Below are 140,512 nucleotides of genomic sequence, written 5' to 3' on the forward strand. Positions count from 1 at the left end.
ATGCAACAAGAATCAAGAAGAATTTTAAAACTTTATGAGGATAATACTGTTCTAGCTTTGAGCTTTATAAGTAATTTTCTCGATAGGTAACTAATTACAACTTTATATCAAGTCGCAAAGAGTAAAGTTTCTATTGAAAATAACAACATTTAGTCTAAAGCTTAATAAATGTATAGTACCCCAATTTAAAAAAAAAGCATGTCCAGCCAATTTCAAGCTTTTTTTTCAGAAGCCAAAAGAAGAGTGATCAATTATTGACATAGTACCCTATTAATTTTTTATTTCACCCATTTATTATTTTTTTCGGTGTATTTCCTAAACTCAACATATCTAGGACATAATCGAAGTAAAATATACTAAACGGGTTAGATTTTTGAAACGAATTTTGTTACTATTTTTTCAAATCATGAAATTTTCTGAGTGTCCACATTAAAGTGACAAACCACTGTATATATATATATATATATATATATATATATATATATATATATATATAGATAGATAGATAGATACACACACTACTGTACATGTTTTTTTCCGGCCTTAAACGTAACTTTCTAAGTTTTTAATTTAATTTTCGATCAGAATTGGAGCAACTCTATTGATGATTGCATAATCGTAATCAACGGTAATTGATTTCCTTTCGGTGTAATCGTAATCTCTTTCATTAATTTTTCTCTTCCTTTGTCATAATTGATTGTTGCTCATTAAAGTTGCTGCAATCATGGTTTGTATCGCCTAAAATGTGCAAATAAGAAAAAAATGCAAATGCTTTGGTTTGGTTTCCTGCTTTGATTGAGTTGAATTATTTTTTTCCTTTAATGGAATACAATGCTTGAGTGCACAACTTAATATCTAACAGAAAATTATATTTTTTTACCGGGGAAAAAATTATGGGACTGTTTTTGACATTCTTGTCTAGAGAAATTAAATCAAATAAATTTTTCCAAGAAACAAAATTGAAAACTTTTTTTTTCTAACAAATATTTTTGTTAAAATATACATCACAATAATGTTGTTAATTGATAAATTGCCATTTGCACTTCTGACAGATTAAGAGAGATTTTTTTTGTCTCATAAATACAGGCGTAAATGTTCTTTTTCGTCTCCATTCAGTCTACGAAAACATGTTTGAAGTCAAATTAAATCAAGGAAGTGGGCGAGAGACACATTTATTATACAAATTAAGAAATTAATCAGAAATAAAGAAAATGACTGAGAAACTTAATTACATACGATTTTCCGGTTCAGAATTTTGAGTAGTTTCTTTAAAATCAGATTTATTATTTCTGTTAGGAAAAAAGGGAATAACGATTAACAATAAGACTAAAACAGTTTATCAGGTACTTGACATTTTAATTTTTACTTAAAATTGAATGTCTGGGCAGAATCAAACACAGTTGTTAAGCACAAGCATTTATTGCTAGCTACACATTACAATTACACATTGTTGAAAACTACAGAATACTCTTTTCTACAGACTACAGCCACTGCTTCACACACAAGAAATAAAATTTTTGTCAAAAAATACAAAATTTAACTTTTTATACGGGTCCTAGGTTTCCCTAACTTATATTTAAAGAAATAATCTCCATTAAAAACTATTTCTGACACAAAAAACTTGATATTTGTGCGACAAAAACTCAAGTAGATATTCCAGTTTAAAGTTTTAAGGGACCATACAGAAGATCAGATTGGACCTTATCGCCCTTTAAGAAGAATGACAGGTTGTCTAAGTAAAAAAAAACAAACAAAGTATTTACATTTTTCTCTGTTATATAAAAATAAATGCAAACGTTAAGCCGTGATAAGCAGAGATACACTGTGAAACCTCGAACAATTTGAAAAACCACACTATATGCACACTTATAATTTTAATCACTTGATAACTGCTATATTTCCCTCCAAAAGCTGTTATTAACGGCGAGTGTAAAATGGTGTAAGTCACTAAACGCTGCGTTTTACACCTGGGTGATTATTAGTAGTACTAATTTTCAACTTTTTGTGTTGGAATTACTTTTCAATGGAGATTTTTCTCTAAATATAAGTTAGGGGACCTGGGGTCCGTATAAAAAACAAATTGTGTTTTTTGACTTATTTTTCTTTTTACTTCAAACCTTCAATATTTTAATTCTGCATCTGTTTTTGAACATTTTTTGCATTTGGAAGTATACATCTAGGACTAACGGTTGCGAAAGTAAAGGTCTTGCAGGTTAAAACGGAACAAACACCCTGTGTATCAGAATCTGCCTATTCTTCCACACGTTTTGTTTGAAGAAAAGTTTTCGAATCCTGATGAGGAAAAATAAGGTACATTTTCAGTGATGTCACCTGCTATGTGAGTAAAGAATAAAAGAAAGTAAGGATTGGCGAAATCAAGTTTGTTCCATAAAATAACTAAAAAGCGGTAGATTACTACAAAATAACGTAATTCATCATTTTACATAGATTACATTTCAACTAGAACTGAATCTCATTAAAGATATATCGAACGAAGGAATAAACCCTTCGTTTAAAGGTTCACGAGTCACTACGATTGGAAAAACTCTTTCGTTGTTAATGGTTTTAAAACTTTTCCAATGAAAAAATATGGTATAATATTTCATTTATAACTCATAAATTTGTAAATATCGTTGTTGGTTGATTTCTCCGTAACATGTAAGACGAATTGACTACATATCTCCTTATATTTTGCGTGCATACCAATTTAATTACACTCTATAACAAAAAAATCAACGCACCAAGAAGGAGTGATCCGATTGAGACGATAATTGGTGGATAGGAAGACAATGCACAAAGTAGTAAATGATTAAATTCTCAGAACAATTGCATTATTTACGTCAGAGTTACATTAATAAGTTCAATAAGGTAACTAGCCTGGATACAAGCAGAAGCACGGTGTGGCAAACATCGATAAAGCTCCCGGAGGGTGTCCTGCGGCATTTCCGGCCAAATTCGTTCCAATTGTCGGACGAGGTTATTAACATTCCTTGCCAGATGCAGTCGTCATCCCATCATATCCCAGACATGCTCGATGGGAGAGAGATCTGGCGATCTGGCAGGCTACGGAAGAGTTTGACAAGATTGCAGACAGTTAATAGCAACACGTGCCGTATGTTATCTGGCATTGTCCTGATGAAAACCAACCAAGGGTACTGTAAAAGGAACGGCAGCAAAACAGCTCTTAGGATGTCGTCGACGTACCACTGTGCAGTAAGTGTACCTCTAATTACATCCAAAGGGGTTTCAGTTATCAAAGAAAATGGCACCCGAAATCCTGGTTTCATTTTTGTACGCCAGTGTGGCGTGCAAAATTAAAACCAAGATCCCTCCTCTGCCCTGGGTGTCTCCAAACACGTCTTCAATGATCGTCACATCACAGTAGGAATCGTGATTCGTCGCTAAAGACTATACGTCCCCAGTTGGCACCATTCCAACCTGATCGAGCCATGTACAACTGTAATCTGGCTCGTCAGTGTGTAAGCGTCTGTGGCAGGTGGCGTAGCGGTTCGCGCGAGCGTAGATTTTGTTGTCTCAACCATCTGTAAATGGTCATGATGGACACTAGAGTTTGTGTAGAACGTCTGATGGTTCATAGAGATGAAGAAAGTGCTTTCGCAGCTGATCGGACAACCAGTCTGTCCTCACGATCTGTTGTGACCCATGTCGACCGCTACCATCCTGACGCTGAACTCTGAGATTTTTCCACCCATCCTTGCCAGCATCTTCGAATCGCCGCATCGCTTCGACTCAAATGACGAGCGATTCTCCGATTTGACCAACCGGCCTCTTTCAATCCAATGATACGACCTCTTTTAAACTGACAGTTGCTCGTAATAAGCACGAATCATGCGGCGAGGCAATTTTAAATTGTTGAAAGGTAATCTGAATCGCAATCAAACAGAAAGTTTTAACAACTGTTGAAGAACTGCTCTTTATATACATCTGCTAGATGCGCAGTTTCGATGCGCAGGAGATCAAACTATTCATTCATTGGACACCAAATTTTAATCATATGCATATCTGGTCCGAACACTCATGCATACAAAATTTCAAAGCAATCGGATGATTGCTTCTTGGTGCGTCGATTTGTTTGTTATAGAGTGTACTTGGGCTGAGATACCTTATTGGCGTGTTCAACTATAGTTGGGGCAAGCCTAACCTGGCAGCATTGTAAATACTACGCAGATCAAAATCACAGCATTAGAACGCTTCAAGGTTATGCTTGCCCCAACTACAGGCAGAACTTTTTCCCAATATCTTTTTAAACTGAAAGTTTTAAAATTAAATTTACCCGTCTTGTGCAGCACACTTTTTGGAAATCAGCTTTGGACAGCTCAGTTTTGGTGAAATGTCCTCCGAATTTATTGCTGCAATTTTTTTTGTACAAATATACACTTTATTTTCCTACTAATATTTTTTGGAGTTAGTTTTGAAAGAAAGCAACCACAGAAAAGCAAACATTATGTTCTTCTCTTGACAGATCTACATTTTCTTTTTGTAAGTAGTATTTAAAAAACATAATAAATATTTTTTGCGAAAAATTTTTTTTAAAGAAATTATACAAACATTGTGATTTGAAAAAAATGTTTAATACACGTTTTGGGATAAAACATAGAACAGTCGTAGGCGGCACAAAATATTTGCTTTTTCGTGGGATGGCCCTGTTGTATCTTTTTCTATTTAAAGTAAGCAGTGAGTATTTTGTAAGAGTAAACAAAAATATGTTTGTAGAGAAAACGTATTACATTCTCTCGTTTGTTTAGCTTTGAAATGAGGAGACATAATGGCTTAATTTAATGTTGTTTCAAACTTGTTTTTTGGGGAAAGTCTGGCGATAATTTTTTTCTTGAAAAAATCGGTAGAGGAGAGCGGTTTTGAAGTTCCGTTTTCCAAACAAACTCAAAATTTGTTATAGAAACTTAGTGCTAGAAAAATAACTCTGAGATTAAAATCGAGTAATATATGCCACTTTGATGTTAGGACTTTTTTTGAGTTGTATTTCGTAAGATTTCGTTAAGACTAACTTGCCTTACAAAAAGGGAACAACGAACCCTACACTTACATATCCTTGAAAAATTTAAGTATAGGTTACGTAACAAAACCTAATTTATTTCCGTATAGTCTATTAGGATGCACATCTATATTTGCATAAAAACACCGAAGAACTAAACACTGGCCATTAGAAGTCGTGAATAAGACCAGAATGTTCAAAAACGAAGATATTTGCAAAAGTAGATCAGCAATGCTCAGATTTTAATTTTCCGGAAGCACATGTCCTTGAAAAGTAAAATTATGGGTTACGCAACGAAACGTAAATTGTTTCAGTGCAGTGTGTTAAGGTGCACAATCTATATTTTCATAAAAACACTAAGAACTAACCACTAGCTATTGAAAATCGTCGAAAAAGACCAAAAATTTCAAAAAGAAAAATATTTACAGAAGTAAATCAGTAATATACGTGCTCAGATTTTAACATACCGGACGCCACAATGGGGTAGTTTAAAAAAGTATTTTTTTTCTGAAAGAGCATGCTTAAAAACATAGGATCTGACCATTTTTTAAATAATTTGTTTAAGATTAATATTTTAAAAAAATTACTTAAATCGGCGCGCTTTCAATGTTTATGTTTCTGTCCGATGACATCACAAATGGTGAAATGCCATTCCGTGTTGCCATTCAAACTGCAAAATATTTAATTATTATCTTTACTCACGTGTATTGGCAACGATTAGGGCTCGACCGATGGCATTTTTGGCCGATGGGCCGATGCCGATTGTTGGCCGATTGTTCAAAGACAGCCGATGGTCGATGGCCGATTGTTTTCCTCCAAATGGCCGATTGCCGATGACCGATGGCCGATGCCGTCGGCCGATGGCAAAAAAAAAAAAATCAAACAGAAATAAATGGATAAGATTATCAGGAATTTAAATGATCGCTGATTCATTTCATTTTACTTTCTTTCTACGAACAAAAAAGAAATCAGATTTCGACCTAAACTTCTATTTTACGATCACCCAGTTTAAAGTTCACAAGTTTTTCCGGCACATTTTTACATGTATATGTATTTAAGAACATATAGATATATCCATTTTGAACGCCTCCTCAGTTAATTATCGCAAATTCTCCTGTGATGTCTTCATGCGCGTAAACTTGCGTCACTCAAAAACGTTATGAAATAGTAAGTTGAAAACACATACGTGCGTAGTATGATCTGAAAGTTCAGGACAAATTGTATACAACCTTACCCTGAATAGTTCACATTACCGAAGCACATCTATCTACAAAATAGTCACTTTGGACGATATGCACTAATGCCAACGTTCGTATAGCTTTTCGAATCACTCCTGGAAGACATTTTAGGCAACCTCCTGTAAGGCCTCTTGCGCTGCTGCTTTTAACTTCATCGTGGGGAAGAAGGCGACTTTCATGTTGAGGATGCACGGTTCGATTGGTCAATACTCTGATATGACAAACAAATAACGCAACGTTTCGTTCGACTTAGCTCCGTGTGACTTCTACCTGTTCCCAGCAAAAAAAAAAAAACATTTGCATGGACGCCGTTTTCTTCCGTCAGGAGAAGATAAAGCTGCGTCACAGAAGGTAGCGAAAAATGACTTCCAGGTGTGTTTCCAAAAGTTATATGAACACTGGACGAAGTACATAGTCCCTCAAGGTGATCTTTTGAAGTTGGATGTGCTTCGGTAATGTGAACTATTCTGGGTAAGGTTCTATACAGCTTGTCCCCGAACTTTTGGATCGTACTACGTACAATATGTATAGGGTGTAGTTATGCTTCTCCTTTTTTGACTGCTGTATGATGAAAGAGCAAGAACAACAGCGAAAAAAAAAAGAAAGAAAAAAAGGAAGAAAAACAAAAAGACTGTTTAATAACCAATTGATTTGTTTTTTTTTCTTTTTTCTTTTTTTTTTTTAATTGAACATATAACTAAGATTTCAGTAATATTGTAATAATGTATGGATTTAGGTACACTAAAAATAGTTAAAAAACATTAAATTATGTTGTTTAATCACTCAAAAAAAAAAAAAAGAATAAAACTATGAAACCGTCAACAAATTACGCAATTAAAGTGAAAAGATTGCACGTAGACATTTTTTAGTCATCAAATTAACCAAAAAAGGTAACAGGTAAATTACAATATTAAATCATAATAGGAATATTTTTGTACCTATTTAAAATTTATGAAAAGAAAAGTTTGCATTTTTCATAAAGCTATAACAGTGACTATAACATTTTGCTGAAAAAAGAAATAGTCATAAAAAGAGCGAGGTTCTTAAAACGCAGCTATAATAAACAAACTCAATATTTACACCAAGTTAATAACTGAATAAATATACTGCTTGATCTGATGTTTGCACACATAATATTGAACAATTTGATTGTTTAATCTTCTATGAAGCTTTACAAACAAGTTCAAATTAAATTTTTAAATTTAAGAATAATTTTCTGAAATTTAAAAATTGCATAATAGAAAATCCTTGAAACGTTTCTATAAAAACGAAAATAACTTATTCATTGATTTTATATAAATACAAAAAAAAAATATTTACTTACAACAGAAAAAATAATCGATCACTATTAATGATGCAAAAAAGATGGCGCATTACGAAATATAGGTGAAACAAGTATGACAAATACGCAAAATGACATTTCTTGACCAAAACAAATAATTGCTATAAATATTTGAGAAATGCTCAAAACGACGAGGGAGGGTTAAGAGGGGAGGGGTCACCCTCTGATTTTGGAGTAACTCACACTTCGGCCCCAACTTCGGCCTCATTTTTTTAGTACAGAACCGCTACCACCAACGCCTCGGAAGAGTTCCTGAATCTACTTCAGCACTTCTGAAGAAAAAATTCAAAAATCCCTTTGATTTTCGAGTTATGTCACCATTCAAAACGTCTTTAATCAATTTCTTACATTAATGCTCTAGATTATTTCTAAACAATAAATTTAGTTTGAAAAAAATCTCTAATTTTATGAATGGTGTTAATTTAAAGAGCTCAGAATTATAACTAGGGTTTAATTTCAGAAATTGAGGGAGTGGGAGGAGAGGCACGAAAGTGTTCTCGGAAATTCAAAAAATATTCGTAAAAAATAGAGTTTAAAATAATCATAAACATGGAGCAGAAAAAAACTTTTAAAACTTGCACCCGATTTTGTTTTGACGTGCAGTGGCGGATTTAAAATGTAGCAAATGTTGCAATTGCACGAGAGGCCCCATAAGGAGTTACAAAAATGCTTATGATAAATGTTTTACAACTTCCGTGATAGAGAAATAGGGCCCCAAAACGTATTTCGACGGGCCCCAAACTTGTAACTTTGCTGAAGCGATACAGAAAAGACTGCATTACTGTGATTCATATTACAAGTATTGAAAAATTAAAAATTTACCGTCGGTTCAACAGGAATCTACCAAAATGACACAAAAACCGGTTTCACCATCTCATATTTGTTTCCATGATCTCCAATTCGGCAATATATCACCAAATGATTGTCAGTCTGAGACGCTAGATTAGTTTTGCATTGAAATAAGTAATTAATAGCTATAAAAAGTAAGTAAACCGGCTTTTCAGAACACCCGATCGAAAACAAAAAAGGAAGTGCACAACTGGAACGTACGCACACCCCACATGCGAAAACTTTACCTTCTACAGCTTACCATCTTAGAGTTATGACTTATGAGAGATATATACGTACATCCAGCTGCAAGAAACAACGCAATAATTAACTTGTTTGGTAATCTGAATGCAGTATTAAAAACTCTTTCAGGGGTGACTGAAATAGAAATTCATACTGAAATTGAAGTAAACAATTTTATATGAAAACAATAACTCTCTTTACTTTGTATTAAAAAAGTAAAACAGCAAAGGTCCTTTTTTAGCCTACTTTCCCAGTAAAAGTCAGAAAAAGAAGAAAAAAAAGCATGAAAGAAGGCTTAATGCATCTTAAAAATATCGGAAAAAACAAAGAAAAGTCAAAAATAAATAAAATAATTAAATAAATATTGAAAAATTAAAAATTGGAAAGTAGGGTATTGAGATGGGGGAAAATGTCTGTCGGTCTGTCTGTCCCCCCCCCCTAATAACTTTTGAATGAATGGTCCGATTCGAACAAATTTTTTTTTGTTCGAAAGATCTCGGCGATTACACCTCATTCCCATATTTCACTTTTTGATTTGAATTATTTTTTGTTCAATTTTGAACAGTTCAAAAAAACTTAACATTAGCACCTACGGGGAAATTCAAGGCAATTCCGAACTGTGAGGCGAATTTGCTTCAAACAAACTTTGTAGGAAAAAGCTTTTGATGAAAAACTTGTATATAAAATCTCTTTTTGATTTGAACAATTTTCTGTTTAATTTTGAACAGTTCAAAACCCTTAAAATTAGCGCCTACGGGGAAACTGAAAGTCAATGTGGATTCCGTACTTGAAGGCGGATTTTTTTCAAACAAATTTTGTTGGAAATAGCTCTTGACGCCAAACTCCAGACTTCGACTCCGAGAATTTAGGGGTACTTGACTCCGACTCCGACTCCTATGCCCGACAATTAATTGGACTCCGACTTTGACTTCGTAGCTTTGGCAAAAATTTATACACGGAGGACAAATGACTGACTCCGATTCTTAGATATTCGACTCCGACTCCTTTACCCCAAAATGAGATTGACTCCGACTCCGACTCCGCAGCTATGGTTTTGACTGTGAAATAATTATTGTTGATTTGACTTGTTTTTATTTTTACGCTAAAGTTTTAATTTAGGTATTCAGTTTTCGGCGAATAAACTCGAAGTCATTTAGGTTTCTACATAATAAAGATATGCACAGACGATTTTTTTTTTTTTTTTTTTTTTTTTTTTTTTTTTTGACAATGAAAATTATTTCTTTAAGTTGACATTTTATTATTTTTATTTATTTTGGTAAGTGCATTAATTCATTTAAAAAATTGTTTTTGGCAACAGGGGAAAAAGAAACGATTTTTTTTTTGATATGATGTATTTATTTTAATGAGCTTATTAATTTTAATTATTATTTTTTCGTTTTGAAAGCTGTTAAAGATTTTTTTACTGGAAAAAAGTGTATTAGCTGCTTTGTTTAAAAGTTGCTGCTATTTTTGTTACGCATTTAATTTTTTTAGATGAGGAATCAGCTTAAAGTATTTTAAAAATATGTTTGAAAAAATTTGCAATTTTAGCTATTTTTGAGAATATTGATCAGGTACTAGAAAGTAGTATGGGTATACGGGAGAGTAGGCTCGTCTAGTTCTAGACAGAACTTCTTGTTTTTTTTCCAAAAACATCGGCCAATTCCATCGGCTTTTCGATGTATTTTAAGGCCGATGGGCCGATGTTTCCTGCAAGTTAGCATCGGTCGCCGATGCCGATGCCGATGGCTAAATTGTTGAACCATCAGCGCCGATGCATCGGCCAGGCCGATGCATCGGTCGAGTCCTAGCAACGATACGGTTGATAGCAAGCGTAGAGCGCAATTTTAATTCGCTTCTTGATTATCATAACGTGGAATCGCGGTAGAAAGATGCGGCAAAGTGCATCATTTGTGACGTCATCAAGACCACGCCTTGTTTGAAAAATTGGACATTTTAAAAAATAAATTAAAAAATAACTGTTGGGAAAATGAAAGTATTTTTTGGATTCATATATTTTTTTTTTTTTTTGCTTATTCTATCAATTTTATTGACAAAAAGTACTACTTTTGACCGAAGGAAACAACTCCATTCTGTCTAATATGTCTGCCATCGGTGGGCCGCAACATTTCAGCTCACTAGATATTGACTAAATATATTTATCCTTTTAATACTTCATTGAGCTATTTCAAAGGAAACAACTTACGAGCGGAACTTTTAGCCCCGCTCTCCTCTACGTAATGACCTGTTTTCTGTTTAGCATATGAATCATCTTTCTTTGATACACATTAGTAGTTGAACGATATTTTGAAATTGGTATTTTACCATTTCAATGAACTTATTCAAATTTTATATTATAGCCAGACTAAATAATATCCAAAAGTTATTAAAAAGCTGGAAACATTTTTTTTTTTTTTGTGAAAGATTGGGAAAAAGAACCCTTGGTGGATTTATTTCTTGCTAAAATATGAACTATTTTGCTTACGATACATATTTGCGGTTAAGCTATATTTTGAAGATTTGCATTTATCATTTTAGTTCTAACTTTTCCTTTTTAAATATTTGGAAAAATTCAAAACCAATTGTTGGAACATGATTTTAAATTAATTGTAGTTTTATTTAATTCAAAAGTTGGTATTTCTAAAACATATTCTTTACTAAATTCACCACGTTAGCATAATAAAGGACCGAAAAGGCACAGTGCATTTTTAAAGAAATAATTCAATATTTTCTGAAACGTCAAAAAGTGTTGTGTTGTAACTTTACAGTTATATTTTGTTGCTTTGAATTATGCTTTCCCACGTAGAAATTGCATTTAAAATATTGACTTACTGGAAATTTTCATTCCCAATACGATTGTGTTTGTCGCTGTGTATCACTTAGAGTCGCTGTGTGTCTTTAAACTAAGGACGCATATACTACTCTAAACGTATTTCTCCTTCAGTTGATAGCTTTTTTTAATGAATTTTTATCTACAAATTTTAGTAATGACGAAAAATATTTTAACAAGGGATTGAAACTGTGTATAATGCCCAAAACCATACATTTCAGTTTTAACAAAAATTTCGGCCTATAAAAAGTTTAAAAGAACGACTTAAAAAAAAAAAAAAAAAAAAAACTGCGTATGTAGCAGAGTTTCTTTTTAAGTTTATACTTTTGTAATTAAATTTCGTTTTTTTTTCTGAGAATTTTAGTTAAGACGAGAATAGTTGTGCTTATAAGTTTCAAAACCATAAATTTCAGGTTAAACCAAAGTTTCAACCTAGAGAAAAAATAAATAGAAGACAATACTTAATGAAATACGACAATACTCGTCGCATAGTAGACGATGGAATAAAGAATTTAAATGGATTAAGCTTAAAGTTTTCTTTTCCTATAAAAATATTGACTTACAATAAATGAATGTAAATGTATTTCTAAACGGGACTAAAAATGTCAAAATCTCAATTTTATTTTCTTCTGATCATAAATTCAAAAGCAAAATAGAAGGATCAACAATCGGGGCCAATTCTTTTTTGACCAATCAAGGAACCCAGTAAAATTTAAATGGACCCCGACTATTGATCCTTCTATTTTGCTTTTCAATTTTTGATTTGTCTTATGTGTGTATCGACTGTTAAACTAAGTCAATGGTGTAGTTATTCAGTAGTACTTGATTACATGCTAAACTACTTGGATTATATTTTTTCTTTTTAGTTTTTTTTATAACTTTTTATGCAGTCGGGGTTTTTTTTTTGTTTTTATTTCATAATGTTTTTCGCACTTTTTAATTATTTTTTATTGACTTAGTTATTATGATTATAAGACAGTAAATGTCGAAACCTTGTCATTTCATTGAGATAGTTTACATCGTGAGGTTTATTAAGTAACTTGCAGTGGTCTAAGCTACTGATAATTTTAACTCGGCTTAAAGCTACATGTAACTTTTAGAAAAAATGCGCGAATTTAAGTCAACTACATCACAGCTATATAAATAGTCTGTATAACTCATGATGACGCGAAATCGGAAACGTCGTCAGTTAAATCTTTCTCGCAAAACTAAAAAAGCACATCAAGAAAGTACACGTCGCAAAGCTCAGTCTCTTGAATCAAGGCAAAAATAAAAATGCACATGTTAAAGATTAAAATCGAATTCGTAGACTTAGTAAACAAAAAATTCAGGCAGTGAAAACGCTACCTGCATTTGTCGCCCGCTGTGTCGCACGCAGGTAGCACGCGACACGATTGACAAAACGGCGACTAATTGTTGATATGGTGAATTTTGATTACTGCTATGTGTTTAGTGACACTCCCAAGGTTAAGAGTAATCGATTGACATAAAAATTATCAAAATTGGCCTAGGCGTTTAACCTATAGAATGCTACATAGGAACAAACATACATACATAGACTAATAAACACATTACCCTTCTTTGCGTCGCGCACGCGTAGTCGGGAAAAACTATAAGCAATTTAAAGTAAGTGAAAATTCATGAATTCATTAATAAAAGTTCATTTTTATATTTTACTTTTCACGGGATAGTTAGCATAAAGCTTAGTTCTATGCTATGATTTTGCAGATGCTTTGTAGAAACATTCATATTATGTATTAATAAACAAGAAACACAAAATATCACAAAACACATGAATTACAATTTCATCGGTGTAACGACATGGATGGTGCTCATACCGATATTTATGACTGAGCCCTTGACTACTCAATTTGTGGACCGAAATCGCTTTAAAAATGGCATTTTCTCTCTTCGGTCTTTTGGGACAACCTTTTTTTTTTAACCTACATTATTGATAGCCTAGTAACACTTTTTAATGATAACTGATATTTGTGAAATTTTCGTTCAGAAATTTTTATGTAATGAAAAATATTGAAAATAAATGACTTACGCACAGCTAATACAGTATTGTTATAGTGATTTATTACGAAAAAATATTTTCATTTTATGATTTTTCAGTCAACTCACGTTGCGGAAGCGATTTGTTGGAAATATACCGCACAGAAATTGCTCAAACACAATTTATTTCGAAAACATTAAGCATAAAAGGACCATGAGTCGTGAAAACATTGTGCATCTATAAAACATTCTCTTTTAGTACCAGCAGTGATTGAAATTTGAGCAGTTAAGTAGTTTGACGAAAAATACAAATTTCATCACGAATTATGCGTCTAAGTATAGAAGGAAATGCTTTAAAATTCTAAAAATGTTTGAGCTTCATAAACATAATAATGTGAAATTCCATTTGCTTCCAGGAACTACTACTCCACTGTGGCACACGAAACAACTTCAAGCCTAATTGTCCCTTAGAAGTCCTTACGCTATATTCAGGAATTAGTCTTACACGACATGTATTTCCGGAATCGAAAAGAAAACAGCTTACTGCATAAAAGCGCTTCTTCAATTTGGGGAAAAAACATTTTTAGCCTACTTTCCCATATAATTAAAATATAGAAGAAACAAATGTGAAAGAAAGATTAATGGATCTTAAAAATATGACTAAAAATAAAAATAAAAATAAATATAAAAATAAATGTATTAAAACATTAAATAAGTATTCAAAACAATCAACGTTCGTACACAGGAAAGTAGGCTCGGTTAGTTCTGGACAGAACTTTTTGTTCATTTTTCTTTTAACTTTACGGGAAAGTGGGCTGAAAATCTAAAAATAAGGTATTGAGAAGAGATAAAATGGAGGGAGTGAAGACTTTCATCCGTGAAGCAAAGATCCCAAGTCACGTGACAGATTTTAAAGCAAAGCATTGGAAGAAACCCAATTTCTTTCACTAGTTTCACGCAAAACATGTCAACCATTCGTCGTTGTTGAGTCACATAACTTGGTGTCTTTGCCTCAGCTTTTGCTATGGTAAAGATTGGCCTTGCTTTCTCCATTTACCGATTCCTGTTCTTAGATTTTGGGGGAATAGGATTTAGGAGATGGGAAGAAATGCGTGTTTGTCGGTTTGGCTCTCTCGACCTAACAAGCTTTAAATAAAAACTCCAATTCGAAGAACCTTTTTCTTGCTTTAAACATGTCAACAAAGATGCTTCATTTCCATATTCCACATTTTGATTTGAGCAATTTTCCGTTTTGCATTGAATAGTTCAAAACAACTTAACAGTGTAGGAAATTTTAAGGCAAATATAGGTCCTAAAGATAGATTTGTTCAAACTTCGTTGAAAAAACTTTTGATTCAGATTTTTTTTTGTTTGAGTTATTTCAAGTGTATTTATTGAACAATTCAAAAGTTTTTAATTTCAACGCATGCGGGAGATTTTCAAACTGTTTTATCTAAGAAACCAACAGCAAGAAACACTATTTTTTGGTACCAAACAATTGAAAAATGGTGCAGCTTCTAAATATCTTCCGTTTTTTTTCTTTGTTTTTTGTTTTAAGAAACAGAAAAATGTCATTAATGAGAATCGCATTGTTTTGTATACTTAAATTGACGCATGTCAGATAAAAATATGAATGAAGCAAAATGAAACGAATTTAAAGCGCAAATGTTTTTAACAGGGCTGCGATATTGAAGGGTCAAAAACCATCTCCAGATTCCGACTCTTTTTTTTTTAATCATGCAAATGTTTAATATGAACTATAATACATACATTAGGGTTTTTTCAAATCTGATGTAGCAACTACACCTTTAAAGACTTTGAATGCGATAATTGTAAAATCCTTTTTTTTTTCATGACTTCATGTATTGACTTCTGCCCCGGGCTATCAGCATCAGTACCGGATTTTTCTACTTCTGACTTGTAACAAGCCATTTACTTTAACAGCAGCGAAAAATGAAAAAAAAAAAAAAAGAATTTGTAGTGACGCTTTTGGCTTCTGGCGATTGTAAAACGACTACATGTGTGCTCATATTAATTTCCCTTCCGGATAAAACGTTAAACCTCTTATCCAAATTTACGTGAGTATAATAGAAGAGAAGTATTTAGCCATACAGTAGAACTTTTAATTTGAAAGAACACACCTTTAGTCAATATTTTGTGATCAAACCGTAAACAAATCGGCGTACTTCCAAACCTTGTTGTTTGTTTAACAGTTTTGATTCAATAACGTTTTTGACGTGGTTTGACTTTGAACGATGTCCGTTGGTTTTCAATTTTGAAAAAATGTTTGATCTAAACAAGTAATTAAAATTAAAAATTAAGAAACCCCCGACTGAGTCGCAAATGTAGAATCCAGAGAAAAAATTGAAAATCCTTTCAAAAGCGTTATACTATTACAAATCATTTACAGGTACTTCATTTGTTAACCAATTGCAACTGGCAACAAATAAAAAATTTAAATTATTGTGTTTTCTTTCCTTGTCGGCCAACAATGAATTCGGTTACCAATCGCGTGAATAAAGACTTAACACGATAAATAAATACCTCTGTGCTGAACAGTAAAGTAAGAAAAAATAACGTCAAAGAAGCAAATTGCCAATTACAGCAGACACGTGTTTCGGCGTTACAGCGAACGCCGTTTTCAATGCAAAAAGTAATGAGTTTATGGATAAAAAGACATGCGACAAAAGTCAAGAGCAGATAAGCATGCAGCTTAAAAAATAAAAATAGCGAATTAGCCAAACACCAATGAGAAAATTAAAAACCGATAAGGAACCAAAAGGAATGAAAGCAAAGGCCAGAAAGAAAGAATTCAATTGGACAAAGATTAAGTCAAAGCTTAAACAAAAAGAAAATGTCGATAACCATGCTTATCTGTTCTTGGCTTTTGTTGGATGTCTTTTTTTCATCCATAAGCTCATTACTTTTTGCATTGAAAAAGGAGTTCCCTGTAACGCCGAAACACGTGTCTGCTGCAATTGGCAATTTATGCTTTTTTGACGTTGTTTTTTCTTACTTTAAAGACTTAACAGTTTATAAAATCTGTTAAAAAAAGTTTTAGTTCGAATTCTAAAAACATAGAAGTCCCAAACACACTCTATGTGACGCAGAAAAAAATACTCTTCACTTTAATGCTAAATTTTAAAATTTTTAAATATGTTTTCACTGCAAAAATCTCGAAAAACCTTTTAGAGGTTTTAAATTAATATCCACGTTAACTAATGTCATCCGAAAACGCAACCTAGCTGAGAACACTCTCGATCAACTCTCCGTTCGAACATTTTTTTTTTCAAAATCGGTCCATCCGTTTAGGCGCTAGAGTGCTACAGACAGATACACAGACACACACATACACAGTACACGCATGCGTAGACATGTCGAACTTATATCCCCTTCCTTTGTGGGTTGGGGGTTAAAAAAGAGACGAAAATAAAGAAGGCCCAGTGTGGCTTTCTGATGGCAAGGTTGTGAAATAAGTTTTCTCTCTTGATTTTACAGAAAAAAAGAAATATTTTCCTTTGCTCATTGCATCATTCAAATACCGCTGAAGTTAACTGTTACTTAAATGAAATTGGACTTTTAAAAACTAGTGTTACCCAACTGATTGACCATTATATCTATTGCCTATCTCTCGGTAAGTCTATTTAACATTTAGTCTTTACTTTTTACGTAGCTGTTTGGTTAGGGTAGCCACTTTTGTACAAATAAGCTCTCTCGTGTACCTTGAAACCAAGCTCCATCTTGTACCTTGAACCACTGGATAAAGTACAAAAGGTACAATAGATTGTAGTGATTATTTCATTTTTTTCTTAGGTAGGATTTCAGCATGCCTCAAAGTAAAACTGGAATAAAGAGGGATCCAATAGATGTTGAGGCATTTGCAAAATGCTATTGAAGCAGTAAGAAGTAATGATTCTGACAAAAAAAAAAGACTTTTAGAGAGACCGAAAAAGTATTCAAAGTGAGCAGGTCAACCATTACTAGGCATTTAAGAAAGTTGAATGAAAGTGGGTAAAATAAACTTGAGTACAACGTAAGTTATGCAGTTAAGCAAGTACAAGAGGTCTGTCTCAAGGTACACGAGCATCAAGTACCATGGACCAAATTACATAAATTTGTGAAAAATATAGAAAAATAGAAAAATATTTTTTTTTTAAATCCGAAATATTTTCTAATTATGCAAAAAGACTTGAAGTTAAGTTTTAATGACTAAAAATCATAAAAATCACACATTCTTTTTTTGAAAACCAAAAAGTTTTAGAAGTGGTCCAAGGTACAACAGTCTCCCCTAAGTGATAAATAGTTTTAAAAACTGTTGTTGTTATTTTAAGCCAGTTAAAAAGCCTTCCTAGTCCCTTTACGCTCCCCTGTTATGCGAATGGATTTAAGGAAAAAAATCTAAGAAAAAAAAAGCTACTCCTGAAGAAATGAGGCCCCCAATTTATTTTGGCCAGCAGTACCACCTCAATGATTTAGGCATGACTCCGCAGTGGAGATGAGGACTTTTCCGGAAATTTGCACTTATGGTAACTGCTAGAGACTGACGACGGAACTCTCGGAACCGTAGATGAAATAAGCACGAATTCCTCTGGTACTCTATTGGTATTTGGAGGTATCGGGATCTGAACCCGAAGCTCTCCAATTCCAGGTTCAGTGCCTTATCCGCTAAGCTATCCTCAGTTTTAAAAACTGTTGTGGAATTCCTAAAATCCACCCAACACATTTTACTTATTTATTTATTTTTTTGAAAAAAAAAATTGCTTCAAAAGTAAAGTCATTTGTTTACACTTAAGTGATGAAAGTTTTATAAGTATATAATTAACTAACAGTTAATTAGTCTTTAAAATATCGTTAAATGCAGTATCGAGTGTTGAAAAAAAAAGCTCCCCTGAAGTGCTTTAGTAAAAATAACTAACTACCAAACGGCACGACTTTGAGAGTCACGAATTTAGACAAAATTCTAGATATAGGTCAATTCTTACTAGGTATATGAGCCCAGGTAAAGCGGTTTGACTGCATAGGCCCTAGTTTGGCTGCAACAGAGATCTAAAGTTGATAATTTGGACCCAGAATTGTCCTAGAGTTTCTTTTAGAATTACCATTTTTACCACTTTTTCTGCTGTTGTACAGCTGTATGAGCCATTTGCATGCACTTACCTTTGAATAAATTAAGTTGAATACCACTTTTTAATAAGTGATTCTCAAATTTAAATTGGACACTACTTGCAACATCAATAACTTGAATGCCAAAATAACATATATAGTTACAGGATATTTATCGTTTGCAAATGGAACTAATTATTTTTGTTTTATTTATATTAATTATCTGCTTATAAAAAGTATTTATCGTTTGCTAATGAAAACATTCAAATTAACTGGATATTTATCGTCTGTTATCAAAGAGATTCCTCAATGATAAGCATAAACTAATAATAAGAATAGACCGAGCTATGGGAACTCTTTTGCTGCTCATAAACCAAACCATGTGACTGGTGGATATCCTAGCAACAGCGGGCGTTGATCGTAGCAGACGATCAACGATCGCGAGAATAAAATAAATAGAATTGATGGAACACGGAAGAATGATATTTTATGGAGTCCGACTTGTAAATTTGTTATTCTGGGCTGTAAACATTTTGTTAATATAGTGAGTTTTTCGTTTAGATAGTACTGTGCATTTTCTTTAGTCAATTTCAATAACTCTCTAAGCAATTAAAGATGCAAGCGTCCAAAAAGAATCGGCAAACGGTAAGATTTGTACCTACAATTTCAATTTAAGATACCGATTAGTACATTTTTGCGTTAACGCAAAACGTTTACGCTATTACGTTCACTCCAACGCTGACATAGCAGTTCCAAATGAAATAAAAGTTACTGAAAACTGTGATCAAAAACTAATTACTAATGTCGAAATAATGCATAACTAAAAGTAAAGCAGTTCAATCTCTGCACCTGGAAAAAAAATTATAATGAAAACGCATTACGTCTTAAAATATATGTCGAGTGCCAAACTATAGATAACGTTGCCATCTAGCAACCATGCTGCCAAAGTTTTCGCCAAGCCTCCCACTAGTCACTGATGTATCAATGAACCAATTTTTTCATCAGCAAGTCTGTGAAAGCTCGGTCTACTCTTATTATTAGTCTATGATGATAAGCAAAAAGTGGGAGAGGAGAAAAAGCTTCAATTTATTCTACATGGCACATAAAAAAGCAAAAATACAAGATCGTTTGGACTTTTTAAGTAACTTAAATAACTCCAATAAATGAAGAGGTGTTCTCTCTTCCAGTCGTTGCACTATTAAAAGATGCCAAATGTGTTTGGACATCGAACATAGTGTCGAAGTCGGAAATTCGAATGGAAAAGCCATTACATTTCTGGGGCCGAACTAGAAATTTTGGACCCTCGTTGCAGCCAAACTAGAGCCTATGCAGTCAAACCGCTTTACGTGGGCTTATATCTAATGGGGATGGACTTATATCTAGAATTTTGTCCAAATCCGTGACCCTCAAGTTCATGCCTTTTGGTCGCAAGCATGCAGCTATAAGTTGCGAACTACTTTTAGGGATATTATAATATTCTGTGTTAGTAAAATAACGCAAAACCTTTTAAAGCGGGTAGGTCTCAAACTTTTATGGAATATCAAAATAGTTTTAAATCTTTTCACGTCAAAGAATTTTTTGCATTGTAAATAAAATTTTATCTTCTAAATTCCTCCAAATAAAATTAAATAACCAATACATGAATTTAAATATCATCATTTCTAATTGCAGTGTCGTAGAATTACGTAGTCCGTTCCTGCGAAACAAGAATTCAGAAATATCTAATGCAAGAATTTTTAACATCCCAACTTCACCATAAGCCATTAATTATTTTTTTCATGCAAGACATTCTTTAGTAAACAAATGAATTAATGCAAACATTTTTCAAGATAAACAAACCATGTTAATTAATATTAATCACATTACCAAAAGAGCGAAAGAACCATTTATTTTAATCACCAACTTGATAATTTGATTCTTTCGGTCGAAATGACAAATAAATATTGTATACTTTGGTTTATTAAAATCTTTGTTCAAATGCTGATATTCATTTTAATCATTTTGAAAAATAAAGAGAGAAAAAATACCCGCTTACTTTTATTTGTAACTGGAAATAAATCTTTTACAATAAAAAACACAAGTTCCCTTTGAAGAAACTGAAATAAGATCACTCGCCGCTCGTTTTCATTAATGTTTTCATCTGACGTCATGATTTGAATTTTTTAGGAAGTAAAGTTTTATTTTTTCTCAGTAAATAGACAAGGAAGTAAGATTAACGCTTTTAAGATGTTTCTTGGTAGATGAAGAAAACTGTGACCAATTAATTATCAAGGGATTTAAAGTTTCTACTTACTTTAAAATGGGATTTTGGAATAGATATTTTTTTTTTAAATAAAAATAGCTGCTCTAGAAAAATGAAAAAATCACGTTCTAGTCTCTGGTAGTCGTGGTTATAAAATAAACTTTTTTTTGCTTAAAGAAGCGTTCGATGCTGTAAATAAAATCATAAATCTTTTCCCGATGAAAAAATGTATTTTATAGAACAAAATGTTTTTGTCTTTTCGTTTTCTTCTGCATATCAAGTTCAATTTTCGCGCTTTTTAATAATTGAAATATTTATGTTTTTACAGTTCAAAACAATCAGAGGAAAAATAGTATTAATTATGCGAAAGTATTAAGGTTATGAGAATTATTTGCTAAAAGAAACAAAGAACATGTGCAAATTCAAGTTCACCAAGGGATGCGGAGTCGATGTCGGACAGATTTCGGGTAAAGAATTCGGAGTCAGAGTCGTGAATTGAAAGTTTACAGTTCCAAGAGTCGGAGACGGTCATTTCCCTCAAATTGCGCAGCTCTGGCAGTGTTTGCAGAGTTGGAGTCTTGAGTCGGAGTCGGACTGATTTTGGGGTAATGGAGTCAGAGTAGGAGCCGAAGTCGAAGGTTCCAAAATATCCAGAGTCAGAGTTGGAGCCGGTAATTTTCTCTCCGATTCCGCAGCCTTGAGTGCGCTAAATAAGGCCACAGTAATGTTTTTTGCCTAATACCTCGCTCATTTGTGATTTAATTGGTTTTACTTTTGCAAACTCATCAGATAACTCACAAAAATACGAAAAGAAGCTTCATGTAAAAATTTGAATTTCAGTTATGTTTTCAGCAGTTTTAACTAGGAAAGTCGATTTGGCCATCGAACATGATAGGTCCCCAATCAGGCCAACTCTGAAAGAAAAGTCAAGTACTATCAAACTGAAAAATTCTTTATTGTCAATAGAAATACATAGTAAACCACGTTTGAGAAACTCAAAAACATTTTCAAAGATTCCATACGAGAGCATGAAGAAGAATTTTTTAAATAGAAAATAGGTTTGATATTAATACTGGTTTGGCCATTACTGTTAACTTAACTACTATAATAAAAAAAAACAATAAGAGTAGCTAAACTGATAACAATCTATTTCCTTTCGAAATAATCCATATAGATGTTTGCTTTTGTTTTTGAGTATCTAAAAACGCTTTCATATGATTTGGAGACATTTAAGTTTCATCTTTTTCATTTACATATCAGTTACTATTAGGCAGTTCATTAACGATATATTCAATATTTCTGAACAAGTCCATAAGATACTAGTAGTTTCCTTTCTTAGAATTTCGTTCAAAGCTAATTTTTGAATTTTAAAATGATCAACTTAATCGATGAAAGGTTATCTTCAATCTTCTTTAAGACAACTCCAATTTCGTCCTTTTACTTCTTTTTACAAAAGAGGAAGTATTGCATTCGCAAAAAAATTTTCACTCAAAAATTGAACTTAATTTCCATTTTGCTCACCCCCGAATAAATGTTAAGTATTTTTTTCGACTCGACCACAGGTGGATAGGTGTGTAAAATCGTATAGACACGCGAAATATCCATTTTGACGATTTCCGAGTTAATTACAACGAGTTTTCTCGTGAGGCCTCTATGTACGTATGTATGTATGTACGTAAGTGCGTATGTGCGTACGTGCGTATGTACGTATTCGCATAACTCAAGAATGGTAAGTCTTAGAAAGTTGAAATTTAGTACGTAGACTCCTAGTTGTGTCTAGTTGTGCACCGCTTCTTTTGGTTGCATTCGGGTGTTTTTAAAAGGATCTTTTTTCCCCTTTTAGGGGGAAATCATTGTTAATTTCGATGTAAACTCAAGTGGTGTTACAATTTGTTGGACACTTGGCGATATATCACCAGCCTTTTGGTCGCCAAGTTTTGTCGCCAAATTAGGGACAAATTTGGTGACTTTTTTTTTTTTTTTTTTGAATTTGGTTTCAAATTCGCCACTGTTAGTGATATTTAGAGAGTAAATTATTGAGTCACATTAAAATTACCAAAAATGGGGAAATGACATTAAATTGCAGTAAAAGGAAATCATGTGATGCACACATCTGCTCGTTTACCTCTTGGTTGAGACAATGTTTGAAAGATAAATCATAAATGATGCACAAGTCAAAGTTCGCTAACCGGACAGATAAATTGTTAAAATAAGGAAAGAAGCACCTGTCATTGGGATTGTCTTAAAGAAGATTGTAGAAAACCCTGATTGAAGGTTTTTCTTCAATCCTTTTTAGAACACCCCTATTTGAACTGGACAGATAAATTATTGAAATAAGGAAAGAAACACCTGCCAACACCAGGGCTATTCGATTTTCTGCTCAGGTTATTACTGATCAAACCACTCCCTTTCATTTGCTGAGCTGAGAGAATACGCATGCATTCATTCACTTCCCCGTGAACAAGTAATGGAATGAGATTTACATGTGCGGCCTTTCAACGGGGTTTGCTGAACAAATAAGACGTACCAATCTCCAAATTCTAGTTCATGCTGATAGACTGTCTTCATAAAAGCAATAAATAGGAAAATTTGCAGAAGGAAACTGATAAAACATGTTACATTCTACGAGTGAAAAATATCATTAATTTGTTAAAGTTTTAATTTTTTTTTTTGGGGGGGGGGGGGGGGAACTCTTAAAAAAAGCAGAAATTAAAGAAAAATGAAGATATTCCTCAATGTGGTGAAACAACTTGGCTCATAAATGAAATACTTATCTTCAAAGCAACGTGGCGCATAAGCGAATGACATACTCATTATTTCGTTATAAAGTGACGCGGAACCACTGAAAATTGTCGTCTAAGTGTAAAAAGGTGTATAAAAGAGACAGCTTTTAAATGAGAGTTTACTGTACGAGTCAATATTTTAGTCTCAAAAGCAAAACTTTTTGCATTATGCCGTTAAAGCGCTCGACTTTATGCTTTTGGTATGGGTAATAGGTTGTATTTCCTTTAATACACTCTAATTTTTCCCACTGAATTTTTCCGTAAGCAGAAGTTCTGGTTGGATATTATTTTACCTTAGTGATGTAGCTTTAATTTAAACGTTATTCACTTCCCACAGTCATTTCTGACTGTGTTCTTCATTCCTATCCGACAGTCACATTTAGCTTAATTCTTTTTTAGGTCTCATTGGTTGTTTGCCAATATGTCATCTATTTTTATTGATCAACCACAAATTGCTCATTGTTTTCAATTGACCGTTTAATGACGCCTGCATCCGTTGCAGTTCTTTGAATTTTATTTTTCTAAGCTGCAGCTGCTTCTATGCAGGCGTCCATGAAATCGAATTACTTATAAACGACCTTCTCGACTTTACACAATCCTTTTTACTCAAAAACAGTATCCAACACGAAACATCCAGTATCCAAGTATTTATTTGAATTTTGACGTATTAAATTCAAATTATGGTTGCGATAAAAGCCATTAGTAGAAGCAAGGAATCCAACGAATAGGGTTATTGCAATTGGTGATTGAGAAAAACATAGAGCAGAAGATTTCAAAATTCAGACTTTTTTTCCTCTGTTTTCAACATTGAAGTTTTATCGCACGGTTTTTAAGCTGTATACTTACATCCTTTTACATAAAAAAAAGTGTTCCTTGTTGCATTGAGACACGTGCCTTTAATATTTTTCATACTGTAGGATTATCATTATATTTTTAGCACAAAAATATTTCTTTATTTTTAAAACAATGGATAGGTACGTTGAAAAAAAACAAAAAAATCTAATCGGTCACACAAATGCGTTTGTAAAAAAAAAGTGATCAGTTCGTACAAGATAAACTGGCAGATAAAGGGATCTGTTAAACAAATGCATCTGAATATAATTAATTCTCTGAAATATTTCGCGAGAAAGTAGCAATATGAACTGATATCACTACCATAATTTTTATTTTCTTGGAAGATAATTATAAAAAATCTTATTCACTCTCAGAATTGAAGATTTCAACTTCTATTTTATTTAAAAGACATTCTTCTAAGAAAGAAAATAATCATTTTCTATTTCTAGAAAAATGAGGGTGGATTAAGATAAAGGCAGTTCTAGAATTGATAATGATTCTTTTTAAATCTTACCACAAATTTCAATTTGAAAGAATAAAAGTCGGTTTTTGAATACTTAAACATGTATAGTACTATCCGAAAAAGTACTTTTCACCGAAAATTATTAACATTCGTTTTACAAAACAGAAAAATAATTTTAAGCAGGTAAAAAATGCTTTGTTGTAATAACTTTAAATATGATAATTACGTAGCTTCCATAACTGTTGAAGTTTTTAAGATCAGTTTTCTTTTTCTAAAGACTTAAAATAAGCTGATTTTTTGAGGAAACTCTTATCTGGCAAATTAAATAATTTTAAGAAAATTCAAAATGTTAAAACGATGTATAAAACCATGCATAAGCCGAAGAGGAATCCCCCTTTTTTAAATCTTTATTTTTATTTTGGTTATTACTTGCCATATTATCACATTAGAGTCATTCCATGTCAAGTGACCGAGGGGTCCCCACTCGACCATCTCCGATTTGTATGAAATTTTATAAGGTGTAGATATGCCTTTAAAACTAACCTATGCAAATTTTCAGCTTCCTAGATCCAAATCCTTATGATCTAGGTTCTCCAAAAAATGTGATTCATAATGGCGGATCAGCTTTTTGTGCCAAATTACCAACTTTAGACTGAGTTTACAGAAAATTTTATCACGCTGGAAGTCAAAAGTACTTTAAGCCCCAAAAATTTCAGGCTTTCAGTGTGATAACATTTTTTGTAACCTGCTCTTAAAAATGGAAATTCGTTACAACAGACAGAATTTCGAGCTCATTTTTTAATCCTTAAACGAAAGAACACCTTCAAAGAATACACTTATTTTGAAAGGAAAATATCTGTTCTTTCTAATGGTTCTAACGAAAAGAAGATGCGAGGTGACAAACTTGAGATATAGCGCTTTGAATATAGGCTATTTTCCACTTGAATGGTTTTGATGGCCACTTTGTATCTCAATATCTTTTAGAAAATAGATATTAAAGCTCTGAAACTGTAAACAATTTAAAACAAGTACTTTTACAATGGAATCGCGAAGCACGAGCATTTGCATTGTTTTTGTTCAGATTTTATGACAACCTTAAATTCAGGAAAAGTTACCTATGTGGCGCTTTTTCACAAGTTTACGCGCATGCTACACAAAATTTAACGAGCTGAAATTCACTCAAATATTTGAATATATTATCTGGCAAACGTACTTTAAACGCCTAAAATTTCAGGCTTCCAGCGTAATAAAATGTTCTGTAAACTCAGTCTAAAGTTGGTAATTTGTCACAAAGAGCTGATCCGCCATTTTGGATCAAGTTTTTTGGATATCCTACTAGTTTCTCAGGATTTGGACCTTTTAAGTTGAAAATCTACGTAGGTTAGTTTCAACGACATATCTACACCTCTATAAAATTTCATCCAAATCGGAGATGGTCGAGTGGGGACTATTTGAAAAATTAGGTCATTTGACGTGGAATGACTCATTAGAAACTCATTTCGACTCTTAGGTTACTACTCGTTGCACAATACATTTTTTTCTAATTTAGTTTCAATTCGAACGTTCAAATTAAGGAGCTACTTTTCCTTCATAACTAACATAACTCGTAATGGGAATGATTTAAAATTGTGTTATCCTCTCGAAGCTTCGTTCTTGAACATAATATTTGTACCTCAGAGCCAGAGTAACGTAAGTCATGTAATCCCTATTTTACAGGAGAGCGCAAAAACTATCGCTTGACGCATACAAAGGATTGGACTCTCGCTTTTTTAACACTAGTAAAAATTACAAAGGATTTTTTTAGAGAGTAACATTTATTTGACTCGATGACGTTATTGTTGTCTTGTGTCAGCTAGGCTGGCAATTCGGGGGATGGGCGGGGGGGGGGGGATGTGCTGCTTCATTTTTCCAACTGTACCATGACTTGGTGTGAAGTCCGAGTTCTACAGTACACACATAGCAAAAGGACCCGTTTAAAGTTTAGGCAACCATTCACAACACAACATTCACACGAAGGAATTGACAAGGACAGGCGAAAGAGAAAGTACGTCCATGCCCGAGCCTGGATTCGAACCTGGGACCTCCCCATTGTGCAGTCAGGCTCCTCTGACCACTAAACCGGGTGAGCGGCATATGACGCGATGCGAAATAGTATTCTACGTACAATGCGCTAACACTTTCAGGTCTGACGTGAGCTATTTCGACCGCATATCTCCCTCTAGACTGGATTTTTCTTTTAGCGCGTTACATGACTTTTTAAAAATACCTGGAAGATATGTATTTTGGTAATTTTTTTTTTCTTTTACATACTTTCAGATGTTTTCTTTCATAATGAAGGAACTATTTAGATGAAATAAAAATCAATTTTTAGTAAGAAATTATCAAAAAAAAAAAAAAAAAAAAAATGTTTGAAACGAAAAAAAAAGTTCCGCGTAGCAAAACATCATTTTAACCATAAAAGTTTACATAGACTGAATTAAATACTATCCTAAATCTTGAACAAATATCTGAAAATATGTTTAAATTCTAAATAAACATTTTTTTAAATAAAATTTGCTTTTGTATTGTACATTTCAAAGCACGAACCTGAATTTAAACCCCAGTTCTATCACATTTCATGTAGTTATTTCTGCCTGGTGGTGCCATCTATATATTTTTAATTTTTTTTAATGAAAGTAAAAGGTTCGTAATTTATTTCTAATAAGGCTAGAAACGTATATAACTCGTACTTTTATAACTAAAATCGCAATTTTTGAACTTACGTTAGTCTGGCTCTGAGGCACAGATATATGGCTGCTCAGATTTTAAAATTTCTGACCCTAAGCACATCTGTGTATCAAGTTATGATTCTTTTGTAAGCTATGTAAATCAAGCTTGAGAAGAAACGCTTTGACTGCAATACCTCTGTGAGAACATGGGCACAAAAACTTCCTTACTATTAGCCTTCATCCGGGTTCGTCTAAATATCTATTTGGTCTGTTTACTCGCATTGGGTCTGTACATAAACGTGTTGCTACACGTGTCACTGCCTGCTGGAATGATTCATTTTGGGCCGTGGTGGCCTGATCGGTAAGGTATTTGACTTGGGAACGGAGAGTCTCGGGTTCGACAATGGCTGGTCGAAGATTCACTGTCGTCATTAATGGTGACTGGGCGACGTTAAATATGCTCGTGGTCACAATGTCCTCCAAGTGAAACGATACCTCTGGGGGTGCTGGACCAAAAAGTTATTCGCTTCTGGTCTGGTTCTAAATTCTCGAACTGTCCGTAGATGGTGCTGCCATCTATCGTGTTGTCTGAGCCAAATCGGGCTTCCACTTAAAAAAAGGCGCTCGATTAAAACGGAAACCGTAACTCCTCTGCAGGCCCGCGCTGGGCACTCAAAGAGGGCGGTGGAAAGACCAGCTTGGGGGCGCCTGATTTTTCAAGTCAGGAGTGTATCCCTACAATAATTGAGGCGGGGGGGGGGGGGAGTGACTAATTAAAATAGAGTAAATAAAGAGAAGTTAAGAAATGAAGTATGTTTTTTTTTTCCATAACAAAATATACGTATGTGATTAAAGGGGTTTAAATGAAAATTAAATGTTTCTAGAGACAAGAATGAAACAAAAAAAATTCAACAGTGTACTGAATCCATTAACTTTTCCTAAACCGTTCAACCATTGATTCGTTTGAGGACTCGGAAGCTAAAATTAATAAACAATTAAATCCTTAATGGTACTGTTTTTTTATAAATGAAAAGTAGTAATATCAAGATAACATCTCTTTTAACAATTTCAGTAACCGTGAAATGGATGGGGGGGGGGGGGGGGTCGAGGGATCTCTTCGGAATTTAAGTCCAAAAAACGATACTGTGAGCCACCTTTGATGACGCTAGAAGAAGGCATTTGCCTCAGAACTCTCCCAAACATATGTTTCGATATAGGAGCTCTAGAAACACAATTTAAAAAAAATATTCCCAATGGTTTTAGAGAAATGAGAGTTTCTGAAACCTTTTCCCGAAAATGTTTCAATGTTGAGGTCCTAAAACAGGATTTTTATGGGCCATGACGTTTGGTAAAAGATGGGGTTCGAGTATACTCCAATGCTTCCCCCCATAATTTTTCAAAACAGAACTTTCAAAAACGTAGCTTTGTTAGACGATCTTCGATGATGTTAGGGAATAGCGGATTATGAATTTAAGGAGCTCTTTTTTGGATTTTTTTTTTTGAAATTGAAGTCATAAAAACGCAATCGTCAGACATCTTTCAACGTTACGGGAGGGGACGTTGTTTGGAACTGCCCCCGGAAAGCTTTCATAATTTAAGTTCCAAAAACGCAATCTTTGGAGGTTTGAGGAATTCCCCCAGAATTTTTCGAAATTAAAATTTTAAACAAGAGGAAGTTTACCGTTTTCAGTAGTTTCATGAGAAATAACCGAATTCGAAAACTCCTCCTCAGAGACTTTTTGTTATAGAAGTTCTCAAAACACAATTTCGAACGATCTTCGAGTTTCGATAGAAGGGATCTGGCTCGCTATAAATCCTTAAAATTGCAACTGTAGGTCATCTTTGATGGCGTTAGACGAACGTATGGGGTTCAGCACCGCCGGAAATGTTTGATATTCAAGTTCAAAAACGCAATTTAAACGAGCTGATGTGTGCATCATATGACTTCCTTTTACACCAATTTAATGTCATTTCCCCGTTACTGGCAATTTTAATGTGATTCAATAGTTTACTCTCTAAATATCACCAACGGTGGCAAAATTAAAATCAAATTAAAAAAAAAACCGCCAAATTTGTCGCCAAGTTGGCGACAATATTTGGCGAAAAAACTACTGGCGATATATCACCAAGTGTCCGCCAAATCATAACACCACTCGAGTTTTACATCGAAATTAACAATGATTTCCCCCCCAAAAAGGGGCAAAAGACCCCTTAGGTACATCCGAATGCAACCAAAAGAGAAGGTGCACAACTAGACCGCACTAGGAGTCTACGTACCAAATTTCAACTTTCTAGGACACACCGTTTTTGAGTTGTGCGAGATACATACACACATTCACACAGACACACATACACACATACGCACATACATACGTACATACGGACGTCACGAGAAAATTCGCTGTAATTAACTCGAGAATTATTATTATGGATATTTCGCGTGTCTATACGTTCTTAGGCACTTATCCACGTGTGGTCGAGTCGAAAAAAAACTCAATATTTATTCGGGGGTGAGTAAAATGAAAATTAAGGTCGATTTTTGAGTGAAATTTTTTTCGCGAATGCAATACTTCCTCTTTTGTAAAAAGAAGTAAAAGGACGAAATTGGAGTTGTCTTAAAGAAGATTGAAGATAACCTTTCATCGATTAAGTTGATCATTTTAAAATTCAAAAATTAGCTTTGAACGAAATTCTAAGAAAGGAAATACTTCCTTTTTTTGTAAAAGGAAGGGAAAAAAAAGGAAAATGTGATGTTAGGGAGAGGAGAGATTTTGTGATTTTTCCTCCCCCTGAAAGTTTTCGATATTGGAGTTTTAAAAACGCGATTTTAGACCTTCTTTGGTAATGCAGGGGAAGATATGGGATTCATTTCAGGATATCTTTTTCGGCCGTGTTTAGAAATAGAAACAAAAGAACGCAATTTTTTTTTTTACTATCTTCGGTGGCATGGGCTGAAGGTCTCGAGGGCTCACTTCCTCGAAAAGTTTTAGAAATTCAGGCCGTGAAAATGCCGTTGCAGACGATGTTTTGAGTTGTTGTGGAAGGAGAGGTTTCGGTGGCATTCTCTCGGAACTTTTTCTTCCCCAATCTCTCCTCGTAGATCCATTTCTGTTTCAGGTTTGACCATACGGATTAGAACTTTAAGGGTAGGAGGAGGGCATGGGGGCACTTGTCTCTGTAGGAATTTTTAGGAAGAGAGGGGCATTACTCTTGGGGGGAATGTCTTGACTTGAAGCTGCCTCCCTTACCCACCTTTATTAAAATAACTATCAACGTTTAACTAACATGAGAAAGAAAAAAAAATTAGAGTAAATTTATAAACCTTTGAAAAATGAAAAATTCCTTTATGTGCAATTTATTGCTTGGAACGAAAGATAGATTTCAAAATTTACACGTACTAAAAGGCCAATTTTAGGCCGTCTGTTGAATGTCAGGGAAAAGACAAAAAAGGAATAGGGGAGGGAAGAGGAATCGCTGATCGAACGAACTTCCAGAGTTTTTTAAAGCTTAGTTTAAGTCAATCTTTTGTTTAAAAAAATTAAGAATCTGGATTTTCTCCCAGAGAATTTTTCTAAATTGACGCCAAACTTAACTAATTTTAGCAAATGAAGGTTTGAGTTGGTTTTCCACCAATTATTTTTCAAAATTGAAGTTACTATGCGATAAACTTCGTGGCGTTTAGCATTCGAGAACCCTTCCAGGGCATTCTCCAAAATAAAAATTTCAAAAACGCAATTTTATGTCGTTAAGGAAATGCAGAAAATTCGGAGGTTTTTTCTCGAAAATTTTCGACTTTGAACTCTATTTTTGGAAACGTTGGACAGGGAAAGGAATTGGATTCGATGATTTTTGCTGCAAATTGTATTAAATATAAGTATTTAAGACGTAATTTGTTTTGCACTATCTTTGCTGATGCTTGGGATTCGACGTCTCCGCTTCGGTTGTTGTTTAACTTTGAAGTTTTAGAAGTGCAGCATGAGGGTTTGTTTGGTTTGGTGGAAGGGGGCGAGGGCGCAGGGAAGGGATTCGAGAGTCCCTCCCAAAACATTTTCAAAACTTAGTCAAAGTTAGACTGTCTTTAGAAAGGGAGAATTCGAGGGTTCACCCTCTGAAAATTTTAAATTCTTTTTTCTCTTATGCTTTTAAAAATTTTCAGTTTTCTGTGTTGACCTTAGGGAAAGGAATGGGAGGGGGGGGGAGGACCGCAGTTATTTCAAAATTGAAGTTTAGAAAATTCAATTTTAGGCTAATTTTAGAAACGTAAGGAGGAGGAGGATTTGGAGATCTTCCTCAGAAAGTTTTCCAAATTGGAATATTAACAACGCAATTTCAGGCTATCTTTGTTACGCAATCCTTTCTGACTAATTTCAGTTTTAAAAACTCAGTTTCAGGCTACATGTTGAGACGTTAGGTTAGGATGTAGGTGCTCTCATTCAAACACTTTTCGGAATCAGAGGTATGAAAATGCGTTTTTAAGCAATTTTTTGTGAAGTCAAGATAATGCCATTTCATCTTTTGTATCCTCTTGTGCCTAACTGATCCAGAGCCTCAACTATCCACCTTTCTTTAAGTCTTTACATCAAGTTTCAATGAAAACACATAAAGGGTTCAGTGAAACACAAATAGGATGAATTTGCCGCCCCCAGAAGTTTCGCTGGGAGCTGGGGTAGGCCTGGCTCTTGGGATAGGTGACCTGAGCCACCGCCTAGGGTGGCAGATTTTAGGAGCGACAAATTTCAAGATGGCAAGATGTAAGGAAACAAAGAAAAAAGAAGGAGGAAAAAAACTGAAGTTTTTTTCCCCTTAGGTTTTTTTTTTTTTTTTTTTTTTTTTTTTTTACAGCTCAAAATGTAGGGGTGAGCGTATGCTCATGGGGTGGCACTTGTCAACATCGCCTGGGGCGCCAAAACTACTAGAGGTCTTGCGGCGACAAGAGCTCCGGCTTGCTCTCCCTAGATCCAGCTCTGAATTGTTCGCTTCCGTATTCAGTTTTTGTTTGACACATTTATGCTTTTATTAAATTGGATTATTTCATTCATTGTGGTTTCAAAAAATATAGTTTCGGCGATTTTTGAAAAAAAAAAAACACTTGCAGTCCAAATGAAAAAGATGAAGAAAAGTGCGCCGTAAGAAGAGGGCGCACCGGGATTCGTCCCGGCGTTCAGGTGGGCCAGCACGGGCCTGCTCCTCTGACTTAAAATCGAGTAGCATCGCTACTCGGGCTCAGGTTCCCGAGTGGCATAAGTAATAACAACAACGATTCAGTTTGCTCCTTTGTTGGATCTGCTGTTGTGTGTATATAGGAATAGCATGGCTATGAGATAATCGTCTGTTCTCCTTCTAGTTGACTTCTTCTGGGGGAGAAAAATACAGACTTTTTATAACAGCCATCGTAATAGAAAGTTAGGCAAAAGGTTTCAACGCATTTCATGCTTGAAAAAAAAAAAAAAAAAGTAGGTACTGCATGTGTTTTTTGTATTTGAAAAACAACATATAACAGTTTTATGTAACAACGTTTTACACATCACATAGCTTCCATATAAGCGGGTGCCTGGCGGGACAGTATTTCTCAAGGCAATTTACTTTGCCTTAACACAAAAATAAATGAATAAATAAACCCCATAAATAAACAAAAATTAATAATAGCTAAATAATGGATTATTAGTGAATGTCTAAACATTCAGAAAAAAGCTACGCAGAACCTTTAGCGTTATTATAATGTTCAGCAGAACTTTCAAATAGCAGAAAAGTTTTAAATTGAGACAAAACTGGCTGTTGTTCAGAAAAGGCAATGTGCGTTTTAATGTAACTGAATATATGCAAATTCAGTTCTGGACATTGGTAAGCTATAACAGCTAATCATTCAAGTCATTGGAAGAAAACCTGAAGAAATGCTGCAAACCATTAAGTGAGAAATTTATTTTGACTTGATATCTTGTATAATATTAATGTATTTCATTTGGAACTTTATGATGTTAGAAAATGTTGCATGTTATTCATCCCCAATAAAACAATTAACATGTGCGTATCCCAAGTTGCTCTTTATTTTCAAACATAAAATGCTCTTAATAATTTTGGCCTATCCCGGACGTTAATAATGTAGCAAACGGGCTTCCCGGACCCCGAATTTAATTCGAGTAGTTTAACCTCTCGTCCATTATAGTTCAAGTTGTCAAAGACAAGCTAGTATATGGAAAAATATTCAATAAATGTTATTTATTTTACAATTATGAGTTGCTGTTTGTATCGTTCTGCTTAGAAAACCAATCCGGTGTTATTACCTTAGTGTTCTAAATTGATCAATAAAAACTTTTGGACCAATAAAACAAGATAAATGTCGTAGAAGAGCTTATAACCATGAAATTTACAAAAAGTATGGTGAACATAACATTTTAAGGATAAAGGCGTCTCGCATTAGGTAACTGGGCCATATATTTCGATATGCAGATGCGTTCCCCTCAAAAAGAGTCACCTTCTCCATCATTGTAGGAAAATGCCGAAGAGGGAAACCCCCAGTCAGGTGGCTGGACTTAAAAGTAGTAGAAGTGAACCGATGGAGGGCCATTACTCGGGATAGGGTTAGGTGGGAAAAATTTCAAGAGACGGTCTTGACCTGCTACAGACTGTAGCACCAGCGAAAAAGAAGAAGAAGAAGAAGACTTAAATTGATCCCTACGATAAAATCGCTTGAAGGTCACAAACCATCACTGCAAATACTCAGTAAATTGCCTCAACTTTACGAATGTCAGTCCACGGCGATGAGATGTCACAAAGTCAAGTTGCAGCAGTCTTCATAGTGTCACAAAGTAAGCGGTCCCATTTTAATATCTGCAACAACGTTGCAGTAAGGTCACATGAAACATGTCCTAAACATGCCAGAGTGTGATTCCTGTCCTGGGACTCGTCAACATTCCGTGACTTCGTGACTGGGATCATTTCGATTCGCAGTGACGTCTCTGTAGCTGCCGTGACATGCTTCGCTATCCGGATACCGATATTTGAATATAGATACACTGTGTTCAATAAAGGCCCTCTGCTTTGCAACTGACTTACAGCAATAGATTGAGAGCTAGTAGGGGGGAACTAGCAATTTGTTTAACATACATTTCTGGAACTTTTTATTGACCGGTTTTCAATGGCAATTCAAACATTGGACATTACGAGGTGCTTTAGTCTTTTACTAGTGTATGAAACTGTGTTTATAAAACAGAGGTTAATTTTCATTGTAATGGATTCAATATGGTCACATTTCACAACACTGACATGCAGGTACTTAAATTCTGGGGAGAGTGGAAATTCTCAATTTGCCGAATAGGGCTGCAAATTTTACCGAAAGATGGTAATTTTACCGAAAAGAACTCCAAACTTTTGCCAAATGAAGATGATTTTGCCGAATCGTCAGACAAAAATGGCCGAATAAGGAAATATGTGGGAGGTCACAGTGACTTCCCATGACTTCCTATCGAGGCGCTTCTGATAACATGATGCAATCGAAGGAAAATGTTTAAAATCAGTCGTTACAATGTTTGAGGCACAAGCATCTGATCAATACAAACGAGTGACTTAGAACTTTACCATGCTGTTGCGTCATGTTGCTTCTATGAAAGATAGCCATATTGAATCCATTACAATGACATTTGAGACAGTGAGAAGCAAAGGGAAACTTGAAAATTGGAAATTTTCAAGTTTTGAGTTAAACGCGTTTAAAGATAACATCCTAGGTAAGTTTTCATTGATTTTTTTTTCTAAATCATGCTGTGTAGCAGCAATTACCAATGCTACTAGTACCATCTCTTTCCCCAAGGCAGAGAAGAGGTTCACCTACCATTTGTACCGGTTATCTCCAATTTTTTAATTTCGCCACTTGCATCCCTTTGCTTCTCACTCCATCATTTAGCATCTGTTCAATAAATACACTTTCATACAATATTAAAAAATATATGACTCAGTACCCTCTAATATCTCATGTTTGAACCTTTTTAAAAATCAGTGTAAAAAATTCTAGACCTGCCCGTCCAACATACCACTTGTTTCATCGCTCTATCTCCCACTGTTTGCTGTTATGTTATTTTAAGGTAGAAAAATCCTTTCTATAAAACACCCTGTATTGACAATTAATAGTTTACAGCGTGCAATTAATTAGTTTATAAAACTTTTATCTATATCGTAAAAGAAATAGCTTATGAACTTGCTGAAAGTTCTCCGCATACTTTGAAAAGTTTAAAAACTACTTTTTTTATCTGAAGAAAACACGATAAACTTGCACCAAAAACAACTTCAGATTTTCAGGAATATTTTTCTTGCCATAAAGAAAGCGATATGTTTGTTTTTCTTTTAAATTACTATAAACCACGCAACGACAAACCAAAGAGCATTGAAGTATCTTTCTTTCGGATAATCCCTTAGTAAAACATTCTTCTTTCAAGCAAAATATTTACATAAAAATCTGGACAGTTTTTTTATGACCGAGGAAGTCATTTCTTTTCATTTTCATGTCTTTTTGAAAGTTGTGAAAGCATAATAAGCCTGAACTTTAGCGTAATAGATTTCCTATTAGTTTGCATTTGAAGAACACGTTTGAGAGCAAAGTAGTTCTGGGAAGTTTCTGAAGGAAAAGCTTTTTACTGCTTTCGTTCGGAAGAAGGCGACAAAAACCCATTTATCAATACTATATGCTTAAAAAGGAAGAAGTTTGTGCTGAAAAGATAGTTCCGTATTCATAGATTGTGTACTTTATATGTTAAAAGGAACTATTTCGAATGCTTCAAATTTTCATTCATTAGTTGATGTCATCATTTTTCCTTCGTTACTTGAAAAGACAAAATCATTCTTTTTCTTAATGAATGAATTTGCCGAATTATCTATTCATGCAGAAAACTGAATAAAATCACAAGGTTTTTCGGATTTTTCAGGGTTAAATTGTTTATTTAACAGATTAAAGGGAGAAATATATTTCCTTTGTTTTAGTAAAACCTTCCCAATGATTCGTAATTTATAATTTCCAATTAAATTATTTTTGAATTTTGTTGAAGACTTGATTTGTTAAACCGTTATAGAACATCATCGCTTTTGCTTGTTGGTAAACTTCAATAAACCGCTCTTAATACCTTGTGCAAGATAAAAAAAAAAAACACACACAAGTATAACAAGCGAAAAGAATTTCCATATGCATTAAATAAATAAATAAATAAAACGACAAAAAGGGAACTGATCAGATGCAAAAAGATTGTCAGCAAGAAATAAAATCAGTAAGATGCGAAACTATTTACTGTCTAAAAAAGCCCCCCCCCCACAAAAGAAAAGGAATCAAGAGAACACGATAAGACTTATCGTCTAAAAAAAAAACACACTTAAATCAATGGATCACTATGGGCCTTATAAAACAAATACACTAAATGACACCTGATCAATTGAACTTTTTAAATCAAATTTAAAATTTTCTTTGACTGAAATATTTGTGCTTTCGTTTACTAATAGGAGTTGTTAGTTCACTGAGTTGTTGTGCCGCTTTTCATTTGAACGCCCCTTCTCCCCCCCCCCCAAAAAAAACTTAAAACGATACAATTTAATTAACTTAAAAAAAAAAAAAACTTATAAGGTCATAGAGCCAAAGGTGGCCACTCTTCCTCAAGTGGAGCCGTGGGGGTCTGATCCGTAGAGCGCTGGACTCGTAACCGAAGAGTCCCGGGTTCGATTCCAGTCGGATCGAGGATCATCTATGTTCGTTAGTAGTAAGTGGGGCACGTTAAGTCTGCCATGGTCACTAAGTTCTCCAAGTGAATCAATACCTCTGGGGTCGCTGGACCAGGAATTGCTTAGCTTCTATTCTGGATAAAAAAAAAAGAAGAATGCTCTATCCAACCGGTTAAAGCTAAAATAGGGACAGGAACGGGGGACCGTGGAGTGTTAAGTCTTCTTAAGGTAGACCATCTCCAAAAAGTAGAAGTAATTTTATTTTTAATCACGAAGTGGCGGAACTGCATTGCAAAACCTTGATCTGCAGTACAAATGGCTGAGTTTGAATATACAGGATGTCTGAAAAGTCCTTGACACATTTAAAAAAATCATAGAAAACCAACAAATTGTCTTATGAATTTGTGGTTTGCACCATAGTACTTCACAGGATCAAGAGTTTTTATGACATCTAAAAAAAAAAAAGAAAAAAAAAAAGAAAAGGGGAAAAAAAGAAGAAGAATAAAGGGCATTTCGCAGCAAGGATGTCAGTATATGCTATGCTTGTAATTCGTCGTTTAGTAATTTTCATTCCTTTTTGCGCTTTCCCATGTCAAAAAAAAAAAAAAGAAAAAAAAAAAAAAAGAAACGATTTGAAAGTTAGTTTTAAATCAACGGAAGGTTTTAAATGCCTCTGCGATGTTTTATTTTTGGCCATAACTAACAACATGTACTTAAACAGTTTCAAAGGCAAACTGCTTCTTAATAAACAACTGTGCCATACACATATTTCTTGATTTGCATACAAATTTGTTTTTATCCTTTCAGAAATTTCGTTTTAAAAGTCCAATCTTTTTCTATAAACTATTTTGCTTTTATTTACAAAACATTACGCACAAAGAAAATCTAATTTTGACGTTAAAAAATTGCTTATATTAAGTTTACAGATTGATAGAAAAAAAATCAAAGAGAAATCCTTATGTCATTTGTTCGGCATTAATAGTTTTTTTTTCTCTATTAGAACCTGGATTTATCATTGTTACTATGTTTTTACGAATTGTCGTTTATTGATATGATCAGCAAGGACTTTTTTGATTAATTTATTGTTGTGGTAACCCAACTGAGAGGAAATTACAACTTCTTCGAATGTTCCTAATATTTTCCACTACATGCTGAGTTTTCTGGTTAAATCAAGTGTATGTGAACGGAATAGTTGATAAAGAGATTCCTTTTAAAGTATACATGCTTTTAGAAATCCATTATGTTTCCAGAAATAGATGTTTGAGAACCTGTTTAGCTTCTATTATTCTTTCACAGAAGCGTACAATGGAGTAGTATACGCTTCCATGAAGAGCGAGTGAGCGTACAGATGGAATTAATTGAAATTGCCCTCAAGAGCATTAAGTTTAGAAATGAATTATTTTGCCGTAGTTTGTAGCATGGTGTATTGCCAACCATGTGTACTCTATGGCAGAAATTAACTTAATACTTGATAGTTAGGTACCTCAGGTAACCCTAATGATTTTTTTTTTCAATTTGTAGAAGATAACCTTTATAAAGTTCATGTTGGTATGTACATTAGCAGTCTATTTTAGTTCACTACGGCCCATTTCAAAACAGTGCGCTTATTTTTTTTTTTTAAATTTTGTACTATCGTAACTGGTTGTAAATAATTTTTAGTTGTTGCAGTTTATGTAATGCATATGCGGAATAACTCGAAAAATTAAGCGCCGAAAAATTTGAAATGTTAGTCAAGCTTAGTCTAAGCTAGCTAAGTCTAAGTTTAGCTTTTGGTTACATTAGGGATAAAAAGGTAATATGATATTACTTAACGGTTACGTCATAGTATCTTTTGAATGTAGGAAATGAAAAAAAAATTCTTTACGAGAAATTTCTTAAATGCATATTGATGCATGCTGAATTTCGGAGAAAACGCTTAAAGTTTTTTGATGTATACGACCTTTTGACTAAACTTTATCGTACAAAATCAGGATGAGATGGCTTTTTTTGCATAAACTGTTCTTGAAATTTAACCAACCTTAAAAAACATTGTTTGCATAGTATGAGAGAAATATGCTATGAATACCTCTCCTCATTGCACAAGAGCTTTCCATTTTCCGATTATATTTTCAAGTTATTCGACATGAGTTGCATGATATATAACCAACAACTCTTAGGAACCTTCTAAATTGGTCAACAGTGATATAGTAACTCGATTCCGTAATAGGTATTTAAATTTTTAAGAGTGGTTATATAAAACGAATTGTTTTTAAACAGTCTTTTTTAACTGAAACTTACACATGGTTCAAGTTAAAATAATTTAAACCTTTGTATATTTACTCACACTATCAAAAACAATATTTTTTGTGAAGATGTGCGACTGAGGTACTTAGAAGCAAAGGGATGTGTGTTTTTTAAAGTTTTGAATAAAACACGTTTTAAGTTCAGTCTTAGGTAGAATTTTATTGATTTTTTTCTCTAACAAAATCATGCAATATAGCAGCATCCCTTACCCCAATTCAGAGGACATGTTTTTGAACTATTTGTACTTATTTTCTCATTTATTTATTTTTTTTTTTTAATTTGGCACTTTTATCCCTTTGCTTCTCGCTGCCTCAATTAGAAAATCACTTCTAAACTTTTTAGTGGAAATTAATTGCTTCTGCTTGTTTCTTTTTAGACGATTCTTCAGAGAACAGTGCTTAGAGTTTGATGAAAAACAATCTGCTGCAAAAGAAAACTACTGAGAATCAGTAAAAAACATAGTTTTGTTCATTAATCCAGGCAATTTGAAAGTGAAATTACAAGATTCGTCATCAGAGAGACATAATCTATGTTTAAAAATAAAAATATATAGATTTATATGAAGTCTAACCTTTAACTTCCAAGCACTGAAATAAGTTTCCTTAATCATTGCGGAATTCATAATTTATCAATGATTCAAGAAATGAATTCTTCATATATTTTGAAATCTGATTCTTGAGATATATGTTTCAACATATTATTTTTAATCAATAAGCTCAAAAATTATGTGTAAAGAGATTTAATTTGAAAAACTGCTGCATTAATATAGATATGAAATTTATCTAAGGCTTGAAGATTATTTTACAGTGAATTAATGCCTTAGGTAGATATGAATTCGTCATAAAATGTTAAATGAGAGTGCTTAATTGAGGAAGACAGATTGTGTTGCATTTTCAACTATATGCAGAGATAACTACATAATTGCATATATGTTTGTGCAGTACGTCATACTAAATGAGAATGAGTTTTAAATAAAGGAACATTTGCACTTCGTATATTTTGTATAGCTGTTAACTATATTTAAGGAGCTTATTTCGTTGTGTAAGCACGTCTTCAGTCTTTTATTTAATGATAACATTTGAGAAAAATTGAACGTTATTAAAAATACTTGATGTGACAAAAAATATTTAGTGTGTTTTCAATACTTCCTCTGATCTTTACACTTTACATGTTAAGTAAGAATGCTCTATGGACTAGTAAATATTCATATATTTATTTTATGTTGAATGGTTATTTTAATTTCTGGATAATCGTAATGTTAACTAAACAGGTGTGCAACACTTTATCATCATCACTATAATGTATTGAAAAGAAGTACTGCTTTGAAAGATACAGAAAGTTGCATTTATAAAATAAATGTAAAGCGCTTTTGTTAGTTTTTAATACTTTTTTGAGAAAAATTCGTGTTACTTTATAGTTAATATGAACATTGCAAAGGATAATTATTAAAAGTTCAGTGAACAAGAAATCAAATAGTTTTCACTGCACAAAACTGCCTAAAACAACTGTATCGCAATACAAAATATTTTATAGTTTCAATTTCTTTCTAATGGCAAAAAATATATGCTTGTCTCAAAACTAAATAGAATTCAAGCTACTGCAGTTATTAACTAAGTCATAGTTTACTTCTGCCCAATAAAATACTGGTTAAACAATGGATATTACATGATTAAAAATAGCAACAGGATGCGCAATTGTTCCATAAAAAATGTTTTATGCAGAAGATTGTGTATAGGTAATATAATTACAGAAACATAAATGTCAAATTGAGAAAAGAAGATACATATCAAAAATATTTTATCACTTATACATTAATGATGCTTACAAAAATATAGTTAAAAAATCAGTTTTATGAATTGATGCTTTCACAGTTTTCAAGAGAAATAAAGAATAAAAGTACAACTGTATTGTGAAAAACACGAAAACTTAAAATCAGATTTTAAAAAAATGTGCATAGACATAAGTGCAAATATCCTACAAAACCAAAGAAGAATGTCCATAAGAATAGTATAAAATCGAGAAGTGTTATGATAATAATATCTTTTAGCATAAAATCATGGATACTATGTTTGAACTTACCGATTTCACCAAGAAACAAGATGCGGCACCTGTCTCAATCGCCACCATCGGAGCAGAGAGCCTGGAATACGACAACTTGAGTTGCATAAATGACAGCAATGAAAGTTACTCCACATTCGATTTATTCGCCTTCACCCACGAAGCCAGGATGGAAGCGTACATTTATGGAGTTCTATTCTTGCTTGCGGCCAGTGGTAATGTACCGGTACTGGTGAGTCTCTTCCTCAATCGCCGTCGAAAGTCGAGGGTACAGAGCATGATTCTGCATCTTACCATTGCAGACGTCATCGTAACTTTCATCATGATACCGTTGGAGATAGCGTGGAGGATGACGGTCGAGTGGATTGCTGGAGACGCGATGTGCAGGATTATGTTGTTCTTGAGGGCTTTTGGGCCGTATTTGTCCTCAGCTGTTCTGATATGCATCAGCTTGGACAGATACTTCGCCATCGTTCATCCTCTACGAGTGAATGATGCTCAGAGGAGGGCAAAAGTGATGCTGTGCTTTGCTTGGGCAGGAAGCTTTGTTTCCAGCGTTCCTCAGGTAAGCTGAACCTCTTGGTAATACACTTCAAACAATATATACACTGTTAAAACTGCGTATTGCATATGACATCTATAAGGATAAAACGTTGTAGCACCAACGGCATCTCTTTGAGGACGCTGTTTTGACTCTTTATGGCACATACTAGAGGGAACCAACTGTCACCCTTAGAGGTGCTTTAAGGGCCACATAGAAGTGCAAAAAGAAGTCGATTGGCACCCTTACGGAGAACCGCTATTGCTATCTAAACATTTTACCCTAAAAGATGCCATTTGCGACTCTAAGTTAACAGCTTATTTATCGCAAACTTTTGTTGTTATGACACTCACATTAGCAGCTATAGTTTTCGTCTTTTAAATGACGTCAGGAGCTAGACGCACAATAAATCACTCATTTCATTTTGGTCGGGGGGGGGACGGTATATATGTACTCAATTTAAGTTAGAACAGAAAGTAACGAAAAACGTGCCCACTTACATGTAAATATTTGATACATAACACATAAAATTTTAAGTATGATTTAACGTATCTAAAGAAATTTCCTGCAAATTACACCTGATTGTTAATGGTTTTACACAATACGGCAAGCTAAAAACTAAAAAAAGAAAAAGAAAAGGAAATAAATGTTTAAATTAAACTTTAAGTGCTATAAGAAGTCCAGTTTACTCAAAATATTTGAGCAAGAAATACCATATCCTCACTGCCAGTGCAATCAATATGTGGCACTGCATTACGATATAGCAAGGAGCCATACATTAAAATCCCCTGCCAATTTCCTGGGGAAATGCTTATCATTTCGCCTTGATAAATACCTTGTCGATTTCTGCCCTTTTTGACTTTTATAAAGCATATTATTCAGACGTCGACCTGTAACCTTTTTCATGGACCTTAGAAAGCTCTTTTAGCATAGCGAGTAAAAATAACTCTTTGTGGACATTATTTTCAAGAAAATGACATAGTACAAAAGTATTTCGGATAAAAGAAAGCATTTAAAACATTCGCCACTCAGGCCTAATATTTATGTAGTTACCATGAAAAGTGTTTCAAATATGTGCGAATTTCATCTGTATACACGCGAACTGGTAATTATTAAAAAAATATAAATGTTTAAAAACAAACAAAAACGAGCGACTTTTATATTATTTAAATACAAACTCACTTAAAGAAAATAGAAAATGTATGAAATACACATATTTGCGAAACAACGCAGACACGTGTTTTGGGGTAACATGCAGCTCATTTTTTAATGCAAAGGAAGAGAGCTTATGGAAGTAAATGTGTCCAAAAAAGCTTCTGTCGGATATTTTTGTCCACACACTCACTTTGTATATTGAAAACGGGATCGTTATAAACCCGAAACACGAGAAAGCATATTTGTTTTGTAGAATTGTGCATTTGATCTGCTGTGAAATTATCTGTTACAGTTTGACACAAAATTATTTATTGATTTTAATTTTTACTAGTATTTCCCTTTCTTCAAAAATAAATGTATTATTGACGTAAACCAGGAGAATCCTACTTTTCTGTTGACGTTTCAGATATTTTTAAAATATGTCTTCAATTCCTTACAAAAACATAACTTTTATTTGCAAAGTTTGCATCGATCGAGGCATTTAAAAATAGCAACTGATTCGGAAATTTTTTCTGCTTTTTCCAACACATGAAGACACAATGATAGAAACTGCATCCTATCTGGTATACAAATAAGTTTTAAAGGATTTTTTTTCAAGTTTAACGTTTTATTGTGAAAAAAAAAGGCTTCATGTTCATTTTTCGTACCATTGTCCATCGTTGGCCACTACATTTCCCATCTTTCTGGCAATTTTCGGAGGCCATCTTGAAAAAACAAAGCGTCTTTTAATGCAATCCACGAATCGATCCAATTTTGGACTGCTTCAAAAGAGAAGAAGTGCTGATCCTCAAGAGATGCGTCATCAACGAAAACAAATAGTAGCCTGAAGGAGCAATGTCTAGGCTATATGGCGGGTGGGGTAGGACTTCCCATTTCAGCGTATCAAGCTATGTTTTTACCTGCTACACAACATGCGGCCTAGAGTTATCATGTTGCAAAATTACCTTGTCGGGCATCTCCTTACATTGTGGCCGTTTTTCCAGCAGTGCTCGGGTCGAACGCATTAATTGAGTTCGGTTAAGTTGTTTTGTACTAGTCTTTGTCTAATATAGCCTATGATTCGGCATTCTCAAACTTTTGCGGTCATCCATCTCGCTTTTTGTCATTAGTATTAAAATCACCACTTCTAAATCGTCTAGCATTGGTACACGTCACCACTTCTAAATCGTCTAGCCAAAACTCACACGTGGAAATCGATTATCATGTTTCCATAAGCTTCTTGCAGCATTTGATGGATTTCAGCTGCACTTTTCTTCAAATGGAAGCAGAAAAGTAAACTTTCCCACAAATTGTGCTTTGTTGGTACAAAAGTTGACATATTAAGGGTACACAAAAACTACATTATTTCCACGAAATGTCACATACTGAAAATGAAAGCATAACGATGAGGTCTTAAAATGAAGTCAGTTGCAACATTTCCCATTTCGATTTAATACTAGTAACGCCATCGCTTTGAAGTCCTTTAAAACTTATTTGTACACCACATATATTCCAAGGAACTGCAAAAAGCCGTGCACAAGAGACCGATCATTATGCATGTTATTGATACAATTTTTAGCTAAGCGTATTACAAAAATATTCTTTTAGTTTGGTATATAAGATGTTTAACAGCAATTCCATGTTTTCTGAGAAGCCCTTTACGATTACACACATAGTTCACTTGCTGGGTCATATTACTTCCTTTTACAAAAAAGGAAGTATTGTATTCGCGAAAAATTTTCACTCAAAAATCGACCTTAATTTCGATTTTGCTCACCCCCCAAATGAACGTTAAGTTTTTTTTTCCGACTCGACCACACGTGAATAAGTGCCTAAGAACGTATAGACACGCGAAATATCCATTTTGACGATTCCCGAGTTAATTACAACGAGTTTTCTCGTGACGTCTGTATGTACGTATGTATGTATGTGTGAATATGCGTATGTGCGTATGTATGTCGCATAACTCAAGAACGGTAGGTCCTAGAAAGTTGAAATTTGGTACGTAGATTCCTAGTGGGGTCTAGTTGTTCACCTCCTGTTTTGGTTGCATTCGGGTGCTTCTAAAGGGGTCTTTTGCCCCTTTTTGGGGGAAATCATTGTTAATTTCGGTGTAAACTCAAGTGGTGTTATAATTTGGCGAACACTTGGCTATATATCGCCAGTACCTTGGTCACCAAGTTTTGTCGCCAACTTGGCGACAAATTTGGTGATTTTTCTTTGATATTTAGAGAGTAAACTATTGAACAACATTAAAATTGCCAATAATAGGGAAATGACATTAACTTGGAGTAAAAGGAAGTCATGTGATGCACACATCAGTTCGTTTTTTGTATGTAACTAAACCGGCCTCTGACATACAACCGAGTGAGAATTCTGATAAATATGGTATGCTAACGTTGCAAAAATTTCGTCATTCCTTTAACAATACGTTTCAGATCTAATCGAGAAGCACAAATGTACCAAATTTCATATAAGGACAGTGCAAAAATTTTAATATTTTAGTAGTATGCGTACTCACAAATAGTACCAGCAGATGATATTATTCAAATACTTTTATTTTAGTCATTGTTGAGATTTTGAGGACGACTTTGTCTGATATTTTTATGTTTATTGCAGACCCCTGTAATGTGTGAAGTATACAGAGACACCCTCAGTATTAAAAATATGATATTAATGTGTAATATACTGTCTTTAAGTATGAAATCAATATTTACAAAGAAGGTGGTACCCTGTCTAAAAAAGCATTGTTCTTTTGCAAAATTATAACATTTTTACTTTTCTCTATATTTTATTCATAGAAGAAAATATTGGCTTCGTGGAAATTTTCGTTCGAATTTTGACGGGTTTGCACGTTTTGAAGTGTGCAGAGTCCATCTTGATCATTTTTGGAAAAATTCTATCTGTATGTGAATTTTTACGGCCGCTCTAGAGCAAAAACTACTGTATGAAATCGAACAAAATTCAGTGTGCCCCCATGTGAGTTGGTCCCCATTAGTTCTTGACGCGAATTCCTCCAAGAGGGGGGGGGGAACAATAGAATGTTTTATCCGTTATGCGTGCCTGCTCTACTCAGAATGTGACAGGTGAATTAAAACAAAACTTGATCCATATGTTGATGTTAGACGGTACTGGAGCTGATTTGGTTTTGACGATAGTAGCTCAAAAGAGGGTTGCGCAATCGAAAGTGTTTTTCTGGTTACTTGTGACTGCTATATAACGAGAGGTAATAAACGGAATCAAATAAAAACGTTTTGACAGGTATACGTTAGAGGGCACAAGAACAGATTCGATTTTGGCGCCAATAGCTCAAAAAGGGGTGGTGCAATCGAACGTTATTTCTTGTTCCTTGCGAGTGATATGTCAGAAGTAATGCTACGTTTCACAAGAAATTCGGAATAATGTGAATGCACACAGAATCAGATGCTAATTTTATTTTGGCACCAATCGCTTCAAAAGGGCTTTGTGTCAAAAGTAAATTAATATGCAAACATATAGTATTTAAATTGTTTTATATGTTTGCTATTTTTTGTGAGAATAAAAATAGCTTAGAGCGTCAATGACCGGGTGCCCGGGTAACTTTTTGCGTCTTTTATCAAAATTTCTACCCTTTCTAACTAGGTCTTGGTAAAATTGCTTTTAATCCTTGTTATTTACATGAATGTGAAGTAAAGAAGACTTTAACCGTGTTTTAAGAAAAAAAATGGGGGGGGGGGGGTGTTTTTTAGCATTTAAAATTTTTATACTTATATTCAATAACCAGGTACCCGGGTACTCATTGTACACTGCACAGCAAAAAAATCCACTTCAAAATGCTTCTGACACCATTTTTGACGATTCTCATGTAAATCGAACTTTTGAATCAAAATATGACCATTTTTTTTCTCCCATTACTGTTGCGCCCCCTAATTTTATTCTGTTTTCGGCAATTACATAGCAATTATTTATATTTGATAGGAAAAACAGCATTGTATTCACCATTATTATTCTTCTGAAGGATTAGAGAAGTGTATAGTACAAAAGCATGAACATTTGTAGCAAGTTGTGATACTCAAACAAAAATACCCCCCTCCCCCCCGTAAAAAATCTAAAAAATCCTCACGAACGATTTTTTTTTTTTTTTTGATGAAGGTTCGTTTTTCAAATTTTTCATGCTGTAAAAATATAAAAATTATTAAACACTGGAAAATATATGGATTAATATATTTCTATATTTCAAAGGGCATTGCACCTAATGTTTATCATCATTTGATCAAATATTTCGAAATTGTCGAAACATTTGATCAATCGTGTCAACATCACATTTTGTTTTGTTATAAAACAAAGTAGTTGTGACTTTTGGTTGCTCCAGAGTTGCTTTTGTTATGATGTGGTGAAGTGGAAAACAATAAAACGGCCTTTTTTTTCTTTTTGTTGATGTACGAACATATTGTTACATCTTTAGTGATACCGAATTAGGAACTTCGTATCTTCTGATATGTAGACAATAATATTTCAGTTGGAATATATGATGTTTTTTTTTTTTTTTTGAGTTTACCTACGAATGTCAGGCGGCATGACAGCAAAGGCTGAGCAAATGAAAGTGAGGATAAAAATTACAGATAATAATTTTCGAAGCACCGGGCCACATGTATGAGCTTCGTGGGCCCCATGTGGTCCGCGAGCCGTAAGTTGAAAATCACTGGTATAAATAAATGAAATTACTATGAAATACCAAAGCGTAAGACCTAATACATACAGTATTACAAAAAAACTGGAGAAACACATTTTTTTTCTAACGGAGCATTTAGCGTGTAACGTAAATACAAAATGTTGAAAAAACGATAAGCCATTTTGCTTTTTGTTAAAAACAAGCTACACACATTTATCAAGATGAGGGTGGAAGAAAACGCTTCAGTTATTGAGAGTAAGGGAAAATTTTGGTCATTAACGCTGGGGTTAATACAACGATGTGAAAAATAAATCTGATTACAAATGATGCGCTTGAAAAAGGCTGTTAGGCGATTTAATTGTTGGAAAATGATAGGAAAAATCTCAATGGTTTAAAATTTTTATTTGATGCCATCTTTTATTTGTTAGCAAATGAAATGTTCGTAATTACGCTCACAGGAGACCCATATTCCATGCTTGAAAGTTTTTCCAGTATGTCAGATATAATGACCGACAATTAAAATTGTTAAAATTAATGTGATCATTTCTGTTAAAATATTTTTAGCTCGAAAAAAAGAAAATTTAAAAAAAAAAAATCCCACCAAAAACATTCTGAAAAAAATTAGCCAAGTCTCGATGGAGCTGTTTGTTTATCTCTAAAAAGTAATGAAATCTAAACAAAGTCATGACAAGTCGAAGGTTCCTTACTGCGATTTCTTTATTGTTATAGTTAATGTTGTGTGACTTGGCCGTTAAACATTCTTTATACGTTAGTGGGTACAAGTCAATTTTGTTTACACGTTTTCCAAGTGGCAATTTTCCATCGTCAATGGGTAGCGGTTCTGGCGACAGATTGGTGCAATCGTGTCATGGAGCACCTGTTTTTGTACCCTTGTGTATACTCTTTAACGGCTAAGTCACACAACATTAACTATAACAATAAAGAAATCGCAGTAAGGAAGCTTCGACTTGTCATGACTTTGTTTAGATTTCACTACTTTTTAGAGATAAACAAACAGATCCATCGAGACTTGGCTAGTTTTTTACAGAATGTTTTTGGTGGGATTTCACTTCTTTTTGTAGAAACATTTAATTTGTGTGATGTTCGAGTAGACTAAAGTTAGGCTAGATTAAATTAGAAGATGTGTCCCACTACGCTGGACTTTCGCAATGACAGTCGATTTTTTGATGTACCAAGAGTAGAAGGGGGCATTACCATATCTAATACAGCTGAGACCAGCTGAGGGTTCTTCATTAGATACTTCAGACTTTCGATTTTTGACATCAAATGAAGCGGCCCACCAAGTTGAATATTTTTTGTAAAGGCGGTTAGCCTAGTTTTTATAGTTTTCCCTTTATGTAGTCATCAAACCTTAACTCTGTACCAAATTTCACCTCTCTGAGTTTATGGGAAGTACTAGTTCTATTTTGATGATCATGAGTGAGTGAGTGTCATAAATGCGAAACTTTGCTTTCACTTAACTTCAGAACTAAATGACCTACAGACTTGAAATTTCGGATTTGTAGTGTGTGATTATAGCTTACTGGATGACGAAAATTTCTGCGTTCTGGTCTCATCAGAAGGTTCTCAAATAGGGGCCTGAAAATGCGACGAAATGGTTCCAGTAAAGATGGTACGGCAGTGTGTGCTTCGCGCTCGACTTGGCTGGGGCACTGCCGTGCCCCTCGATTCTTTAAAGTGACGTTTAGGGAGTTAACAGTTAAGGTCGGTGAAAATTCCGTTATAATAAAAAGACAGTATGTACATAAAAGAAAAGGGCCTTATTTCTATGCGATTTTTTTTCTATTAGAAATTTTTCATAGTTAGCGATAATCGCCTATATGGTAAGTTCGGGATTGTTTACATCTAGTAAACCCTCTGAAACGTACCAAATCCTATGAAAAATGCCAAGCAACACTTGCGTATTAATGTTTGTTTTCTTTATGACTATTTTAAACATTTTTAGTCCGTGCAGCATTTAACATTGTAAGAAGTTCGAAGGCCATACGCAGAAAGTTGAATGCTATGCTTAAAAAAATAAATAAAATGAACTTGAAATTTTTATTGATGAATTCCTCAATTAAGTTTAAACTTTAATTTCGTATATTTGGTTTTTTATATATTTCGTTCTTCATCAATATTGTTCAATACGTCGAGCTTAATTCACAACCATGTCCAATGAGATAAATTCTATAGGTTCGTTTGTTGAGAAAAAGTAGAGAAAGTGACTATTGTTTCTCATAAGTATTACTAACTCATGAAATGATGGGAGATTTTGGTAAAAATATTCTAACAGACAGAAAATATAGTTGGTGAGTGACAACCTGGCAGCTTCGTAATAATATGAATAGTATCTGCTTAGCTAGCGTACTCTAAGTATAGTGGCATCACGCTGAAAACAAAGTATTTGAGCATCTGTATATACTGGGTGATCCAAAAGTTAGGAAAACTTTAAAAATTAATAATTTGAAGGCGAATACAGATAAAAACATGCGATTTGCACTAAACGGATGGAAAAGAAGTCGGGTTTTGTCTGGCAACGGAACAAAAATAGTTATGTTAGCAACCAACAGGTGGCGGTGTCGGATTTCTGATCTAGGATCATGCAAAGCAACAAACGATATAAAAAGGAGCAACGGCAACAGTTAACGGTAGTCATAGCTTTTTTGCATCGAAATGCTGTGCACAGTTGAGAAAGCCCGTCTAGTTCAACTGTATTATAAGAATGATGGAAAAATAAAAAGCTATAGCGCCATCTGTTGATCGGAAATAGAACTATTTTTGTTGCCAGACAAAACCCGGCATCTTTTCGATTCGTTCAGTGCAAACCGCATGTTTTTTTATCTTCATTCGTTTTCGAATTTTTCATTTTAAAAGTTGATCCTGACTTTTGGATCAATTTTTATTTCAAGCTCGGTTGTTATAAAATACGACTTTTGTAAAATCTGTCGCCGCGAATTTATTTTCCAAAAACATATTCCGTTATTTTTACTTGATCCCTCAATATGAGATGGTAAAAAAATAATGGGAACAAATATTACGTTTCAATGTTAAGCAGTAAGAAATTCGTATACAATCAATGGGAAAACTCTTATCCTCGAAAAAATCTTGACAGCTATTGTGATTTTCACCAAATACCTACATTTTGACAAATAAATTGCTATATGAAAATAATGAAGAAAATATATCGACACTGTATTGGTTCAAGATAGGAACATTGTGAGCTGAACATTTTTTTTCAGACGATTTGGTTGCTTTTTAACTATTGTTATGTAGCAAATTGGATCCCGTCTTTCCAAAAGTAAGGTAACAATTGTCTACAGTACTTCAGGAACTTCAATTGTATCAGCAATCCACAAATTATTTCATTTTATACTTGATAAAGGATTAAATTTGATTTGAGAGGAATTCTTTTTTAGAACGAGATGTATCATATTTTTAAATTAACTGTAGTTTTTGGCACTAATATGTGATTTTCATACATTGTGAAATATAATACCTGAATGAAATTTTGTATAATATTTGCTTAAGATTTCGTGTTTATTCTAAGCAGTTGAAAGGAATCTTTTGAAAATTTGATGGAACTGCTAAAAAAATATTTGATTTTTTAAAAATTTTTTGTTCTTCTCTTCTTCCTCTTCTTGTTTTTATTTTCCCTTTTTTTTTAAATCATTTTCTTCTACTTTTTTGGGCAGTTTATAAAATATTTTTCGTCATTCAAAAACGCGTTCCAGAGAAAAACTGCGCAGTAGACAGACTAAAACTGACAACAATGGTGTCGTTTCTAAAATTTTAAAAGTATTTTTTTCTGAAAGAACATGCTTAAAAACATAGGATCTGACCATTTTAAAATAATTTGTTTAAGTTTAATATTAAAAAAAAAAATACTTAAATCGGATCGCTTTCAATGTTTATGCTTCTGTCCAATGACATCACAAATGATGAAATGCCATTCTGTGTTGCCATTCACAGAGCAAAATATTTAATTCGCATCTTTACTCACGTGCATTGGCAACGATATGGTTGGTAGCAAGCGTAGAGCGCAATTTTAATTCCCTTCTTGATTATCATAACCTGGAATCGCGCTAGAAAGATGCGGCAAAGTGCATCATTTGTGACGTCATCAAGACCACGCCTTGTTTCAGAAATCAGACATTTAAAAAAATAAATTAAAAAATAACTGTTGGGAAAATGAAAGTATTTTCTGGGTTCATGTTTTTTTTTTTTTTTGCTTATTCTATCAATTTCAGTGACAAAAAGTATTACATTTGACTGAAGGAAACAACCCCATTTGGAGATAAACGCTTTTTAATTTCAAGAGTCAAACTTCCATTTAAATCTATGTAAAATAGGCGCTGTTATGTAGCATTACCAATTTTCATTTGTAGCAATTACAACGATAGTGGAGTAAGTCATTTTAAAGTAGTTTAAAATACATAAAAGTGTTGTAAAAAATTCTGAAAACTGTGTATTAACTTTACTAGTAGAATTTTTAACCAAAGATATGTACTTTTTTTTAATTATGAATCAACTTTTATCAAAAGTTTCTTATAATTTGTTTTAAAGTAACTTTAAATTTTTGAAACCATCAGCATTATACACTTGTAATGCGTTTACTCAAAAAAAAAAAAAAAGTAAGGTATATACAAAGTATAGATTATAAAAAATAAATAAAACGAAAAAACCTGCCGTCAAGGTATGACGGGTGAAAATTACTTCTACATTTGAACGAAGAAATCCCTTTTTTTGGGAATATTTTGATGGTTGAAATTTTAACCCTAACTCCAGTGAATTAACCCTAAGCTCCAGTAGATAGTGATTTGTCGACCTTTTTTTGTTTCTTCATTCTAATTAAATGACAGTCTTACCAGTAAAACAGTTAAGTTATCAGATCCAGTTCAGCCTTGTAAAAATAAAGCATTTCCCCGTACGTCAAACATTGTCAGAAAATATTATCCCACCAAAAACATTCTCTAAAAAACTAGCCAAGTCTCGATGGAGCTGCTTGTTTATCTCTAAAAACTAATGAAATCTAGACAAAGTCATGTCAAGTCGAAGGTTCCTTACTGCGATTTCTTTATTGTTATAGTTAATGTTGTGTGACTTGCCAGTTAAACATTCTTTATACGTTAGTGGGTACAAGTCAATTTTGTTTACACGTTTTCCAAGTGGCAATTTTCCATCGTCAATAGGATATCGGTTCTGGCGACAGATTGGTGCAATCGTGTCATGGAGCACCTGGTTTTGTACCCTTGTGTACCCTTTAACGGCCAAGTCACACAACATTAACTATAACAATAAAGAAATCGCAGTAAGGAACCTTCGACTTGACATGACTTTGTCTAGATTTCATTACTTTTTAGAGATAAACAAGCAGCTCCATCGAGACTTGGCTAGTTTTTTACAGAATGTTTTTGGTGGGATTTCACTTCTTTTTGTAGAAACATTTAATTTGTGTAATATTCGAGTAGACTAAAGTTAGGCTAAATTAAATTAGATGTGTCCCACTACGCTGGACTTTTGCAATGACAGTCGATTTTTTTATGTACCAATAGTAGACGGGAGCATTACCTTATCTCTAATACAGCTGAGGGTTCTTCATTAGATACTTCAGACTTTCGATTTTTGACATCAAATGAAGCGGCCCACCAAGTTGAATATTTTTTGTAAAGGCAGTTATGTCGATCTCGAATAGTTTGGTTGGGCTCTTGTGTTTTCTAATCAGGGTCACTCCAGATCTTCGATTAGCCTAGTTTTTATAGTTTTCCCTTTATGTGACCATTAAACCCTAACTCTGTACCAAATTTCACCTCTCTGAGTTTATGGGAAGTACTAGTTCTATTTTGATGATCATGAGTGAGTGAGTGAGTGAGTGAGTGAGTGAGTGAGTGTCATAAATGCAAAACTTTGCTTTCGCTTAACTTCGGAACTAAATGACCTACAGACTTGAAATTTCGGATTTTAAGTATGCGATTACAACTTACTAGATGACGAAATTTTCTGCGTTCTGGTCTCATCAGAAGGCTCTCAAATGGGGGCCTGAAAATGCGGCGAAATGGTTCCAGTAAAGGATGGTACGGCAGTGTTTGCTTCGCGCTCGACTTGGCGGGGGCACTGCCGTGCCCCCAGATCAAATTAGCTTGCTATAGGGCGCAACTTTCATTGTTGGTGACGTCAGGTCAGTCTGTGAATTTGCTAGTATATATATAGGAGGATTAGCACAAAATTTTGGCTGTTGGATCAATTAAGGGACTGAAAACAGTTTTACACACAGGGCTGCGGTATCTGAGAGAAAATTAACGACTCCGACTCCACAAGTATTGACCGACTTGCGGATTTTGAGGAAAAATAACCGACTCCACCTCTTGGAATTTTAAACCTTCGATTCCCAATTCCGACTCTTTTACTCCAAAAATCAAGCCAACTCCGAAGCACGACTCCGCAGCCCTGCTTACACTACGATAATTCTCTCCAAAACAACAGTTTAGGCTAGAAGTTGAGTTCTGTGTGATCCTAGGAAACAATATATTTTTGTGTTTCAGTTGGGTTCTTTCCGAAATTTAATATATATATATATATATATATATATATATATATATAAGCATAGTATTTAACAATGTTTTAGAATAATTTGACGAAGTTTAATATTAAAAAAAAATAAAAAATATTTTAATTGGTGCGCAGATTCAACTTCATTTCTTACACTTCTGCTCATGACATCACAAGTGATAAAATGTCATTAATTGGTGCCATTAGCGCAGATCGCAATATTTTGGCATTAGATAAAGATAAAAATTGTATTGCGCAATCATAGTAATGAATTTCTTGTTTGCTTCAAAAAAAGCCTTCTTTTAAAATTCTCACTAAGGTTGCTATTACTGTTTAATGGCAACCGTTTTTTCTTCAACAATATGTAAACATTCAGCGCGCCAATGGAGTTGCGCCAAGGTGCATCACTTGTGACGACATAAAGAACTTATTTCCAAAATTGAACATTAAAAAGAGTTGAATAAAAAATAACTGTGGGGAAAATAAAGTTTTTTTCTGGCTCTATATTATTTTTGTTTACTCATTCTAGCAATTTCAGTGACTAAAAGTAGTACTTTTGAATTAAAAAACCCTCCCATTGGTACAGCTAAGCGGATAGAACTCGCGCGGGGCCAAATTGAAACAGTGGCCAAATTAAAACAAATGTAAAAAAGAAAAAAAAATCGCCGAATTTCTCGCCAAGTTGGTGGCAAAACTTGGCGAGCAAAATGTCGATATATCGCCAAGTGTCCGCCAAATTATAACACCACTTGAGTTTACATCGAAATTAACAACGATTTTCCCCCAAAAAGCGGCAAAAGACCCCTTTAGAAACAACCGAATGCAACCAAAAGGAGAGGTGCACAACTAGGAGTTTACGCACCAAATTTTAACTTTCTTGGACATGCCGTTCTTGAGTTATGCGACATACATACGCACATACATACGTACATACAGACGTCACGAGAAAATTCGTTGTAACTAACTCGGGAATAGTCACTACGGATATTTCGCGTATTTATACGTTCTTAGGCACTTATACACATGTGGTCGAGTCGAAAAAAAAACCTCAATATTCATTCGGGGTTGAGTAAAATGGAAATTAAGGTCGAATTTTCAGTGAAATTTTTTTCGCGAATACAATACTTCCTTTTTTGTAAAAGAAAGTAAAAATAAATGAAGTATTTATTTTTGGAGTATTTGAACTTCAAAACTTTTCATTTTTTAAAGTGTAGGTATTCCGGTTTGTAAAATCAACCGCTTTATAAAATCAAATGCCCTCTGAACAAATGTGAATTTCATAAGCGGCGGGCACTGTAGTGATTAACTCAAAGTAGTTTAGGTTGTCTTTTTATGTGCAAAAATATCTGTTTTAAAAATTGGCAATGAACTTTCGCTAAAGCATTCGTGTAATAAATTGCGCTAAGCAAAAATTAACAGATGGGGTCATACAATACAAATAAAATGGACGGAGTGAAGAGTTTCATTCGTGGAAGAAAGACATCAAATCACGTGATGGATTTTAAAGAAAAGCATTGGAAGAAATCAGATTTCTTTCACTAGTTTCACGAAAAGCGTGTCAATCATTCGTGCTGCTGAGTCACGTGACTTGAGTTCTTTGCTCAAGCATTTGCTTAGCCAATGATTGGACGTGCTCCCTTCATTTACTGATTCCTGTTCTAAGGGCTCTCCGAGCGATCATTTATGTTTTGCCTGGCAAACGAGTTCTACCAGGCAAATCTATATAAATAAAACAGAGAATAAATTATATATATATGTGTGTGGGGGGGGGGGGTGTATGTTCCCTTTGTAAATCCACAATTTACGTTGGATCTCGACCAAATTTGACAGGGGGGTACTTGGACATCCGAGAAATGTATGCATGTGTGTGCGTGTTGTGTATGCAGTGCTGTGTGTGTAGGCGTTCGTGTGTGTAGCATATGCGTTTGTGTCTGTGTGCAGGCTTGAGTGTGTGTATGTGTGTGTTTGTGTCTGTGCCCAGGCATGAGAGTGTATGTGTGTGTAGGCGTGTATGTGTATGCGTGTGTGTGTAGGATATAGACGCAACCTGGAGACGGTTTTCGCAAGAGGAGCAGCATCGTGAGGTCGTTCGACGCGATGGTGATGCTGGCAGAGGGTGCTGGTGGGAAAACAAAAATGATAGGAATTCAAAACAGTCAAATAAGAACAATAAGCAATCGTGATTGTTTAAAAAAAAAAATAAGCTGTAAAATCACCGGGAAAACATTAAAAAGCACTGTTAAGCCTAACGGAACAGAATTTTTAAATTTGAAAATTATCGTTTTGCGCGATCTCATTTTAAACTAGCGTTCAGAAGGTTGCCACTTTTTTTTTCTCGGTTCTGACTAAATTTATTTTGTTTTTGTTTTGAAGAAAAAGTTCCTCTTTTGATTATTATTTGGCGTTTTATCTTTTTTCTTTTGCTTTTTTTTTAGGTTTTTAATTGTATGTATGGAGGGTTGTGTTTATTTTTTTCGGGATCTTTTGATTTGCCGTTCTCTTTCTTTGAAAATGATTATTTTGACCGGAAATTTTGTAGTATTTTTTTTTTTTTTTACCAATTGAAGCGTGATTGTTGAACCAGCGTCTTTTGACAAAACTTTTATTTTAGAGGTAGACCGTGCAAAGCAGGACAACGTAGCTACTAGAGGAATAAAAGAGGAAACTGAAATATCATTAACTTAAACAGTAAAATTTTTGCCTTACAACACTATCATTCCGACCCATCTATCTCAGTTCCGATCTGTAACTGCTTTTCAGGCGTTATATAAGAATGTGCTCAGTACTTAAAAACACTTTCAAAAGCAAAATTTAATAAAATAAAGAAAATACACACCTTTTTCCAATCTCTTGTAGTTTAACTCAGTTCAGCCATTATACTCGTTCGAAGTAAGTCTTCGAAGTACAAGTGCTTTTAAAACGCTTTTCTATCACGTTTTCGTAATCAAATCTGTTGAGAAACAGCATTTTTTTCTCACGTTATATACGTGTAAAACTACTATCTAATTAATTTTAAGCGAAGATCTCAGGTAATATTTTTCAAGTTTTAATTATCCTGTAGCGAAATGGCAATTATGTAGCGTTGCGCCAATTACCAACGAGTTAGAAATGCACTTTCGAAAATCAGTTACATTAATAAGCAGCTCTCGAAATATAGGTAGAATTTTTTTTAATTGGGTTGTTTCCGAAACTTTAAAAGTATTTTTTTTTTCTGAAAGAGCATGCTTAAAAACGTAGGATTTAATCACTTTTTAAATAATTTGACAAGGTTTAGTATTTTTTCACAACTATTTTGATCGGTGAGCAGGTTCAAATTCATTTTTTACGCTTCTGCACATTGCAATATAAGTGATAAAATGCTATCCACTGATGCCACTAGCGTTGAGCGCAATTTTTAATTTGCTTCTTTACCCACATGTACTGGCAACGATATGGTTTATAGCAAGCGTAGAGTGCAAAATTTAATTTACTTCTTAATTATCATATCGTGGAAATGCGGAAGACATCAAGCTTAAGCATTCAGGGCGTCAGTGTAGTAGCGTGTCAAAGTACATCAGTTGTGACGTCATAAAGATCTCACCTTATTTCCGAAATCGGACATTTTAAAAAATTAAATACAATTTAAACGTTGTGAAAGTGAAAATTCCTTCTCGCTCCATGTTATTTTTTGCTTGATCTATCAATTTTAGCGACTAAAAGTATTGTGCGTTCATGAGGAGAAGAGACTTCGGAACGCCTTCCCGAAAGCAAAGCTAAGTTTAGCGCGGGGGTGATCGCTACCGCTTTCAATTGAGACAACCCTAAATTTGGCGGGCATTTAAATTTGTAAAAATGTCTTTGTGTTCTTTCCTTTCGTTTCTAGCTTCGCGTAATTGTCGTCTACGGGGAATCTATACTTTTTAAACTGAAAATTTCAGAACAAAAATATTGTATTTACAAAAAAAAAGTAAGGCATTTTGTTTTCCGAATGAAACATTTCTATTAAGGATAGGCTTTCTGAATTTTGAACGATATCCTTTTAAACACTAACGTTCTATATTCGAAATTGCAAGTGCGCTGATGAAAAAAAAAAGGGGGGGGGGACAGGAAAACTTCATTGCCACACAGACTGTGGCATTGAAATGCTTAATTGTTGCGTTCGTTTTGAAGACTGAATATCTCTCTCCATTTCCCTCTCCCTTTTCTTGAGGGGGGGGGGGGTGTGACTCAGTAGCTGTTACGGGTTGGGTCTTTTTGATGCATCTGTATGGATTGTACAAAATTTCAGATCATATAGAGCGGATATACAGTCAGTAGATCTACAGTAGCAGTTATTTTTGAAAAATGATGAAAACATTATTCGAACAAAAGTTGCCCCCCTCCCCCCCCCCAAAAAAAAAACTTGGTTGAACCAAAGGTGGGGACTGGGCAATTGTTCCAGAAAGGATTTACATGTGAGAAATAAAAGTAAATGAGAAAACAATAAAAAATCAATCTGACATATTTAAAGCAATTGACTATTAAAATCAAGGCTATTTCTCTAAGTATTGCATGAATATTAATGTTTAGAAATATGTAATATTTTGCGATGCGTTATAAAAAGTGTCTTTGGTTTGAATACTGTTTTAAAATTATAGGTTCATCGGTTGGGCCGGCTTAAGAGATGACGACTACCCCCAGGGCGAGTATTTTCAAGGCGGGGGGGGGGGAGATAACCAACTTCGTTTCTGGGGGGGGGGGCAGAAACGAAGTTAGTTATAACACTTCAGTACACAGTAGCCTAACGTAAACACGGATTGTCCATAAAGGACGTTACACTTCACCTTAGCCTCTCCCCTCGTCACATCTCACGCAATGTTCGATGAACATATTGCTATAACGAACGCTTTTATTTGGACCAAAATATGTGAAGTCATATTTCTTATAATCCCCTCCTTCCCCCTTGAGACTAACTGTCCGAAGTTCATGAACCCCGAACCCTCTCTCCCTACCCCTTTCAAGCGTGACATCATTTGTGAACGACGCCTTAGGTTTGCTCTAAGTCGCCAAAATCGCAGAGTAACAATTGTTTTAAGGGAAAAGACCGGCTCCCCCCCCTCCTTCCTGGATAGCTCTAGTCACAATTTGTTTATGATCATGTATGTTTTTAATAAAGAATCATATCGCACTCCGGCAAGAAAAGTGACACAATTCAAAATCTGGGAAAACCGTACCGGCTATTGATTTAAAATCTAAATTTAGTGCTTTTTCTCGACACAAAAACCGCAAAGTTAGCTCACCTAAATGGTGCGGAGGGGGGGGGGGGGCGTAGAAACGATTTCATCAATAATGACACATCATTAAAATTTCATAATTTGGAAGAATATTTTTCGACCTTAAAGTATGCATTATATGTATCTATACTTCAAAAACTAATTAATAAACATCATATAATAAGTTGACTGCGCATATTGTAATGTTTGAGACTAAATCACTTAAAATTACTATTGCGTCAAACCTTAATTTTCTCCATTGCTGTTTTTTTTTTCTTGTGGTTGAGTCAGTTTCCTTGCCAGTGTGCCAGTGTGGGATATGGTGAACAACTGAATAGGTTGACTATAGCAACGTTTCTTGATAAAAATAACGCACTTTACATTCAGAGCCAAGGACGGATCCAGAAACTATTCAAGGAGGGAGCGATTGATTTCACACCCTTACCCTTTTATAAATTCGCAAACTTCCGCCCCCCCCCCTTTCCAAACACCATGAAAGATCGTCTCATTTCAGTTATTTTGGGAAGGGGGAGGGCAGTGGCGCCGACTCCATGGGGCCTGAGGGGGCCCGAGTCCCCTCAAAAATATTTTTGAGGGGGCAGAGCCCCCCAATAAATCAAGAAAATTATTAATTATATTATGCTTTCTAAACTCATCCCAAAATCCCAAAGGAGTACTACAATGCACTTTATATTGAGGTTTGTTAAATGGTACAATCTTGCATTATTGTGCGGTTTACATCAACTGGACTCAGACAGGTCATTGTATTGAACAACAGTGCTTGCTTTTTTTAAACAGAGGTGAAACAAATTTTGAAAAATCAACTGAGTTTTTCAAAAAGGGACTAGACATTGAGAGATTGTGTTTATACTCGAATATGTTAGCCGATATCACTAATGAAGAAACAACTGGTCTTAAAAGACATGCGTAAATTAAATTACCTTTTTACGAAAATACTGTGAGTGTTTATATATATTTATTTCTTTTTTTCAAAGCCAAAAAACAAAAAATATGTGTCAGGCTCGTCGAGTTTTCGGGGTTCTAATGTTGATTATATGACTTTAAAATACTTAAAAAAAAACTTTAAAACTTACTATTTTTCATTTCAAATTTAGAAATTTTCCCGCAGTATGACCCCTTCCCCCGGTTTCTCCCTCCCTCCATTTTTTTTTAAGTCGGCGTCTCTGGGAGTGCCCTTCCATTCAAGTCAAATGTCCTACCTTATATCAATGCCTAGCGCCGCACTGCACGGCTCCCCATAAAATAGAACACAAAAACTCTTGCTAAGACAAGTGACATAATTTAGTTGAACCAGAAAATTTGTAAAACAATTTTTAGATTGTTTTACTTCGAAAACGCCATGTCACATGCTGTTTGTTTGTTAAAATTATACACACCAGAAAATATGGCATTTTCAAGGTAAAAAAATCTGACCTTTATTTGGGGTGGGGGGATCTCCAAGGGATTGCATAACCCCCTAAACCCCCGGTAATGTCCGGCCCCCCCAATAATTTTTGCAAGTCGGCGCCCCTGGGGGAGGGACTTCCTTTTCTACAAAATTGCGGAGGAGTGTACCAAACCCCATCCCTTACCTTAACGCCATCAAAGGTGTCCCATTAAAGTTCTTCTTTTTTTTTTTTTGGGAGGGGGGGACTTCAATTTTCCAAAATTTCCTGAGAAGAGCCCTTGAACCCTATAACCCTATTTAATATCATCTAAAATCTTCTAAAATTGAGTTTTTGGAACTTTGAAATACTTCCTATACAAAGTTCAGATCTCTATCAGTAATGTGTTAAGAATAAGATATGTGCTACACTTTCATTTTCCAGACAGCAAGAGCTTCGTCAAACTATTGAAAATAGGTTAAAACAATTTCCAACTTCAGTATCAAAGACATGCCGTGGAAGAGTTCTGCATCTCGACTCAAGGAAGGGGCGGTCGCCCCTTCCTCCCCCCCCTCCCTTCCCCCCAGATCCCTTGTTCGGATCTGTATTAGAATACGGGCAACAAACTTTTGCCTATTTTATGATCCCCACACGTAACGCTGTTCTGTAAAAGTACTGGAAGAACTGAATTACTTTTAGAGTAATCGAAAAAACTTGAATAAAAAAAGCATGTATATTTTTTTGTATTTACAAAAAAAATAGGTTGAAACAATAACATAAAACGTTGTTTCAGGCACTTATTCAATTATTCTGTAGATAATCATACTGGCATGTGAAAAGCTTTAATTTTTGTTTTGTTCCTTTTTTCATTTCTGAAGAATAAAAGCCATGTTGGAAAAAAAAATAGTACTAAAGTATTGAAATGTGTCACACAGAGTGCAACTTACCTACAGAGGCTTCCAAAATTTTTCGATGGCTTTAAATGTGTATGGTTAAAAATGAAATGCCTAGGAATCGAAATAGTAGTTCAATACTTTTTCATACTGTCTCTACATGATTACATCAATTCAACATTTTTTTAAACAAAATATTGACTGTTTGAAATGGGCCAAAAATGAGGTGACAGAGAAATATTTTCAGAAAAATTCGAAATTAAAGTTATCGTCTGTCGTTTTTTTTTTTTTTTTAAATATTTTTTCAATGCGGTGATAGTTAAAAAATCTTTTGGCATTAATTTTTGCTTGTTCACTTTACAAATCTACGTATTGTTTTTAAAATGACTCGTATTCGCAAAGTAACAACAAACAAAATTCAAAAACGCATTAATTCTTCATTATATTCGAAGTAAAACAGTTCGAAATATTGCAAAAATAGTTCATTTATCCCTAAGCACTGTGTAATATTTAATAAACGCTTTAAAGAAGAAAATCGGATCGAAAATAAGGTGAGAAATGGTTGACCAGCAAAGTTGACAATATGCGATTAGAGATTTATAATTAGAATACCTATGAAAAACCCACGTTTGAGAGCTGTGAAAGTTTCAGCAGAATAGAAGGAAAAATTTTCCTTCCAATTTCACCTGCAACTGTTCACCGTGTTTTCAGAAAATGTTTACTTAGCGTGAAAGACAGAAAGTTTAGGATTTCCTTCGCAAAATCAATGATAAATTAACCCTAAACGTATAGAAATACACTGCAAATCTTAAAATACTTTTATTCGAACAAATGTCTTAGTAGCACACCTTTTTTTCGGGAAAGAAGGTGGGAGGTAATTTCTTAGAAAATTATAGAACACTTGTCTTCTTACAGCGCGATAACGATGGCCAATTGCAACCTTTCTCAGTGTTGGACTGAAGCCTCATCCCCAAAAGACGCATATAGAATCTTCCGATACCACGTGTTGGGGGCGTGACCAAGTCTCAACTAGTGAAAAACGGACAATAGTACTTTTGACTGAAGCAAGCAACCCCATTGTTAAATTCTACGTACATGCTTCTTGTTGATGTTGTAATCATCTAACTTCTTTGGAAAAAATAGCTTTCTGTGCGCATAATTTTGTTTAATGGTTTAAAAAAATCAGTTTTCACCGTAGTAAATTTATTTTCTAACTTCGAAAATCATATTATAAATTTCAGGTAATGAGTTTTGAAATTTTTTTTTTTTTTTTTTCAGTAGGGCCGTTCCAGCGTTACGTGTGTGACTTTTTGACACCATTTCATTGCAAAAAACAATAAAAACCAATACGATATTTTTTAAATATCTCTTAATAGTTTCCAGTGGAGTTACAGAATATATGTAAGCGTATTTAGGTGGCAGAGTTTTTTTCCCTAGGATAATTCTTTTTTTTTAATAAAATTTTAAATGCAGCGTTATGTGTCTGACTCGGAAAATCTGCAAATAAAATGTATCTCATATTATTTTGTAATTTCCTGTGAAGTTTCGAAAGGTAAATGAACAGTATTTTTTGTGCATGTGTCTAAGTATATCAAGTAAGTATTCCATATTTTTTTTTTCTAAAGCTCGAACAATAGCAAAAAAAAAAAAAAAAAAAATTATCACTTGACACAATTCTTGTTTCTTGTTTTCGAGGTGGATCGTGCAACGTCGGGTAACGCAACCAGTAAATACTTAAATTGAAAGGATATTTTCACAAAACAAACAATAAAGTGAAGTTAAGTTTTATTTGTATACGAATTAAATAGTAATGTCAAGATTATAAACTATCACTAACGCCTAACACTTATGTGGTTTAAAACTAGTTGGAATGTTTTAAATCATCCGTAGAATGTATTCACTTCTCTTCTCAAAAACCAAAAATTATCAAAAAATATTAATGCAATTTAAGGTAAATAGAACATTGTACTTTTGATCTTAAAGTATGTAGATTGCGAATACTTAGTTTAAATTTATCTTTGGGTATGAAATAAGCAATTCTTACTTATTTATTTATTGTTATTATTATTATTAATTATATTTTAACACTCATTGAGTCTTTGTTTCAGTGCCAACACTCAATATTTTTAGTTTAATTATATAAAGTACTTTTTTCCATTAAAAATGGTACGAAAATGTGATTTTATAATGAAAACAGTTCAGGTGCGTTACGTGTGTGACATCTTTTAAAAAACCTTGTTAAAAATTTTCTACCGAATGTTTGAAGATGAAAATCTGGTTACAGGTATTATGTACCAAGTAAATTTATGATATGAGATATTTTTCTTCTAGTCTCCGATTTGACCTTGAAGGAAAACTTTTGTTTATTTTGTGTTACATGTGTGCCCAATAAAAAGTGACCTGCATATTTTTTTTTTTTTTTGGGGGGGGGGAGGTTAAAAACTTATTAATAGTCTTTATTAAAACCAATTGAGACATAATTATAATAAAGAATCTATATTCATGATACTTTCCCCCCCCCCAAAAAAAAACGAATGATTAAGTTTAAAAAAATTTATTTCACTAACAATGCGTTTTTTTTTTACTTCTTATAAATGCTATCAAATAAGGCAAAAACCTGATATAAAAATATTTTAAACTCAAATTTGATGCTAGAATTGAAAAGTAGATGTTTTTTGTCAAAAAATAAGGTTTGTTTCTATATTATGTGAAAAAAAAATTTGGTGGTCAGGACCACTTTTTGTGGAATTGCCCACTAAAACTTTGAGCAATTGAATGGAATGCAACAACATTCTTATTGAGTGCTTAACCCAAACTTTTTATTATGTAAAAATCTTTTGTTGGGGCATTCGTTTGTGTCGCTTATAAAATCAAACACGGGATAATTTTTATTACATCTGTTGCTAAATTTACGAGCATTTACATTTTATTCATCCATTTAAGATGGCGGCCATTCCCTAATTCCACAAAACGAAATGAATTTCTGCCGTCGTTTTAAAATCTCTTCCTTTATGAGTGTCGCGAGCGTGGAGCCTCTCGTGGTCAAGGTTAGTTGCAAGTCTTGCATGACTTTCACCGTTCGTTTTCAAGTTAAGGGATGAACAGTCGTTAAATCATTGAAGAGGGATTCTCTGCATTTTATTTCCTTTTAATAGTTTTCCTTTTAATTTCCTTTTATCACATGCATCTTAATTTTAAGTATGTTCGATACATTTTTGGGTCTTTCATACCATAGAAATGAGTAAACAAATGAAAATCGCCGTGTTCACCTTCTTAACTTCATCATTTTCTGTTTCCATAAAAAATTTCATGATGGGCACATATGACTAGGTGAGTAATCCTCCCAATTTTCAGATTTCTATTTTGAAAATTGCTCAAAATATAGACCTGTAAAAAACTCAAAATGTTCTTCAAATGACTGCTACTCATAATAATAACTGAAAGTATCTTCTCAAAAAGGAAAAACAAAATCTTTTAAATTTCATTACATATTCAATCTTTTATAAGAATTGTTCTTTTCAAATGAAATGGCTATCACATTCAAAACCATGTCGGTTTGTCAAAGTATTTCAGGAAAATTGCACCTGAAAAAAAAATGTATTATGAAAGAGATAATGTAAAAATCGGCAGAAAATATGAAAACATTCCTCGCCTTGCTGTTGCGGTACCAATCTGATTTTGGTGCACAGGAAGAAAAGTTTTAATGAAATAAAATATATATTTTTCCAAAACTTTCTAGGGGGGGGGGGGTTGAAATATTAAAGGTCAAAAGTTATAGTGAATTGCCTTGAAACCTAAATCTGCTGTAAAAAAAATCATAAATCAATAGAAAGCTCTGTTTTTACTTCCTTTTACCAAAAAGGAAGTATTATATTTGAGGAAAAAAAAATTCATTCAAAAATCTGTTGTAATTTCCATTTGCTCTCCCCCGAATGAATATTGAGTTTTTTTTTTTCGACCCGACCACACGTGGATATATGCCTAAGAACGTACAGACACTCGAAATATCCGTTTTGACGATACCCGAGTTAATTACAACGAGTTTTCTCGTGACGTCTGTATGTACGTATGTATTTGCGTATGTACGTATGTGTGTATAACTTAAGAACGACGTGTCTCAGAAAGTTGAAATTTGCTACGTAGATTCCTAGTGAGGTCTAGTTGTGCACCTCTAATTTTGGTTGCATTCGGATATTAGAGGTTCTTCTAAGCTTTTTTTGGGGAAAACTCATTGTTAATATCAATGCAAACTGAAGTGGTGTTATAATTTGGCTAACACTTGGCAATATATCGCCAAGTTTTCGGTCGTCAAGTTTTGTCGCCAACTTGGCGACAAATTTGGGTTTTTTTTTTAAATTTTAGATCTGGTTTCAATTTGGCCATATTTAGCCAGTTAACCACTGAATCACATTTAGACTGCCAATGTTGGGAAAATTAATCTGTATAAAACGTTTTTTTTTTTGCTTCGGTTTGCTACAAACTTGGGATGAAATTATGTGAAGTGTTTCTCTGCTTACTTCAAGTCCAAGGCACTATTATCATTAAATTAGCGTAAAAGGAAGTCATGTGATACACACATCAGCTGGTTTAGTTTTTATTCTGCAACAATTAAGAAAGACGTTACGCGCATTGGGAAAAATATTTTTCTTTTTTTTTTCGTTCATTTTGAGCTTTTAACAGGCTATTTTGAACTATTTTCAAAAAAGAAATCTAAAAATTGGTATCATTACTTATTTTGGCATATGTGTCGTTTATGCCAAATTTTATAGAAATCAAAAATGGTGAAGTTAAAAACTTACTTTTTTTTGATTGATCTGACATGGAATTGCTCTTTGTTACTACAGAAACATCATTGACTGCACTGTTTTTTTTTAAGGCTCCTACGAAGAAAAGTGAGCCTAATTAGGCCAACCTAACGTTCAGAGGATAATATACACACACTGACACTAATTTTTATACATTCGTCAAATAACTCAAAAAAAAAAAAAAAATCCTCTTTTCCTCTCTAAAAACGCCGAAAAGTACTCTCAAACTAAAAAGAACTAAAATACTTTTTAACCTTAATATAAACACACATTAAACCTTATTTGGTAAACACAAAAACATTATCAGAAATGTCATACTTACTTCATCGAGTGACGTACTTCGCACGGGCGTCATTTGTGGTGTCATTCTTTCCCCCTCCCCACAGCAAAAACACTTTCAGATTTTTTATGTGAACGCGAAATTCATACACTTTTCAGAAACAACTTATACCACATTCATATGTGGTGTCACGAAATTTTTAGTCAGCTAAGAAACAAACGACAAATATAAATGCTGAATGCTTTTTTTGCTCTAGACAAATATGTGCTCCATTTCAGCTGAAAATTTTTCATTGTTTTTTATTTGTTCTCTTTTCCATAAATTTCATGATTTTATTCCTATCCTATGCAAGTGATTTTCCCCTTTCTCGATCCATAGTTCCTTTACTTGTGCTGCGTGATCAGGCTTCTTTTCGCAAAATGGTTTGGTTCTTTTAAAATCTCTTTTGTTTTCCAAAGTTATAAAAATCGATTTTCGTTTCTTTTTGACACTTTAACTTATTGTTATCAGATTATACAGAGTGTTCCGTTTCAACCTGCAAGACCTTTATTTTTGCAACCGTCAGTCCTAGATGCATACTGCCAGTTGCCAAAGTCAGATGCGGTGTTAAGATATTAAAAGTTTGAAGCAAAAATGAAAATGGGTCAACAAATATAAAACCTTATTGTTATACAGGCCCTAGGTCCCCTAACTTATATTTAGATAAATAATCTCCATTGAAAACTATTACTGACCCAAAAAACTTGATATTTGTGCGACCAAAACTTAAGGAGATATTCCAGTTCAAAATTTTAAGGAACCATACAGAAGATGATATTAGAACTTATCACCCTTTCAGAAGAGTGACAGGTTGTCGAAGTAAAAAAACAAAGTACAGTGAAGCACCGTTTATACGTTTTTGAAGGGACTGTATGAAAAAGCGTACAAATGAAAAAACGTATAATAGGTATAGGTTAATGCGTATTAGACTCTGCAGGGACCAATTAAAAAAAAATACGTATAATTGATAAAAACTTTTAAAAGAGAAACGCATAAACGGTCTTCACTGTATTTATATTTTTCACTGCTATACAAAAATAAACGCAAATGTTACGCCGTGATACGCAAAAATACACTGCGAAACCTCGAACAATTTAAAAAACCACACTCTATGCACACTTATAATTTTAATCACTTGTTAACTGCTATATTTTACCCCAAAAGCTATTATTAACGGCGAGTGTAAAGTGATGCAAGTCATTAAACGCTGCGTTTCATACCTCGGTGATTATTGGTCGTACTAATTTCAAACATTTTGGGTTGGAATTATTTTTCAATGAAGATTATTTCCCGAAACATAAGATAGGGAATTTGGGTTCCGTATTAAAGTTAAATTTTATACTTTTGACTCATTTTTATTTTTACTTAAAACTTTTAATATCTTAACTCTGCATCTGATTTTGAACATTTTTGCAATTGGAAGTATGCATCTAGGACTAACGGTTGCGAAAATAGAGGTTTTTTCAGGTTGAAACAGAACACTCTGTATATGTTAAGGATGTGTATATTCCAGAACAGTTTTTGAAGAAACCTCAATATTATCCATTATTCTCGTCACGTTGTAACCTTATTGTGAAGGGTGTCCCAAAGTTAAAGCAAGATTTGATTTTCCCGCCATTTTTACAGAAAATTGTTGACAACCCTGAAAAAAGAACAATTTGACAACTAAAAAAGACCAGTAGAAAATAATGCAGTTTAGACTGATCAAGCAGTTACTGTTATCGGCAGTCGATATTGCAGCACGGTAATGACGGGTGGTTGTGGGCTTGTTGACATAGACCTTTGAATTCAAATTTCCCCGTAAGAGAAAACCGAATGATGTTAAATCGCGCAATTTAGGGTTCCAATTCTAATGACCGAAACGAGAGAGTATACGACCAGGAATGCCTCATGCAGTAATTGAGTTGTTTCACTGGCTGTATAGTAGCATAATACAGTCGGATCCCGACTTCCGCGAGGGATGCGCTCCAAGACTCCTCGCGTAAGTCGAAATTTCGCGTTGTGGAAAAGTGTTGTGTATATGATTTTTTTATTAACATACCCAAACATTTTAGACATTTTTAAACACCTTTTGAGCTGTTTTAGACCATTTTTAACTATATATTACCGCTTCTTACATAAAGAGCTGAACTTCTACCGTATTTTTGAAAAAGCTGCATTATCTTTACTAATAATAAAGCAGAAAGTCTCTCTGTCCGGAGGATGTCTGTAGGATGTCTGTAGGATATCTGTAGGATGTCTGTGACGCGCATAGCGCCTAAACCGTTCGGCCGATTTTCATGAAATTTGGCACAAAGTTAGTATGTAGCATGGGGATGTGCACCTCGAAGCGATTTTTCGAAAATTCGATGTGGTTTTTTTTTAATTCAAATTTTAAGAAAAAAAAAATTATCATAAATTACGAAATTATCATAACGTGGAATCGTACCATGGGCGCAAGCCAATGGGTGAGATACGAAATTATCATAACGTGGAACTGTAACGTCGGTACAAGCCAATTGTCGAGAAAATTCACCATACATTATTTGTAAATATATACAAGCGAACCAAAAGACCTTTAATTTTTCTATTACGGGCGAAACCGTGCGGGTGCCACTAGTTTAACATAAAATACTGTTACGATGCACAAAATCAATGATCAGTGGGAGAGAGAGACATAAAAAAAAAACTACGGTGCGTACAGTATGTAGTAATAGTAAAGCACTGCACTGTAAGAGTACTATACAGTAGATACAATAAGTTACACTTATAATTTAAAAACTGAATATTATGATTTATGCTGCGCAATCTGATCATTATTCTAATATATTTTTTAATACAGTACCTTCGCATTTACTTTTATAACATTTACATCTATGGTAACACCCCTCTTTCAGGGTCTCTATAATATACAATGCAAGAGCAGATTCCAATTTCATACTGTTTGTATTTTGCTTAAACACTACTCTGCGAGCTTCATATTAAAACTAAGGTCTGGACTTATACGGATGGCTCTCTCTTGTATTTTAATTATAGTACGTATGAAAGATTCACTAGTACCTAATTGACGTGCTACCTTCGACCCACTTTCTAGTTGCTCAAGCCTATCAAGAATCTTTACCTTTTTTTTAAATTGTCGCTAACTTTCGCTTTTTGTTTTGATCTTCAAACTTTAGATGAAACAGTGTGTCTAGGTGCCACAATATTTCGTAAGCTTTCATATTTAGAATAAATAAATGAAAAATGAGGAGTAGTGATAGTGATTTACATATACTTATAAAACCATGTTTATAGTGTGGTGTGTGGAAACTTGAGCAGTTAATGATGCTGAAAGCGTGGAAATACATTCACGAAGTCAATGTTCAGTAGTCATAGTCAATAAAAAAGCCGAAACTTAGCATTACGATTCCTTTCCAAATATTTTCGTGTTGAGAGTGAGAAATTCGCTTTAGTTCTAAAATTCGTAGCTCCTGAAAAACTCGCGTTATAGCCATTTCGCGTAAGTCGGATCGCGTTGTAGCGGGAGTCAACTGTACTCTATTTTTACTAACCCTAAACTCTCAGCTGTCAAATTGTACTTTTTTCATGCCTGCCAATAATTTACGGCAAAAATTGTGGTAAATTCAATTCTTGCGTTCATTTAAGGACACCTTTTTTTATATAAGGAAACTAGTTTTTCTCTTGCTATTACTTGAAAACGGATTTGAAACAAAATGTTTTGATATTACGCAGCGACATTTTTATCTTTTTATTCTATTTTTATTAAAAATGCACATGTCATTGAGTAAGTCTTGAGCCAAGAAATATTTTCCCGCTGAAACACTTTTGATTTTTAACAGCAGATGAAACTTGATCTTTGTAGTTCGTTAACTTGCTTGAAAGAAGTTGAGAAAAATATTTTTGAGAAAATGTTAAGTATAATTTACTGTTAAGGCCGAAAAAAGCCAAACTTTATTAAAACTAACACCTTTTTGCGAAAATTCTGATCCTTTGTTGAAGGAGTTCAAAACTGTACGCTACAACTTTGCAGTGGAAATTTCTTTTAAGGGTTTCACTACTATACGGAAGTATTTTTTCATTCTAAAGAAATGTAGCGTTCAACAGAAAAATCAAGCAATGGATATGTTCAATAATATTGCAGATATAGGAATGACAAAATAAATACTTCCAAAAATTTCATCCCAATTCAAAATAATACCCAGGCTTGAAAAATAGGCAATACCAACGTTTAATTGCACAAAATTATAGATTACTGCATACACGTGCTTCGGGGTTCCCTGGAATAAATTTTTAAAGCAAAAAACTGCTTATATAAGAAAAGATATCCAACAAAAGCAAACAGGCAGAAAGCAGGCAACTTGAAAAGAAAAATAGCAGATTCACTGAGCATCAATGAGAAAGTTATAACAAAATAAAATACCAATCGGAATACAGACAATAAGCTGAAGCTTTCTCACAGGTGCACAATTTACGTAAGAAAGAAATCGATTGGACAAAGATTAAGTTACAAAGCTACAACAGAAAGGACAAATTCATTAACCGTGAACCGCATAACAAGAAACAGCTGAATGAAAGAAAAGAACATTGGGAATGAAGCAAAACGCACAAATTTTGGGATAAGAAAACGATAGAAAAAAGGAGGGGGGAGATGTCAACTGCATTACAAAAACAAAAACAAGTTTTAAAAAAACTAAGCAAGATAGATACAAATAAATGTAAAAAATATTGACAAAACATATAAAAATTTACAAAATAGAAAAAAAAAAAAAAATAGGAAAAAAGACAAAATTGTAAAAATGAAAGCCAGTCATTAGAAAAATACCGAATGGCTTTAAGATCGTTTCCTAAGTTAGAAACTCTTTCTTAAAATACGGAAAGCCTCCCCAAAATTCAAGATCTGATGAATTGGGGCATTTTTGGATAATTTGATACGACAGGATTTCTTTCTTGCGTAAGTTACGTATCTGTGAGAAAGCTCTAGCTTATTGCTGGCGTTCCTATTGGTTCACAATTGGTTTATGATTTTCTCATGGCTGTTCAGTTAATCCGCTGTTCTTACTTTTTAAGCAACTTGCTTATCTGCCACTTTGTTTTTGTTGAATGTCTTTTTATCACTAAGCTCACGTATTTTACATTGAAACGAGCTGATGTGTGCCTCACATGACTTCCTTTTACTCCAATTTAGTTTCATTTTTCCATTATTGGTAATTTTAATGTGATTCAATAGTTTACTCTCTAAATATCACCAACAGTGGCCAAATCAAAAACAGATTTAAAAAAAAAATCGCCAAATTTGTTGCCAAGTTGGCGACAAAACTTGGTGACCAAAAGACTGGCGATATATCGCCAAGTGTCCACCAAATTGTAACACCACTTGAGTTTACATCGAAATTAAATGATTTCCTCTCAAAAAGGGGCAAAAGACCCCCTTAAAAACACCCGAATGCAACCAAAAGGAGAGGTGCACAACTAGGAGTCTACGCACTAAATTTTAACTTTCTTGGACATGCCGTTCTTGAGTTATGCGACATACATACGACAGACGTCACGAGAAAACTCGTTGTAACTAATTCGGGAATCGTCAAAATGGATATTTTGCGTGTCTATACGTTCTGAGGCACTTATCCACGTGTGGTAAAGTCGAAAAAAAAAAACTCTGCATTCATTCGGGGGTGAGCAAAATGGAAATTAAGGTCGACTTTTACTTTCTTTTACAGAAAAGGAAGTAATGTATTTGCGAAAAAAATTTCACTCAAAAATCGACCTTAATTTCCATTTTTCTAACCCCCGAATGAATGTTGAGTTTTTTTTTCGACTCGACCACACGTGGATAAATGCCTTGGAACGTACAGACACCCGAAATATCCAGTTTGACGACCCCGGAGTAAATTAAAACGAATTTTCTCGTGACGTACGCTTGTACGTATGTGTGTATGTGTGTATGTAACTCGCATAACTCGAAAACGGTATGTCCCAGAAAGTTGAAATTTAGTTCGTAGACTCCTACTGGGGTTAAGTTGTGCATCTTCCCTTTTGGTGGCATTCAGATGTTCCTAAGGGGGTCCTTTGCCCCTTTTGGTGGGAAAGCATTGTTAATTTCAATGTAAACTCAAATTGTGTTATGATTTATCATGCACTTGGCGATATATCACCAATCTTTTGTCGCCAAGTTTTTCCGCCAATTTGGCGACTTTTTTTAAAATTTGGTTTCGATTTGTCCACTGTTGGTGATATTTAGAGAGTAAACAATTGAATCGCATTAAAATTGCCAATAATGGGGAAATGACATTAAATTGGAGTAAAAGGAATCGAGTGACGTGTGCATCACATGGTGATGCACATGTCACTCGTTGAGTGAATATTTTTTCACGAACACAATACTTCCATTTTTGTAAAAGGAAGTAAAAAGGGTAAAACGCTGTATCCCCTAAAGACTTGTATACAGTAATATGCAATTTTGTGAAGTTAAGCGGCGTAATTTCTTATTTAACTTTTCGGACACAAAGGTAATGCTCAACTTTAATACTCATATCGTTTATATCCGATAGCGATTTGAATACTTACAAGTAAGGTTAACGCACCAATTTAGTAGTGACCACTTCAAGGTTACTTATCCACTTTGAAGGAAGAAATGAACAATAAAAATGTGATTAATATATTGGTACTGAATGTATAACTATCATATTGTATCAATTTTACTCATCAGTTATTTGAATTTAAAGTAAGTAATGTAAATTCTTTGGATGGGAGATTGTCAGATGGCCACTACTGAAACTTTATGATTTTGGAGTGGGCACTAATGGATCAAACTTGAGGTTTGGGAAGAAACGGACAAAAAATTGAACAAAATGAAATTCTGGCAATTTTAGAAAATGGGACGATTAAGGAAGAGTTGGGCTTCACATAGTTTAAAAATATACTTCACTGTGGCTACAACTAGTGCATTTTAAACCTTAAAGTGGCCACTACTGGTGTACTTACCCTATATAGTACAAAAATAATAATTTCAAAGACTCTGTTAAACTGGTGATTTGAATGAAGAAAAATCCACAAAAACCTGTACTATTTCAAAATATTCCAAAACCCAAAATACGCAAAAATATGCTTGTTAATAAGTTCAGCTTTGAAGTTAGTTTATTTACTTTATTTAAGAAATGAACTCTGTAATTACTGTTATTTATTTTTGTCTTTGGCAACAATTAAGAAGCTTGTTTCACCCTCCAATGACAGAGAAAGTATAATAAAAGCTAATAAAAATGCTTTTATGGCAGTCATAATAATTTGAAAAATCATTCTCCTTTTGATAAATTAAATAAAAATGCCAATTAAAGTTATTTACAAAACCTGATAAGAGTAATAAATAAGATATTATATGAAACCAGATAAGGTCGTTTGAAACTTAATTAGGAGATTAAACAACTAAGAGATTCGCTTGCTTATTGTGTGTGAAACGTTTTATAAATTGCTTCCTTAACATTAAAACGATAAAGGTTGTTAATGGCATTTTTAAAACAAATTTAAGAGATTATTGAACATAATATTTTCTCTGAGAAACTGTAAACAGTTTTTTGTGTCTACACAAACAAGATAGATAAAGCAATTCTGTAAAAACAATAATTTGTGGAATTGGAGATTTTATAGTCTGCTATGAAACAGCTTTCACGCAAAAAAAAAGAGAAAAATATTGCGCTAAGAATGACTGATTAATTTTGTCAAGCGACAAAATCAAAAGTGCTATGACTCAGTTAATGAAAAAGACTATAATTAAGAAAATTTATATTTATTAAAGGAAACCATTTAGGAGATAACTGGTAAACCAAACGGAGAAGGGGCAAGGGGCTACTTAGGAATTCACCTTGTGCTCCCTCTGCTGCATTTTATTTTTATCATTTAAAGACTATTTATCAGTTTACTTTCTCCGTCATAATACCTGCCTTTTCCTTCCGGTTTTCAATTGTTTCCAATAACAATGAAAGATATTAGTAATTATTAGAAATTTACCATATTTCCGCTTTTCAATTGCTACCAAAAGCAAAGAATAAATGAATAAATGAGTTATCAATGAAATCAAGCTTATTTCAAAGCTAAAGATAAGCTAACGTATATTTGTGGGCGTTATAAAAAGCTTTTGTTTTCCATTATACTTGTCCAAAACTGCTCTTAAATTCGAGCACACAAACCAACAGCATTGAAAAAAGATTAATGGGAAATACGAGCTATTCTCTCTTTATGCGCAATGCATATTACTTGCTTTTACGCCAATTTAATGATAATAGCGTCTTGGAGTAAACAAGGAAGCACTAAATATTTTCATCCCTAGTTTCTTGTAAACCGAAGCAAAAAAAAAAAAAAAAAAGTTTTACACAGATTTATTTCCCTATTATTGGCAATTTTCAAATTTTACTCACCCGCGAATAAATATTGAGTTTTTTTCTTCGACTCGACCACACGTGGATAAGTGCTTAAGAACGTATAGACACACGAAATATCCATAATGACGACTCCCGAGTTAATTACAACGAATTTTCACGTGACGTCTGTATGTACATATGTATGTATGTGCGGATATGCGTATGTATGTGCGTATTAATGTCGCATAACTCAAGAACGTTAAGTCCTAGAAAGTTGAAATCTGGTACGTAGACTCCTAGTGGGGTCTTGTTGTGCACCTCTTCTTTTGGTTGCATTTGGGTGTTTCTAAAGGGGTCTTTTGTCCCTTTTGGGGGAGGGGAATCATTGTTAATTTTGATGTAAACTCAAGTGGTGTTATTATTTGGCGGACACTTAACGATAGATTGCCAGCCTTTTGGTCGCCAAGTTTTGTCGGCAACTTTGGCGATTTCTTTTAAAAATCTTTTATAATTTGGCCACTGTTGGTGATATTTAGAGAGTGCATTATTGAATCACATTAAAATTACCAGTAATGGAGAAATGACATTAATTTGGAATAAAAGGAAATCATGTGATACACACATCAGCTCGTTTATGATAAGATACAAACAAGACATTTTTATTGCAATAATGAAGGAAATGACTTGAGTCAGGTCCGAACCCAAAACGCTAATCTCACAGACTCGCACATCAAGAGCTTTTACCTGTCAGCTACCAAGGACAGTTTGTGTACCGTTAATAAGTGTTTACCTGCTCTGTGCCGATTCTGATCTTTATGCATGCGTTTTGAATTCTACTGAAAGTATCGAGCAGGGTTTTTTGAACAATTTGAGTTTTTAAAACTGATACTACACACTTCAGAATTCGTGTTACGTTACACCTATTAATACTAATAACCTTGCATATTTTTACTTCCTTTTACATCGAGCTAATGTGTGCATCACCTGACTTCCTTCTACTCCAATTTAATGTCATTTCCCCATTACTGGCAATTTTAATGCGATTCAATAGTTTACTCTCTAAATATCATCAACAGTGGCAAAATTGAAATCAGATTTAAAAAAAAAAAAAAACAAAAAAAAACAAAAAAAAAAAAGAAATTGCCAACTTTGTCGCCAAGTTGGCGACAATATTTGGCGAAAAAACTACTGGCGATATATCACCAAGTGTCCGCCAAATCATAACACCACTCGAGTTTACATCGAAATTAACAATGATTTCCCCCTCAAAAAAGGGCAAAAGACCCCTTTAGAAACTCCCGAATGCAACCAAAAGAGGAGGTGCACAACTAGACCTCACTAGGAGTCCACGCACCAAATTTAAACTTTCTAGGACATACCGTTTTTGAGTTATGCAGGATACATACGCACATACGCACATACATACGTATATACAGACGTCACGAGAAAATTCGTTATAATTAACTCGGGGATCGTCGAAATGGATACTTCGGGTGTCTGTACGTTCCTAGGCATATATCCACGTGTGATCGAGACGAAAAAAAAACCCAACATTCATTCGGGGATGAGCAAAATAGAAATTGAGGCATTAACCATTTTAACATCATTGTCTCTTGAACAGGAGAAGTTTATGTTTGCTTTTTATTAGCAGTTTGGTTTGAAATTTAGGATAAAATTCATTAAATTTGATCTTCTTAGTTTCTCGTATTCGTTTTCGCCTTTTTCCTTCAAAATTCTTTACAATTATAATTGTGTAAATATCTCAAAGTAAGTTTCAATTTATTAAGCTTTACCTCTATGCAAAATTTAAGGCAGTATATAATTTCAAAATATTATTTTTTCAACCCAAACTTCTTCGCCAAACAGCGAGACAGGACAACAGATCAATGCTGGGGACAACAAATTACAATTTGCTATATTTTTTCAAGTTTTTGTTAAAATTTAGTACAGTTGAGACAAATATATTTTTAAAAAATCAGTGGTTGGAATAAATTTTTCATAGAACAAATGCATTCAAAATTACATTCGAAATTAACTTTCACAAAAGGGAAAGTGAATGATCAGAGAAATGGAAAAAACAAAAACTTGGTGCTCAAAAGCGCACGGAAATATGATTTATCTCACCATCTAGTAATGACAGTATCATTTTGTAATCTTTCCGCTACTTTTGTTTAATGATATTCTATTAACTGGTGCTTTTGAAGCCAAATTTTAAAATCAACAGATTGATTTTGCTTCTGTATCGTGGAAAAAGTATACATTTAAAATATAACTAGATATGCAATAAGTTCAATTGAAAATTCTTTAATCTAAACAATTTATTATTTTCAGCTAATAACAAAAATACCGGTATTTTACCTCAGCAAATACCGGTATTCGAAATTGCTCAAAATACCGGTATTCGGCATACCGGTATTGCAATCCCTGCTGTTATTGTTTTACCTATATAGCTAATTTTCATTAAAAACTTTTAGAATAGGATTTAAACGAACTCCTTATTATGTTAAATTTGAAGCAAAAGGTGGAGTGGGTACAGTGAGACAGTTTCACTGAGCCCCAAACTGAATTCTGGTTCGAAAGTTTTTTTTTTCTTTTTTTAAATTTATTTTATGGTCTAAGAATTTTTAACTTGCTGTTTACTTACTTTTCAGGCATTTTTACCTCATTGAAAATGCAAATTAAAATACGTAAGGCGAAAATAGGAACACTTCATGACGATTCCATGAGAAATTCATTTGTAACTTACCTTTTGATTCCGAGTGACATTTCAGGAAAAGTAGGTCATAATAATCTTTAAATAATAGATAAAACTGATACAAAACAGCCCTCTCGCTCTAGTGTAGCAATGAGTGTTTTCTTAGGCTCTTAGAGTTTCAGAGGATATCCAAAATCTGAAGAGGGAAAAGGTTGAGTAATAAAGAAAGAGAATAAAAGGGTAAAAGTATCATTGCAAGTGATGCTCCTGGAAATCAAATTTTGAAAGAATTAAACACAAAATTTAGAGAAAGGGGAAAAAAGTCAAAAATATAGAAAAAATGTTAGCTTATTTGATACAACTGATGAGGAAGAAAATAATAGCGGGAAATCGATTCTAGCAGACCATATTGACATGTGCGAAAATCTATACCTTCTGGGTTTGAAGAGCTAGATCATGAGGCACTTGATGTTCTGATAAAATTTACCATCAAACATAACGTTTTTTTATATTGAAAACATAATTTAAGGATATCTGATAACGCCGGAGACTTATTACATTAGCTTTTTGCGCCACAGTAAAAACATTTTGGCTGTTTTTTGCTTTTCTTTCTTTTGTCCATCTGTACCAATTATTACCTCTTTTCTGAATAAACTATCAGCTCCTATGAAAAGAAATGATACAAAGCGAAATCAATCTTATTTGAGATCTGAAAATAAAATTTTTATTTATTCGTGCGATGAAACGTGAATCTTTTTTTCATTATGATTTTAAACGTTGAACATTTTATTTTCACTCATCCAGGTATGTTGTCTCTCTGTGCCTTGTATGCTGTCTATCTGTGCCTTGTATGCTGTCTATCTGTGCCTTGTATGCTGTCTCACTGTGCCCCGTATACTGTCTCACTGTGCCCCGTATGCTGTCTCACTGTGCCCCGTATGCTGTCTCACTGTGCCCCGTATGCTATCTTACTGTGCTCCATGCGTGAAATACAGTGACAAAAAAAAGTTTACGTTTCCTTTTTCATATTATCACAAAACTTTAAATAGTAATAAAACACTATGTTTGCATATGTTAACATAATGTTTTTGTTAACACTAAAAGGACACAACAGAAAACTTCAAAGATGCGTAAAAACCACGGATCCATTAAAGCTAAGGAAACGTAATTAAAGACCGTCGTTAGCATTATTTTACTACGTCTTGTTTAGAGGAAGTAGACCATTATTCTGAATTTTCCGTCCATAAAAAGTCAGCTTGATTTTTCGGAGTGACTATTCGTCTTTCGAAAGTTCAAAGGATGTATATTGTGAATGTGCATTTGCCGTGAATGTGAATGTAAATTAATAACTCGAGGAAAAGAATGACTTCCGTTTGGGAATTGCGCATTTTCCCAAATTGAGCTGATTAACCAGGAGCTTCGTGGTATTCTGACGTGAACAAGTAAACGGCAGCATCTGCAGAAATACTTTTTCGAGATAGGGGAGGGTGGTCCAATGCGGGTAGGTTTTCGAAGAACGCTCAGAAATTGTAGTTTTTGGATTTTTATCGCAACAATTTTGGTTTTATTTCCTAGCAAGTTTCTTGAACTTCAAAATAAAAAGTAATTTTTGTTTTATTTCTCAAACCCAGTATTTATTTGTTATAAAATGTTACAAACACTTGAAAAACCCGCTTTGCCCTACCAAGGGGTCCAAAGCGGGTAAGCTTAACTAATTGTGATTTGGTACATTTCCCAACCAAATATGAAAATGTAAACGCTTAAAAAAGTTGACTAGCTACCTGCCATTATAAAAAAAATATAGAAAAAAGTTGCACTTACCCAATTTAAATTTCGCACATTTGTTTATTAAACGTATAGAAATATTTGATTGAATTAATAGACTAATTAATTGCCATCCTAAAAAATAACTTTTTAAAGTTATACTTATCCTTTTGAAATAATAAATCTAAGTCAGCATAAGTGCCAAGAAATTATAAATATATATATGATGAAATCCTATATCCGCTTTGCCCTAAGGCACGTTTTTTATTTCAATAATTATAACCTTAAATTTAAAAAAAGAAACAAACAAAATGATCATCGTAGTTTGTAGGTGGATGGTGTCAGAATAACGAAATATTATTGACAATTAAAAAAATAAGCTGGTCTTCGGTTTATCACAAAACTTATTATTTTTTTTTTAATTTTAAGCATAGTTGCACCATGCCGCTTTAGTGCTGCTTCGCTGGGACTGATTAAATCTCGGGGGTGTTCCGGTAAAAACGACATACGTATGCATCGCCGCTTACACACCATTGGGGCACATAGGACGTGGGTAGGTGCTTTGGGCGACCTACTCGCTTTGGGCCACCCTCCCCTAATTGAAGAAACGTATTTTGGACTCAATACTAAGAATGGGAAAATGTTGGAATTAGACGTTTGTTTCATCAGCGTCTTCTTCAGAAGAAATCAAATAAGCAAGCTTGTACAACAAAACCAACATACAATAAATAGTGAAAATGAAAAAAAAAAAAAAAGAGTTTTTTCGTTTTATTTGGCTTTGGCTGTATTGTTATTTCCTACAACAGTCTTCAAATTTTATGCTCAAAATTGTTGAATTTAAAAGTTTTTTTTTTTCACTTATTTCACGTAAAATATTGTCCCTGAAAATATTTTTTTAAAACTTTATCCATCTATTTCATCAGGCCGACAAAATTTTCTCTGTAACGTATACTATGAGGCTCTTCTTCTAACTATTATTTTTTTAACCCTTTCAAAGCAAAATGTCGAAACCAAGAAATGAAATATGATCTTGAATTGACCATGAAAAGAACTATCAAAGAAAAAAAAAGCGTTGTCTTGAACTAATTACGCTCTCTCTCTAATTCATCATGGAGTGAAAGGATGCAGACTCATGATTCACCTTCCCTCTACCCACTCCAAATACAGTTCTCTATGCTTGCGTTCGACGAACCTCACCGGTCGACTGGTGAGTAACCGGAAGCTAACCGCAGCGTTCTTGAGAGCTACTGGTTAACTGGTTGTTTCCGATGTCGTTTTATGAGCCTCACCGGTTGATCTACTGGTCGACGCAACTCTAGCTGGTTGATTAATTAATGGAACCACGTGACATTTTTGACCAATTACATGTATTTTTCACCTGCGTGTTATTCGTCTGCGTCATGTCTGCGCAAGTAATCGGTGATCAACCGAAAGCGTTAGATGAAGCATTGGTTCGTGAACAACTGGTTAGTAACCGCTGACGTCATTGCTGTCACGTGATTAACCAACCGGTCGCTACTAGTTGTGCTCGTCGAACTTAAGGTATGACGCTCCTAACACTGGAAACAGCAAAATGATCAAAAACTTTCAGAAAGTCATATATCTTTCCCTTTTGTTACTACAGCTTTATCTTAATTAACTAAATCTAACATGGTAAGACGAAAAATATATGAAATGCATAATAGACATAAGGAAAGATGAATTTTAATAATTTCAAAACTTTATTTGTTCCTTTTTATAACTTTTGCTAACAGTTTTACTTTACTTAATTTTACCGTTTCTATCGTCTCTTGTTTATTCTTCGTTTATTTGTTTTCAACTAATTTTTATTGAAAATTAACATAAATTATATTAAAAGATAAACATGTTTGGAACAAATAATTGAAACAGAATATTAAAGTTAAGAATATAATTTTTGAAATAATGTATGGTAAGAAAACTTTAATCAAAAACAATTCATTGTTTCGCATTCTGATTTAAGTCAAAATAAATAAATAAAGAAAAAAACAAAATAAAGAATTGTTTACAAAACTTTAGTAAAACTAAAGGAGATTGAATCCAAGGAAAGTGAAAAGTGTTCGACAAACATCTGTTTTAAACATATGCATAAATAAACATGCTTTTTAGGCATCAAGTGAAAATATTTTCATGTTTACCAAAGCTCTTTTTTACTCTCTAAAAAATTCCTTCGTTTAGTAAAATGACAAAACAATAAGTTCCCGACGACGATAGAAACTGTAATCTGCTTATCTATCTACTGAACAATTTGTTTCCACCTGTACTTAATCCTTCTTGGTTGCTAAAATTTTTGCCCCCCTTACAAGCTTCTAAATCCTTAAAAATTGACTTTGTCAGTCTCCTTTTGTGTATTCAAATTCTCTAGCATCTTATGGTATGAGTTGTGTTGTTTTTCGTGAAAAATGGGTAGTATTAAAGAGACTCCAGTTTATTTTATAGCAAGTTTGTTTACATATTATTTATACCCGAACTCGGGTATTGACGTAATAAAAGGTGACAAATATTAAAATATAGTACTAAATATTAAACACAAAGCAAGCAGGAACATATTCACTCTGTAGGTAGAAAATGTCAGTGATGATCCGCAAGATAGTTGAATAAAAATAGTTTTGCGCAATTGAGAGTATTTATATTAATCGTGTCTATGTTTAATCTGAGTGACATTTATATTCACAACCGTTAGACCTAAGGCCACTATATACAGACGCAGCAGCTTAAGACAAGACTTTTGCGCGTGTTTGAGTGTTTGTTCCTTTCTGGGGAGTTTCGTGTTTTGGTGATTTTTATACTATCGTATATTGATGTCTTAAATAGTGGCTCTAGTTAGTCCTAGATAAATACTTACAATTGCAAAAATAATCAAAACAAGAGGTATAGCTCAGATATTGAAAGTTTGAGCGAAGCATTAAATGAAAAAAGAATTAAACACGAAACTAAACTTTTTATGCAGTCACTAGGTCCCTGCTTCCTATTAAGGGTAATCATCTGCTTAAAAAAATACCAGCACCAAAAACAGAAACTTTTACAAAATTGAAGGAGCTATTAAAGTTCGAAACTTTATCTTATGCATTAAGGACCGTGAAGAAAATGAGATGGGAACCTATTGCCTTATCAAAACAATGATCATGGTTGAGTAAAAGGAACAGAAAATATGTTAAGCTGCTTTATTTGCTATTCAAAAACTAGTGTGTTATGTTTATCACGAAACTTTATTCTATATCTATCGTATGTATTCTTGGATAAACACGTGATACAAAGTAAAAACGGGAGGGGTGGGAATATATATATATATATATATATATATATATATATATATATATATATATATATATATATATATATATAGTATTTCAAAAGGCGGAAAAATGTAGGTATGCAAACAAAATAGAGATCACAAATAAACATAATATTCTAAGCACAAATAAGCTGCTTCTTCGTTAGTGGGTGGGAGCAGCAATTCTTTGGCAGCATACCCTAAGCAGAGCCTCACAGGTTTCGGAACTCGTCGCGAGTCAGCAAGTAAACCAGATAATATCATTAGTAAACAAAGGTTGCAGCAGAACAGAACTAAAGTTCCTTAAAGTATAATGCAAAAGTTGTTATAAATACAAGACAAATGTTCTTTAAAACAATTCATAATGCTATTTTTAAAAAGACAAGATAATATCAATTTAAATGTAATTAACGTAAAAATAGCACCAGTTGATTGAGCTGTTTCAAAGCAACTTGCTGAACCGCAACGTCCTTACCCATACCTGCAAGGCAAAAAGGAGGCTAACAATTAATACGCACAAGCTTTTAAAACTCAGGTTTCTTATTAACTCCATGTTGATTCACAATCAAGAAGCAAAACAAACTACTAGTTTGCCATAGCAAACATATGAAGGAAGCGGTGTTTAGCCCTAAGATGGCGGAAGTGTCTTTACTTAAGCTGCGATATAGGGCTTTACCCAGGACTAGCAACTGACCCTTACACCCCCAACACTGGAAAATTTGAGTTGGAGAGGTTTGGGAGGCACGAATTTTGACCTATTCGGGTAAGTGTTGAGCCCTCTTGAACTATGGCAGCACTTATAGAGCTTGCAAATTAGGCAACTGAAAAGAAGCTAAGAAATTCTGGCATTGTTCGTGCTTCGAATCCAAAACTATTTTCACTCAGGTGATTCTATACGGAAAAGCTGAATTTCAACGCCCATTATAACTTTGGAGCTACCCATTAAAGAATTAAGAGATTTTTTTTTACCGATTTAGCTAACAAATCCTCTTTCTCAGTTTTTCCCTCTCTAGATCGCAACATTTGAGATTTTGTCACCGTTGTAGATGTTCTAGGGTAATTTGTTTTATCTATATGAAGGTCTTTCTTATGTTTGGCAATTTGATCCGCCTTTTCTGCTCTGAATACATTTATATCTTTTGGACATCTTTTGCTCGATTTCTATATTCTAAATTTGCATCTTTTCTTTTCTTTTCTTTTTTTTGTCTTTTTCTTTTTTTTTCTTTTTTTTTTTGCATTCATTGAATTTTAATCCTTAGTAATCTTTTTTTTTATTTTTGATAATGTGTGTCTCTTTTGTATATTTTATTCAAGAGATGACTATTATGTCATTATTTTATTATTTAAAATTAATGAAACGGATGAATAACAGTCCGGCAATGCACAAAAATGATTTTGAAAAAGCGAGTCAAAAAACTTCTTTCAGTAATCTCACACTTTAAAAAAACGTATACTAGATTTTAATGAAAAACAACTATTGTTTTTTACTAGATGTTAAACCTTTAGTATATAAATACCAGACTTTATCACGCAACTTGAAATTTCAAACAAATTTAGTCATAAATGTTTCAATGGATCGAGAAAAATTTAATAATCTTTAAATAAAGGCGTAAAGAGGAAAATAACATGCAAAAATAGTTACGCATAAAAAATCAGATTGGATAAATGTTGTTACATTATTCCAAATATTTGCAGAACAACGTGTTACCATAGTGACGAAAACTCCGTTTGAATTTATCGATTTCAACCTCAAACTTTTGTTAACATCCCGGAGCGTCCTCCAATAATTTTAGCATTAGTCAATAATCGTACTGATTAAAACGTGTGATACTTACTTACTTCCTAGTCTTGTTTAATATTCGGAGCACGTTTGTGAAGGTATTATGCTATGCTATCTATATCGACATAACACTTAATTGCGCAGACAACTGAAAAAACTAGAGCATTTTTTTTTGTCAAATACTTTTTTTGATAAAGTTCAAAAAACTACTGACTCTTTGCAATAAAGCTGAGTGAATGTTACATTCCAAGAGTTCATTGAAGCAGTTTATGCAATGTATAAAACAAACTGCTTTTCCCCACTAATAATTGTAAAACAATTAAACGAAAATACAGACATTCAAAATTTGGTAGAGAAAAAAAAAGTTTTTAAATCAAATAATTATTCATATCGTAAGCGAAGTTATTTACGAAGCTTTCTGTTTTGGAAAAAGTAAAAAAATAAAAAGCAGGCTAAAAACAGGTCATGTATCCCTGAGCCCGGTAACAGAACTTTTTAAAAGTTTGCGATGCATATCAAAAAACCTCAAAACTAGTCTGCAAGATTAACCAACACTATATTAGTCGTAACAGTTATTATTAATGAAAAATAACCATGGAATGCTTAAAAATACATAAAATGCTAAAATAAAAAATACTTGCAAACCATAGGATAAATAGCTACAAAATAAAATGGGAAGTTGAGGTGCATGTAGCTGCCAGGGCAACTGAGATTGACCTCTCAGCCATTAGTGGCTCCAATATAGATTTAGGTCCCTTTTTTGTTTTTAATTTTGTTTTTGAGCTTCATTATGAACTGTACCTTTTCCCTTTAAATTTGGTAGATTCGTGCAGAAAGTGAGGGAAAAAAATCCTTCCAATTCATAGATAGTCTGAAGATTTGCTCAAGAATCTGCGACGGGAGTCGCAGTGTCTCTCTGTTCTGTTACCGGGTTCCTAAAAAACAGTTTTCAGATACAATCTGCTTGTAAGTCGGAGATATTTTCTTACCAAGCCCATTTGCATGTAACAAAACCCGGTGCATTGGAAGTACATTCAAACCGCTATAAGAGAGCTCCGTATGCTTAGGGGAACAAATAGATCTTTAACCCCGCTCATATGTAGCTTCTCTACCCTGGAAAATACCTGATTTTCACCTCATTACCTCATTCCATTTTATTCCCGGATAAACGGGCAGGTTTACATGGACCTTTTCTATCCCGGAATAATCTTCTGTGGTGTCTTTTTTAAATAAATAAAATAAAATAAATAAATAAATAAAATAAAAAATAAATAAAATAAATAAATAAATAAAATAAATAAATAAATAAAATAAATAAATAAATAAAATAAATAAATTAAAAAAAAACATTTGAATTCTGAAATTTTGAATTCAAATTATGTTTTTCGCAATTACGAGCTGCAACAGGACTCTACTCATTGGAGTTATTTTTAGAAATGGCTCTTGTCAACCCAACCCTGGCCCATCTCTTGGGCTGTTACATAAGTCTAGTTGTGTGTGTGTAGACCTGTGTGAATGCATGTTGGGGTGTGTGTGTGTGTGTGAGTGAGTGTATGTGTATGAGCAAACGTGTGTGTAGAACATGGACGCCACCGCCCAAGAGAAGTCGATTCCGGGGGACAGTGCTCAGGACCGGAGGAGCCGCCCCTGCAGAGGACGATGGGGTTGAAAAAGGAACAACAACATCAAGGACGGTCAAATGAAAACAATTAGTAATCGTGATTGCTCAAAAAAGTGAAAACCTCACTGGTCTGGGAAACTTTTTCAAAATGTTTTACCGGTCTGCGGTTCAAAAAAGGTTACACTACGCGAAACGAGTTTGTTTACTTGCTGGATAAAGTCACTAAGAATGCTGGGTAAAAAACTTTCTCGGGTGCACCATCTTTTCACATTGGACGATGAATTGTCCAACCTTTTTTTTTTCTTTTTTTGGAGCTGGAGCAGAGGCGGAGCAGGATATGGGAGTTACGAAACTCTCATGTGAACGCGGCTATTGTAGGTAGAATTTTCGACCCGTACATTAACAGAATAAAAGAGGGTTAGCTCTTTTGAATTTGATGAAATATTTCCAAAATCGTCGCCAAATGCCAGCAGGCACTGTAGCCTGCTGTCCAGAGGGCGTAAATATCACAAGAGTTAGACACCAAAAGAAACAGGTGGTAGAACTCCGTAGCGCTCGTAATAAAATTGACTTATTCCACATGCCTCCTTTGTTGGCTAAGGAGCTTTGGTAGAACAACAAATGAATCATGAACTTTTCTTCCATGCGACTGATTTGTTAACCTGACCACAGGAAAGTTCTTAAACAAGATATGATGCAACGAGCGCTTAACAAGAGTTGGAGGACTCTGGGGGAAAACAGAACGATTCCCAATCATCATTCCAAGGAAGACTGCAGTAACTCTCCTTAGAGGTCTACGAGAGCATCTCTTTAGAATCAGAGTGATGGATTTCCCAGAATGTTCTTTGTGTGACTCTAAACAAACAATGTCTGTTGAACATTTAGAAAGTTGTATTGTATTTTCTCAATATGAGAACAATGTCAAAAAAAAAAAAAAAAAGGACAGCTATGAGCTCTCTATAACTAATGGTTTAGGCGCAAATATTCGGCATTTCTAATACAAATATTACTCCTTGGTCTATATTCCATAATTCTTATCTTTAAAAATGAAACTTTTTCTTTAATAATATTTTGAAAAGACATTTCTCTTCCCGTTCATTGCTATTAATTAATTTTAATTTCTTTTCAGAGCGTTATCTTCCACGTGGAAAGTCATCCTATTCAGCATATCTTCCGTCAGTGCGTGAGCTTCAACTTCTTTCAATCCGAATATCAGAAAGTGATCTACAATCTGTTTTGCATCAGCGCTCTTTATGGCATTCCTTTATCCGTCATCATATACTGTTACGCCAAGATATTCACAGAAATACATAAGCGTTCCAAGCACACTTACAGTTGAGTAATATCTTTAAATCTAAAGAGTTCCTTTTGCATGTGTAAAAAAAGCCCATTTTTATAAATATTCCTTACTACGAAAGTATGAAAGGCCACCTTGTCTGGTGATCAGAGAAGTCTGACTGGGATGTCCTGGCTCGGTCATAGATGTACTTTTTCCCACCTGTCCTTGTCCTTTCTGTGTGTGCATATCTTTCTGTGCTGTGAATGGTTGACTAACCAATAAACGGGTATTTATGGCATAAGTGTACCGTGGAAGTCGGACTTCACACTAAGTCATGGTATAGATGGAAAAACAAAGCAGCGTACCCAATCTTCCAGACCAGCTGGCACAAAGACAACAGCAAAAACTACATGCTCACTAAAAAGTATTTTTTCTAACTTTTTCAGCATTTACCTATTGAAGGATGAATTTTTAAAACATTAGTAGCATAAGTTTTTTTTTGTTTTAACACAAAAGAAGTGATTTGCAAACATGTTTTCCTTTTAAGAACCCCCCCCCCCTGAATCCTCCTTACTCTCTTTTTTTCGCCGTTTCTACAACAGTAAAGATCGCCAATAGTCCACAATTATCATACAAAACAAAAATTTTAAGTTTCTTGTGTGCTATGGTAACTCAAGATAAAAAAAAAAGACGTTCTGATGGTTTATAGCCTGGTTTGGCGCTGATTCCTTTATTGCTATTTCGTTTATTACAGATCCATTACTGTCAGCTTTAAGTTTTGCAATATTTTGAGGGTTTACCCCCGTTTCGCCGATGGATAAAATTTCCTATCCCATCCTTTAAATATATCAAAATGTATAATTGAAACTGAACAACATTGGGGAAGGAAGTTTCTTGTCGGAGAAACACAGCGAGGACGCCATTTTGAAATGTGTAACTTTTAGCAACATACTGTTAACTTGTGTATATGCTCTTGAAGTGCGAAAGGTAACCAATAAAAAAGATCGTATTTATGCTTGCTTGTCATCTAATATCATTGAGTTATGATCTAAGGCATGTCAACCAGACCTATTACAAATGAGTTGCCAAGCAAAGTTACAGAACTTTCGCTTTAGGGACCATTGATTAATTACGCAAGGATGATTTTGGCAATTTTTGACCCCCTTCCCCCATGTAAGGGTACGTAAGATTTTTCAAACCCTTTCCCCCTATTCTTACGTAAGATTCCATTTCATTGTTCAAAATAATAAAATAACGAATCTTCACTCTATCACTGGAATCGTTATTAAATTCACTGTCATTAAATTAAAACTTTTTGTGTAAACAAATATTTACTAAAAGTTAGAATCTAGACTGAATGTTTTTCCGACATTTTTTTTTTTTTTTTTTTGTGTATGATGCGATACTGATCTCTACTAATAATTAAGCTGAAAGTCTGTCTGGATTTCTGCCTGGATGTCTGTGACGCGCATAGCGCCTAGACTGTTCAGCCGATTTTCATGAAATTTGGCACAAAGTTAGTTTGTAGCATGGGGGTGTGCACCTCGAAGCGATTTTTCGAAAATTCGATTTTATTCTTTTTATATTTCAATTTTAAGAAAATTTTACCGAGCAAATTATCACAACTTGGTATACGGTTCCACGAAATTACGAAATTATCATAACGTCGAAATGTAACATGGGCTAACGAATGAGTATAATAAATTGGTGAGAAAATCATTATCCAATATTTGAAAATATAGAGGCGAACCGAATGACCTTTTCATTTTCTACTACGGGCGAAGGCGTGCGGATACCACTATTTAAAAATAAAACATGACATACATAGTGAGATTCTTTTACTACATTTTACACTATTCATTCTTCGTAAAAGAAATGAAAAGCAGCTCATCCTAATGCGTTTTTAATTTCCAGACGCAAATGAAATATGATCCCTGCCAAACCACTGGACCGCAACGGTTTCTAATACAAAATAACGACTTGGAAAATATTACGTAATAATGGGTTTGAAGATCCCCCCCCCCGAAGTAAGGGTATGTAGAGATTTTTCCAACCCCCCTCCCCCTTGGGACCCTTACGTAATTAATGAATGGCCCCTTGTGAGTTCAAGTTGTGACGTAATGCAACTGAAGCAACGGAAAGCCTAAGATATCTTGAAGTTGCAGTCTAAGGACCACATTACTGTCACAAGATAGCTATTTTAGATTTATAGCAGCTATTATGTCTGACATGTTGATTGTCATATCAGATGATGATAATAAAATGTCAATCATGATGACATTTTATTATCATCGTGGTATCAAAAAATAGCGGAAACATGGCTTAAGACGGTGGATCATCATGGCCCGTACTTCAAATGCACGTGTCTAGATGAAATATGTTCATTAAAACATCAGATTTGCATAGGTTGTAGGCCGGTGAGTCCTGGAGTTCTACTTTAAGTAAATGGGGATTTAGGAAATCGTGTCCGATTAAAAGCAGGAAAATGGCACCAACAGAACTTCGTGTAAGGTGCAGAACAGCCGATCCCCTAATCAAAAGACTTTCCGATGCCTTTCCATTAGCAAATGTTGAAATATCCAGTTTGTATTTATTCTGAAATTCCATTTTGAGCAGAATTTTAGCGGAATGAAAAGCTGAGAAAGATTATGTGTTTCGTTAAAGAAGTAACAAATGAATTGTGCGTCCAATGTTTTACATAGAACAAATCAATATAATCGGGATTTCACCATTTCGTCTGGGACGATTTGATCGTTTTTGATCAATTTTTTCAAAGCATTTATACAGTATGTACACGAATCAAGGACAAATGGCTAAATAAGCCAACTAGGCTGTGATCTAGCCCCCCCCCCCACCTTTAAGAAAAGCCCCCAAATGGCTAATGGATCCTTCCATTGTGACGGGTGTGACACTTAGACACGATATTCATTTGTTATACCAACGTTTTAAGCACTAAATCAGTTAAATACTCACAAATCATGCTTAACTATGCATTTGCTTGAATGACTGAGCTGAAACAAAACTGCAGAAATTTACAATTTTTTAAAGAATTTTTTAAAATCTTTTGACGCGTGTGACTCATGCGAGACATAAGCTTTCATCTGCTTTCATATTTCTAGAAATTTCAGCGAATATTTTAATGTTTCATAACTGAAGCATGTTTTCCATTAAAAGACTATTTAATGAAACTTAATACATGATATTTACAGGGTGTCCTGAAAAAGACTGACTGTTTTCAAAAAATTATGACAGGAGAACGATTAATGATAAAAAACAAATTTTTGCTGAAAATTCATGAGGTGGGCCCTAAATTTTTCCGCTCAGAATTCCAAATTTTAGTTCAAAAATGTTTCAATAGATGGCGCTGCACATAGTTCGCCGGTAAGTCAAAAAAGAATTGAAATTCTCCGATTTTTCCTCTGATTGCGACATGGGATTACAGCCGACGATTGTTTGAAAATATTGTTTTGGTTTTTTTGTTCATTATTTTCGAAAAATTATGGTGTAATATATATATATATATATATATATATATATATATATATATATATATATATATATATATATATATATATATATATATATATATATATATATATATATATACTAGTCGACCCGTGCGGAACTCCGCACTGTACTTCGAATCGTTTCATAAGGCATTTCGCTCTTTAAAAATTTCAAAGAAAGAATATTATGAAGAAAAACCGAAAAAAGTAAACGGAAAAAAGTAAGCGCACAAGAGAAGGCATGTAGTTTGAAGACATCAGTAACAAAATCTCGTTAAATGCAACGTTGTGATAATTTGATCATCGCTCCCCTTTTGGTTGTACGTATTTTCAATGCAAATATAAATATCATTAAAAGTGTGGCTGAGTGACACGTGAAAAATCAGTAATTTTGCATGTGAAAAAACAGGTTGTGGCAAATACAGTCCAGCCCATGTGAGCATCTGACAGAAAAAAAAGAAACATTAAAGAGATATTTAGTGGCACGGATTCGAACTGGCGCCATTCTGATTAACAGTACGATGCTCCAACAAACCTAGCAACTGTGCCTTCCTTTTCGAATGCTATTCATTGAAGGAATGCGTAATAAAACACAGTAAAAAAAATTTTCGCCGAAAAAAATATAATAAGATCATGCGTCTTTGTTTTGTCATTAGCCAGCATGATACGATTTAAAATTATTCGTAAAACATGGAATTTGATTAAAGAATAAGGAAGATCTCACGTAGCGATTGAAACAAACATTCTAGAGAAGTAATAAATTCGGATGAAAAAATAAGTGTTTTTTTTTTTTTTTGAATATTCAACAATTTCCCATAGCAGGCTTCTTTAACCTGTACGGCTTAAAAGCCCGCACTTGTTTTTCTTTTAATCGAACTCTTAAAATTCAAAACCAAAACCAGTTGAACTGAGTCCGTTTTTTAAGTGTAATTTTTCGAACGTAGACAAAATGTTTTTTTTTTTTTTTCAGCCAAAAGCAGAGGATTAGAAAATGATTTCTTACTAATGAAGTTGATAATAATTTTAATGTTTTATATCGTATTCGAATAAATAATTAAATATTTACTGGTTGAAACTCGTAGTTTTAATTTGGCGTAGTATTTTTTCATTTGTACAAAAGTTCGAACACTGCTATTAGAAAAAGCTACATTTCAGCATACAATGAAAATGTTTTTCTGCACAAAAAAGATTCCCTTGAGATATATCTAATACTTTTTTTTATGCTTACATTATGCTCAGTGGTCTGGACGGAGTCAAAGCTTAAAAAAAAAAGGGAAGAACACCCTTCGATTAGCAGTCAACTTATCTGAATGATAACTGTAGCCTGCATAAAGGAGTCGAAACACCAAATAGCATTCCCACTGCATTTATTTTATTACGTGTGTTATCTGTTGTATGTTATGAGTACATGTAATGCGTAATATTACTGTAAATTTGCTATTATGTCGGACAACCCGAACTGGCCCGAAGTTCAGACAGTTTATAGCCAAACGCTCTACCGAAAAAAAAAAAAAAAACCACAGGTAATTTAAAATTTTTTTTCTTGCCGAGAAGTCTTTTTATTTTTGAAAATTTTTGCAATTTGTTATCGCAGGCTGTTTGAACCGTTATGACTTAGATGGCAGCACATGTTCATCATTTAAAAGCACGGTTAAAATACAAAATAATTTAAACTAAGTTCTTTTTTAAGCGTAGCTTTTCAAATGTAGTAAAAATGTGATACGCTTTTTTTTTTGCAAAAAGAAGAAAAATATATATATTACCCTTTAAATTGAGGTAATATTTTTTTTATTTGTACAAAGAGTCAAAAACTCATTAGAAGAATCTATATTTCAACATACGATTTATTATATTTTACTGAACAAAAAACAATTCCAATGTAATATTCCATTTTTTGAATTCCAATGTAGTCTGAAATCTTCAACCTGATACTTATATTTTCGCTTACATTATGCTTTAATTTTCTTCCCGGAGCCAAAGCTTAAAAAAAAATAAATAAATAAAAACCTTACAATCGAGTATCAATTTTGCTCCGTGTTGCATCAAGTTTTCATAACAGCTAGGAGCGTTTCTGCCTCATGTATTCCCTCATATTTGTTATTCATTGATCATGTAATGCGCGATAGTTTTCTAATTTTTTGATGCAGATTGTCCGGACGTGGGCCCGAACACGCATTCTCCTGGTTACCATTCGAACGCTCTGCCGATCAAGCTATTCAGCTCTGTCGGTAACAGTGCAAGTTAAAGTTATAAATTTAACCGAAAACCTCATTCTGGTTCTTTAAAACAGGTTTTTTTTGCCCGAAAAAACAATTAGACTGACGAAAATTAGACCGTGGGTCTATTTTTCGTCAGTAGCCTGCACGATAAGCTTTGAAATAAGGTGTAAATAAAAGAAATCGATCAAGAATTGAGGAAAATCTCGCGTAGAAACCAAAAACAGGCTACAGAAATAATATATAAGGATATATGATTTACAGGCTTACTATCTGCAACGCCATCTGTTGGAAAAAATTTCAATTAAAATTTGGAACTTGGGGGGGGGGGGGGGAATTTACAACCCACCACATGAATTTTCTGCAAGAACTAATTTTTTTATCATTTACCGTTTTCCTGTTATTAATTTTTAAAAACAGTCAGTCTTTTTCAGGACACCCTGTGTGATGAAGTTCAATTTTTTACACCGAACAGGAATTTTTTATTGTTATGTGGCGAAATTGTGACAAGTGTGACATTGTGCTAAAGTACAAAACTTGGATGAGCAATTTCTAAAAGAACAATGAGGAGGACAGATAATAAGCTTGACAATAGTGAATACGTATTTACATTTGAAGGCCTCGGAGCAGAAATGTGACAAGCCACAAGGAGTTACTTTTCGCTCCAAATTTTTGTTTCTCTTAACGAAAATTGAAGTAAACATGACAGTTTATTATATAATTTGGAGAAAAACGAATAAAGTTTTAGTATTGCTGAATATATAATGTCTAATATCATCGCACGGCATTGCCCGTAGTTGAAAATGAAAAGGTCTTTTGGTTCGCCTGTATATTTACAAATAATGTGTGGTGAATTTTCTCGTCAATTGGCTTGTACCCATGTTACGGTTCCACGTTATGATAATTTCGTATCTCGCCAATTGGCTTGTGCCCATGTTGCGGTTCCACGTTATGATAAATTCGTAATTTACTCGTCCATCATATGATAATTTTGTTACTAAAATTGGAATAGAAAAAGAACCACATTGAATTTTCAAAAAATCGCTTCGAGGTGCACACCCCCATGCTACAAACTAACTTTGTGCCAAATTTCATGAAAATCGCCGAACGATCTAGGCGCTATGCGCGTCACAGAGATTCTACAGACATACAGACATCCTTCGGACATCCAGACAGAGATACTTTCAGCTTTATTATTAGTGAATGTAAGTTGGAAATTGGTCTACTGAAAATTCACATCATGTGGCATATTACATTATTGCCCCGGTCCCTTCATTTTATAAAAAAAGAATACAGCGGGGAATAGTGTACATTTATTTTAACATTTCTTTAAAGACCCCTAACGAAATTGGACCGAGTGTAGTTAGTTTTGTTTATCACAGTAATTTTTCGGTATTACCTTTGACCTTTTATTTAAAAATAATAGAGGGCTCCACTCCCTGCTCGTTGCCGCTCACCGACCCCCGAAGATTGCATTGCAATCTTATTTGATTCGCAAAGATTTAAATCGTCAACTAAAAAGAAACACATTAAAAACGCATTTTGAGTACTTCCCTTTGGTACAAAAAGCACACCTTCCCCGGGTTTCAAAATAACTTGTACCAACTTGCAGAGCCGCAAGGGCTAAGAGGCTCCTGAGCATTGCAAAACTGCAGTTTTGTACGTTTGAAAAGTCGCTTTCATATTCGTGGTCTCTTGTAATACTTTATTTCGCTCTTTAGCTCGGGGCTTGAATTGAGTTGAGCCTAAAATTTTCAGTTAAAATTGAAACCCTTAAAATTTGTGAATAAGAAAGAAGAAACAAACGAATCTCAAAAACGTAACTATGGCAACGCCAAATAAAACATCAATAATTTGAATGAAGATGAGATTTTTCGAACTTCATTAAAACGGCTTGTATCTTTCTTTCCTTTGGAGATAGAAGCTATTTTTTTGACCATGAGTCAAATTAGATCTGGAGTAAAAAAGCCGATCTTTCCAGTGATTTCAAAAGGAAAACTATGGGATAATTCCTTCACTTTTTACTGATAGATTTTATGAAGAAAGTAGCATCTAAATTTAGCTAAGCCTAAAAACATTCCAGTTTAAAACGCAAATAACTCCCGCCGAGATTAGCTTAGAGCATTGAAACAAATTGCGTAGAACACAGAAAATTTCACCCTTTCCAGCGACATATAACATTAATATGTGCAAGTAATTTTCACCCCTTTAATAGGCAATTCACGCGAAATTTGAGCTTAAAAAATTAATTACAATAAAACGAATTCGCAATTTAAAAAAACAAAACCCCAGATGGGCTCGAGGGGCACCGGGGCTCAGAGTAATTTCGTATAAAATTTCAAGACTGTAGGTGCTATGGGGTCTCCTGGACGCAGGCCCGCCACAGACTTCCTTCCAGAATTTCTTTGAAAATTATTTTTCTTTAATATAAAGAGATATTTGGCATATTGAGCTGCGGGCTTTTCCTTCTAACTTATTATGGTTTGATCAACGACTTTCTTTACATTACCCATCAAACCACTTTTACATGAGAAGTAGTAAAATACTTCCAGGTGAAAAAAAAAAAAATTCTTCATCATTTTTTAAGCACCTGAAAGAGCAATTTTGCCATGTGCTCAGAGCAGATTCGTTACTCCACATAATTTCTTTCATTGGTATATTCCCACATTAATTTTTATCTGTATTTCTTATATTTAAAAAAATACATGTATCATTAAATTCTATGTCATCTGTTACCGCACCTTTTTCTTTAACTCTAGATGTTCTTTTACTATTATCTTTTTAAAAATCTAACTTTCCTCTGATCTACTAGAACTTGTTGATGGCATTTTTAAGTTCTAAAATTTTGCCTGAATGGGAAACAAAGAAAATATTTGTAAAAAATCTGATATTGAACAGTATTTGTTGAAAGAATAATTTTTACCATCATTTTTTACTATTTAATAATTTAAAACAAATGTTTTCGTGAAAACTATTTTTTTTTATCTTCATTGCTGTAAAATGCATCGACAAGCGAAAGAAAAGATTACAATTAAAAACAATAGTTGTGGATTTTAGCTATAGACAGCCATCTTTAAAGCCCTGTTGATACTCAAAAAACAAAGTAATGGAAAAGAATCCCCAGATATATAATGATTGAACTTGAGAAAACAAACTTTGAAGCTCATACCAGTTAAAGAAAGAGTATTTTATGATGTGAATGGGATCGTTTCCGAAATTTTAAAAGCATGTTTTTCTGAAAGAACATGCTTAAAAACATATGATCTGACCATTTTTCATATAATTTGACCAAGTTTAATATTAAATTTTTTCGGTGAGTAGATTCAGTTTCATTTCTTTACGCTTCTGCACATGGCATCACAAGTGATAAAATGCATTCACTGATGCCATTAGCGCAGAACGCAATATTTAATTCGCTTCTTTACTCACATGTACTGGTAACGGTATGGTTAATAGCAAGCGTAGAGCGCAATATTTAATTTGCTTCTGAATTATTATAAACTGGAAACGTGGTAGACTTCAAACGTAAGCATGTGGGCAGCGCGCAGTGGAGTACGCACCAAAGTTCATCACTTGGAACGTCATAAAGACCACGTCTTATTTGAAAAATTGGATATTTAAAAATATTAGTTAAAATTTAAACGTTTTAAAGATAAAAGATTTTCCTCGCTCCATATTATTATTTTTTTGCTCATTCTATCATCTTCAGTGACTAAAGGTAGTACTTTTGACTGATGAAAAACCCCCATTGTCCTTTTTTCTGTCGGATCTCCCATAAGCCTTATATATTTATAACGTCAGTATTACGATTTTTTTCCGAATTTCTTCATTTTTCTGGTAATGTTAACATTTTTAAGAACTCAATGCTATGGAAGAGAAAAAAAAAAAGCATTGAAATTTAAGGATTTCAAAACAGAAGAAAAACTTTGATCCATTAACTTATCCAAACAAAGAGATAAGAAATTAGAATTACAAAATAAGGGGAAGCAAGAAACTTAAAAGGGTTTTCGTTTTAAATTATCATAAATGATTCTTTAGATTTTTTATGTAGTGAAAATCAAGAGACTTCTGATTAAGCTTAGCTGAAAGTAAATAGTCTCGTTAAATAAGATACGTTTTGTCTGTTGTATTGAAAAGTATGTAAAATAAAGAAGAGCATGTTCCATATTAAAAATAACAATTCTTATATAATATGCTTTACTCCTACAACTTGTTTTAAAATTGTAATTAATAACTTGAAATACTTGATTTTTATATTGCGAAAACATTTTTCTTTACATGTTTTTTGTATTAAAATAATGCTTATAACTCTGAAATATGTTTCCGCTGTTTTGCGTTTATCGCTGCTCAAAGTTTTTAGCTTCTTATTCAGTTATTAAAGCTCAACAGTGAGTTATTCAGGTAAGAAATTTCCAAACAATTTTGTTTTTGCGTGGCAATTCTTAATATTGCTTTGTATAAGCAAAAAATAAAACTAGCAATTTTTTTAAAACTTCAGCTGATTAACTACAAGAAATTCAACTTTTTAAAATTGAGATTTATGATATAAAGCAATATAGAACTAACCCGTTTCTAAAATTTTTTTTTTTTTTTTTTGCTGCTTATGTTGCTTTTTTTTTAATTTTTATGTATTAATACTTGAGGAATTTTTTTCGGCACCATTTTCGCCTATGTTTTTTAACCGATTTCCTCCTTGTTTTTCTTTGTTTAGTAGCTATTGCTGAATTTTAGTGTCAGCAGTAAAATGTTTTGAAATGAGACGCAAATTAACGAGGCGTTAATTAAAAACGCATTGTTGCCCTAAATGGTTCTATCATGCGAATGAATAGTCCATTTTTTCCCCCAATTTGATACGGATGGAAAGGTTTCAAAAAAATACCCCAAAACAAGTTTTCCACTAAGCATCGAAGTTCCAATAACGTAAGATCACTATAGAGAAACCTTATAAGCCTTTTTTAGTTAGCGAAACTCATAATTTTAAATTTGGAATATTTTTATAGCTTACGCGGGCTATAAGTAGCATGAATACGCGGGCTATAAGTAGCATGAAATATTTCGTTTAATTGATTTTTGAAATTTCTATTTCTACATGAAAACTTTATTTTAGTGCATTGAGCTTGGTATGATTGGAAAGCTCACAAAAATACCCTTTAAGATAGTTTCCCCTTATACGATCGGAAATTCGATAGAACTAAATTGTTTGAAAAACGCGCTAGAAGCAATTTGAAGTAAGAGAAAATCAATTTTGATTGGATGTTTGGCACGAGATAGTTCTTGTGAGGAAATTGATGAATACTTATATGTAATGCCTTTTCTCGCTTGAGTTTTAGTGAGTTAAAATTATTGCATTCGTTTTTACAGGATCACAAGAACTAGCTTGGACGCACATGATACTGTCGTGCTAAGCACATAATTCGTATATGAAAATTGTGTTATTTTCACTAGGTCATTTTTTATTACCTAATTTACCTATATACAGTTGGCTCTCTATTTAACGACTGTCAAAGGACCACAAAAAATCGGCCTTAAGTAGAATTCGATCGTAAATAAAATGCTTCTAAAACTACAATGGAGCATCCGAGACCGTGAGAAGTCGTCTTTAAATAGAGAAAGTCGTTAAATAGAGCGTCGTTAAAAAGAGATCCAACTGTACAATGTTTTTGATCATTTGTGAAGTACAATATCTAAAACAGAATCTCAAAAAAAAAAAAAAAAATTCATCTGAATCAGTATATGAAGACGTAAAACTTTAAAGAGCAATACCTCGATTTAAACTAGGATACAGATAGGACTTTTGTGCTCAGCAGGGTAGTACAGAAATGTTTTCGTCATGAACTACTTCAATGCTTTTCTATTTTTCTAGGGCTTTCTGACTCTCAGTGTACAAAAAGAGGATTCAGAAAGGCGTCCCAGTTCCAGCTGAGAATGTCCGACATGTCATTAGTTCACAGAGCAAGGGTTAGAACCTTGAAAATGACCCTCATCATAGTGCTCACGTTCTTCCTGTGCTGGACACCCTATGTGGTTATCGATCTGTGGTACCTGTTCGATTCCAAATCCGCTGAAGCTTTGGATTCCAGGATTCAGACATTCCTCTTCATGTTTGCTGTTTTCAACTCCTGCGTGAACCCTCTCGTCTATGGTAGCTACACATTCAATTTCGCTGCTTTCTTCAGGCGTGCTTTTAAATGTTCATCGTCATTAGGGTCATTGAGCAGACAGGCATCAGTCATGACTCACTTGACTCAAGCAGATCGTTTGAATTTGAATGGCTGCATACCTTACTTAGTTGATGGTAATCACTTCAAGACCGGGCACCAAGAAACAATCTCTGCAGAACCTTTCTTAGAACTGAGGCAAGCCACTCCTGTTCGCAAACCCCTGAACAGAGGAAACAGACTCTTGATTGATGGAAGCCCATGTATGAATTACAGATCTATTTCGGATCAGTCGTTGGCTTTAAGTGCTCGTTCTTAAATTTATGAAACTTATGACCCAATAATCTGAAACCATTTTGGTTAAAAAACGGTAAAATATGTTCTACAGTTGTTTCTGAAGAAAGTTTAAATATATATGTTTGCATACGAAGCATGATGAACATTATATGCATTCAGGGTAACTTTTCTCCATAATTATTTCCCTTTTTTAACTACTTCAGTTATTTTTTTTATCGTATTATTACATCTGTTGGCATAAAACTGAAGATGAACTCCAAACGTAATATATAACTCTACAAAATTATATACAATAAATTATTACAAAAACATTCAAAAAATTTATTAACCTGGTACAAAGTTATCCATTCACTCATAGTAATGTTTGACCGTATGAGAACTATGATTAATCAAAGCAGGGCATTTTTGAACGAGAAAAATTCTAAACATTTAAAAACTTCCTATTTTTATTTTATAGCATCGCGTCTTGGCTACCAGTTTAAAATAATTCACCGAGTACTTAAACACAGGACAAGCGTAACTTCCAAACAGCAGCTTCAGAATTATTGCAAGAAGCAATGTGTAGTGTTGCTAATCAAAAAAGTGCAGCCTTAAAACCTCCACAGTTTCTTTTGAAATAAATACACTTAAATCTTTGAAGTGAGGCAAGGTTAACTTGCATGGGTTCAAATATTTTCCTAAATGTGTTAACTAATACCATTTTGATACAAACGTTTGCTAAATGATTGTTGCTCACCAAAAGAAAAATAATACTATTTAACAATATGTATATTATATAAATTTTTATATAAAAATGATTATCGTTAATGTTCCGATTTCAAAACACTCTAATTTAAAAACTACTGATCAGAATGGCTTAATATTTCACCAGAACAGGAGTGAGGTTTTGGGGACTAGTTTGGTGAAGAAAAAATAATAGTTTTAAAATGTGCCGATAGATAGCGCAGTCAGGGTTCGAACTAATTACTAAAAGTAGGCATGTTCGTCAAAGTCATACAATCAGCACAGATAACCACAAAAAAGTGAAACATGTTGTTTCCAGGTTTTTTTTAAACCATGAATCAGACTGAGTGGTTGTAGGCAAGTGTTGCAAATTTGCGAACGAACCCTTAGAATTCATCGCCTAACCAAGATTCATTTAATTTTGGCTCATTAGACCGCTGATAAATTTTAAGAATATAGATATTAAACTGGAATTTTATTATAGGGTCTTCTTGAGTTTTAAACTATGAAGGTTATGAATTTCTATCTTTTATGCATGCGCAGTGAAAATTTAATTGCTTTTTGATCAAATTTTCCATATTTTGACTTCAAGTTTTAGTATTATGCTTCTCTCGTACGCTGTCAAATGTTCTGAAATTATGGTACGAGAAGACGGGAAAGTTCACGTGTTATGAGCCAAAGCTCTTCAAATAAAAATTTTTATTTTTGAAAGAACTGCTTCCATTTTCGTAAATATAAGTGATACTCTCACAAAAGTATAAGAATGAATTCCACGTAGTAATTGAACCCTTTTCTAAAATTTTTAGTTTATTCTCAGGTGTTTACGGTAAAAGATTGTCAATAACCTTTTTTTGTTTTCTCAACTTTTTCTGGTCTCTAAGTGCATAGGTGGTCTAATTTTTATAGAGAAAAAATGTCAGCTGGAGCATACATCTTATGTAACAAAAGTTATAGTCTCTTATTCCGCGGGAAGTCTAAAAATGTAAATTTTTAGTGTTATATTCGTAAAATTCAACGTTTCAGAAATGAAAAGTTTCTCACATGTGCCAGAAGAATATTAATGCAAATCGGACCGAAATTGGTTCTAGTAAATGAAAGAAAATACTTAAGCCTATTCAGGGTGTCCTGATACAGGGTGACTGACTGTTTTGAAACATTTATAAGAGGAAACCGGTTAATGATAAACAAATAATTCTTGCAGAAAATTCATATGGTGGGCCATAAATTTTGTCCCCCAGAGTTCCAAATTTTAGCTCAAAATTTTCCCCAATAGATGGCGCTGCAGATAGAAAGTCTCTAAGTCAAAACAGAAGAATTGAAATTTACCGATTTTTCCTCTGATTGCGACTCATGATTGTAGACGATGGTAGACATTTTGAAAATATTGTTGTTTAATTTTTTCCATTAAAAACATTTTTCGAAAAAATATGACATAATTTTCTATCTTTCTTTGATTTGTGTGCTTACTAACTATATATATATATATATATATATATATATATATATATATATATATATATATATATATATATATATATATATATATATATATATATATATATATATATATATATATATATATATATATATTCGCCATGCCATCTATTGTAAATTTTTTGAACTAAAATATGGAACTCTGAGGGACAAAATTTACGGGAAACCACATAAATATTCTGCAAGAATTATTTGTTTATTATTAACCGTTTTCCAGCAATAAGTTTTTGAAAACAGTCAGTCTATTTCAGGACACACTGTATAACACTTTATAACTGAAGTTGGAAGTCTCACAAAATCACTTTTACAACTCAAGCTCGAGCAAAAAGAAAGACGGAAATGCTCGGCTTAGTGGAATGTGTGAAATGAATTTCAAGAAGCTCCCTTGTGTGTTAGACTTTTAGATTTACTCGATGTTTCGCATTTAAAATCTGTTTTCACACTCCTCCCTCCCTTTCTTGGGAGAGGGGTGTAAGTTTCTTTTTTTTTTCGTTTTTCCCCTCAGGATTCATAGTTCTTTATTTCTTTTTTTAGGATTTGCATTTCTGTTTTTAAGTATGAGAAGTTATACGGACAACTAAAACTGTTCTTGATAAAAAATTAGCTGCCAGCTCTATTAAAATATTAAAAACTAATAAATAGTAATATTATGTATTCTCTTCAGTTCTTAGAAAATAAGATTTAATAATGATTTATGTTTTGAATGCTAATCCTGATTAAAACAAAGCATTGTTGTGATGCCTTTTAATCGATAATATTAAATAGGTACGTCAATACAATAAACGTATATTGCTCATTAATATGCTCAATTTCCCCTCATCTTCAGCATATGAGTAATGCAAAATGGACGCTAGAATATTGCTTTAAGATGAGAATTAGGTTGCTTATTCTCAAAAAATGAAAACTTATGTAGCTTACCATTAAATAATCTAGTAAATCCGATGTTTCGATGACTTGTATTAACCAAAGGACCAGCATCAATCTCTCTCCCCCCCCCCCACTCCCGGGGAATGGAAACGTTTATCAAAAATAGTGCTTCCTACGACAATTCATCTATAAAGTATCATTGACAGGATTTCTTTTAACCTACTTTCTGGTCAGGTTAAGAAAGACGAAAAGACAAAGGAAGGATTTAAAAAAGGTTTACAGTAAGTAAAACATTTCTAAAAACCAAGAGAAAAAAAAGTTAGAAGAGTGTAAAGGGATATTAATAATAAAAAATAGACTTAAAAAAATAAAAAAAATGATTTTTAAATGGAGGGGACACGTGCTCTCACCAGAAAAATTTTACAGAAATAATCCCACAAAAACTATACAGAGAGTAATCCGATTTTTATTTCTTATTTTTAAACCTCTATTTCATTTTTTAAATAAAAGGAGAAGAATGTGGTATAATCTCAAACTTATACATTAAAAAAAAGCACCTTCATGTTTAAAAAGCTTTTCAAATTTAAATTGCTTTTAATTTTTATAAGAAAACACTTTCTGTATTGACTAGAAAAAACTCGAAGAGAAAAATATTTTTGGTAACCATTAAAAACAGCTCTACCTTTAATAAAAAACAATACAGAGAAAAGGTTGTCCTTTTATACTTCTTTCAAATAAGAGTTATAGGGGGGGGGACGTAAAGAAAAAAGAAAAAAATAACATTAAAGAAGGTGAAATATGCGGTAAAAATATTAATATTAACAAAAATATCAGAAAAGATAAAAGTATAAAACATGTAGAAATGAAGGAAGAGTTGTGAAATGAAGGATATATAAGTAAGTTTTCTCTTGCTTTCTCTAACTTCTGACTGAACATTTTTATAATGAGCTTACTGAAACAAAGGAAAACTTTGTGTGGAATACTCAAAATAAATAAAAAATGCGATCTACTACTAAAATGCCCCGTTTTTTTGGTACTTTTTACTTATAAACTGATTAAGTCACTGTTAGCCCATCTTTATTTCTTTTTTTTTTACTATATGAGAGCGAAGTATTCTCAGTTAAAGTGAATTTACCGTAATAAAAAAAAAATTATTATCAATTTTACACCATAACATTTTTGCCACATTTTGACTTTTAAAAACACTTAGAAACTTGCGATTTTGAAAAATTCCGAGATAATGAAAAGAAAAGACAAAGCCATCGTACCGTTGTAAAGTGTTAATTATCCAATAATTAACCTTAAGTTTTCCACGGTGCCAAGTTCCGAAATTTAATCTTGGTGTTTCAATGTGAATAAATGCAGACTGTGCCAAATAACAACTGCTGTGCTCTGTCGGAACGAGTTAAGTTTGTATATTATCGTGCTTTTAACCAATTGTATTTCGATGATGTTTTTGTGATTCCATGTAACTGAGCTTGATTGGTGCTGTATGTAATATTAAAACCTACATGTATGTTAATGATGAAACTCATTTGTGATCCTTTTTAAAAAAATAATTATTGTGACTCGTATTTGAACTAATAAACAATGTTATTTATCCATTTGTGAAAGCGTTTAAAGTGCAAAGTAAACATGCAGATAGAATTATCATTGATCTTCTGCAGATATGAATGAATCCACATAAAAAAACGGAGGGGATTAACCACTTTGCAGTTCTTCTTGACGAGATATCTCGTCCATTTAGCATGTAGTTCTGGGACTGCCCAACCGCAACGGAGTTAAATGGGTACAGTGTGATAGAGATAAATGTGAGACAACAGCAAGTTGTTTACCGTTTACCTATTTCCAGCCTGGTAAAACTTTTGAAAGTCAAGTTGACATACTGCTAACAGTATTATGGAAAAGTGGTTGCTTTGAAATCTGGTGTACGAAAATCGTCATCTGCGTCATCGTAATTTAACCTTATCGAATTAAAATATCTGCTGTTTTTGTTACCTTGTTTCTAACTGTTAGAAAAGCTACCCACTCTTCTTCTACTATGCGTAATACGCTCTAGTGTTTTTCTATATAGGGGAAAGGGAACACATGTTAACATAATATGTTTTGCTAAGATAACTACAAGCAAAAAATCTTTAAAAATTCTTAAGTAAAGGCAGTATCAAAATCAATGCCAAAAATCAGTACCAAATCAAAAATCAAGAGGTGGTAGATCTCTTCACCAAACTTTTAGAGCAATGAGCTATGTTGTGTTTCTGTTGTGACAAGTTTTCTATTTTAGAAAGTGCTGTAAATAGTTTTATCACCGTCTCCTTCGCGGGAAAATATATTTTAAACTAACTAATAAGCAAAACTAATTTTTAACAAACATATGAGTGTCTACGTTAATTTGTAACAATATTTTATCTTTTTCTAATAAATACGGAACTCTTGATTTTTGCAAATTGGTTCTAAGGTAGATAATGAGTAAACTGTGAACACAACATCCTGGGGTAGATGTAACCAGTTTCCATATCCTCTCCTTAATATAAATATTAGTGTAGAGTAATTCAAGTGTGAAAAAAAGTCTTAAAATGTTTTAATTATTTTTCTGTAATTAGTTTGTAAATTCATTAACGCTGAATTCTTCACCAAATATTTAGTAGCAAAAATAAATGAACAAGCAAATAACAAAAATAAATAAATAAAAATTTAGAATAAGTTTATGGATTGACGATGGTAAAGGAATAATTAATAAATGTTTAACAGATTTTTCAAACACTTATAACATTTATCACTAATATTCATATTATGAAGAGGATATGAGAACTGTTCACATGTGCCCCAAATGTTACATTCATAACTGTCCTGTCATAAACTTTAGAATTAACTTGCAAAACTTTTTTGCATTAGTGATTTTTAATTAAATAAACAATTAACCATTATCATAATTTTAGCTGATTGTTCATACAATGTTTGCAAGGGATGAGTTTAACTTATCAGTCGATTTGAAATTTGAATTGTTTTGGGGCTTTTATTTTTTAATTTTCAAAATTCTTATGCAATAAAAAAATAATAATGTTACAAAAATGGGATTTTTTAAAAAGAATTATGCGGTTTGGGCAAATTCGACTTACATCTAATAAAGGGTCATCTGTATAAAGAGAATTGAAAAGCGCTTCGAAAATTCGATTCCCGACAGGATACTACAACCATGTTCTCCAATTCAGCATATTTTGTCATCAGGAAATTACGTAAATGGTGTCATTAACAATCGGATATTTCAAATTTTCAAGGGCAAAAGCTACGTTGATATTTCTAGTCAGTTTATATCCACACGAAATCTTTTATTTGACATCCTCCGTTACTTCTTGCGAGATATCAATCCAGTTTCGAGGAAAAGTGGTTATGTTGCTTCCTCCTTTTTCAGCAGTTGTATACAGGAGCTAACGAGCACCAGGGCATACCAGAGCTAAAACCACATTGTGTTCCATGTGTTGCATTACTTGTTAAATTACATAGAAAAGTTATAATCTTTAACCGTAATACAGAGCTAATCTCGAAAAAAATGGGTAACCCATGTTCAGCTAATCGTAAAGCAGCAACACCTGTCAACGCTAGAAAACCGGAGAATTTCACGACTCCAGTACTTTGTTACATTTTTTTGCAATAGAAGAAAATTGCGAAAAACGCCTAAGAACTCAACTGAACTGAGTAGTTATTTTTCTATGAATCAGCTGGACTCGCTCAACTCGTGGCAGTCTTGAGAATTTTATCGCAGTATGTAACAGTTCACAGTTTTAGCAGTCCTTCACATTTCGCGCGAGTCCATTATAGAGATCTTATTCATGTTGCGTTATGTCATATAACAAGTTGCTATCTAACATTGTATTTGATGTGTTATAATAAAATTGTTAGTAGTTAAAAGTTCAGGTGTTTGTCCAAGCTGCTTGTGTAACAATTTCTACACGAAGGAATATCCGAAGACCATAGTTCAAATGACTTCATTGCCCCGCGACTTTTAGAAAGCGTTGAAGAGGTTAAATTGTATGGTAAGAATTTAATGATCGTTTATAATTTTTGTTAATTTTTTTTTCGAACTCCATACTTTTTCGCAAAATCATTCAGATATGAAAGAAAGAGAGAGATAGAAAGAGAAAACCCTCACACATTTAAATAAACTACATTAGCTAGTGACGCATTACAATATTTAATACATGCATTTTAGTTTGAATTTTGTGCAATGAGTAGATCAGCAAGTTATTGTTTCGTCTTGTATAGACCACAATTAAATTTCCACCTTTCACAAAATCATTTAAAAGCTTTTACGTTTAATTTGAAAGAACTTCCTTATCAAGAAAGATTTGAAACAACTTCTAACAAAGACTTGGAACAAAATCGATGATTACAGAGAATAAATTGCCGTGGATTGTGTTCGGCGTTATTTTCGGCAGACTTTCTGCTCAACGCGTGTGGACGGAGGTGATTGCAAAACTTCAGTCCGTGAAGCTTCAAATGAATGATACAAATTGCATTACAAATCATTATTTGCTGGTATTTTTTGATACATTAACGCGATTTCTTAAGAAAGGGTTTGTTATTTAATAGCTTGTTCATTACGTGCTGAAGATATAGTGGTGTCTCTCGTATAACGAGACTAATTCGTACCGTGATGACTCGGAACCGTTATTATACGTGATTTTTTATATATTTGTTTTAACTATTACTATTTGAATCACTTATGTATGTTCATTACATAAATCAAGAAGATATGTACCGTGATGTATCGAAGACGTGTTTCGCGCTATATCGAAACCGCATAGTACGAAACTTCAAAGTAATACAAATCAAGACAATGTGTACCGTCTGTTTTCTTTAGCTGAGACCTTGTGCATGCGTCAAGTCTGCTCTCATTTTATCAAAAAAGGGAGGGACACCCGGATGCAAAAGGTGAAAAATAACGTGTTCAGCAGTTCTTCCAAAGTAGCGTCGAAAAAAGACAGACGTCAAGTGCGAGTGGAAAGTGCCCATCCTCAACTTATCGCCCCTTTTTAAAATTGAATCCATCCCGATTGCTAGTCTTTGCTTTCGGTAACGGACAGTACAATGTTACATCGAAGCCTTGTCTTAAAATGTAAAATTTTATGATAGCTAAAGCTTCATTCCCATTAAACGTACAAAACACGCTATTTGTGTTCACGAAGTTGAAAAAAAAAAAAAAAAAAAACTTTACCAACTTTATTTACAAATAGCAAAACGCATACTGTCAAAAGGAAATCAGATTTTCTGCATTAATGAAGTTTGTTGAATCGACAACAACGCAAAAATAAACGGATATAAAATAAGTTAAATCATTCTTTTGCCCCGTTTTTTAATTTATCGTTTGGCAAATTTTATTTTAATTTTTTAATCTTTTTTTTTCTTTTTAATCATTTGAAAATGTAAAAATGTGAGAAAATTGAGCAATACGTTTAGTGAAAATGATCCTATAAATCTGATTTCAAGGGTTCTGTAAAAAAAGATTTAACCCTTAAACACTGAACGTCATCATTTTGCAACATACCCCGTTTTAGTCCTCTAACATACCAAGAATACAAAATTGAAGCTGTGTTCTCGCGAATAACCAATTCAAGACAGTCTTAGAGTAATTTTTAACTCACAGATAGCTACTTAATAATTAATGGAACATAAAATTATATTTTTATTTTTTTCATCATTTGCTGCAGGAACATTTTGCTTAGTTTTGCACGGTTCAACGTACTTCTATTGTGTGACAAATATAAGTTGATTACTTAGTATACTAGTGTTACTCGCACGGCTTTGCCCGTAATAGAAAAATTAAAAGGTCTTTTGGTTCGCCTGTACATTTACAAATAATGTATGATGGATTTTCTCGCCAGTTGGCTTTGTACCCATGTTACGGTTCCACGTTATGATAATTTCGTAATTTACTCGTCCATCTTATGATAGTTTTGTTCTTAAAATTGGAATAGAAAAATAACAACATCGAATTTTCAAAAAATTGCTTCGAGGTGCACACCCCCATGCTACAAACTAGCTTTGTGCCAAATTTCATGAAAATCGGTCGAACGGTCTAGGCGCTTTGCGCGTCACAGAGATCCGGACATCCAGACAAAGAGATTTTCAGCTTTATTATTAGTAAAGATAATTGTTGTAATATTTACAGTCAAATATCCCAAAATATTGATAATTTTTTGCCTTTTTAGTTTTAGTTAAACGCTATATGATTTGCAGACTAAATTTTGAATTTTTAAGAATTTCCTGCATTAGAGAGAGAGAGAGAGAGAGAGAGAGAGAGAGAGAGAGAGAGAGAGAGAGAGAGAGAGAGAGAGAGATTTTAACAAGAATAAAAACTTCAGTACGGGAATGTAAGGGAAAGTAAAATGGTTAAGGTGACGGAGTTTTTTCAAAATGAACAAATCGAAAGTTTGTTTTGAAAATTACAGTAGGAGAAGGTGGAGTACCTCGGACCTATTTTCACTTTTCAATTTTTAATTTCATAATTATTTGCAAAATCTAAATACAAATACCTATAGTTAAAACTTCACGATTTTTTACACAACGTATAATTTACTTAAAAGTTTATTTCCGTTATTTCAATTACATTTTTAAAGAAAAACAGAAGAATGCAATGAGTTCCGAGGTACACCACCGGTGGTGTACCTTGGGTCTTGGGATGGTGTACCTTGGACCAATGATTGAAAGGTAAAGAAAACATGATTTTCAGCAAAAACACTATTTATCAACCAGTAAACCACACATAAATTTAGAAACACATTTTTTTATTTGTTTCAAACAACAATTTGTCAAATAAAAATTCAGATCTTATTATCTTATTACGTTTCACTTTTTTAATAAAATAACAAGATGCTCTAGCTTCTAAAAACCATACTCAAGATTATTTTTTAAAGCTACACTTATTTCTAACCAAGATTGTAATTGGATAAGTCAATTCCAAATGTTAACTACTCGAGCTGCCTTTCAGATCCACCGGATAGTCTTGGGTGCGGTAGCTTGAATATGATATTCTTTTTGTCAACTTCATAAATGGTAGGATCTTCTCTTGTGAACTTCTGGCAGTTTGGATCTTTTTTCAGATATTTAAGTTCATATCCCATCATCAGCAATAGAAATAATCTCTGCAAGAAAATATTTGATAGTTTTTTTGCCAGCGAATTTCACCAATACAAAAACACGAATCTGAATATTGAAGTTATCTGGATCTTCTAGCTCATGAAAATCTTCCTGTGAAATATCGAATTCCTCATATAAATCTTCAATATTCTCCAGTTCAGACTCTGAGGAATAATCAATTTTTCTCTTAGCTGGCTCGGTAGGGGTTTTACTGTCTTAGTTTGCTTTACTGTTTTCATTGCACTGTTAGCCTTTTCTATTTCAAGACGCTCTTTCTCGGGTGTATCGGTCAAAATACAAGACTTTCTTTTAGGTCTTCCCCCTACAGAATTGTTTTCTCGGTAGTGCCTTTGGATATGGCCTTATTTCTTCAGGAAGAACGATGCTTGGCAAAGAAGTACCTACTAGCTTCAAATATTGATACACCAGTAACATCATAAAGTAAAAACCCAGTAAAACCATCACCCAGTAAAATTTTAGGAGTTGTAATAGCGATGCAGAAGTGTGTACTTTGCACCAGTTCAAGGTACACCACTTGTATTGGGTTCGAGGTACACCACTTGGTTATAAAAAACAAAGTAGCTGGCCAATATGTTACAGTTAGATCTAACTTTGTTTCAAGCACATGGTGTTATAGTTAGAACAGGACTGCATAATGCATAACCTTCATTTTAGAATAAAAAATATATGTTTCATAATAAAAATACATAAAAGTATCTGGAAAAATTTACTTTTGAATGGTGGATTTCCTTTTTCAATAATACTTCAATCAGATGAGCTTTCAACAAAACAGAAAGGTATGAACTGAGACCCCTAGGGGCAAATACTTTAATTACACATGTTACTATTCAAACATTTTAAGAAGCAGAGCTATAATCAACCTAGGTCCAAGGTACACATATGTCCGAGGTACACCACTTACCCCTACATAAAGATAGATCATTGCATTTTATAATAAAACTTGGGTTGAAACAGAAGTTTTTATTTTTTGGCAATAAATTTAAGTCTTAAAAAAAAGGGGGGGGAGGGAGAAAATTTTCCCTTTTTTTATGGGGCAAAGGGAAAAATAAAATATTTTTCCAATTAAATATTTTTATTTGAATATAAAACATATTTTTGAACAAAAAAAATAGTGAATAAAAGGGTGAATTGATAAATAAAAAGATAATAAAACAATAAATGAATAATTAAAGGAACAAATGGATTAATATATGAAGAAAAATAAATGAGCAAGTAAAAGGATGAATAAATAAGAAATTAAGTTAATGAATAATAAGTTAAATCAGTGAATTACTAAATTAAGAATTGTAAATGAATAAATGAAAACGTTAGTAATCTATATTAAAGGATTGAGTGAGTAAATAAAACAAACTATTTCAAAGTCGAGAAATGGTTTTAATCGTTAACTTCATTTATGAAACGCTTTTGGTATTTTCTTTCCAAACTATTCTTAAAGAAAAAGCACCTTACATGGGTGTTTCTTTTTTTTTTTTTTGAACAGTTTTATGTCTAACACAAAGCTGTTTGCAACTCCAATAAACTATAGGGGGCGCTGCAGTCACTGTCTAATGGCGGATGAAAAAGGTAAAACAAACGCATGCCGTAACTTATAACTTGCTTTGACGCTTAGTGAATGACAGTAATTTTTCATCGAATTTGTAGGAAGCTTTCCTTTCTGTTCTTCTGAAATTGCATTCCATCACAAACTGTATGAAGCCTGTAATTTACCCCAAAGAAAACACATGGAATGGAATGTTTTACCTTTTTCTTTAGTATTGTTTATCACCGCAAGGTAGCGTATTCGAGCTCTGGAGTTGTGAATAAAGCGTACTTCTCGTTTATGCAATGTAGGCAAAAATTCGTAAGCTCAAGTCTTTATATATCTTGAAATTTGTTTTCCATTTCCTCTTTTTCTCTTTAACACAAATTAAACTGAATTATTCATTGGAAGAGTTTACCATGAAGAAATCAACCACAGTTCATTGACTATGTTATTTGAGACAAATGAAATAAGGCAAATTAAGACAACTAATTTACTTAAACTTTGATCAAACAATAAATAATCAATGTTTCTTTTGTTAATTTAATTTTTGCAAACTAATCCGACTCTTAGGGATTTCTGAACGCAGTTTGAAAAAAATTTCCAATCAACCCAAAAAGTAAATAATTCATTTACGTTGTTTTCGTTCTTTAACTTTTGAAAACTGATTCGTGACTAAGGGTTTTCTGAAGAAAGTTTGAAAACAGTGTTCTATCAACCGACAAAATGGAGTACTATTTGTATGATAATATGCGTTATGTATGCCTGCATTTCGAAATCCAATACTAACAAAATTTCAACTCATTGTGTTCAGGGGGTTAAGAAGATTAGCGGAACGATCGTAGCATGAAGAAACTTTAAATAAAAACCAGCTTAATTAAATTATATTCAAGTTCCTATTTAATTGCTGCACCTTTCTGTACTTTGATCTTCGCACGAGAAACTTGATTCAATACTTATTTATTTTAGTCAAAATATAGGGTGATTATAATTAAATTTATGATCTCAAAACAATCTCATTTTAGAATTACTGGTCAGAATGACTTGCTGTTTCACCAGAGCAGTTGAAATGCCATGAGATTTCGCTTGGTAAAAAAAAAGCGAGCTGATGTTCGCATCACATGACTTCCTTTTGCTCCAATTTAATGTCATTTTCTCGTTATTGGCAATTTTAATGTGATTCAATTGTTTACTCTCTAAGTATCACTAACAGTGGCCGAATTGAAACCAGATTTAAAAAGAAAAGAAATTAAAAAAAAAAAAAAAAATAACAAATTTATCGTCAAGTTGGCAACAAAGCTTGGCGACCAAAAGACTGGCGATATATCGCCAAGTGTCCGCCAAATTATAACACCACACGAGTTTACATCCGAATTAACAATGATTTCCCCCCAAAAAGGGGCAAAAGACCCCCTTTGGAGCATCCGAAGGCAACCAAAAAGGGAGGTGCACAACTAGATCCCACGAGGAGTCAACTTTCTGGGACATTCCGTTCTTAAGTTATGCGACATATTTACGCATATACGCACATACATACCTACATACAGACGTCACGAGAGAACTCGTTGTTGGTTTTTTTAGGGAATCGTCAAAATGGTTAGTTCGCTTGCATATACGTTCTTAGGCACTCATTCACGTCTGGTCGAGTCAAAAAAAAAAAAAAAAAAACTCAACATTCATTCATGGGTGAGCAAAATGGAAATTAAGGTCGATTTTTGAGTGAAAATTTCTTCGCGAATACAATACTTCCTTTTTTGTAAAAGGAAGTAATAATTCAGAAATTTTCCAATAAATGTTGCTTTAGCGGGTTAGTATTGCTACTGAGAAAATATGTTAATTACTTTCACGCAGAGCCGTAACCAGAAAATAATTTCGGGGAGGGTTTTAAAACCTTCATGCGGAGCTTTGCGCTATTTGTGTTAATGATCAAGACGTCGGGTTATCTATTATGAAAGCGTTTTATGCAATTAATATACATATAAAAGACATTTGAGTTTTGGAACAATATTTTTTGGAAATTTTTAAATATAAACGAACATTTAATTGTCAAACTGAACTTCTCGGGGATGAACCCTAAGACCACCCTCCTTGTATACGATCCTGCTAACACGTGATAAAACAATTTGGAGGTCATGCGGAACATTTATGCATTTATAATCTGTAAGGTGTTTGCTTTATGAAGTTCCTGTTTTTATCTCGCCACAATCATTGCTTTATCTGCACCAGGTAATTTTTCCCATTGACATTTAATTTACCGGAAACCCTTATTATTTTTAGATTCCTTTCGACTAACAGCATTTCCGTGTTTAACGATTCCCTAGAAACTGGCTTTTTCCTTTATATTACATTAATAGCTTCATTAGGGTGGATCAAAAATATATGTAAAAAAAAAAAGTTTAACCCAGATAACGGGACACCCCTCAATATTTTTAGACTTGTGGAGAGTCTAATATACTGGAAGTATTTTAGCTTCCTAATTCAACTAAAAGACTCTGCTTAACCCCCTCCCCCCAAACTTCATACGTATGAGGAGAGTCTTAAAAAACACATTGAACTCGAAAAACAATGCTACATATAAAAATATACACTAGTAATATGCATATACATTGCATAAAATAATTATTTACAAAGAAAAAAAAGCTGGGGAAATTAAATGTTTCTAAACTTGCGGCATTTTCTATGCTACGGCTAATATTAAATTAAGGGGCATTTACAGCATAATACTATTAGTAAGTCAAAAAAAAAAAAAAAAGGAAAAAAAAAGGTGTCCTGGATTCTAGCTAAAAAAAAATGTTTTTCTCAACCACCTTAAGCGCCATCTGTCAGCACACACATTATGGAACTATTTATTTTTCCTTTATCCAAAAGCCTTACAGTAACTGTTTTGGTATAATATAAAGAAAACCTGGCCAGTATTTCATACTTAGAGTGTTCTAAAAGCGTAATTTTATTTATAACCTCTCTGTATTAAATTGAAGTTATTCATTAAAAATGCTTAAGCACTCAATGTGTGCGAACTTCGATGTCTTTAAACCAGTATTAAAAGTCACAGTGGACGTTTGAACTGTATAAGGTCCTTTTGTACGATTCTCTGACTGTGATACTAATATCTGCGAGGCAATATATCTAGTTAGTTATTGAGTTCACTGAATAAGAGCTGTTCACAGATTCAATGCGGCAGATGTTCAGTGTATGCTGATTACGCTTCTCAGCTACATCGCCGTGAGCATTGAATGACATTTAATCCGCGATTGTCCTTTATCAATCAGTTGAATTCCAGTTTAAAATATGATTGCTATTATTATTTAATAAGTAACGTTATGAAGACTGAATTGCAAATTGCTTGCACGTTTTTCGTGGTTACACAGAATCCTACTTTTAATGTATAAACGTGTTCTGGAATGAAGGAACGAAGTATCTAACAAAAGTTAATTATCTTCTGTCCAGAAACTCGGGACTTCTACATTGGAAAGGTATTCCTTTAGAAGCTAAAACCCATGTCAGTAGTAATTTGCAATGTTGTGCGTCATAAACGGTTTTATTTCTTTATTTACAGCAGATATGTATTGTTTTGTTTCTTTTGTATTAAATTTTAACTATTGATTAGAGTGGACGAGAAAAACAAAGTTTTTATTTTTAAGTCGTTTTAGTGCGGAATACTTGTGAATGGTGAAGACTTAAAAAACGGATAAAAAGTTATTGAAATCTGTTATTTCCTAATCGCGAAATAAGCATAAAAATTCAAAAAAGGGGAGAATTTCCCCGTTGCCCCGAGCTTTTGTAAAAAAAAAAAAAGTTTGTTTTGAATATTGTAAATCGAAAAACCTGGACAAGGGTTGAAGAATAAAAAATCAATTAATTGTAGAAGTCATATGATATCTTTTGACCCCTTAACGAGCCAAAAAAAAAAAAAAAATAAGAAAAAACAAAACAAAAAACAAAGTAGAAAATTTCATTGTTTTATTGTGATTTGCAAAAACTTGAGTGTTTTTTTTTTGATGTTAATGAACAAAAGAAGATGCAACGAGACATAAGAAAAATAATTAGTTTCACGCTTTACAGATTAACTTTAGATTCCCAAATCCATTAATACTAACAAAATCTGATATTGTTTTTACATTTTTCGTAATTTGTAACATCATAACTTTTAAGGATGCGTCAGTAATGACAACAGTCAGCATTACAATAGTACTGGACAGACCCTGATTAAAGCATGAGTCAACTGTGCCGAAACCTAAGAGTCCTCGTCCTTACTCCTCCTCCTCCCTACTGAGTTCGCTTTTTCTAAAAATATTAATAAGGTTTTTTGTCAATTCTTATTTTTTACTTTTTGAGCACTTTCAAACGATATTCAGTAGTAGGCATCTGAATGAAGAAGGAAAAAAAAAAGGTCAATAATATGCAGAACTAAATGATATGTATGGATTACCTCTTTATTTACTCGTTAGCTATGAAATTACGACCAACAGTTATTGCGATTAGGATATTTGAATTTTTTCATGTGTCATACTGAAATTACTAAAACATTTTTAACTCCCGATATTTTACCAGATAATGTTCCGCGCTATAGCGCACTCAAAATATACGCGCACTCAAAAATAAATTTTTGCTCTATCTTATTATTTATAGATATAATAAACATTGAAGCACATGAATAAAAGTATAAGAGGAATTCGCGTATACTTATGAACTGTGAGGAGTCGATAAAAAATAATCAAAAATCAAAGAAAAAAGATGAATTAAAAATTTTACAAAATAATAACAAACATATATACTTTAGAATAAGAACTCAAAATCTCTACATAGTATAAAATTGAGTCTCCAAAAAGCGTCTGTTTGTGGAAGCGTGTAAACCTAGAGCCGATTTCGCTGGAATTTTCAGTTTGTTTCTTGTAGAACCGGAAAGGTTTGCTGAAAATAATTAAAGTTCACAAACGTGCCCCGGTATCTCCTATAACGCCAGAATATGAAAAACAATTTCAATTTTCCTTAAAGGCAAAGTTTTACCTTGAAAATAATTTATTCTTCCCTACGTCATTTTCATTATTGAGAAAAATTATGAAAAATGTCACTAAATTTGAAGCGCAAGAAAACTTAAGCATAAATTGAGCAGTAAAAATTAGGCAACACCACAATGCAGCGCGGAAAGTGGCGGTAACTCAATAACATAGCTAATTTATTTTCACTCTTGCTCACTTCATCAGAAATTAATTAGCCTTAAAACTTTTTAGAGAACTATGCAAATAACTAATTGGAATTTCCTAATTTAGACTTAATGAAGACATCTATTTACAGATTCATCGAAAATAGTTGAGTCCCTGTTTACTGGAACGCCGATATTCCTAATTATGTTACACTGTTCTGAGGAAAAAGGAAATTCTTAAATAACTTTATTCACTTAATGGAATTCAGTAGCTTTCTATAATTTATAAGACTAAAATTGAGATTATCAAAATTTTTGCTCAAAAAATATTTTATAATGGAATGTTCATATAACGTAGTAGTTTGAAGTTATTACTTGCTTTATATTATTACTTCTGAGTAAATTTTAATAATGTTATTCTTGTACTAGTGTTCATCTATACACATTTTAATAAAACTTGGACATTGTGTAGCCCTCGCTTCTCTGTTATCGAAAAAGGTATTTTAAGTCTGCCAAGACTTTTAAAGCAAAGTCACCTAAATTTAGGGAATTCTGGTAATTAATTGGATACGTATCACATCACACTCCATGGTTCCATGTAGCTACCCCTATTTTGGTTCAACCGGTTGTATGGAGCCCTGAAGACAGATCTGATTTTTTGATAGCCGATCAATCCGTGGTCCAGCACCCCCAGAGCCATTGATTCGCTTGGAGGACTTTGTGAACACGACATTTTAACGTGCCCCATTCACCATTAACGAACACGGATGATCCACATGCTTTGCATATGGATGTCCTTACACACGCAGATGATAAAATTTAGCAGCTTCAATTTCTCGCCAAGTGAAGAAAACGCCAACTTGGTGCTTTTATTAAAATTTCAGCAGACTTTAAAATTTTATATCTCGATAACTAGGCCACGAAAAAAAAAAATTTTTGATTCAAAAGCAATGTCTTTAAACTTCTGTGCGTAAAAAAATCTCAATATGCTACAACCATTGCTACTTATTTGAACTTTTTTCATTACTCTACCGTTCGTGGGGTTCCCTGATGAATATTCTCTCAAGTTATTAGAGGGTGGGAGGTAGACCGACCAACCGAAAGACACATTTCTTAATCTCAATATCCCATTTTTTCCCATATTTAACTTATTATTAAATTAAAAATGATTTTTTTTAACTACTGATTCTTAATGATATATTTAGCGCTTCTTCTTGCTTTTTCTTTTGCTAATTTTACGGGAAGGGTGAGTACAAATATTTTCTACTAGAGTCATGCATCAGAACAGTAAACCAGATTTGACCAGGTGTTATAGTGAACGTACAGGGTCATCCAAAAATCAGTAGAGTTTTCTATACCTTATAATTATTGAACTATTTGCAATAAAACGATGCAGTTTGCAAAAACACTGGTAACCAAAAGAAGAGGCGCACAACTAGACACAGCTAAGAGGCCACATACCGAATTTCGAAGAAGCTTTTCGTGAATACAATACTTTTTCCCTATGTAAAAAGAAGTAAATAGAAGGATCTAAAGTTAAAACATTAAAATTATGTTTACCTTTACCTCAACAGAGTTTACTGAAATTGTTTTGAGGTTTTCTTAACACATAATATTTTGTCTAAAGGTAGAATCCGCAACATTACACTTTTTTTTGCCATAGCTATTTAATTTACTATTTGATTAGCACAAAATTTCATTTCGAATTAGTGCCCAACACATAAACTCAAAATAAAACGAGCTGATGCGTGCATCACATGACTTTCTTTTACTCCAATTTGATGTCATTTTCTCATTATTGGCAGTTTTAATGTGATTCAATAGTTTACTCTCTAAATATCACCAACAGTGACCAAATTTAAAAAAATAGCAATCAATTAAACAAATTAATTAATCAAATCAGATTTAAAAAAGTAAAAATAAAATTAAATAAAAAAATCGCCAAATTTGTCGCTAAGTTGACGACAAAATTTGGTGACCAAAAGACTGGCGATACATCGCCAAGTGTTCTCCAAATTATAACACCACTTGAGTTTACATCGAAGTTAACAATGATTTCCCCCCAAAAAGGGGCAAAAGACACCCTTTGGAGCATCCTAAAGCAACCAAAAAGGAAGGTGCACAACTAGACTCCACTAGGAGTCTACGCACCAAATTTCAACTTTTTTAGGACATTCCGTTCTTGAGTTATGCGACATACATACGCACGTACGCACATACGCAGATACATACGTACATACAGACGTCACGAGAAAACTCGTTGTTTTTGTTTCGCGAATCGTCAAAATGGTTATTTCGCGTGTCTATACGTTCTTGGGCACTTTTCCAGTGTGGTCGAGTCGGAAAAAAAAAAACTCCACATTCATTCGGGTTTGAACAAAATTGAAATTAAGGTCGATTTTTGAGTAAAAATTTTTTCGCGAATACAATACTTCCGTTTTTGTAAAAGGAAGTAACAATGCGTTACTTAAATAATAATAATAATAATAATAATAATTATGGCGAAAAAGAGGTCATGTTTCGGACTCTACAATAAAAAAAAATTCTTGAATATGGGTCAAAAATGAACTTTTAATTGACTCAACAGAAGAAAAATGTATATTTGAAGTTTTTGAAGTCCAAAATACAGCGCAATCGAAATTTATTGATCTGTCTTTTAGCGCAATTTGCTCATTCTTATTTTTAATTTATAAACTTGTCATCCCTATTTCTATTACAATATTTGTTTCCCTTGCTTAAACAAAACAGAATTCAGAAGAAAATGCAAACATTTATTACTCTTCGTAAATATGTTTATATAGTGAAGTTGTTTTTTCCAACATTCGGCACTATAGTTTTGCTTTTGAACTTCCCTAAATTTCATTTTTTCGGAAGTCTCAAATTTATAGAAACTTCAACAGCAATGTATTAACAGTTTAAAGGAATGTAATATTGAATCAGAAGTAGTGAAAATTCCAAACAAAAGTAAAAACGATTCATTTTATATCATGCATTCAGTTTTGTAGATAAAAGAAGCTTTTGAATGGGTTTGAAAGGAGAATATTTCCACTATATTTCTAGCAATTTGACATTTTGACAGAAAGGTATTTTGATAAATAAGCAGAGCATAAAACAAGTCTGAGGATTATATTCTATCTATAATACAGTCTGAAAAAGAAGATACTTATTTTACAAAAGAAAATACAAGCTGTATTATGTCTCAATTTATACCTGCCTGTACAAATTAAGAGCATAATAATCATGCTAACTATTTCTAACTTTTTGACATCAATTTAGTATGCTTTTTAAAATTTAGCGAAATGACTTCGGAATAAATGACTCTGACTACATTTGACGCATTTATAGTTCAAAGGAGCCAAGAAATTTTCGGTTTTGCGGTCTTTACTGTATTTAAATTACATCAAAAAACTTTTAACATAATAGTTTCTAATAGTATGTAGTCCACTCAGAATGTACATAAAAAAAGTCCAAATTCGTGAAGGGAGATGTAGTTCTTTTTCGAAGAATTTGCCCATAGTTCTATCACTTTTTTTGTAAAAATACACATACTCTAGTTTGAAACGCAGGTATCCAGTTCTACACTGACAGTGCACTGAGATGAAGGCTTATGTAAACTGCACGTTTTAGCATTTTTTGATACAAAAACTTCCATTTTTTTTAGCAGCGCAGAGGGTGAGCCATGCAACTAATGAGAGTATTGAAAAATTTATATACATTATTACACAAATTACGTATAAAAACCATGGTTGAGCATCAATGCAGTGAACCAGAGGGTCTCATACATGGCACGTTTGCATTTTTTTTCTTCAAAATTTTTCGACCCCTGAAAGGCTGTACTGAAGGTCAGCCACAAAATTTACGTTATATTTCAATCTAGGTACTAAATGTCATATAGTCAACACAAGAAATTTTTTTGGTTGATGCTCAATAAAAAGAAATAATCGAACTTTGTAAAACGCTGACTTGGAAATACTTTTACGTTGGGCTTCACTTTACGAATTTTTATAGGTTCCCAAACATTTTTTTTGGAGGAAAAGATAAAATACATGTCTTCCAAAATCTTTAAAAGAATCCACCATAAAAGTTTCAGCAAAAATGAAAATGGTGTACATCCGAACACCCCATTTCTGTCCGGTTCTTATAAAAACCGTGTCTTAATTTCATAATGAGAAGAAAAGGAACAATAAGTTTAATATTTTGAATGTTAAAAGTAAGGCTTTATTTTACAGGATCAGCATAAAAGAATTCCCGGCTTTAAGAATTTATACTTCATAAACAATTACACTTACTACAATAAATAATTGAACGTACTTAGTATTTAAACTTGCACGTTCCTCACTAGCGCAGTCGGAAATTCCTTCTGAAGGTTTTTTTTCTGCTCACAACAATCCTTACTAATGCATTAACTACTGTATTATAATAGGCAGCAATGTTAAAACCAAGACTTCTGGGGGCTGATTTACCTCCAAATCCTCCTACTTCGCTGCGCCACTGACGTCCTGCAACGCTGAATTAGCCGTGTAGGTGATGATGATGATTTACCCTTTATGCGTTGACCAGCCAGACCACCATATGATTTTTTATAGGTTTTGATCAAAGACAGTGTACACCACCATTGCCTACAACATTGCAAGAACTGAAAGATTGCATTTGTGTAGAATTACGAAAAACTGACAGTGAAACACTCCAAAATGTATGTTAAATGTGTGTCGCGTTACGAAAGGCGCACACATTGAACATTTGTGAGTGAAAAGAAACCTGCGCAGTTTTTCTTTATTTTTATGTATCATTTATAGCGCTAAGTGTAATAGTTTATGGAATATAAATTTTTAAAACCGGAATATTATTTAACGCTATCCTTGTATTTTTCATGTGTTTGTTTGATGATAAACTTGCTACTTATCGAACAATTACTTATATATTTTTACTTCACTTCACTTATATCTTGCTACTTGAAAAATACCTAAATTTGCTCACTGGAAATATTACACGGTTAAAATTACTTACATTTTTCATGTAGATACAAAAGAAAAAAACTTGTAACGTTAGCAACGATTTCAAAACAAGTAAAGCATTTTATTCCTCTTTCGACAAGGATATATAAATTCAGCTACATTTAAAAAAACTTAACGTTTAGAGTTTCACAAAATTATGAAAAAGTTGGCAACGGATTTGAAAGGAATCGATTATCGTGTCATATGTGAACATCTGGAGGTATATGGTAAGAAAAAATTGAAGTTCAATGTTGATAATTTTTTGATAACAAATAAAAATAATCATACTTTACAATTGAATGTAAGAAATTGCAACAATTCATTAAGCCTACTAAAATATATATTGAAGGTGAAACTATAAGCAGAGATAATAAATGCTATGAAACCACTATTTATGGAAAAATATATTAAAGAGTGCTTTTTAATGCAAATAGTGATATTTTGCGGTCTCTTTAATTACGAGAAAATATGATTAAATAATGATGTTTGTCTTGAATGTTAATCATGATTATAACAAAGAATTATTGTGATCTGTTTGAATCGAAAATATCAAACAAGTACGTGAACGCAATAAATGTATATTACTCATAAATCTGCTCAATTTCCGCTCATTTGCAGCACATGAATAACGCAAAATAGATTCTAGAATATTGCTTTAAAATAAGTATTAAGTTGCATATTGTCAGAAAATGGACAAAAAAATGTAGCTTACCATTGAAATAATCTTGTAATTCCCCAGTAGGTTTGGATAACTTGTATGAAAAAAAAATGATCAGCAACAATATCCCCCCCCCCACTTCTTTTGGGAAATAGAAACGTTTATTAAAAATGGTACTTCCTATAACAATTTATCTATAAAGTATCACTGACAGGATTCTTTTTAACCCACTTTTTGATCAGGGTAAAAAAGAAAACAGATTAAAGGAAGAATTTGAAAATCTAAACTGTAGGTATAAAACAAATCTAGAAACCAAAAAAAAGTTAGAAGGGTGTGAAAGGGGAAAAATAGTAAAAGAATGAACTGAAAACAAAATTAATGAAAAAAAGATATTTATATGTAGGATTTTACAGAAATAAACCCACAAAAAGTATACGGAGAGTAATCCGATTTAAACGTCTTTTTTTTTTTAAGTCCCTGACTTTATTTTTGAAATAAAAGGAGAAATATGTGGTGTAATCTTTTCCTTATAACTTTCAAAAAAGCAGCTTCACTTTTGAAAAGCTTTTAAATTTAATTTTTTTTAATTTTTATGATAAAATACTGTCTGTATTGACTGGAAGAAGCTCGAAATAAAAAAAAAGTTTTTCTAACTATTAAAAACGCTCTGCCTTTGATAAAAACAATACAGGAAGAAGGTTGTGCTTTTATACTTCTTTCAAGAAAGAGTTAAGAGGGGGTAACGTAAATAATAATAATAATAATAGACATTGAAGAAGACGGAGTATGGGGTAAAAAAAATAATAGGAAGAAATATATAAGAAAAATAAAGGAGCATAAAAGCATGTAACAATGAAAAAGTTGTGAGATGAAGAATATATACGTCGTTAAAAGTTTTGAGCAAATGATTTCATTCTGACTGAACATTTTTATAATGAGCCCACTGAAACAAAAGAAAACTTTGTGTGTACTCTCGTTGCTTCGTAAAATAAGTTAAGAATACGATCGACTACTACAATTGCCTCGTTTTTGGTGTTTATCGTTTAAAAACTGATTAAGTTCATGTAAACCCCTTCTCTTCTTTCTTTCTTTTTTACTTCCTTTTACAAAAAAGAAAGTATTGTATTCGTGAAAAAAATTTCACTCAAAAATTGACCTTAATCTCCATTTTGCTCACCCCCGAATGAATGTTGAGTTTTTTTCAACTCGACCACATGTGGATAAGTTCCTAAGAACGTATAGACACCCGAAATATTCATTCTTTTTTATCATTCCCGAGGTAATTACAACAAGTTTTCTCTTGACGTCCGTATGTACGTATGTGCGGATATGCGTATGTATCTCGCATAACTTAAGAACGGTATGTCCTTGAAAGTTGAAATTTGGAACGTAGACTCTAGTGGGATCTAGTTGTGCACCTCTCTTTTTGGCAGCATTCGAATGTTCCAAAGGGGGTCTTTTGCACCTTTTTCTTTGGGGGGGGGGAATCATTGTTAATTTTCAATGAAAACTTAATGATTTGGCAAACACTTGGCGATGTATTGCCAAAGTTTTGGACGCCATGTTTTGTTGCCAACTTAGCGACAAATTTGACGACATTTTTTTTTTTTCAAATCTGGTTTCATTTTGGCCTCTTTTGGCAATATTTAGAGATTTGACCATTGAATCACATTAAAATGTCCAACATTAGGAAAATTAATCTGAAAAACGTTTTTTTTGCTCCAGTTAGCAATAAACTTGGATCAAAAATATTTAAAGTGTTTCTTTGTTTAATCCAAGGCACTAGTATCATTAAATTGACGTTAAAGGAAGTCATTTGAGGCACACATCAGCTCGTTTTTTTACTATTCGAGTGCGAAGTATTCTCAGTTAAAGTAAATTTACCATAATCAAAAGTAATATATTTTACACGGTCACATTTTTGCCATGTTTCGACATTTTAAACCTTTTGAAACTTGAAATTTTGAAAAATCCCGAGATAATGGTAAAAAGACTTAAAAAACAAAGCGATCGTACCAATGTAGAGTTTTAATTATCTAATAATTAACCTTAAGTTTTTCTAGGTATCATGATCTGAAATTTAATCTTTATATCGCAATGTGAATGAATGTTGACTATGCCAAATAACAACTGCTGTGTTTCATCGGAACGCGTTTAAGTTTGTATATTATTGTACATTGATGCTGTATGTAAAATTAAACCTACAAGTTAATGATAAAACTCATTTATGATCTTTTTGCAAAAAAAAAATAATTATTGTAACTTATATTGTATCTAATAAGCAATGTTATTTATCCATTTGAGAAAGCTTTTAAAAAGCAAAGTTAATCATGCAGCTTTTTAAAAATTGTTCTTCTGTTTTATAAAATTATCGTCCAATATTATTCATCTTCTGCAGACATGAATAAATCCACATACGGAAGAATACGTACCATGAGCAATAAGCTCAAGTCTTTGTCTATGCAGGGAAGGGGGGGCACATGTGAACACAGGGTACATATAGACATGTTATGTATTGGAAAGATAACTTTAAGCAAAAAAATCTTTAAAAATCCTCAAGTAATGGCAGTATCAGTCCAATCTCTTGGCAAAACTTTTAATGCAGTGAGTCACTTAATGTTTCTGTGGGAAAAGTTTTATCTTTTAGTATGTGGGTTGTATAATTTTACCACGGTCTTCTTCACGTAAAAACATAACTTTAAACCATCGGTTCACAACCGGCGCGCGAAGGTTCGCGAACCCCCAGGAGTTCACGAGGCGCATGAAGGGGGGTTCGCAAAAACTAGATTGCAATGGCGGATTGTTTAATATTTTCGGAAAAGATAACAAAATATTCAATTTACACACATAATTACTGCACTTTTTAAATTTGAAAACGAGCCAGACTCTTCTACTTGGCTCAAAAACTCGAAGAAAAATGTCTTTCAGCGGTTTAATAACACTAAGTGGCAAGGGAAAAAAATGCTTCTGTCGCCATTCCTGCTGATTCTTATGTAAAATAACCACCTGTATCCAAATATGACCACCGTTTCCCCCCATCAGGCCCCACTTTCCGGAAATGTCCCCCCCCCCCCCCCATCTATCTCGATTTAAAAAAAAAAACTATTCTTTTTTCTTTTTATCGAAAGGTTTGTTTAACAATGTTTTCACATTTTTTCGTTTCAAAACCAGAGTGTCGGAGTCACTCCTGTGAGCCCCATGTCCGGAAAAAATTCCATGTTGCAAAATTTAGGGCAAAAACCACTTGGAAACACCACGTGTTGCTTACGCGTCACACAGCGTAACTTCAGTGAAGAAAGGACCCCTTATTATTTTTAATTAATCAAGTTTCGTTATCATGTATAACTAAGATAAAAATGAAATTTAAATTCTTTATAACATACAATTATTTTAATATTTATATTTTTGGAGAAGCACCGCCCATATTATAAGCAAACGTGCTGTTAATCTTTTTTTTTATATGTTACTAATTTCAACAACAGGGGCTCGCGAATTTCTTTCGAATGTCAAAAGGGGTTCTCAATGAGAAAAAGGGTGGGAACCGCTGCTTTAAACTAACTAATAAGCAAAACTGAATTGCTGCTAACCGTTATATGAACATAAGTAAATTTGTGATAATGTTCTAAGTTTTTAAATAGTTATGAAAGAAAAGAGATAAAAAGAAAATATCAGAAAACTTTTTAGGTTTTAGACCGCGATGTTTAAAAAAAATTACATATTTATGTGCTATTTAGTTGCTTCTATCTATCCCGTAAGTACTGCACTCCTGCATAAATGAAAACAACTTTAGTTGGGGAAAACCTAATCTAGCAGAATTGTGAATGCTACGCAGTTCATAATCACAGCATTACAGTACTACCAGGTTAGGTTTGCCCCAACCATAAGTTTTTTTATTTGGAAGGTTACATTTTCAAGGAAATTACACTTTTGTGTGCATTTTACATAAATTCGATCATAATTTAATATTTTGTTAGATTTTTCTTCTAAAATGATTTTAGAGTACATCTGGTGAACTCAGCTGGTTGCATGCAATTTTCACACTTATTGGGTATAAGGTAATTATCTACCTACATCACTTTCATGGAAAACAAATTGGGCGTTTCCATCCACCTCCTAGTTTGTAGGGGAAAAATAAACACGATTTCGTTTGCTAACAAACCATCGTAAAGTAAAATTTTTCATACCCAGTTACTCTACTACTAGGACACACTGCAAAACATTTTATGTCTCATTTCCAAAAGAAAAGAAGGATCTAAAAGTCAAACATTAGATTTCTATTTAGTTTTACCCCAACTGACCCCATTGAAATTGCTTCGAGTTTTTCCTTTTAACAAACTTAAAAATTGCTATTTTAGTGATTGATATTACTTTGGGAAACATCTATAGTGTAAGTTTCTGAAGACAAAAATACACACAGTAAATTTATAATTTATTGCTCTATTTTCTATCGCAATTGACTCATTTTTTTTAAATTTAAAAGCTTGTAGTTTTTTTTTATCGCATTATTTGTTTTCTAGCTTAAACAAAACAGAAATCCGAAGGAAATGCAAACGTTTATTACTTTTCGTAAACATATGTAGCGATGTTTTTTTTTTTTTTTTTAACATTCAAGTTTTCCTAAATTTCTCTTTTTTGAAAGTTTCAAATTTACAGAAACTTCAACGGCAATGTATTAAATGTTTAAAGGAACGTAATATTGAATCAGACGCAGGAGATTCTTCGCTTGCCGAACAAAAACATAAACAATTCATTTTATATCATGGATTCAATTTTGTGGATAAAAGAAGTTTTTGAATTTATATGAAAGGAACATATTTCTACTGTCTTTCTAGCAGTTTGACATTTTGACAGAAAGCTATTTTGATAGATGAGCAAAGCATAAAACAGTCCGAGAATTATTTTCTATCTATAATACTGTCTGAGAAAGACGATACTTATTTTACAAAAGAAAATACAAGCTGTATTATGTCTCAAATCATACCTGTCCTTACAAATTAAGAGCATAACAATCATGGGGTATTATTTTCAAACCTTTTGACAGCAATTAAGTTTGCTTAAGTAAAGTATAGCGAAATACCTTTTAAATAAATTTTAATATGACTGCATTGGATGCATTTACATTTCAAAGGAAATAAGGACGCTTTTAACATCAAAAAAGCTTTTGACATAATAGTTACTAATTGTAATCCACTCAAAATGTACATAAAAAAGGCTTCCTGCGATGTAGTTTCTGGTTTTTTTTTACATGTCGTTTGTATCAGTTTGGACAGTGCGATTCTAGCTAGCAGTTTAGAAAAACCGTGTTCGCTGCGTAACATATGAAAAATTATAAAAATTTCGGACTTTGTTAGTTTTCAACCAAAATTTTACTTATGTAATTGGCATGAACATTTATTTCTTTAAGCATATATTGCTATGTTACACGTTTTCTTACATACTATGTTTTACATTTTACGAAATAATTATGAGTAAATTATTTATTAACCCAACAGAAAATGTGAATGAGACGAATCCAAAAGCTGTACTTTATTGAAACAATACCATCGTTGCATAAAACCTTAATTTGAAAAAAAAAATCCGCCTTTTTCCGTATTTTCGCTAATAATGCAGTTTTTTTTTGTCCGCCACTGTAATATAAAAGAAATGATATCTATATTAATTCTCTTGAAATTTTCTTCAGAACAAATAATAATAACAGAGTGTTAAATATTTTTTAAGCTCAAAAAAAACTCTTTTTCCACATATTTACTTAATTGAAATCTCCTTTCAACTTTTCTTTTAAATTCTCAAGATCCAAGTTATGGTTTTGAGAAATATCAAATTTTCGCAAAAGAAAGATTTCCAGCTTTTCTGCGAATCTACAGTTTTGAATTTTTAACGAAGAATAGCTCTCAAAAAACGCATTAAAATTTATCTGATTTAAAAGATATTTTATCTACAGGTTGTAAGTGAAAAAAAAAATGTCCAAGCAAATCCATCTGCGTCATTAAAATATTTCAATAATTACGTTTTCTGATGAAGATTTTTTAAAAAAATTTTGAAAGTGCTTCATTTTTGAGAAAACCATTTTTAAGATGTAAATCTAGGAATAAATTTGCTTCTGAGAGAATCTTAAAAAAAAAAAAAAGAGACAGAGAGAGAGACAGAGAGAGAAGAAAAGTGGCATTCAAATACCATTTTTTTCCCCTTGAGCATTCTGAGGAGAGTCAACACTTCATCCATAAACCTTACTTTGCTCTTGTGTCAAAAGAATCCCCACTTTGGCTTCTAAATTCATTTTTTAATAAATTTTATTAATAGTTTTTTAAACACTTCAAAGTACCATCATGTCCTTATAAATTTTAATCATTTTCTTCCTTCCTTTCGTCTTTTCTCAACTTTTTTTTTTTGAGAAAAAACAGCAAAAATATTGACATAAACTTGGGGGAATGGTATGGTAATTTATTCACTATATAAGTAATCGAAACTACAAGTGGTAATTCAATATATAAATAGCATTTTTTTTATAAATTAAAATGAATATAGATTTTTTTTAATGCTTAACCTGATACCCTTGTTAATGGACTCTAAGTCTACACCATGGTTTCCTCGATAGCAGGGCGTTTCTTGATGTTTTTTATATGTCCCACTTGCCTACACTGTTCCACTGCTAAAGTAAATCAATAATAGCGGGTTTGCATTTAGAGAGAGCTCTTTTCAACAGATTCAAATGCACAATAGTCCATAGAAGATGCAACAGGGGACTTAAGCAGGAGTAAGTTGAAAATTATATATGCAATGCCTGAACACCAAGTTTCGTTTTTTCAAGGAATGCTTGTAGTTTTCGAGGTTCTGTCATACTCTGCCTTGGTGCAGTTTTACCATTAGTAAGTCGTTGGGATAAAGAAATGAAATTTCTTCGTTTAATACCGAACGTGACACATTTCCTTGATGGTACACTGAAATACTTTTAACGTTTTTTTTTTTCACTGCTTTCAATAAATTTTTATATGACTGCATTGGATGCATTTACATTTCGAAGAAATTAAGGAAGCTTTTAACATCAAAAAAACTTTTGACATAATAGTTACCAATAGTAATCCACTCAAAATGTGCATAAAAAAGGCTAAGTGCGATGTAGTTCTAATTTTTTACATGTCGTTTGTATCAGTTAGGGCAGTGCTATTCTAGTTAGCAGTTCGAAAAAACTGTGTTCTCTGCATAACACATGAAAAACTATAACATTTTCGGATTTTTTCCAGTTCTCAACTAAAATTTTACTTATGTAATTATGTAGAATTCATATGAACATTTATTGCTTCGTGCATCTATTGCTATGTTACACGTTTTCTTAAATACTATGTTTTACATTTTTCGAAATAATTATGAGTAAATAATTTATTAATCCAACAAAAATTGTGAATGAGATGAATCTTACATCTGTACTTTATCGAAGCAGTACCATCGTTGCATACAACCTTAAAATGAAAAAAAAAGTACTTCTTCACTTTCCGTATTTTTGCAAATGATGCAGTTATTTTTTTTTTGTTCGCGATTGTAATTTAAAAGAAATCGTTATATAAATTCTTTTGAAACTTTCTTCAGAACAAATAAAAATAACAGAGTGTTGAATATTTTGCATGTTGTAAGAGAAAGCTGCGCCAGTCAAAAATTTAGTATGAAAACTTTTAAGTCGTTGGGATAAAAAATAAAATAGTTTTAACGTTTTTTTTTTCACTGCTTTCAATTCTCTGTTGTAAGAGAAACCTGCGCCAGTCAAAAATTTATTATGGAAACCTTTACATTTAGAAATTAAAATAGGACATTTATTCTACTTGCTTACGATAGTAAATGGACTTTTTTTGTTGATACAATCAATAAGGTAAACCTCTGCTTCATTAAGGATAAGGACAAGGGTATCCATTAAGGATATTTCCATTTAGCTCCAGCAGAGTGGTTTTCAAACAGTATTCTGCAACATATCTTGCGTTGAGCTACATACCTCGGCAAAAAACAGTGAACATTACGTTTGTAAGTTTTGTTAAGATTTAAAATTTTATTTACGATTTTATTAACTGTTGATGCATAAGTGGTTAAAGAGGTTGAAATTGATTTCTTCGTCGGTGAGTTTTCCTTTGTTCCAGTGGTTTGACTTGAGAAATATTTGAAACACCACTTACCTATCTTGGGTATTCCTTTGGAGTTTTCTTTTCTGACAGAAGTGATGATTGACCGGATTTCCTTTCGAGTTAATGGTGTTGCTCATTTTGCACTTAGAAATCTTTAAATCATACATTTCACACCTTTTTTTTGTTATGAAATAATAATATTTTGTCTCAGGAAGCGAGAAAAAGCATCTTTTATTCAACACTTGTTTACGTGCGACATATTTTGGGAGAGTTAAAAATTTAAATGAAACTTAAGATAGTTTATATTTTCAATCAGAAGTTGTTTCCAGCTTTTGCCTCTCGAAGATATTTTTATTTCTTAATCCTTCATTGAAATAGTTTTCAAAATGTGTAAACACCCTCTGGATTTACTCCCGATTCAGTGGACCTTAAAAAAATACAGATCTGATTTTTTATCTCCTAATTTTTTTTCTTAAGAAGGGAAGAAAAAAAAAGTGAATTAAAAAAAATACGTTTCGTGCTACAATGAAAGACATTCAGTTTTTGCTGTTTGAAATGTAATGTTTTCTTGCCTCATTTTTTAAACGTTGAAAAAGAGATCCATCGCTCTGTTTTGTATTGAAAACTTAACGTTTGATTTTAAAAGCAAGAGAGGAGGGGGGGGGGGGGCAAGTTTTTCAAGGACAGAGATGTTGTCCTTAGGCTCGCTTTTGTTTATGCGTTCTTTCGAATAGAACAAATTTTATTTTATTTTTTTTTATTCTTTTAGTTTTTTTTTTTTAGAACCATTTTGTTCAAAATGTTGAAAAAAATAGTTTTAGATGTGTTTGATATAATTAAAAAACTATTGCTTCCAGATAGTCTTTTGTTTTGCACAGGAGATTTTACATTTTGTTTTAAGACAACAGGGAACAAATATTTGTATTTCATGGATGGTAATCGCTAAACACGGTTTTCGTTTTACATTCTATCAAATTGTTTTTTTTTTTTTTTTTTTTTGCCTTTTACCCATAATTTTCATTTATTTCTACAGAAACATAGTTTCGCACATGGTTGAGCTGGTTTTGTACAAAATAATGTAAAAAAGCAGTTTGCGGACATAACATTCTGCAGTCCTTGTTCCTTCGATCATGATTTTTTTCATGAAATCTATCAGAAAAATTGAAAACATGTCGTTGCAGTTTCTTTTGAAAAGTTCTAAAACCTTTTAATGACTTAGGACTCCTAAACACAAGGCTGTCAGCTGAATCGACTTTTCGAAAAAGTTTCCTGTTAACCAGTTAAATGGCTTTTGTTCATTATATTCATCCGAATCAACTAATTTGAGTAAACATTTTTTTTCCTCATAAGCTGAGTTGATTCATGAATTTGATCTACAACTCTAATAAAACTGAACTGAGTTGACTCAACATGTTTAATCAGGAGTAGAGCAAAAGCTTGGTTGTTGAATCAGCTAAAATCAGCCCGATGTGTTGAATCAGTTAAAAAAAAAATTCAACTCATCGGGGTGAGAATGGTAGCAGTACGTGTGCCTGTGAGAGATGCTGGACGATTCCTTCACTTTTTCTTCCAGATTACACTACTTTATTACAACTCGTTCGAAAGTTAAGTCAACTAATTTGCTTCTTGTTTAGGATGTTTAAAGCAGCTATTGTCCGTTTCTCAGGAGCAGGCACTTCGCCACGCCTCCTCGAACGCAGAGTTTCATTTTACGCGGGGGTGATCGGTACGCAATCCACGTGCGTCTAAAGGAGACAACCAGACAACCTTAACTTGGGCGTGCATTTTAATGTGCAAAAAAGTGTTTAAACAGAGCTTCAAAACATTGTGTTTAAATTTAGTTTCCATCAGTCCATTTAGTTCGGTCACGCGTGGGAACCCAAATTTTCCAAAATAATGAAAAACTTACATTTTTATGGGTGTTCGATATTTGATGAATGATCAGTGTTTAAATATAATAGACGAAGTATTTTTTCAGTCTAACTGAAAATGAGATTGACTGAATCTGACAGTTTTTTTTTCTATGCTTTCCGGTAGCGCAAAGCCTTAGAAACTCTCGTGCGCAGACTTCGGACAGCAATCTAGACAACGTCACTCGCCAAGCTGGGGGCGCTACCCTCAACGCCATCCCCGCCTACCTAGAACCACATTAGCTGTCTCCCATCATTGTTTTTTCAGTCTGTATATGTCAGTAGTGATCTCCGTAAACTTTTATTCAGTTCGATTTAGCTGTTTTCATTCTGCAACTCCTGTAGTTTTTTGTCATTATATATGCCTGTGCAATGGGCAGTTTGTCTCCTGCATTTCAATGAGTTGCCATTTCGCCACAAGTTAAAACTCTTGGATGACAAGACAACGGAGCCCAGTACCTCAAATGGGCCAATTGGTCTTGGTGAAAAGCTTGTTGGCTGTCTGGAATATTACTTTCAAGCAATTCCCAGTACACACGCAGACTATTGAACGCTGCGTAAAACTCGTTACGTCAGTCTCAATAAGAGTTTATGGAGCTGAATCTTGAAACGAACTACTCTACTATCCAGATCATCCAGGCCTAACTTCACCAGCAAATAGGTCTTCAAATTCAAGGATTGAGTTACTGTCAATGTGTGATTCTATGTCGTCGTCGTCGTCGTTACTGATTTGTACCAACAACGGGGAAGACATCCAGTTGACCATTTATGAGTATTATTGCACATAGTTGACTGTACGTTGACTTTTGCGTGAATGTTCTGTTTTCCTTCTCGGATCTATCTGTCTTGACTTCAGAATTCTTCGAACCCAGAACATTTATGTATTTATTGTCATCTTGAGTCATGGCTAAACAGTAAGCTTTCTGAGTGAACGAGAAAAACACTCCGTTCGATCGCAGGGTTGACAACATAAAGCAAAGGTTTTAGCAAGTACCTGATGTAATGTATTACATGGTAAACAAGTTTTGGGCTGTCTTAAGATTGTTTGATAGAAAACCACATTGACATGAATGATTTTAATATAAACTATACTAATTCTTGAAGCTCAGATGCGAGGCTTTCTTCACTTATATACACAATCTGAGAATTCCATTTGTCTTTGTCAGCCACGTCGAATGTGATAAACGCCGAGGATTTCGTACAGCCAAACCTTCTTTACAGGTTCCTGATTCAATTGTCTTTGAAATATCAAATTAATGATGCAGAGCTTTGCTGAACGTGTTTTGGTCCATCTGTGGGACCAGGCGATCAATACTCTGAAAGTTAACTACCGGAAGATTCTGGCACTCAACTAACTTTTCCCCCAATTGACCCTTTAGAGGTACTTGATCCCGTTGTCTTGCCATCCAAGAGCTGAAACATTTGGTGGAATGGCAACTGATTGAAATGGAAGAGACAAACTGCTCATTGCACAGTCACATATGACAGAAGACTACAGCAGTTGCAGAACTAAAACAGCTAGATCGAACTAAATAATAGTTTACTGAGATCACTATTGACGGATGCAAACGGAATAAACGATGTTGGTAGACAGCTAACGTGGTTTTAGGATGGAATGGAGGGGAGCGCCCCCAGCCAGGCGACTGACGGTGTCCGGATTGCTATCCGACGTATGCGCAGGAGAGTTTCTAAAGCTTTGCGCTACCGGAAAATATTGACTGAACCTGACATTTTTTTTCTTCTATCTCATTTTCAGTTCGACTGAAAAAAATACTCCGTCTATTATATTTGAATACAGATTATTCATGAAATATCGAAAACCCATAGAAATGTAACTTTTTCATTATTTTGGAAAATTTTGGGGCCCATGCGTGACCGAAACATATTAGCTGATCGAAACCAAATTTAAACATGTTTAAGGTTTAAATGTTTTGAGGCGCTGTTTAAAGACGTTACAAACTATTACATGAAGAAAACATCTAATTAAAAAATGTAAAAAAAAAATGATCAAAAATGATGTTTTTTTTCTTTATACTTTGTAAATGTTTAAGCCCCATGCGCGAACAGAAGATTTAAATCGATTTCTATAATTCTTTTTTTCCTTTGTTTGTCTTTATAATTCGCAACTTTTCCGCGCTATTACAACTTCGAAATAAAAAAAGTGAGTTTTTTCGGCCCAACCTAATACATTCCCAGCAGTGACAGTTTCTTGAACAGTGCCAGCCGTATCTGCTTTTTACTCGGAAAAGCGGAGCGGCTATCAGTCATTTAAGATGACGGTTGTTCTTCAGACTTCTACAACTTATGAGCAGCGAAGTGTTAATCGTTTTGTATGAAGCAACGGACAAGAGGCCATAGTAATTCCCAGGGGCACCTACAGTTCAGGCCTTGCCCTAGTGATTTTCACGTTTTCACTCCAAAAACAAGTTTCTGGCAGTACAAACATTCACATATCACGAAGAAACCAAGAACGCGGTCGGACAGTGGTTCTACAGGCAGTCGGAAGAATTTACCACAGGTGGATCTCTAATTTAGTGCTGCGATGGGACAAATGTCTGAACCGGTGTAGTGACTATGTGGAAAAATAAGGTAAGGGACGTAGTACACTACGTATATTTGTAAATACCTGTATGTACCTGTTTTTGGCGAATAAAAATAGGTGCAAAGGCGTTTTGATTTGCCCTTCGTATATATTTTCGTGAAAGTATCGCTTATATTCACGAAGATATATGCAATTCTTCCAAAAATATCAATTGTGTTCACTTGTTTTGATTCATAACAAGCAGAGTTTTCGCCTGGTTTACCAAACCTTTAGAAAACTTGACAGCATAAAAGAGAATAATTATACTAAAATTTGCGCATTTCATACGTAAAAACCATGGTTGAGTCTTAGTGCATGGAACCAGAAGGCATCAAAGATGACACTTTCACTTTCTTTGACTAAGTATAGTCACCCCTGCCTATCTGCACTAAAGGTCAGCCATGCAATTTACAGAATATTTTAAGGTACTAAATGTTATGCTGTAATCACAAGAATTTCTTTAGTTGGTGCTCAATGCACCGATATAACCGAATTTTAAGGAATGCAAATTCGGAAGAATTTCTGTCCCGATTGTCCCACTTTAAGAGTTTTTACAGATACCTAAAAATAATTTTGGAGCAAAAAAAAAAAAAAAAAAACTTGGTTTCCTGAAAACTTTAGAAGTATCCACCATAAATTATTATTTTGACACCTCCATTCGCCCCCCTTCCTTCTCCCCACCCATTTCTAATAAAAAACTGCATTTTAGCATTTTAAGTATTGAGATCAACGGATACCGAGTGCAGTACTTATTTAATTAATACATTATGTTTCAATTTATAAACTTTACTTATAATAAAACTGAAAGTCTGGATCTCTGTCTGGATTTCTCGATGTCCGGATGTCTGTGACACGCATAGCGCCTAGACCGTTCGCCGATTTCCATGAAATTTGGCACACAATTAGTTTATAGCATGGGGGTGTACACCTCGAAGCGATTTTTCGAGCATTCGATTTTGTTCTTTTTCTATTCTTATTTTAAGACACTTTTACCGAGCAATTATCATAACGTGGACGAGTGCAAATCACCATAACGTGATGGACGAGAAAATTATCATATCGTGGAACATAGGCGAGCAAATGAACATAGCAAATTGGCGAGAAATTCATTATTCATTATTTGTAAATATACAAGCTAACCAAATGACCTCTTAATTTTCTACCGCGAGCAAAGCCGTGCGGGTACCACTAGTGCTAAATACAATTTGTCAAGGGAATGAGGGAAAAATGAATGGTTTAAACGGAAACAGCCTATTTCGTTTGCTTATTCATTCATTTATTAAATCACTTTCGGGCTCATTCATTAATTTATGTACTTATATTCACTCATTTACTATTTATTTACTATTTTATTCACTAATTTCTTTTTTTTCTCATGTTTTAAAACCTTTATTCGGTTTTTCTTTCTTTATTTATTCATATATTTATTAATTTATACCATGAAAAATATTTTTGATAATGAAGTAGAAAATGTTTCATTAAAGAAAGATTTTATTTTTCACTTGACCCGACAAAGTGAAAAATTCCCCTTTTTTTAAAGGTATAACTAGTATACTGTTTAATATGAAAAAAAGCAAGTTTCGTTACAAAATAATTTCTTCTTTCTTTTTGAAGTGTAATTTTAAAACAAATTTTAAATTTTTCTCAGTTTTCAAAAAGTAACTTGACTATTTCACTTTATCCCACATTCCCTTGCTTAGTTTCTTCAGAAAATGTTTTAAAAATGAATTTAATACTTTTATGTACTCCCATGTTTTCTTTCAATACAAACGTACATAAAACGTAGCAAATTTCGATTGCGATAAGAAGTTATAAATGCAAGAGAAAAATGCACTAAATATTTAATTAAAAAAGGTCCGAGGTTATAGGCCTGAAGGTAGGCACAGCAGCAAATCCCTTTTATTTTAAAACGCTTGAGAGACTTGAACAAGTTAGCTTTAATAAATCTTTGCTGAATCTAGGTAGATGTCACGTTCCCCCCCCCCCCAGAACTTTTAGTGCAGCTTTAAATTTGTTGATAACATTTAAAAACCCATTGGGAATGCTTAAAAGCTTGCACAGATTTTTGTTAAAAAACGAATTGCCAGTGAACTTTTTTAGAAAAGTAGGGGGGAGGGGATGTGTAAAAAACTCGGATGGACGGATTTGTGTGATTTAATTGCACGTTATTTATAATAAGTCCAAAATAATGAGCCTTGAAACCAATTAGACTTTTTCCTCCAAAAAAGGAAAAACTTGAATTCTATATGCAAAGTAAAATATGCCTCCAAAACTTTAAAAAAAAGGACAACATTTTGGTTACATACTTAGTATTTTGCTTCGTAATATAGGGAAGAGTTTAATACTTTATTTAGTTCAACTACCTAATTAATGCCTTCATACAAATCTCAAGATTTTAAATCTTAAATATTTTGTATGCGCCAAGCGTTCAAGCTTGGAAGAAAATTGGTCCCGCGATTCAGTAAATGTTTTTGAAGTAACCGATTACATTTTAGTAAACCGGCAGTTTGAGTTTAAAAAAAAAAAAAAACTTCTCGTAATAGATTACATAGTTTTTTCATTATTTTGTGGGTGTCATTTCGATAGCTTTTTGCAACAAATCTTCTTTGCAAACAAAAAAGACAACGAATTACAGTAGAAAAGCTTATGGTCGATAAAATATTACTTTTTTGCCGCTTAAGAAAAATCACGTTTTATTTTTATGCAAATCTTTTCATGTTTGTTTTACAATTGCAATGCAAAGGTGTGATATTTTGTAATCCATGAACTTTATGCTCAAGCTGTTGGATGTACTTGATTTATGTGGATGGATGTGACTTGATTTATCCATCAATCTTATAGCCTGCTTTTTTAAGGTTTGGCTAGGTACAAGTAACATTTTTTTGTCATGTCTTACTCTAAAACACTTAATATGGGTCGTCGGTAAGGTCATTCAGGATATGGCCATTTATTGAAATTCAAAAATGAATAGAAAACGTTACATTACTCAGGTCCGGACGCCGCTTCAGGAGATTAATAGAAAACACTAGCCGCGTTGCCCGACGTTACACGGTCTAACTCGAAAACAAAAATTCTATCCAGTGACGCAACAATCGGGCTTAAACAAAAAAAAAATGCACTATTTCCAGCCAAACGTGTAGAAAAGAATAAATTATTAAATCTCTTCCGAATTTTGTTTTTTAATTTCAAAAATTTAAATTCAGTCGCTTTTATTAATAGACATTAACTTTCTCTTTGAAGGATTTTCGGTTGAAAATTCAAGAAGGATTTTTTCCCATAGAGCGACAATGCCTCCCCCCCCTCCTCCATGTGGATTTCCGAGCGTCAAAGGACGTCTGTTTGGAAAATAATCGACATACACTCATTTACACAATGATACGTTGATTTTTATGTAATTACTTAGATTGCATTTATCCTTATAAAAGCAATAAGTTTCTTGAATGTGACTTGTTTTGCATCTATTCATGGATGAACAGAATAAGAGGAAGAGCATGAACATTTCTCCTTGTCGGCAACAACAACGAAAATATTGTGACATATTAGTTGCTGATCTAATAGGAATGCGAAGAAATTTTACCCCATAGCTGCTTTATTGCGTTTGATTGAAACCAGTCATTAATAACATAGTTTTTGATGTCATTCTTTGTTTGAATTTAAAAAAGCTAAATTCCATTCTTTGTTTAAACTTAAAAAGCAAAATTCTCGTTTTCGAGATTTTTACTTCCTTTTACAAAAAAGGAAGTATTGTATTCGCGAAAAAATTTTCACTCAAAATTCGGCCTTAATTTCCAGTTTGCTCACCTCCAAATTAATGTTGAGTTTTTTTTTTCAACCCGACCACACGCGGATAAGTGCCTAAGAACGTATAAACACCCGAAATATCCATTTCGACATTCCCCGAGTTAATTACAACAACTTATCTCGTGACGTCCGTACGTACGTATTTGCGTATGTATGTGCATATGTGCGGATGTGTAACTCAAGAACGGTATGTCGTAGAAAGTTGAAATTTGGTACGTAGACTCCTAGTGGGATCTAGTTGTGCACCTCCCCTTTTGGTTGCATTCGGGTGTTTCTAAAGGGGTCTTTTGTCCATTTTTTGGGGGAAATCATTGTTAATTTCGATGTATACTCAAGTGGTGTTGTAATTTGGCGGACACTTGGCGAAATATCGCCAGTCTTTTGGTCGCCAAGTTTTGTCGCCAACTTGGCGACAAATTTGGCAATTTTTTTTAAAAATATGGTTTTAATTTGGCCACTGGCGGTGATATTTAGAGAGTAAATTATTGAATCACATTAAAATTGCCAATAATGGGAAAATTACACTAAATTGGAGTAAAAGGAAGTCATGTGGTGCACACATCAGCTCGTTTAATTTTTAAAATTACAGAAAAAATAAGTAAATTGATACATGACCCCCCCCCCCCTCCCACCACTGTTTTTCAAATCAAAACTTTACTGAATAATTATTGCCTGAGGAGAGTGGGGTGTATTAAGCACAAAGATTATATATCAACAAACGCGAGTTCGTTAATCTTTTCTTAGCGATTAACAACTGTTAAAGATGATGTCGACTGTATGGAGTAGTTTACCTGCCAGACAGATATTTTTAAACATGTCTATACTATGCAGCTATTACAACAGCTATATTTAATTTTACAGTCTCCTTTAATCCCACAAACTTAAATCTTTATTTCGGATCCCAAAAATAACGTTTGCTTTTGCCTAAGTTGCAGAGAGACTTTTAAAACAAAGTTACGTTAAGATTCAAGCGTTAATCAGTCGAAATACCGTATGAACCAGAAGTAACACATATGCCTACACAAAATACGGCCTTCGATCAGATTAGAGCCGCTATGTAGACAGGACAACGCATCAGCTTAAGTTTAGCCATTTTGGATCGGATTTTTCATTGTTGCGCTGCTAGGGTTACCACAGCAAAGTTTTTGGTTTCGCCAAACTTGCCGAAAATAATTCATTTTATTTAATAAACAATTCACGTGCCGCTAATAATCGATCGCAGTGAAAAATCACCAAACGCGATAACTTGCAAGAAAAGGCAACCACTCAAACACGCGCTCCAATCCAAAATGGCTGATCTTAAGCTGATGCGTCGGCTCGTATATATAGGTGCCCTTAGATTAATGTTGGCTTTTATTCAATTCGATATTTCCAATGAAGACATGATATAAACCATACAAAGAGGAAACATTCGAGTAACTACTCAAACTTCAAGAACGGAGCGGGAAATTAC

The 140,512-nt window shown here is 33.4% G+C and overlaps 1 pseudogene; it reads left to right on the forward strand.

Moving 5' to 3' along the window:
* The first annotated feature begins 41,658 nt into the window (after positions 1 to 41,658).
* LOC129224342 (adipokinetic hormone/corazonin-related peptide receptor variant I-like) lies at positions 41,659 to 100,128 on the forward strand (annotated as a pseudogene).
* The last annotated feature ends 40,384 nt before the right edge of the window (positions 100,129 to 140,512 follow it).

The sequence above is a fragment of the Uloborus diversus genome, chromosome 6 (assembly GCF_026930045.1).
Source record: "Uloborus diversus isolate 005 chromosome 6, Udiv.v.3.1, whole genome shotgun sequence".
Lineage (NCBI taxonomy): Eukaryota > Metazoa > Arthropoda > Arachnida > Araneae > Uloboridae > Uloborus > Uloborus diversus.